General features: G+C 39.0%; 1 protein-coding gene, 1 long non-coding RNA gene, 1 other non-coding gene and 3 pseudogenes across 3 annotated transcripts; 4 read left to right on the top strand and 2 right to left on the bottom strand.

The window, feature by feature from the left end:
- Positions 1 to 24,809: 24,809 nt before the first annotated feature.
- Positions 24,810 to 57,073, top strand: LOC109701060 (histone-lysine N-methyltransferase 2B pseudogene; annotated as a pseudogene).
- A 10,560-nt stretch (positions 57,074 to 67,633) lies between these two features.
- On the top strand, positions 67,634 to 100,888 carry Nampt (nicotinamide phosphoribosyltransferase). Its single transcript, XM_020186436.2, has 11 exons — positions 67,634 to 67,848; positions 74,691 to 74,847; positions 76,375 to 76,478; positions 78,030 to 78,158; positions 83,461 to 83,619; positions 84,050 to 84,186; positions 88,900 to 89,125; positions 90,520 to 90,639; positions 94,820 to 94,960; positions 96,213 to 96,347; positions 98,055 to 100,888. The coding sequence occupies exons 1-11, from the start codon at positions 67,792 to 67,794 to the stop codon at positions 98,163 to 98,165; spliced, it is 1,476 nt and encodes a 491-aa protein (XP_020042025.1). The 5' UTR covers positions 67,634 to 67,791; the 3' UTR covers positions 98,166 to 100,888.
- On the bottom strand, positions 79,841 to 118,266 carry LOC141420673 (uncharacterized). The gene is made up of 3 exons (XR_012445197.1): positions 117,923 to 118,266; positions 82,513 to 82,589; positions 79,841 to 81,835 (listed from the first exon to the last, which is right to left on the bottom strand). It is a non-coding gene; the product is annotated as an uncharacterized lncRNA (long non-coding RNA).
- Positions 80,919 to 81,043, top strand: LOC141421103 (small nucleolar RNA SNORA8; annotated as a pseudogene).
- Positions 115,427 to 115,483, top strand: LOC141421061 (U6 spliceosomal RNA; annotated as a pseudogene).
- A 7,614-nt stretch (positions 118,267 to 125,880) lies between the features above and the next one.
- Positions 125,881 to 125,983, bottom strand: LOC141421058 (U6 spliceosomal RNA). Its single transcript, XR_012445752.1, has one exon. It is a non-coding gene; the product is annotated as a U6 spliceosomal RNA (small nuclear RNA).
- Positions 125,984 to 144,179: the final 18,196 nt, after the last annotated feature.

Here is a 144,179-nt window from a genome sequence, read left to right as displayed (position 1 = left end):
TTTTTTGCCCATGGAACTTTCTCCAAAATATATCATATTTTAGGACACAAAGCAAGTCCTGGCAAATATAAGAAAACTGAAATTACTCCTTGTATCCTATGATAACACAATAGAATAAAACTAGAACTCAACAGTAAAAGAAACTACAAAAAATATTCAGACATAACGAGCCTGAACAACACATTGTTGAATTACCAGTGAGTCACTGAAGAAATAAGGGAGAAAACTCAAAAGTTCCTAGAATCTAATGAAAATGAAAATATGATCTACCAGAATCTTCAAGATACAGAAAAGGCAGTGCTAAAAGAAAAGTTCATAGCCATGTGTACCTACATCAAGAAAACAGAGACATCTCAAACAAATAGCCTAATGATGTGCCTCAAAGTCCTAGGAAAAAAAAAAAAACAAGCCACACCCCAAATTAGTGGATGGAAAAAAATAATAAAGGTTAGGACAGAAATTAATGAAATAAAGACCAAAAAACTATATAAAGAATCAATTAAACAAAAAGTTGTTTCCTTCAAAAGATAAATAAGATTGATAACCCTTATCCAATCTGACTAAAAGGAGGAGAGAGGCCCAAATTACTAAAATTAAATATGAAAGAGGGATGTTATAACAAATACCAGTGAAATTCAGGGGATCATTAGAGAATATTTTCAAAACATATATTCAAACAAATGGAAAAATCTAGAAGAAATGTATAAATTTCTAGATGCATATGATCTACCAAAATTGCACCAAGAGGATATAAACCACTTAAATAGATAAATAATAAGAAATGAGATTGAAGCAGTAGTAAAGATTCTCCTAACAAAGAAAAGCCTAGGACCCAATGGATTCACTGCTGAATCCTACCAGACCTTTAAAGAAAAACTAATATCAATATTCCTCAAACTTTTTCAGAAAATATAAGGGGAAAGAATACTACCAAACTCACCCCTTCCAAAACTAAACAAGGACACAAGTAAAAGAGAATTATATACCAGTCTCTTTAACGATCACACACAAAAAATCTCAATAAGATACTTGTAAACCAAACTCAACAACACATTTAAAAGATAATACACTGTGAACAAGTTGTTTTCATTCCAGGGATACAAGGGTGGTTCAACATACATAAATCAATCAATATAATACAGCGCACATAAAATTTTTTTTTATTTCTGTGAAGAATGTTATTGGAATTTTGATGGAGAATGCATTGAATCTGTAGACCATTTTAATAATGTTAATTCTATTGATCCATGAGCACAGGAGCTCTTTCCATTCTCTAATCTCTTCTATAATCTTTCTTTAGTGCATTGTAGTTTTCGTTGTAGAGGTCTTTAACATTGTTGGTTAAGTTTATGCCTAGGTAAATTTTTTGAGGTTATTGTGAATGGGATAGTTTTCCTGACTTCTTTTCCAGTGAGTTCACTATTTTTTAAAGAAAAGCTACTATGTGGAGTTTGTATTGGAATGACATTCCTTTAAACAACTAAACACAGACATACACACTAAGCAGCCCCAGATTTGGTAGTGCTTTAGGATATTTGAATTATATGAAGGGATACTAGTCACATAATTAATTAATAGCCATATGGCCTGAGCACTGGTCTAGTAGAATGGATATAGTTATCAGCTTATGAACAGTAGTACACCACATTGATGTTTGTATCCCTAATGTCACCTCTGGTTATCAGTGCTTTGGAGGGGCTGAATGAGCTCAAATGTCCTCCAGTGTTAGTTCCACTAGAGTCTCGTAAGAAACTGGGGGGAGAGGGGAGGAGACAATGAAGAGTTTCTGGTGGTCTGACTCCTACCTAGACAATGTTACTACCTGAAACTTACCTGCTGACTCTATTTCAAATAAGAGAACAAGAGAAAAGGCAATCTTACTCCTTTTGTGATGGTATAATGAGTGACAAAGTATAGGATAACCGTGAGAATGTCCACCAAATATTCACCCCACCCCACCCCACACACAAATTTCCTAGCATTCTTTCATTTCATGTGAGTAATTCTTTTCATGGGCTGTGAGAAGAAATGAAATGAGTCACTTCTTAACCAAGGAGATTAAAAGTCAGTGTGTTTCTTCTGTACTTCTTTTGCCATTTTACTTGAAATAACAACTTTGAGGCCTCATGTCTCAAATAGCGTAGTTATAAAATAGAGAGGTACTCAATCATCTTCACTTCATGTGAGAGAGAAACCTTCTCTACTAAACCCCTGAGATCTCACTTAGTGTAACTTAACCTGACCAAAAACTGGTCCTTTGTGGATACTGAATAAAAAAGACCTGAGGCATTTCCATAATTTTGTCCTTACTGGAAAGCAATGAAAGCAGAGATCCTAGCAGTTAATGTGGATCTGTGTGGTGCAGGAGGAAGCATTTTCTAAATCTTCCACCCGTGATAACTTGGGGATGTCGAATGTTAGCACAGAATGACAACAGTGCTGGAGAAAGGTGATGGAGCACACAATAAACACAGATTAGGCATTCCCAATCTAAAATCCCAAATCCAAAATGCTGCAGAATTGGAAACTCGTGGCACACCGATTTGATACCACAAGTAGTATCTAAACCTGACCTCATGTGATGAGTTGCAGTCAAAACACAGGTGCACTAAAATTATTTTATAAAATTACCTTCAGGCTACGTGTTTAAGGTATATATGAAACAGAAATAAATTTCATGTTTATACTTGAGTTTAATCCCAAGGTATCTCATTATGTATATGCAAATATTCCAAAATCCAAAGTCTGAAACACTTCTGGTCCCAAACATTTCAAATCAGATATATTCTACCTGCAGCATGTGTTGGTTGCTTTTGGCTAAATATTACAAGAGATAAGCTCAGGAAATAAATGGTAGGCAAGAAAGAAAAGGAACTGTAGGTTTTCAGAAATCGAGAATTTAGTAGAATTGCAAAGGCCAGTTCCTTCCAGATCACAACTGTAAGTGACAGGATTAAAAAGATGTTGAGGGTCAGGTTTGGGGGCCTGTGCCGGTAATGCTACCTACTTAGGAACAGAGATTGGGAGGATCATGGCGTAAGAGCAGTCCTGGTAAAAAAAAAACACAAGACCCTCTCCAAAAAATAATTAAAGCAAAAAAGTTTGGAGTGTGGCTCAAGCAGTAGAATGCTTGCCTAGAGTGTAAGGCCCTGAGTTCAAACTCCAGTACTACCAAAAAAAAAAAAAAAATGTTTGTTCTGTTTTCAGTTAGACTGTGGAAAGATTCAGGAGTCCACTGAGAAGAGATTGTACTTTTAAAAAGCAGAATAAAGGACTGGACTGAATAAATTCTAAGAAGAAAGAAAGAAAAGGAAGGAAGGAAGGAAGGAAGGAAGAAGAAAAAACTTTTTTGTAGGAGAATTTGCTCTCAGACTAATGAGAAAAAGCTGGGCATTTTACAAAACCATAAATTTTCTAGAACGTAAGACAGAAGACAACCAAATAAACTGAATTCCATACAGCAACTTTCTCCTAGGATATTTGGGACACATGAGCTGCTTTACCTTTGGCAGAGCAAGGTAGGATGAGGTGGACATCATAAAGACAAGCAAAATGAAATCAGCTGAAGTTTAATAAATACTTAAAGGGCTAGTACAGGTTAGCATAACAGTTTAAACCAACCCAGGAACCCCAGACACAGGTGGAGTTTGCACTTAGTGACAAGTTCTTTTCTGTGGGCTTCCACCAAAAGAGCAAACTTATGGAAAAGCAGACTGAAAGCAAATTGGTTTAAAAATGACTCACCTGTGTTCACAGGGAGACAAAACAATGCTAAGAATACCAACTCATACCTTCTCACTCACCAGCAAGTGCTATAAAAAAATTATGTCCTTCTAAAAACAATTAAATGAAAAAAATTATGTCTTAGGTCAGAACCATTTCCTAAATTAATCAGTTCATTGATGTTTTAAACTGTCTTTGGCTTCAGTATGTATTTTATCTATAGTAAATGCCTGAAGATTTCTAATCATTCGTGAACAGCAGCATCTCCACTTTAGTGTTGGCTCTGAAGGTTAAAATAAAATTTTAGACTTTTCAGGTTTGGAAATGTCTTATTCAAGGTTTGAGACTTGAGCTGTTTAGTAACTTCAAGCTCTGTCTCAGGTGTGAGGAAAGTATTCAAGCATCACAGATGAGCTACAACATGGGATTATTACATCGCTGATGGAATGATGCAAAGCTTAAAATCCTTCGTTCCTTAAGCCTCTGCTAGGCCTTTTTGAATTCAAGAACTCTGAGAACCAGAAGAACAGGGAGACTTGGATAGCACTGCCCTTCCTCACGCCAAACTTTTTCCTTCCCATGCCTCAAGGGCTTGCTGGTTTTTACTTATTAAACATGCTTTAGTATATAGAATTTTGGAAAAAATAGAAGTTAAAATAGAACCTGTCATTTCCTTACCTGAGTAGAATCACTATTAATAATTTGATGCACATCCTTCTGGGCTTTTCTTTCCTCTGTATTTATGTATTTCCCAAATTGGTTTCATGTGTTACACCCTTTATCGTGTCTTCTCAAAATGTGACGCATATATAAATCTGTACTCTGTCACCATCTTTGGCAATGTTTCAGTTGTGTTGTCTATCGATGAGAATACCTTACACTTTGAATGGGAATCTGCTTCAGTAATCACCTAATCCTTCTAACACAACCTAATCCAGAAAATCAAGTGGAAGCAGTTATTAAATATTTTGATTTAAAATTTTTGCTTTAAGCCTCTTCAATATCCAAATAGGAAATGCTTTATACCAAAGAGTAGGGATTACTAGACTAGGAATTATAACTTTGAAATAAAAGCTATTTGAGAAAACCTACACTTAGAAATCTGTATTTTGAGAACTGTTTTAAAACTAGGTCACTACAAGCTATAGACTATTCTGAGCACAATGACCTCAAAGACTCTACTACAAAATAGTTTAGAAAAGTAGAAACAGCTCTATTGGCAAAAGAATGGATGCTTCAGGATCCAGAAAATCAATTGACTATTTTGTTTAAGTTTTTATGTTTTTCAAACCTGAAACCCCAGGGAAAGTCAAGCCATTAGGATGGAAGTAGGGTTTCTCTCAGTGTTTTTCTGTGAATATTATATGGCATCCTCTAGATTCTTAGCTTCTTCAACATAAAATGGTCAGTTCTACTTATCCCACGGTGATAATATCCCAAGCATATAGTCAGTCCCACAGCTATAAGCATATTGGGAGTGTTACGTGTTTCTCACCTTTTAATGTCTCTTAGGCAGCCGTTGGTAGCCTGACAAAAGCCTGTGAGCAAATGCCCTTGATATTGAAAAGCACTTCTGCTTTGCTTATTTATAGAAATGTCCAAAAAAACAGACTCAACATTTGCATCATAAGAGAGAAAATTCTTTTCCAAAAGAATACCACAGTGTTCTTAACAAGAGTGATAGCTCTTCCCCCAATAAATCATATATATAACAAAATTCCCTTCTATATAATGAGATTTTGAAAATGTGTTTGAAAGTCAAGTATCTGAAAGTCAAACAGTAGGCATGTAGAGGATTCTGCTTCCAGAGAGCTCAAAAGATTATAAAATTCATAAATGTGATTAAAGACATAATTTTTGCTTGGATATACAATGTGTGCATGATTATTTAATTTATCAAAAGCAATAAACATTAAAGATAAATAATAAAAACAGATGTTTGGAAATAGTTTTTTATCTCAACTGCCAGTTATCTCAGTTTGGAGAAGCTTATTTAAAGCTGGGGAAGGACCAGCTCATAGCAATTCTATTTAATGGTGTTAGATCAGTTAAAATTGTTCTCAAGAGAAAGTTGGATGCCAGCCATCTTCTCCCAGGAAAGGGGTCTGTGAGAAACTGGGTCTTTACAGACTTGTGCACATCGTCCTGCATTTGGATCACCACTAATTCTTAATTTATACTTATGCAGGCATCTCATTTCATCTACTAACATAGCTGGCCATTGATGATATCTCAGAATGTCATCTATAGTCTTTGCTGGGTCCTTTCCTTTGCAACTAAACTCACAGTCAAGCATTAGATGTGCATGGAGCATGTGACTAAAAATTCCCTGCCTTCAGTGTGCCTATCTGAACTATCACTGGCATTGGCACTTTCATTTTGCTATCTTCCATTCATTTTTTATTAGATGACAAGAGAAAAATGTTATAGATACTCAAATAATTGGAGAACAGCACATAAATAATGATTGCCAAAAATAAAATGTTGAGAGGCAGACAGAATCACCATAAAGTGTCTTAACAATTAATCATCAGCTGGAGTGCAACTGTCCTTATCAGTAGAGTTCAGGAGATCCACTATGTAATGGTGGGGGGACCATGCAAAAGGACTGCCTACATCTCTTTGAGGAATAGCCACAGCTGGTATCAAGATTAACCTAAATAAATAAATAGATAAAACAGTACAGACATTGTAGCATTAGTTCATGGGTAAATACTTAAATTAAGAAAATTAATTTTTCACAAAACTTTCCAAGTATGCTTTCTTTCTCTAAAAGTATGCATTTGGATTCTGCCCAGATTGCAAGAATAATTGGAGTGGAGTGAAAGTTGGAGAGGAGTAAAGTATCAGCCAACATGCTGTATGATGTAGTCCCAAAATTTCTAGATATAGACAGGACAGCAAAGTTGCACCCCAGAATAGAGGGTCAGGAAGAGCCCTCTGATGTTCCAGAATTGGGTGTAGTAGGGGTGAAGTGGTGCCTGAGTTCATTCCTCCCTCCTTGTCCAGAGCTTCTTCTACTGACAAAAGCATGCACTTGTGTTCTGTGTGTGCTATGTGATCCGTGGCCTCAGTACTGGATCTGCACTCTAGCCCATGGAAAAGAACAGGGTTAGGTATTACTCTGGGAAAGGAAAACATCTCAGAAATACAAGTTTCTCTTTAAAAATGAAATTGGCTACAATTAAAGAAGAAATCAGAAGTGAATTTCTTGGATTTAGAAGCACTTTGTTTAGTGAGGTACTTTACTCTAAACACCTCCTCGGTGCTGATAAGAACATAGGAAGATACAGAATATTTGTAACCTGGGAATTAAACAAAGGTCTGACTTGCTGGTGAATACATTTTCTTTAAAGGTTCAAAGAAAAAATAAATTCTGTTTTACTGGTTCTGAATTGTGGTGCCAGACAGTACCACCTGGGCAAAGACAAAGTAGGAACAGAGGAAGAGGAAGGGAAGGCAGGGCACACTTGGAATACAAGTCTCCCACTATAACTGTCATCCAGGTGAGAATCCTGAGCCCCAACTGACAGTCATGTCCCAATTTTTATTTCTTCTTTCTAATTGCTCTCTAACCTTCTAAAAACCTTCCTGTTTGGGGTTGACCAGATGCCCTGAGTTGACCCATACTTTGTACTGATATATTACCTGGGGTCCCATTATCTCTTTGTGTGTCCTAAAAAGTCAGACAAGTGAGCTAACCACTCTTACTAACCAAAGACAGTATTTCCTGAGATTGGTCATCTGTGCTTCTACTGATATGCTGATTTGGGCTGGTTTTATACATGTTGACTAGAAGTTCAGAGCACTGGTCTACTGACTAATGCTGAAGCCATGGGTTGAGCTGCCCTAGTGATTCTATGGGTCAGATCTGGCCCAATTCTGTTCAGACCACAGTGTTGCTTCTTGTCTATGGCACCTGAGGTTCAGAGATCCAGCAGGAATCCTTTATGCTGTTCCTTCTCTGTCACTAGCACCCAAGATCACCCCATAGCAGGAAGACTTTACCAACTATGTGTAGCAGCCCATCTCTGGAGGTGGCCCTCCTCGAGGGCTTTTGTTGACATTGCTCAGCAGTGTCAACAAGCTTTTCTAGTTGAAGTGCTCTCTTGCCTCCAGTTGATAATATGACCTTGTGATGTCTCAAGTCTACCTCCCAGGAGACTGATTCCCTACATTGCATTAATACAACTACTCTGATTCCTTTATCCCTGGGTCATTGATCTGTCTTCACTGACCACCATGTGGAAGACAGGATGCAGCCAATATTGAAAGAGCTCACATTTTAGGAATAGTGTGGTAATGTGTAGAGAGTTTAAAAGAACTTGCACAATATATGTTTCTCTATATTTAAATCCCAAAATTCCAGAGAATAAATTCAATATGACCAAAAAGCAAGCTATTATGCATTCTTCTGCACCTGTTGGTTAAGTCTTGCATTTTTTTGCTCATCATCAATGAAGCACAGTGAGTTATTCAGAGCTGTACCATGGGTTGCTATATTATGAGTTGTGATGTAACCAACATTAAATAGATGGCATTAGTGAACTGCAGAGTGAGTACATCATAGTTTCAACACAAACAGGTTCCTGACAAACAGGTCATGTCATTGTGAGTAATAACAGTATTATTGCCTTGTTCTCATAGTGGGAGATGTGAAATTAGCCAGAAAGGGCACATTTGACAAAAAAAAGATGAACACAGTTCCTGCAATTGAACAGAAACAGACAGCTTATGGACACAATGAAGAATCATCATATGCTCTGATTGAAAAATTTAAAAACTACTTAGACAGCACTTTATTTTAAATCTTCATACTTCCATTATTTTAAACCACTATACAGTCCCATGAATTTTGTGAGAATCTTTAAATTAAACATTTTATACAGATAGAGACCAGTGTAACATATTTGCTGGAGATGAATGCATTGGAGGAGTAGCACTGGTTCCAGAAAGTCCCATAGGACTTGGCTTGCTCATTCTCCACCATCATTTCACAGCATCGTCATCACAACCTTCTCTGGAAACCACCAGGAACAATCCTGTCAGGCCATACATCCCTAATTCCTTCAGTCACAAAAACAGCCAGGAGTGTCAAGTGACCATCATCCTATCTCTCACCATCATATGACTCTATATGTTCTCTAGTCAGTATAACACCCAACCCTGATTCCAAACCTGTGTCAAGTCTGCAGTGGTTTGAACAGTGCTCCCTGGAGGGATGGTGTTGAAGGCTTGGTTCCTGGGAACCAAGAAGGCACTATTAGGAGGTGGTAGAAAGTTTAAGGAATAGTGCTTAGTGTGAGGCCATTAGATCATTAGATCATTGGGGTATGCCCTTTAAGGGAATTGTGGGATCCCGGTCCCTTCTTTTTCCTTTCTTTCACTTTCTGGCCATGAGGTGAGCAATTTTGTACATGATGAACTAAGTCCCTCCAGAGGCCTAGAACCAGTGGGTCCACCTAATCTTAGATTCCTCTGAGACTGTAAGCAACCTTTCTCTTTATAAGTGAATATCTGCAGTATTTTTTACAGAGCAGGAAGCTGACTAACACAAGGTCTATCATTAGGAAAACTTTCTTAATTTTCTTGTCCCAATCCAGAAGTCCCAATCTTGTCTATGCTTGACCTCTTCCAATCCTCCACAAATCATGGGCATCAAAAATCCACTTGCGTCTCACTACCATTCTAGGTCAAGCTACCATTTTCAGAGAGGATTTCCTGACCATCCTACAAATAGCACCTCTATTTCTCCCCATTCTCTTTATCTTCTTTATTTTTCTACCTAGTACCAATCCCACCTGAAATATTATTCATTTGTTTGCTTTTTTGTTGGTATAAGATAAGAGTAAAAGCTCCTTGACAGAAGGTACTGCATGTGTTTTGGTCATTGTTGTGTATACCCAGCTACACAATAGAGGTTCAAGTGAACACTTTTCCTGACAATCAATATAAAAATTGCTTATAAAATTTTATTACAGAGTCTATCTTTATCTAAACTATAAAGATTTGGAAAAATATTATTTAGATTATTTTAGAAAGGAAAAGAACAAGTCTTGTGAAGGAGATAGTAAGAATTCATAAATTGTACCTATTGTTAGTCACTTCAAAAATAAAGGAATTGTCAATTAAATCATAGAAATTTGTCATTAACTTTTATTATGTTATATATTATCTTACATATAATTATACACTATTTATATTCACATATATATATATATATGAATATAAATGAATGAATGAACTGGGCAGCTCTTTCCTGCCCACAGCTCATTCCTATCTTGTATACAACACACACACCTTACTGAAATTTCGGGAACTTAATTTAGCTCTTCCTAATTGCACTCTCCCTCAATAGTTGTTTACAATAAGCCTAAGCTAAATCAAATGGCTTTTCACAAGTTTCAGATCAAACACAATCAAAATTTCATTCCTTGGTAAGACTCATCTGTACCCTTATCCACCAGCTATGTGACCCTCAAGTAGTCACTTGTCTCCCCAAAAGGGCCATTCTCTCTCATTTCCGACCCTTGGATTTCTGCCACTTCCTCCACCTGGAGTTATCTTCCCATTCTCCACCTCAGCTTGACTGGCTTTCTCTTCCTTATCACTGCCTTCTCTTTAAGGTGGCCCTGATGCCCCACACCTGAGACATATCTTCCTTAATGCATCCTGAAGGACCATGTACTGGTCTCATCATATCATCCATCACAATGCATTGCTCCTGCTTGTCTCCTTCCACCATGGGCCTGCACTGTGAGGGTCAAGTTCAGATCTGACTTATGCATGGTCACGGCTCTAGTCTTGCCCTGTGCCTAACAGGTGATAGACAACAATGAAAATTTATTAAATGAGACACAAAGTAGTTTTCCTCATCAGTGAAGACATAGGGTTGAATGCAATCAAAGCTACCTCAATTGCTTTAAAATAATGTGATCGTTCCATAGGGTTATGAGGATTAAATATATGAGAATAACATGGCGTCTCGTGTGTTGAGGGCCACATGATATAGTTTGTTCTTTTGTAGACATCAAGGTTTTTTAAAGTCATGTGATTCACTTACTGTTTAGCCTCAGGTGTAGAAGTTGGTGGTTCCAGAATGAACAGATTAGGGGCATGAAGTTTGCCTTTTGTATTTCATGAGTGTTTTCTGTTTGGGGTTTTTGTTTATCTCCTAAGTTTAACTCCTAAGTTAATGTACGCTCTGTTACTTCTCCTGGGCTCCGGCTCTTGCAGGTCTGAGTGACTGTTCCCTCTACTGACCCTCTGGATTGGTTCTATGTAGAGTGGCTGTGATTGTGTGGACAAACATGCCCTTGAAAGACTCAAAGGACCGGGCCATCCTATCTACCTTTTCCACATTTGTTTCTCCTTTTAACCTGATCCCAAGCACTTTGATGTGTATAGCTTTATCTAACCAAAGATAATCTTAAAAACTATTATTAGACAATTTACTTGATTCTGACTTTTACATCAGAGATGAACCTAATATGAAATATTGCCTTTTACTTTCAGTAATTCTTATTATTGCTCTTCCTTTTCTTTCTTTTTTTTTTAAATAAGCTTTCTAAAACTAGATACTGAAGTAGAACTGCTACATGGATGATCTAATCATCATTTGAAGGAAATTGCTTAGAGTTTAAATCTCTATGTGAGACTAGAAAGAATTTTAGCTCAGTTTCTTGATGGCTCATCTCCCTTTGATGTCCAGCTTATGACCCAAGAGTTATTTTCTCTCTATTAGCTTCTCGGACTTTTGGAGAGCACATGACCCTGAAACAACTGGGAGTTCTTAGTTACTTCATTTAATATGGCCTTACTAAATTAGAAGAAACATCCATCCACTGCATACATTGACTCACCTTTTAAAGATCAGGGCTCTTACAAGGTAAAGATCTATAGCCTTTGACCTAGAAAGATCCCCAACTCTGAGCACAGTAATAGCTACTTGAACACAGGCCTCTCAATGGGAATAGAGATTGTCCAGTTGGGGGTGACACTGGAGTCCATGAGGCACCACTAGTAGACACTTCTCTGGCTAAACTTTTTGATGAGGCACAAATGATTTTAAGAAGTAGCCTACTTTTTAGGTGTCCAAAGAAAAGAGATCTATTTCCTTTTCTCCCCATAAGCTTTTGGGTATTGACTAGAACCACTGGGATGTCTTGTCTCCAAGAATTATGTGAATATCCTGGAAAAGCACAAACCCACGGATTGCCTAATACAGCAATAGCCAGTACTTACACATCATACTCAGGAATCTTATCACGTGCCTACTAGAGCATATTAATTTTTCAATGTGAGGAGTTCCTTGTGATATAGCCATACATGCATATAATACTTTGATCATATGCTCTCCCTGTTAGCCTTTCTTTTCACCCTTTCCCACCTCCACTTTTTAATCTTACTTGCAATTTTTAAATGGGTTTTATTATGACCTTTTTATACATGCCTACTATCTACTTTGATCATATTCTCCTCTCCCCTCTCTTTTTCCACCTCCCACCAGTTCTCCCTCTCAATAGTCCCCCATTTATGACCATGTCCATTTTTTTCTTTAGCTCTAGTTTCCACATATGAGAAAACATGAGGTATTTGTCTTTCTGAATTAGTTTATTTTGCTTAACACATTATTCTCCAATTCCATCCATTTTCCTGCAAATGACATAATTTCATTCTTCCTTATGGTTGAATATTACTCCATAGTGTCACATTTTCTCTATCTCTATTCTTGGCCATTGTGAACAGGTGTGCTAATATGCATTCTTCCAGTATATACCCAAGAGTTGTGTAGCAGGCTCATGTGGTAGATCTATTTCTAGTTTTTCGAGGAACCATACTGATTTCCATAGTGGCTAGACTAATTTACATTCCCACCAACAGTGTATAAGTGTTCCTTTTCCCCTACATCTTCACCAGCATTTGTTGTCTGTTTTTTTGATGATAGCTATTCTAACTGAGGTGAGATGGAATCTCAATGTTGTTTTGCTTTGCGTTTCCTTTATGGTCAGGATCTAAATGTTTCTTCATGTATTTATTGGCTAAGATCCAGGAACTATTTTTTTAATAGTTCTTGTTATAGTAACTCCTAGAAATGGCTTTATAAGGTAAGTATCTTACAGATGAGTAAATCAAGGTTTAAGAATGCTAAGTGCCTACCTCAGGGCACCTGGATGCTAAGAGGCTTGGCCAAAAGTTGAAGCTAGATAATCAACATCCATCTTCCTCTCTTAATTAGGACACCCTACTCTGGCCTCTCCAACTCTCACCCTACCAGGCCAACTTACATTTGCCTGAAAACCCTACTGCAGGATGCCACTAATCCATGAATGATATATAATGGGAAGGTGAGATCACATTTTTCATCAGAGTGAAAAATATTTCCAGGGCCTGTTCACCAGGGCCCAAACATTTGCCAAAACAGTCCTCTGACCCTCAAATGCCTCTGAATACTTTTAGATTATCCATGTAATACTCAGAGAACAAATATTTGTCTTCAGTAGATTCTCCAGGCTTCCCTGAAAAGATGCGTACATCCCGTAAAATAAGAAAAACAAAGTGACAAAACAGGCTTGGGTTCAATGCTATATTAGAGTACACAGTTAGCTTCCTGACTGGGGAAAACATTTAACTATTCCAAGATCTCCAGAGGACATTTGCAGGGCTCCAAATTGGCATAATGGGGTGAGGTGACTTCCTCCTCCTGCTCCTTCAAACCACAGACCAGTTGAAGGGAACAACAAGCAGAAAAGAACAAGGTGAATACCTTTCAGATCACCTGAGAAAAAAAAAGCAAGGAAGAAAAGTCCAGAGCTTTAGTCAGAACTAGGGAAGTAGAGTGATGGGGTCCTGGACAACCTGGGGAACATCAAGACCAGTTTTGGAGGTTGGGGGAGAATTTAAGGGGAGAGCCAAGAACATTAAGGATAATTTTAAGCTGCTTCAGGTTTTTACCTGGGCCTGGTAGTAAGGATGGTAGTAAGGTGCTTATAGGCAGAAAGAACATTAAATTGCTATGTAGGGATTATGTACCTATTTTTTAAAGGATGCTCTTGACTTGTAAAATTCTGCCCAGATTCCAGAAATTTTCAAAATAGTCTCCAAATTCCAATATTTCAGCCTCTTAATGTATCTCCCTAACTGTCTTTCACATCCGGAAATAGCACAAAACTCTTTGAAAGCAACATGACTTGATAATCAGCTGTGAAAATATCCCACAACTAATCATAGATACATCAACCCAATTATCATATATATATATATACATATATATATATATATAGTGTATATATTGTGTGTGTATTGTGTGTGTAGAGACTACATGTCCTCCAGGTCTAATACTGTCACTTAAGATACAGGGAGAACAGGGCCAGAAACTTACAGAGTAGTAGCTGTCTATAGCCTATAATTGAGAATCCAATACACAATACTAGAAAAGGCATCTGCAGCCATGAGGTCACCATTCCCAGTGCTGCGTCTGTACACACATCATCCTCATGAAGCTCTATGAGTCCCATTTTCCCTGAAGTCATCAAACCTGGATTCAGGTAACCAGACCAAAAGCATGGTTCCACACTCTGCAGTTTTGACCATCAGACACTGTAATCAGAGTTTCTCAAAGTAGAGTCCCTGAAAAGATCTGAGAAGGAAGCAAAGCCTAGGCAGGAAGAATGTCAAACTGCTGTGGGGTGGTGGATTAGGGAGGAAACACATAGAGCGATAGCAGAACCATTTTACATAAACAAGTTGCTTGCTATGAAGGAGTGAAATCTAGAGAAACATTAGTAACTACTACAAAGTTAAGACAAGATGCTCCACTCTAATGCTGTCTCTGCTATGCTCTGCTACTTCTAGCAACGATAATAAAGTCTTTTGTTTCCTCTCCCCATACACCCATTCTTATCATTACTGCTGCTCCATTGTGTCCTCCAAGTGTTTATCTTAGAATTCCCTTCTTCCCATCAAAGATAGCACACTGAAAGCCTTTGTCCTTTGTCATTCTAGGAAAAGGAGAAAGCACTTATTTACTGATTCAGTGTCCCCCACTAGCATAAATATAATACTCCTGGCCACCTTCCTAGAAGATCTCATCTCCTCTCTGTTTGGGGTTGAGGTTATCTCATGATAGCTGCCTCATTAATCTACAATTTTAATTGTACCTCCAGCATTCACTCCATCCCTGTCTTTATCTTCTACTCCTTGTTAGAACCTATTCAATTTTCTGCCAATACCTCTTCATGTTGTCATGTGAGCTAGTGCTGGGATTACCCAAGTCTGTAATTTCCCTAACAGCATAGCTAAACCCAAGTTTTAACAAGTAAAAAGAACTTAATAAAGATTTGAAGATAACAACATAAACTATAACTGTGAGAGTTAAGACTGGTCCTATAAATGAGGAATTATGAAGTTCACAGGCTAAACTTCTCTAAGTGCAACCACTACTGGGCACCACCCAGCTTGGTTCAAAGTTGACTACTCCAGCCCTAGAGTCTGCATTTCTTCCACCAAAAAAGGCTTTTCCTGTCCACACAATTCGTGCCTGAAAGCCCTGTCTCAATATTCCCTGAGGTCCTTCCTGCTTTCTCTCCCCATTGGGCATGTCTTAGCATTACTAACAGTTGAATGTCTTCACCATTTTGGGAGTTAGGTCTTACCTTAAATGATGAACTAAAAGCCCACAAAGTAAACATCAGTCTATTTCCAAAGTCTGAGTTAGTAAGTCTAGAATATTATAAAGAGTGGGAGTCCAAGCAAAACCATCCAGATGGGCCTTTAACTGCCCAATCTGGCCTCCCTGGTATAACTGAGGATAAGTCTTCAATGCCTCCATGCCACCCCAAGAACATCCAGCCTCCTTACCAATAAGAATATTCACATATTTTCTAAAAACAGAAAACAAAACAATTTTATACTTTGCAGACTGAACCTTCCTTAAAGATGAAACACTTTCCTATAGAAAACTATTGCAGAACTGCCACACCACCCATGATGAAAACAGCTTTTTTTATTGTACATCATACCAGAACTGGTTGAAAAGGCAGAGTTTGAATTTCTGCCTTGAGAATGTTTGCTTTTCTTTTAATAACCAAATATCCATTGCAGTATCTTCCCAAAACAAAAGAATATTTACCCCTGAGGAGAATATTTGTCCCTTGGTGTATAATACATCAAACAAGGAAAGCTTTCAAAGTACAGGTCTCTTTGTTTTTCCTCCCAAGATTTCAAAGATCCCAAGTCAAATTCTTTGTTAAGGATCAAGATCAAAGAGTAATGTCTTTCCTTTCCCCCAGGAGTCCCTGCAAGAGGATGTTTTCTGAGCACATGGTCTGTAATGAGCAGTCTGCATCATGTTTTGTCAGCAGGATTACAGAGATTAGTTGTGGGGGAAGTATGGAAAGATCTCAGGTGTTCCTCACATGGGAACCCTGGTAGCATCAGGCCTTTGGTATGAAGGTAGAGGCCACGATTCCAGTCTCGCCTCCCGAAGGGCTCTGGGAAACTGTCACCCCTCCAATCCCCACTTTCATTTCAGTCAGTCCTAGTAGCTGCTACTCCAAAGCAGGTGAAGCCCACATTAGCAACTGTGTCTATGCCATCACTTTTGTCTCCATGGATGCAGATGAGGTGGGATCCACATCTTGTGGCCTCTTCTCTTTGCAGAACTTTACACATGCCAAAGTCCCAAGATGCCAAAACCAGAAGGGATTTAGGGTTTCTCTGATTCAACTTTGTCATTCATTCAAACAAGCAGAGATCCAGAAATAAACCTGTATTGCTGCAGAGCTGGTTTATCCCAGATATAGGACCAACCAACAAGCCTTCTATGTCCTCATCAAGTATTCTTCCCAAGTAGTAAAGGAATACTACAGGATCTATCACTCAGAAAACAGATCCTAAATTATTCTTACATTCAGGCCCTGTCCTAGGTGTTCAGAACAATGGTTCTGGCTGAAGGAGGTCACAATCTAGCCTTTAAAATAGAAGGTGATGATTCAATAATAAAGGTGTACTGCATACTTTAGGGTAGCCAAGGAGAGGCAACTCCCAAGCTTAAATCTACACTTCTCTTCTGAATTAGCTATAACCAAATAGCTTTCTGGATGGAGTAACTTACTTTAGGGACATTTAAACGTTGCCTGCTAGTTCAGATAAGATGGAAGAAAGTGTTCCAGGGGTCAGGGAAGAGTCTCCCTGTTCTGACTCCCTGCATTGCTGAATTAGCATACTTTCCAGCAGCCCCAGAGAGAAAGAAGACTAAATGTGCTCATGCCTAGTAACCCACACCCAGGGCTCTATGCCCAGCCTGAGGATAAGCCTGAATATCTCCCCTTATGCAAAGGACCTGTTTGTACAGTTCTGGTATGGCAATGTCTTATATTAGCAGCCAGTCACTGCTTAATTAGGTGACATTGCATTTTCAAAGCCCAGCCTTGGCGCTAGGACTCAGGCAGGTGATGACAGCCTGAGTGCCTATGCAAAGGAAAGGCCCTAGGGACTCTCCAAATGGATTCCTAGGAGGTGCACCCTCCAGCTGAGAGAAATGGAAACATAGGAGCCAGAACAAGGGAGACCCAGAAAATGGGACCTCACCCTGCCCAGGCACCCAATCAGCCAATCTCAAAACCATCTGGCCTCCCAAGAAGCTCCTGATTCCTTAAACCAGCTGCTCAAAGAGAGCCCCTTGGTGCCTACATGTGCTACCCACCAACATGGGTTCTGAGAATGAGTGCCAACAGGGGAAAAAAGATACAAGGAACATATCAAAATGACAGTAAGAACATAGTGGTTAGGAACACAGGCTCTGGAACTAGATTGCCTGGGTTAAAACCCTGACTCTGTTTAGTGGCCCTCTAGCTTTATGCACCTGATTAATATCTGGGTTATAGACTCCTCATCTGCAAACTGGAACTGATGGAGGCAGCTAACTTATGGTATTGTTGTGAGTATTAAATGACAAATGCATATGAACCACAAGGTCCACAATGAGCATTTAAGAATGTTAGCTATTACTACAGCATACGACAGTCCTTGGTTCCCAAATTCCTTACAATCTAATAACAGAGGCAAAAAGAAACCACACATGAAGCAGCAAAAACATGGGACAATATGTAATTTTGTTCCAAACTGGGTGGTTCTTGCTGTAAGATCATTAGCATAGAGAATTAGCATAGAATTCATCTTAGATTGTTTCTGGATGAACCCCACCTATAAAAAGGGAGATAGTGGGGCAGTATTGTGTTGTGGTAGGGTGCTCAAGAAATGGACAAGATACAGATGGCACAGAGTTTGAATTCTAACCAGTTATCAACTGTAGGATTTGGAGAAAATGCTACAGTGGTCAACTTTATGGTTCAACTTGACTGAACCATGGGCACAGATTGCCCACTCCAGACCACTGCACAGATATTTGGCCCCATGTTATTCTGGGTGTCTTGAGAGGGTGTTTCTAGATAAGATTAACATTTAAATTGATAAACTGGGCAAAGCTGATTGCTCTCCTAATATGGGTGGGCCTCATATGATCAGTTAAAGGCCTGACTTGAATGAAAAATTTGGGTAAGGGAGAATTTGTGCTTTCTGCCTGACTGTGTTCTAGCTGGGACATTAGCTTTTTACTGGCCTTCAGACTCAAATTGAAACATCCGTTTTCCCCGAGACTCAAACTTATCCACCTTCAAACCCAAACTATACCACCAGCTCTTCCGGTTCTCAGGCCCTTATATTCAGATTAGAACTAAACCATTGGCTCCTGGGACTTTGAAGATCTTGGCATATGAACCAGTTCCTCACAATAAATCTCTTTAAACATACCTACACACACACACACTTAGATCTGATCCTCTGAAGAACCCTGAAAAGCACAGGTACTAACATTCATAAGCCTCAAATTTCTCACCTGTAAAATGGGGATCGACAGCATTTACTCATAGAGTTACTACAAAAACTCAGTGAATTCTTGCCTTTCTGCATTGGACTGGTGCTTGACACATGAAGGTATTCAAAAATGCTCGTGACTAAGGAGTGTCAATGCCCCGAGCCAAAGACCACTGAGAGCAGTCCAGGTGAATGAGTTAGAGTCTTCATTTATTGTACATGAAGAAGGGCCATCTCTGGCACTAGAGAAGACATTTAGGCTTCTGGTCTGTGTTAAGTCCTGTGGAGAGTGTCTAAGCAAGTAAAGCTAATCTCTGGATTGGATTGTTGGATAGTTGTCAGAAGCTAGGATAATTCTGTGGTCATCTATCTTCAGTGAGTTGACTTGTGGCTCTCAAAAAGATATGTACAAGTCCTAAACCCCAGTACCTGTGAATGTGACCTTATTAGGTCACATCTTTACAGATGAAAGCAAATGAAGGATCTTGACATGAATCCATCCTGGATTAGTCAGATGGACCTAAAATCCATTGGCAAATATCCTTAGAAGAGAAGACATGGAAACAAAGATGAGAAACAGAAGATGAAGAAGATAAAGGCAAATATTAGAGTGATATATCTTAAGCTGAGGGACACCAACAGCCATCAAAAGCTGGGAGAGGAGCATGGGGCAGATTCTCCCTCAGAGCCCCCAGCAGGAATCAACACTTGACACTTTAATTTTAGATTCTGACTTCCAGTACTGTGAGAAAATAAGTATCTGTTGTTTTAAGCCCCCCTCATTTGAGATAGTATATGAAGGCAGCCCTAAGATACTAACACAGCAGCTCCATAATTCTTATCTAGAGGGAGGCCACACTGGAGGCAAGCTAAAGCTGTGATTGGTGAAGAAGCACGAGTTACTCCCACTAGCCAGGAGAGGGGGGATACTTGGTATTTTGTGGCTTGGACAATGTTCATATTTTATCTGTGTTCAGATGTGATTATGAAAGTCAAGCTTCTCTCTTAGTCCATCACAATCATGGAGTGGCCTTGTCTGATGTTGATGGATGAAACTGTTCATGTTCAACAGAAGAACAACAAGGCCCAGCTGGGAGTGCCAAGCCAGTTTCTGCTTGTCAAGGGCTGCTTTTTTTCTTGCTGAGGAGCGTCTAAGAAAAATCACCCAAAAGACTCTACCATACTCAAAGTGCCTTCTGAGAGGCTGTGATAAGTGGTTAATCTATTTTTCCTGCTTACTAAGAATTTGCTATTGTCTATCTGATTTAAAAATGTATGTTTTCATCCCAAGAAATACATTAGGGTTTAGTTCAGAGCACACGGGCAACAAATTTATCTTGTGACAAATGAATTAAAATATGCTTAGTTCTAAGTGTGGAAGGTTTTTATCACTCTGGAAGTTGTCAAAGGAGCTGATGGCAGTGTATGTCTCAGTCACAAGCCAGGTTGTTGGTGCACGTCCAAGAGGCCTGTGACATGTGACAAGTCTCTGGGGGCAGCCAGCTGGAGTCAGAGACTACTCTCTGTCATGTAGGCTGTTTTGCAAAGATTTCTTTACTCTCTCCTAGAGGAACTATGGTAAAGGTACATTCATATTGGGTCACACAACTAGGTCCGGTGGTACTGTAAATTCTCCCTTTCTCACCTTATTGCATGCTTGTTGGACTCATGCATACACCCCGCCAGGGCCGTGGAAACCTCATTTGGGTTTTCAGATCTCTCACTCACTCTGCATTTTCCTCACAGTTTAATGAAGACTTGAAGAAATAATGTATAGCAGGTTTTTATGCGCTTGACTACTTTAATTTTCAAAACTGATATCAGTTCAGGTGATCCTGGGGGCTCTCCTTTGCTGTTGTAAACTTACATGCACTTCCTCAATGGTAGCTCACAGCCCAACATGGGATCCTGTAGCCTTCCTCCCCAATCCCAAAGATGCCTTGTTGTTACATCTTATTCTTAATTGCAGGATGCTATCAGCCACAAGTAAGGAAAAAAGCAACCAAGAATAACATAAACCAGGAGAAAAATGCATGCTTTCACATGAAAAGAAGTCCAGAGTTAGGGCAATTCTAAGACAGGCTAATTCAGCAACACAATAATACAATTAAAAACATGAGCTTTTTTTCTCTTTACTCTATTTCACATGTTGACTTTTCTTCTTGGGATGGCGCCCCTCATGGTGGCAAAGAGGTGGCTACAAGGTCTCACACCCTCACATAGTAACCATATGACAGAAGACAGGAGGAAGAATACCGTTTCCTTGGCACTTGATTAAGCGATACAAGAATGTTCCCCAAAGTTCTAGAGCTAACTTCCCATGTTGTATGTTGGAAGAATTGTGTCATATGTCCATTGGTGAACCAAATACTGATGAAAGGGGTGGAATTAGGATTATCAGCATTGTCAAGATTCATTTTCTTTAGCTAAGGAGAAGGCTGAACTCCCTATAAAGGAGATAGCCACCAGATACTTTTTTCAAATCAGGATCTATGTGGAATGGGAATATGGCTCAAGTGGTAGAGGACTTGACTAGCAAGTATGAGGCACTGAATTCAATCCCTAGTACCAAAAGGAAAAAAATCAGGATCTGTTAAGAAGTCAGCTAGGACTGATTCCCACTAGACAACAGACAGAACATACCATGCCCAGACATTTCCAAACTCAGGTCCAATAGTGCCAGTGGGCATGTCACAGAGCAGTGTAGTAGACTTCTTCGTAGGGGCTTCCAAGTTAACTCAGAAACACTCAAATTTCACCTGTAAATTGCTACCAAAAATAAAACAATACTTCTTTTAGTAGAGTATGTTTCCAAAGTAGAACACAACATAGAAGTCTGTGAACTGTCCCTCTTTGAGGATCTAGCATACAATACTGTGACACTTCAACTTTGTGCTATAAAATGCATCATAATTCATGTATTTGTTATAAGTATGATTACCGTCTGATTTTCCCAAGCTCGAGATAAATACAGTTTGGAGGAGGATGAAGGAAGGCACAATGTGTTTTTTCCACAGCCAAGAAGTGGAGAGATTCCTACACCATTAGATGTAGAAGCTGAGAGCTGAGCTCTAGCTGGGCCTCTCCGGATGGAAAGAGCTTTATTTGTTTCGATAATGATCTGGATCCTTCACCTCCATCCTAGACCTCCTTTCAAATCTCTGGCATCTCACTGTGAGATTCTTTGCAATCTTGAATATTTCCTCTTGTTTGAAGATTGGTTTTTCCAAAGAGTGCTGAGCACACTCAGGAGACTGAGGTATCTGCTCTGGTGTTATAATGTAGGCTTTTTCTCTTTTTTATGTAAAGCTATCTCCACAGCTGCAACCAGATACTCAGAAGGATAATGTATACCTAGGTCCTTGTACTTTGCTTCAGGTATGTATTTCCTCATAACAAACCATCACAAAATTCAGTAGCTTAAAACAACCAGTTTATTTTGCTTGCATTGTGTGGGTCAGGAATTCAGGAAGGGCTCAGATAAGTGCTTGGTCAGAGGTTCACACAGAATCAGCTGAGCAGCTAGGGCTGGGACCTCCGCCCTCAATGTGGCATCCTCACTCACCTGCCCGGCACTGTGGCCTCTCTCTTCACACAGTCCCTGCTATCGTTTGAATGTGGTGAGTCCTCCAAAGGACACACCTTCTTGCATTCATATGTGGCAGCTTGGTCCTTGGTGTGGTAATGTACATTCATATTGGGTCACACAACTAGGTCTTGTGGTACTGTAAATTCCCCCTTTCTCACCTGCATGCTTGCTGGGCTCATGCATACACCCTGCCAGGGCCAATGTGCGCCCATTGCAACATCTCCTCGCTATGGTTCCAGGCTTTCAGAGGAATTGATGCTGGTATTATGGAAGGTTACTTGTTCCAAAGACAGTGAATTGTTATAACAGATTGAGCCTAACCCCTGAATCTCTGGTTTCCTGTCTCACCATGTAATCTCTACCATATGTACTCCATTGCAAGGCCAACTGCCATGAAGCCCTCACCAGAGCCAAGCAGAAGCTAGCACCATGCTCTTGGACCTCTAAAACTGTGAGCTGAATCAACCAATTTTTTTTATAAAGTACTCTGCCTTGGACACTTTGTTATAACAGAAAATAGATAATACAAAACGTCATTCTCTAGGACCTCTCTGTATGGGGCATGGATTTCTTACAGAGGATCTCTTGACCTGAGGCAAGAACACATAAGTAGCTAGGAAGCAAGAAACAGAGGCAGTGTTGCCTGGAACCAGATGAGCAACAGTATGGTGTGAGATGACATAAGAGCAGCAGGCCTAACTTTTAGTAGGGCAAGAGCAGGTGTGGGAAAGGACACTTTCATATTGGGGTACAATACCCTTTCTTAAGATGGTGGCAATACATCTTAAAAGCAGAATTGGAAATGTTTTTGTGGTCTATGGCCATATCACCCTGAATGTGCCCAATCTCGTCTGAAAATGTTTTTGTGGATTCACAAGCGTTCAACCTTGTTGGCCACAACCCACTATAAGAAACATACTCTATCCCACTGTATGTACACATACATTGGTCACCCCTCAGCCATAGTCAACCTCAGTCTCCAGATATCACTGTAAAAATCTATCAATAAACAACTTCTAAGTTTTAAATGACATGCTCCTCTGAATAGCAAGGTGAAATGTCACACTGTCCTGCTCCATCTTGCCCAAGTTCTGAGTCATCTCTTTTCTATCATGTCCACCCAGAGGATACTGTCCACTGTAGAGCAGTTGAAAGAGAAAGAGACCACATTCACATAGCCTTTATTGCAGATATTGTCATAATCGCTCTTCTATTAAGTTGTTGTTAATCTCTTACTGTGCCTAATTTGTAATTTAAATTTTACCATAGTTATATATGTATAGGAAAAATAGTATATGAAGGATTTGGTGCTATCTGTGGTTTCAGGCATCAGCTGGAGCCTTGGAATATAGCACCTATTGATAAGGGGAACTATTGTATATATGTGGTGATTGATTTTATGTGTCAATTTGGCTAGCTGTAGTACCCGATAATCAATCAAACATCCGACTTGATATTACTGTAAAAATATTTTTAGATAAGGTTAACACTTAAATTATTTGACTGTGAGTAAAGCAGCTGACCCTCCATAATGTGGGTAGATCTTATTCAATCCAATGAAGGCCTTAAGAGTAAACAGTCTGAAGTTCCATATGTGATAGCAGAGCACCTTCTCCACCTTCTTAGTTTTCACTGAACTGCCTTCCTGAATATAAGATTGCTTCTCTTCACAATAATTGACACACTGATACTCATTGCTAATTTCTGTTCTTTTTGGATGCTTCTGTCCAGAGCGCACAAGCAGCTCTGGTTTTGTTTACTTGTATTGTCAGAAATTAGAAGCAAACTCTGGAAGGAGAGTCCTTTTGCAGGGAAAGGTTGTGTCCAAAAGTCAGGCAAGAGGCCAATGATTGAATGATGCCACTAAACCTCCCCTTCACTCCTCTGCAAAGCCCTAACAGTGGCTGAGAGTAAACTTTTGGAGCAAGTTCACCCAGTATATTATTCTCTGCTTGCAGATGCTGTCCACAGGCACTCCTGGAACCATAGTGAGGAGATGTTGCAATGTGCACACATTGGCCAATAAGACAGCAGGTCACAGGCAGTGCTGTGCAGACTATTCTGCCCAGAAACCTGATCCACAAGCCTTTTTTCACTCTTGAGGCTCATTGGCCCCTCAACAAAATGAGGGAAGTGAACAGCTTTCGTTTTAAAAAAAAAAAAGGTTTTTAGTTTGGGCTTTCTGGATTTAATTTTATTTGTCTTTTGTAAACAGCAGAAATGCTGGGGGAGACTTTGTTTCTCCACAGTCTCTAGAATTAGAGTTATTTCTATGCATGCCTTTCTTACCTTCCAAGCCAGACTCTAAATTCTAAAAGGCACCATATCCCAATACTCCCTCAGAACTTCACATTGCCTTACACATAGCAGAGACTTACTAGCTATCTGTGGGATGAATGAAGGTAGAAATGACCAATAATGTCAACTGAGCCCACAAAGGCAGGGCAATCACAGCCAAGGACAGGATAGTAAGAAAGACAGTAGTTCCCAGATTTTGAGGGAGATAACTTTATGAAATAGTCTTTCCCCAAGTAATTCTATTGTTAAATCAATTGAGGCAACCATGCAATATGTACCCCATAAAGTAGAATCGAGTGCATATCAATATCACAGGAGTGCTAAAATGACGGTAAGGAAACCTGGAATTTCTCAAATCTGCCTGAACATGGGACCCTTCTGTTGTTGAACACTAAAATGTTAACATTTTAGAACTCAGGTTTTGCAGAACAGTGTAGAAAAAAAATGCTGTTTTTAAAATGTGTGATCCAATCCAGCATGTAGGAGCTTGGGAATCCTCACTTTGGCAGCAATAACAAAGCCAAACAAATAGAAAATCAACAACTCTTGTATCCATCAGAGAAGTGTCATCATAAGGCATTCCAGATCAGAGGGAGACAGAAAATCACAGGTGACTGGAGCACAAACCTCTGTGGGAACAACTGCAGTACTACACTGTAATGAACGAGTTGCTGGAGGCTCAGAGTGGAACAAGCCTAATAGGTAAGAACTCCAGAGGGAACCAGTCTTTAGGAGGTCACCCTTGCTTCCAGGAGGTTACCTTTAGGAGCACTCCTGGATTCTCACAGTGCAGATAGTAGCCAACGCCCTTCATGCTTCAAAAGGAAAGTAGCCACTTTGAAGTATGCTAGAGCATTCCTTTCTTCTTAATAAGTCCTGTTATTTTCCAGATCTTAACCAACTGAGCTTTGGCTAGAGCTTAACTAGGGGAAGGGAACTCTCCAACTCCAGCCCTCTGTAACCTTCCCATAAATCACTTAATGGGTAAAAGATTGAGAAGAATTTGTGAAGGTCACAGCCCTGGTACACAGACTCATTAACAGACTAAAATCTAATCATGGGGCCAAAGAATGCTTCCCTTGCCTACACAACTTACCACCACATCATTAGGGCTCCTGCACAATGACAGGAAAATAAATCAGAAACGTGGGAAAAGATTGAAAGTAGGGAGTGCCATGATGAAGAAGGAAACAGGCCTGCTGACAGAATTGCCGTCTCCTCTACCTGGCAAGCTTTTCGTAGGTGTTCCACTCCCTGTGTTTGCTGCCCTCATCCTTTGTTCTACCCCAGACCTTTACATCCCCTAAGTTTCTCCTCCTGTGTGAAGTGTCCTAAGGGCTCTAGTACACAATGCTCCCAAGAGCTTAGTTGTTTGTTATGATGGTTTACTATCACCCCACGGTGTTTCCGTGCATGGCCTGCTCTGATTGACTACACTGAAGCAAGATGGTGAAAACCCAACACATTTAAGACATGAAACTTTGGCCCTTTGAGGAAGTGTGATTTCATCTCAAAAACACCTACCATTTGACAAAGGGGTCAAATTTCTAATGGTTTGGGCTGATCTGAAGGGAGCTGCCTACACCAGAAGACACTTGCCCTAGGACATCTCCTTTCTTTAGAGAAACAGCACAGTACAATGAGTAGAGGTAAGGAGTTGGTGCTTTGAGGTAATAGGCCTGCCCCACCACCCGCCCCTGCACCTCCCTTCCTAACCAAAGTAAGTACTCTGAAGCCCAGTTTCCTCATCTCAGCAACACAGCAATAACATCCACATTGCAGGATTTTTATGGAAATTATAGATAATATGTCCAAAAATCAAGGCCAATACCTAACATGAATAACACCATTCCCAATGTTAAGATCAAAATCTTTCTATTCAACAAGACTTCCACCTGTAAAGTGGGGTTATTTGTCATGTGTATGTGTGTGTGTGTGTGTTTGTGTGTATGGTACTGGGGCTTGAAGTCAGGGCCTACACCTTAAGCCACTCCACCACTCCTTTTTTGTGATGGGTTTTTTTCAAGATAAAGTCTCACAAACTATTTGCCTGGGTAGGCTTTGAACCATGATCCTCCGGATCTCTGCCTCCTGAGTAGCTAAGATTACAGGTGTAAGCCACCAGCGCCTAGCCTGTTTTTCTTCTTATTATGTCTTAAATTTAGCCTCCATTTTTCAATGTGCTATCAAAGACCATTATCCTGATAAATTAATTTCCCTAACATAAAAGCACCCAGAAAAATTTTTGATCATACACCAGCAGCAGGGATCATCCAGTCACAAAGCCAGTTTCATCTGAGCAAGAGGACTCATACAAGTAGACAGATCTTAGATGCTGTAGAAGTGATTTGCCCTTTCTATCCAGATTCTGAGTTACATGAGTGTCCTATGATTATTCCAGCAGGTCAGAATAAAAAATGAATGCAATGTGCCAAAAGCTTTGGTAAATGCTTGGTTTGATTCTGCATTCGTCTGGCCTAGAAGGATATTTCTTCTCCAGCTGGAAAGCTGACCTTTATCTTTCTTGGCTCTGGATTCTTCTTCCATTTAGGGTAGAAGTATATAAACTTTATCTGCTGTGGTAGGCAAACTGTTCATTGTAGGTGAAAGTACTACCTACAGCTTCTCTTAGTTGTGGGCAACAGGAAAGGCTCTTGGGGAAACTCTTGAAGTTCCCCTTCAGGAAACTCTAGAAGATTTGTGAATTCTATAGGTCTCACTGAGTCCAATGGGTCTGAACTCAGGACTTCCCAAAGCAAACTCTGATGGAATTGTAAACATTTGCTTCTTACTTGCATCCAACCCCACATCTTCTGGGGTCTAAGTCAGGTGGAGTCGACCTCCAGCTATATTGGCCTTCCACATCATACATACCCTAAGCTTGGATCATACCCAACTGTCCAAATATCTTCCTGCCTTTTCCTGGGGGTGGGGGACTGGCAAGGCAACAAACCCTGGGTGAAGTGTCAAAGTCCTTTTATGTAAGAAACCTGTTTAGCTCGTTTGTGCTAGCATGGCAGTTTCATAATGCTGTGTCATTCCCCTGACAGAAGTGACTTGTGATTTGGCAATTTCTGAGAGTAAAAGGAGAATACACAGTGTACATGGCCTCATTCAAATTTGTGAAAATCATTTTCTTCGTATCTGATCAATATGCCCTGGAATGGAGCTACAGAAAAGGTTAGTTCGAGAAGAATTAACCTAGAAGGTAACACACATGCACAGGAAATCAATGCGAGTCAACTCCCTGTATAGCTATCCTTATCTCAACTAGCAAAAGCCCTTGTTCCTTCCTATTATTGCTTATACTCTCTCTTCAATAAAATTAGAGATAAGGGCAAAATAGTTTCTCCCTGATAGTGAGGGGGTGGGGGGGAGAGGGAGGGGGCGGGGGGGTTAAGGGAGGGAGGTGGAGAGAAGGGGGGAGAAATGACCCAAACATTGTATGCATATATGAATAAAAGAAAAAAAAAGTGGATTATCACAGAAAGAATATACTCAACCAATAATGCAATAGAAATCCACTCAAAGCTTTCGGGAAAAATTCAAATGGAGAAATGCTCTTTTTTGTTCTGTTTTGTTTTGTTTAAGTTAATGACCTACAAAACACTTCCCTGAGTAACACCAGCAAACACTTACAAAGATATCAGGTGAGAAAAAAAGAAATGATTGAACGAATTTGGATGAAGTAGGAACCCACCTGAGTGGTCAGCATTTGTGTTTGGTACCAGAGACTCAGATTCTGAGCTAAATACTTTGAGTGATCTTGGAAAATATCTAAAATTATTTTTGCCAATTTTTCTTTGTCTTAGAAAAAACTAGGTAACATTTCATGGATGGGCACCAAGAAATCTAAAATTTATTAAATTCAAAAACCTTTAAAAAAAATATGCCCTGGAATGTCATGTTGAACTAAGGGCTGCACAGTCTTGCAGTTATGAGTAGCTGTAACTGCCACTGGTTTCTATTTCCCCATTATGGAGAATATGACCAAAAGGCCCTAACTGCTGAAGACCACTCTGTTTTCTTAAATCAGACTTTTCACAAGGGTGGAGAGGACCTCAAACTCATTGACCTCATTAGGGTGATAATGGCTAAAAGTAGTAGCATTAAATACCTAATAATGTCAATCATTAGTCTAAGTTGTACATTCATTCAGCCTGACAACCATCCTTTGAGAACGATACTGTTACTACCCCCACTTTACAGATGAGGAAACTGAAACATGGAGTGGTTAAGTCCCATGTTCGAAGTCAAGCTCAGTCTCTCCACTATTCCCTCAGTCCGTATCCAGAATTTCTTCTACTATACTGCCTGTCCTAGAGTTAGCAGCCTCAGGATTCAGCCCAATCCTCCCCACTGACTAGAAGAAAACGAAAGAGAGGTGATCGTGCCCTGCCTTCTGTGTGATCGTTTTATGAGGATCAATAGCAGGGCCAATCACCTAGTCACCCTAGCCAGAAACCCCAGTGTAGGCCTAGATTCCAATCTCTCTCTCCCTCTCTCTCATTTCCTTTCTCTCCCTTCTTCATCTTCCCCTCTCTTCTCCTCACAGCTAATAAATCATCAAGCTCCACCTTTCTGGCTTCAAAAGATACTTCCAATCAGTCCCCATCTCTTTTTACATCATTAGAATCCATCGTCAAAACTGCTTTCTAAGATGCACATGGATCTTAGCTATAGAGGACACTTGTCAGTTCAGGGCTAAATCTGAATTCCCTTTTACGGTGAGGAAACTCCCATTGTGTGAGCCCTAGTGCAGGCCCACTCACTTGTTCTTCGGGCTCCCTGGAAGCTAAGACTTGAGTGCCAGACCTGGGTTTTGCCAGTCAGAGGCTCCTGCTTCAGATTTTGAGTTTGCAGTACTGTGAAGAAGCAGGGGGTGTTTAGAATGTGTACTGTGGTGACAGGAGTAGTCAGGATCCAGGAGTGGTGACTTCTACCTGTTTTAGCATTAGAGATTGTGCTTGTCTAAGCTGTCTAGCCTCTGTTCCTATGCATTTGCTAAATCTTGGTTTCTAGTCTTCTCATGAACTCTAGGAGCTTCAAAATGGCCAAGACTGGTTACCTGTCTTATTTGTCAGAGATGCCCATCAACCTATAGTCCACAGGGTAGAAGCTGCTAGGTGAAGTTCTATATATGGCATCAGGCATAAACTATCCATTGAAGGCATGGATTTGGGAAAACTCAATTTCCGACACCATAAAATGGTTTAAGTGACATGAGGATGATGGAATTATTTCTTGAAGGACTAAACAGCTTAAAAAATGAAATGACAATTTTAAGTGAGTAAACTATGGACTCATGACTGAACTAACAATAGGGACTCTCTATGACTATACAAAAAAAAGGAAGTTCTTATCTCTTTGAACTTCAGTACACAGAGAGCTGAAAGCTAAATGTAAAACATGATCCTATGGATTGCCAAATTACCTTGCCAGTTGAATTCATAGTCTTGCCCTGTTCTTTGTATGAAATTTAGGGCATTAAATCTCATTTCTGTATTGCACCATTTAGCAGAGAGCCTGGCCCTTATCCAATAAACCTTTGAGAAATGAATGAATCAAATTAAAAGAACTTACATTAGCATTCTTCTTTCTTCTAAAAATTAGCAAAGCAGCAATTAAGCAATGCCTACTATAATCACACACTGTGTATTTTGCATTTGGTAGCATTAACAGTTAGTGACTCTTCAAGACAGAAAAATAATAGAGGATATTCCTTTTACTGTATTGTGAAAGCAGAGATTCACTCTGCTACAATCGTCGTCTCCTCTTTGGAAATTTTAAACATGTATAATGTATATACACCAGAATGATGTGGCAAGGCCATGACTTTTAAGAAATTAACAATGGGAAGCCAGGCACAGTGGCTCACACCTGTAATCCCAGCTATTCAGGAGATAGAGATCAGGAGACTCACAGTTCAAAGTCAACCCCAGCAAAAAGTTAGCAAGACCATAACTGAACCAATAGCTGGGCAAGGTGGTGAGCACCTGTCACCCCAGATCTGCAGAAAGCATAAATAGGAGAGTCATGGTCCAGGCTGGCCTGGGCAAAAGGCAAGATGTATCCCAAAATAACTAAAGCAAAAAGGGCTGCTGGAATGACTCAAGTGGTAGAACACCTGCCTAGCTAATGCAAGGCTCTGAGTTCAAACCCCACTACCACCAAATAAATAAGAAAGAAAGAAATTAACAACGGGGGCTGAAACATATCAAAAGGCAATAGGTCTTGCAGTGACACACAGAGGGATTGCCCAATAATCCCTAGAGAGAACAGTGGTCTGGTTTTGAGTGCTCTTAAGGTTGTAAGCAGGTAGCAGAGACAAGGTCAAATAAAGGGCAAACCCTCTTTTATTTGTGGAAAACTAACCCAACTTTCTGCATTACTCTTTCAGTTCCTGGCCCCTGATGGGTAATATAGACTTTATGTGGTACCTTCTCAGAATTCAGTGATTAGACAGGTAAGACATGAGTATCTGTTCTTACCCTGTGAATGCTGGAAAAAAGTCTGTCTTCTTGCTCTTCCCAGATTGCTGTAGTGTACTCCAAACTGTTAAAATCCCTGTTCTAATCTGGTCCTTTTACCTGAAAGTCTCAGCATCTCACTTAAAACTCACAGGTGCTAGGTCTGGATTTGAGTTCAAAATTCAACATTTCCTTGCTGTGTGACCATGGACAATGACTTTTCCTCTAGTTCCTCGTTTATTAAATAGGCATAATTATGCTTCCTGCAGGAGATGTAGTAAGAGTTAAACAATACCATGTACAAAACGTATACAACACAAAACCTGGCCATTGTCAGATCTCTCTATTACTATTTTCACAACTAGTTGGTCGGGTGACCAGTTTTGACCCAGTGGTTTGACTAACTTCTGCCTTTGTTCTTTTACCACCTGAGTTCCTGTATGTGCAAAACTGCCTGGTAATTCCATAGCCTTTCAACAACATATGCCATTGGGCTTCTGGATAGCATAAATCTCCTCCACTTCAGCACTTGGCTCAGGTTCTGACTGCAACTGATGTTCCTGAAAGATAGGAAAGCATCCAGGTCCACTCTTTATCACAGGTTGATTCTCACCTGAATTGACTGAGCTCTGTGTCTGTTTAGTGCTTATTCCACAGGTTTTTCCCAGCTAGCTTTTCAACACTCAGTGAATCATGTAAACAATTATGTTTCCTTCTTTATTGCAGCTGCTAGAAAGAACAGGCCAGCTCTGGAAAGTGGCCACAAGTTGGACTGTCTACCTTCAACTCTAAGAGCACATCCTTACCTTGTTTTTAAATATACCAACAATTCTACTTCTCAGACTTATCCTGCAGAAATGTACACAAAATTATAAAAATATTTATGTAGCTCTGGGCATGGCTCGGGGAGTAGAGCACCTACCTAATAAGTGTGAAGCCCTGAATTCAAACCCTACTACTGCCACATAAAAATATGTACATAGAAGAATGTTTCATTGGAACATAGTTAATGATAGAGGAAAAAGAAATTATTATTATCCAAATGCCCATCAATATAGATAGTTTAAATAAATTATTGACTATACAATAGATTACTCACAAGCCATTAAAATAATTCATCCAATATTCACATTCTGCCATGAAAAGCCTGCAATACATTCCAAGTCAGTAACAGCTTATTTTCTCAAAGAAAACAGACTTAAAACAGGATAAAGGAGCCTCCCACCTATTACTTACAAATGTATATCACTTTCACAATAATTTCAGAAGAGAATCCTAAGGCACCACAACCTTTCACCTCTGAGTTCACGTGGTTTCATTATGTTTAAACATTTACAATAAATATGTATGGCTTTTGGAATAATTTTCAAGAATGAGTTTAATATCTCTTAATTATATTTCAACAAAATTTCCTGCCCCATTCCCAGCACAACCTCTAGATCAGAGATCAGTTTTGAAAATCATTCTTGCATCAGAAGGATTTATATTGTGAGATACATGTGGAACAATGGAAAGACAAAGTGTTGGATAAAGAGCTGAAGGTCAATAAATTCCCATCCTGTTAACTTATAGGACAGTTCTCATTCATTCATTCTAAAAAATTTATTGAGTCCCTGCTGTAGGCAGTGGTTTTGAACTAGAAATATAGTATTCCTCCCACCCTTTTATCTGTGGTTTTGCTTTCCATGGTTTCAGCTACCCACAGTCAACTGTGGTCCAAAAATATTATAGAGGAAATTTCAGAAATAAACAAGTCACAAATGTTGAATTCCATATGGAGTAGCATGATGAAATCTCATGCCATTCTGTTCCATTCACCTGGAATTGAGCCATCCCTGTTCAGTATATCCACTCTATGTACACTACCCACCAGTGAATCTCTTCATAGACATCTGAATTATCAGACTGGCTCTCAACAATGCCAATACCATAGTGCTTGCATTCAAGTAATGCTTATGTAGTAACCTAATGCTATGTCACAATGCCCATGTCGTCTTTCTCACTTCATCTCATCACACAAGCATTATATCATCTGAATCACGAGAAGTTATTTTGAGTCATACAACTTTTATTATAATCATGTTCTCTCTCTGTCTCTCTCTCTATATACGCACGTGCATATATGTATATAAGATCATATATGTGCTTCTGTATACACTTATCTTTTAGGTCTATTGTCCACATATTAGGGAAAACATGCAACCTTTGTCCTTCTGAACCTGGCTTGCTTCACTTAACATGATGATTTCCAGTTCCATCAATTGACCTGCAAATGACATAATTTCATTCTTCTTTATGTCTGGATAATACTCCATTGTGTTTATATACCACTTTTTCTTAATCTGCATCAATTGGGGGGCATCTGGACTGTTTCCATAGGTTAGCTGTTGTGAATAATGCTGCAATAAACATGGGTGTGCAAATGGCTCTATTGTATCCTGGAGTATATTCCTTTCAGTATATGCCCGGGAGTGGTAATTGCTGGATCATATGATAGTTCTATTTTTAGTTTTTTTGAGAAGCCTCCATACTGCTTTCCATACCGGTTGTATAAATTGCATCCTACCAACAGTGGATAAGGGTTCCTTTTTCCCTGCATCCTTGCCAGCATGCATTGCTGTTTGTGTTGTTGATGATAGCCACTCTAACTGGAATGAGGTGGAGTCTCGCACGTCACTCTCATCTCACTCTCATGCCACTATGATTTGCATTTCCAAGGATGCTGAGCGTTTCTTGATATATTCACTGGCTATTTGTACTTCTTTTGAATTGTTCAGTTCATTTGACCATTCATTTACTGATTTGTTGATTCTTTGTGGAGTTAGTTTTTTTAGCCCCCTATGTATTCTGATTATTAGTCCCTTGTCTAATGTATACCGCCAAAGATTTTCTCTTATTCTCTAGGCTGTGTCTTCAGTTCAATGACTGTTTCCTTTGCTGTGCAGAAGCTTTCTTAATGTGATGTAGTCCCATTTGTCTAGTTAAACTTGAAAGTGGTCTACTTGACCATTCTTACACAGTATTTCTTCCAAATCTTCAATCCTGAGTGGATTTGTGCTTTAGCATGGGATTTTTTAAAGAGATTGTTTATTTTCAAGGGTTTTATAAGATTTATCATTCTAGAAATGTTAAAGCAGATGAATTTATATCTAAAATGTCTTATTAAAAAGTAGAAACTAATGCCATAACATTTTATGCTACTGATAAATTTCAGACCAAATTCCTAAGAATGACAACTTATTATTAATTTTAAAATATATATATATGATTATTATCATTTGGTACTTATAAGATGTAAAAATACAATCACAACTAGTTTATGAAGAATATTTATTCATATAGAATGAATATACTCCTAAATTTAGTTAATTGTAGCTGTCAGATTAGAAGTACTCCTAACTATATCCATTCATAAACACTCATTTTATCACCTTAAATAGCATCAGTATATTTTTTAAATAAATCAAAAAAGTGAGAAAGTAGGAACTTACATTTCATATAGCAGTGCTGTTGTAGTAAGGCACCACTTAGTATATAAAAAAGTGAAACAAAGTATTTACAAATCGTGTTTTGCCACTGGTATCAACCATTTTGTAGGATGGTTATTAAAAAGTTAATAATAATATTAACTAATCACATTATACTTGTTCTCATCATTCTGTGCTTTCAGTTTTTCCATATAATAAAAAAGTGTAGCATATGATCTGTTAAATAAACATGTTCTCCCAATATTGCAAGAAAATAATATAGAAATAAACAAAAATAAGAAACCAAAACTTCACTCACATATTTTCAACAGTCTTTCCCAGTAAAAGAGTACAGAGGAGGGGTAGAAGGCAGGGGTGGGGGTGGGGCACCTACTCATATAGAATATATTGAGGCTCATAGGTTAAAAGCTCCTCGGCCATGTCAATAACTTTTTAATGCCAGAGGTGATGAAAATATTTTGTGATGTAACCAGTGGAGGAACATGGAAGTCACCCCAATTATAAAATATTCTAAAATAAGATCACTAATCATTGAAATGAATTTAAATATTTCTACCAAGTATTTATCTTTATGTATTCCTTCATTCAATAAATACTTAGCATGTTCTGTGTTCAAGACTAGGTTCAGATTGGTGGGGGAAATAAAGACAAAGTCCCTGATCATGAAGAATGTATCCTCAAGTAAAAGCAGTAAGTTGATTTATACAAACACTACCTTCTCTTCTCAAATGGCTGTGGCTCGTTTTTAAGTATTTTCTCTTATTTTGTTTTTTTAAATGATTTAAAAATTTTACTGGAGCCCTTGCCACATTAGGAAATTGTTTGACATTATAGGAATTGGACCATGAGCCAAACCCTAGCAGAGGCCTGTACTTGTACAGCTCTTAAACCTAAGAATGGTTTTTACATTTTCAGAGTTGTAAGCAAATAAAAACAATATGTGACAGAACATATGTGATCTGCAAAACCTAAAATATTTACTATCTGACTCTTTACAGAAAAAAGTTGTTATCCTCTCATATGGATGATTCCCTACGGAATAAGAAAACTTGGTTACTCACTGCATGAAAACCCCTTGGTAAGGATCTTTCATCATAGAGATGGACTTTTTTGTATCCTGTGTTCCAACAGTGTAGTAAATGACTCAGAAAATTAGAATTCTTCATCACTTACCTTTTCAGGGTTATTCTCAGGCCTAGACTCTTCTTCTTGCATCTCAGATCTTATCTTCATAAACTATCACATTGGATTGTCAGACATGTTTACAATACACTAACACTAAGTAAGTATAAAACATGAGGGCACAATAATATAAGATCACCAAAGACTCATTATCACTGTACACTTTTAGCCTTTAAAGTCTACATTTTGCAACATTCATAATAATAGCAAACATGGAGGAGAAAGTAGGAAATGAATCAGTCTTTAGGAAAAAAGTTAAATTTCCTTCTGATTTTTTATTACACTAGTAGAGCTTGTATAACATAAAGCCTGCAGTATATGGGGGAATTTGGAGAGCATAATTAGAGAGGGAACTCCTCTTGTGACCAGTCTAACATCCTTCTCTTCCAGCAATACAGCACTCATCAGTCATCAGTGATCTCCTCTCCCCTGCATAAAAAAACAAGACTGGAGTCGCCAAATGAGTTCAATTATTGTACCCTGTCATGTGCGGGGCAAAACACCTCCAATAACAAGGGTCCATTGAGTCAATGGCTGTTCTCACAGTATGCAAAGTTTGAAAATAGACGTTTATTTTTTTAAATCTAGTGACCCCGAGGTCCCATAGAACCTGAATTGAAAAATCTTATACCAAGGGCTTTCTCTTACAAAATATCTTATCTTCCACTCTCATAATCTAAAAGTCCATTAAGTCTTCCCTCTCCCAAAAACCAAATAGCTATCTTTCTCCCAAGATAAATATAATAAACACTATTAGAATTAAAATAGAAACTTGTCCTTACTGTCAGCTGTCAGTATTTTAGAAGATATCAGATGACCCAGCATGATGACTCTATACAATTCCATAAAGAAGATACCACTGAAGTACTCAGAGTACTTCAGGAAAGGATCATGAATGAAGGAACAACAGATCTCAGACAAGGGAAGCACATCCATGGTCACATCTGATGGGAGAGCATTAGAGGGAGGTAGAGCATTAGAGAGTAGGTTAGTACAATAGTGAGTGATCCAATTTGGTTGAAGCATAGGTGACAAATATGGGGGAAGAGAAAAGGAATATTACTTTGATAAGGTCCAAATGAAAGCTGGAAGCATAAAATGCTAGGACAAGATGTTTGGGTTTTGTTTGGTTACATAATGAAAACCATAGAAGTTTTTGAGCAGTTAGATAACCAAACCTCATGTACAGTATAACAGATGATTAATGCAAAGACCTTCCCTTAGTATAATTCTCTGTAAGCCACCTAAAAAGAATATGAGTTGTTTCTAGTAGGATTTGTTTTGAACCATGTACAGTCAGCCCTGCATATCTGTGGGTTCCATATCCATGTATTTAGCCAACTACAAATTAAAAATATTTGGGAGCCGGGCACTGGTGGCTCACACCTGTAATTCTAGCTACTCAAGAGGCAGAGATCAAGCAGAGATTGCAAGACCCTATCTCAAAAAATACCTAACCAAAAAGGGCTGACAGAGTGGCTCAAGTGGTAGAGCACCTGCCTAGCGAGTGTGAAGCTGAGTTCAAACCCCAGTACTGCCAAAAAAAAACAGGGAAAAATTATGTCTGTACTGAACATGTTTCCTTGTCATTATTCCCTAAACAATATAGTATGGCAACTATTTGCTAGCATTTACATTGCATTGTGCATAGTAAGGAATCTAGAGAGGATTTAAAGTATACAGAAAGATGTAGATACTATGCCATTTCAAATAAGCAACTTGAGCATCCACAGCTTTTGGTATCCATTGAGGATCCTGGAACTAATCCCCCATAGATACCAAGGGATGACCTTGTACTCTTCCTTCCATTTCCTCCAGTGACCAATAACACATACTAGAAAGACAGCTGGTAGAGTAATAAGCATTGCCTATGTCAGTAGGAAGAGTCTTTCATCTGTCTCAGAAAAGACAAAAATGATCACAGAAATAGGGAGAGTATGAAATCCCCACATGGCAGAGTGATCAGACTTAACCAAAGTCTCATTAATACCTCAAACCTCTAAGCAAAGAGCTTATATAATTTTTGTGTGATACTTCAGTCTTTTTAGTCAAAATTTAAAAACTTTATGAAATAATCTAAGCACTGTGAAGGCCAAAATCATTCTCCTGTGATATTGCATAAGGTAAATTTTGATCAAAAGTCTTTGCTTCTTCAGAGTTTGGCCTCTCTGGAGCCTGGCTCTAGCTTTTTTCTGCCAATCCATCAAATTTTACAATTCCAACCCAGGCTCAAATACAACCATGGGTTGCCACCTTGGGGGAAGGAAATTTCATTTTGCAAACTTTGTGACTGAGTAGATAAAGTATTATAGTGGACAGTAGGCAACCCAGGGAGAGAACAGAGGTGGCTATAAGAAGGCAGATGTGCTTTATAACTAAGAACCCTCCAGAAAGAGAGGAAGGTTAGAAATAGACATGACAAGAATTGTATAAATATGAAGATTAGAGATGAGGAGATATGGGCATGGCCACCAACTTCTGAAATGTTAAGATGAAGTAGGCAGCTCTGAAAGCTTAGGAACTGAAAATTGAGCCAGGTATGGTAGCTCAATTAATCCAGGTGCTCAGTAGGCTGCAGTAGGAGGATTGTGAGTTTGAGGACAGCCTGGGCTACATAGTGGGATCCTGTCTCAAAACAAAACAAAATGAAACAAGATGCTAAAATTGATTAACTTAAAAACTTTTTCTTTGGTTTTACAGACAAAACTAGCTGCTATGTGGAGAGGAAGCTCAAACAGCATTTTGGCGAGGACCATAAGGGCAAGAACGGAGGTCTTATATGAACAGCTAACACTAACTTACTAGCCATGTGACTAGGCCACATCTGAAGCAATACTTAAAGTTTTCACAGAAACTTTAAGAAAAATAAATGTTTATGTTGCTTTTAGTCACTGCATTTTAATTTCTTATATAGCAATGGATAAAGACACTGCATTACCAGGGCACAGCTAGTGATGAGTGAAAACTCACCACCATCATCAATGCAGTAGAGTTAATAAATAAGAGACAATGAAGGCAGTTCAAGACTTGAAGGGTCTGAGGGTAAGTTTAAGGATGTTTGGGTTCTATGAGTCACTGTACAGGAGAGAACTGAATGCTAGAGCTGAATCTTTTTCTCTGAACACAGGGGAGTACAATATATGATATCTTTGTTTCTTTCTAGGAAGCAAAGCTAATGTCAGAAAAATAAGAAGGGAAGCAGGAATTCAAAATAATAAATCTGCCCAGGCATAATAGATGCTCTTGATGACCACTCAGATGCCCTCTACTAGACCAATGCACCAATTCCCCACCTGTTTTGCCCTTCTTCAGAGAATTGCTGGGAGGTAACTTTTTCAGAGAAGTGGCTGGGAGGTCACTTTTTCCCCTAGGGCAAACTGCAGCCATTAATTGACTAATACAGGGATAGAAAAAAACTCCTGTTTCCTCAATAGTTGACAATTCCTTGGTACCGTTTTTTGCTCCAGAGCTCCCCATTGGATCAGACTGAGGCTAGATTTCCACTGAGACCAGATCTTGCTCGCTTCTTCCTCTGAGCTATCTATGTCCCTCATTCCCTTACAGAATTCACTTAAAATTACTCCCTCAGCAAGAATCCCTGATGCGGGCCCTGCTATTTGCATACCCAACCTAAGACAGCATGTTTGAAGAAAACAATATATACTTAGAACAATCATACTACACTTTTCAGAAACTATGAGTGCCTTGGGTATGATGCAGAGGTAAGAACCCCAACAAGAACTGACTTGTGCCGTGGATATTAAATATGTAGACCATCTTAATACTAAGAGGTAAATGTAACAAAAATCAAGAGATCTGGAGGCAAGTCATAAATCCATGACAATTATAATGGGAAAAAGGAGATATACAGGTGACTATCTCCTAATTTTCAAAGCTATTTTCAGAAGAACTACCAAAGTCCATTTTCAGACAAAATATGGATCTGTTTGTAATCACTAGCCTAACCCCATGAGTAATTTTATAGTTTTAATTTGTATACAAGTGCTATCCATAGTTGTTTAAAAGCATTGGACCAAATGGTTTAATTAATTAAATACTATGACCTACATTTGATGCTTCCATCTTAGAAGAAAATATGAACAAAATTATGTTTATGACATAGGGTCACCAAAGACTTCTCAGAAAGATTTAATGTAAAGATTAAAATGAATCTAAGAAACTCAGACATCTGGGGAATATCCATTCCTGGAATAAAAATACAACAAATTTGTGAAATAACTTATGAATCCTCTGCCTGAGCCACTTTCCAAAGAAAAAAGAATCAATATAAGAAGGGATTTTTACTTTTCTAGAAAGGAGTTTTGGAGATATACCTGTATTAATTTTAACTCTGATAGTTTTGTTTTGACTGACAAGCCATCATCTATTCATAATCTTTCTGCTGATGATTTTTTTCAACTAGGTGGGAATTCCTGCCATTATCATTCTCAAGATACAACAAATGGAGTGGATTGCCTCAAATCCCAGGATTGGTCCACTGAATTCCTCCTCCCATCATCCCCTGCTGACAACTGTGCTGTCAACCAGGGAAACTGGACCCAGACATAAAGGAAATGGTTCTTTCAGCTGATAATCTACATGCACAGCCATCACTGCCATTCCTACCATGTACCCATCATCCTGTACTTATTAAGCAGGTATAACTTCAGCTATACAGCAACACTGGAGAGAGGCAGATTTAATCACACTCACTTTCCCCAAGTCCAGCACCTTGCTAGGAACAACCTGATCCTAACCATTTATTATTAGTTGTTTTATATTTTGCTTTTGGAAAGATCACTTGAGTCTATAACAGCCACCAACTCTCTGTGTCCTGGGCTTCTCATCTCTCTTTGCCTCAGTTTCCTTGTCTACAAAGGAAAGAGATTTATTTTGATCAGTGTGTCTCCCTCAAGAAATACTGTTTCAGAGAGATAACTCTTATTTAAAATCACTTGATTATATAAAGCAGGGATCACTACAAACTATAACCCTCACTTAGAGGATGCCCAATATATTGAGCATAATAAAGGTTTTCTCTAATAAATAAATGTGTTTGACACTGTGTATACCAAAATAATTAGTGCCACAGAAATTTTGGGGGCAAAATAGTTACTAAAATTTTTTGCAATCTGCCTTTGGTGGCCCCTGAACTGAAGGAGCCTCTACACTTCATGGGTCAATAATTGTAGTTGACCAGATCAAATACCAGCCTTGGGAGGCTAGTTTTTAGATGAGATTAACATTTAAACCAGTAGGGTTTGAGTAAAGCTGATTACCTTCCATTATCTGATTGGGTCTCATTCAATCAATTGAAAGTGTGAAGAGCAAAATCTGAGGTTTCCTAAAGAAGAAAGGACTTGACCTCAACCTCAAAACTAAAATGTAAGCACCTTGCCTGAGTTTCTACCCTGTGGATTTTGGACTTGGAGTTTCAACATCAACTCTTACCTGAATTTCTAATCTATTAACCTATCCTATGGATTTGGGATTGCTATGAATTGCTACTCTCTCTCTCTCTCTCTGTGTGTGTGTGTGTGTGTGTGTGTGTGTGTGTGTGTGTGTATGTGTTGGGGAAGTTGTTGGGGAAGTGTGGGTGTCCATCTCTCTGTCACTCTCTCTTTCTCTCTCTCTCTCTCTCGTGTGTGTGTGTGTGTGTGTGTGTGTTTAGGATATGTACACATATAGATTTGTTTATATATCTTAGTGGGTCTCTGAAGAAACCTAATATACTGGTATTTCATTGAGATTAGACAAAATAACCATACAAAGTACACAATTCTCCATTCTCTGCTTTTTGTCATCTCATGAAATCCAAACCCTCTTAAAAATGACTCATAAAAGAAATAAAGAAGCAAGATAATCAGTCCCCATTCCTCCTCTTGACCACTTAGGGCCTTGATGTGCCACCAATAGAAGTAGAAGTGTGGTGTCCTGCTCATCTGAGGCAATAGCTTGCTGAACTAACTTTTGGTGGTCCTTTCAAGTTCTGAAAGCTATGGTTTTCTGACTTAATGGCTAGTGAATTATTAAATTTAGATAGTTTCTTGACAGCAAATCTCTTAATAATTCCGCCATGGCCAGGTTTGTTTAAAAGAGAGCATGTCATTGTAACCCAAGATCCTAGCACAGTTTCTGGTTCAAAATGGCCCTGCATGAATGCCTTTCATCTACAAAAGCTACTTGATGTGATCTTGGTTTTGTATATTGTGTAGCTAACTTTGGAATCCCAAGAACACTATTCTTATGGCATAGATACCCCATCAAAATAGTGCCTTGAAAGAAGCAATAACCACAAATAAAATGGAAACTTTTACAATGTCTATTGTCAGCAAATTTTTATCTTCTCAAATACTCACTTTTCTCATCTATAAATTACTGATAATAAAAGTATCTATTCTTTTGGGTTGCTATACATATTAAATGGAATAATGAATATAAAATTTTTACCATAATGCTTAGCATGATAGAAGTGCTCAATAGTTCCTAGCAATTATGAACAAAACAGATAACACTTTTTAAAGTATCATTATAGATACTTTAAAGTAAAGCAATGTAATAACTTTAAAGTAAAGCAATGTAATAACAAGTATCTATGTATAAATCTCAGTCCAGAAACTCAAGAAAGCATAAAATATAGCTTTATTTTTATATCATTCCTCATAATTTCTTCCTGGCTTACATTCTTCTAGGATAGTGGAAATTTGTTCCCAGTCAATTTGGAATCTCTATTTCCAAAAGATTGTCTTAAGTTCCAGGAGGTGCCGGAGCTAAGGCATTGATTGGGTAGAGTGGTGAAGATGATGGTATATTGTCCTCCAGTTCTTGGTCTCCATGAGTGTCCACCAACATGGATAGTTATGGTCCTTAAGCATGGTCAGGTCAGAACTGAGAATTCCTGTTCTCATGGCCCCTCCATATATAGCCTTCCTCTGTCCTTCTTCCATGGCATAGGAGAACACGGACATCTTTCTACAGCTTTCTTGTCCCTCTGGAACACATAGATCTCATCAAGACTGTCTACAGCAGCCCATCCACTCAGACACACCAATTTCACATTTTTTCTGGGCGTTTTGTTGCCATTCAGTGCTCTTATTGGCAAATAGTTTCTTCTTCTCCTGGATCCCCAGTTGGGGGGAGTGTGAAAAGGAGCATGGCAGGGATTCCTGCTTAACTTTGATATATTTCCTTCAAACATTCTTAACAGAATCTCTCTTCTGACTTTAGGAGTCAGAAGACTCAGGAACTTTCCTTTGAATGCTATTAAGGGTTAACTTAAATAAGAGAAGCAGACATACCTTGAAAAAACAAACACAAACTGAAAAATGCTAACATGTCTCCTGTCATAGCAAAGTATTACTGATAGTCTACTATAATTCAACATTTATGAAAGAAAAATGTCAGAGAAATATTTTAGTTAGAAACATGATCTAAGTAAGGTAAGTTTTTTAAAGACTATAAGCTTCTAACTGGCAGAAGGGAGAAACACTGAGGAATCATGCTGGATCCCCAAACCATACCTGATAGGTCTCACAGCTGGTTGTTGTTGTCTTGCCCCATGCATCATTAGACTCTGGTTTGCAAGAAACAAAAAACCAACCTGAAGTACCTGAGGTGTCTCATGGAAGGCAAGGGTGGTAGCAGCTACAGCTGGGGACTAGAATACTGTCAACATCTCTCAGTCCCATCTCTGACCCTTTCTTTTCTTCTTCTCTCATGTCATTTGCCTCCATTTCTTCCGCCACTCTGGTAACAGCAAACATAGCCCAAAGCTCCTGAATTTACATTACTGGCAGGTTTAACCATCTGGAAAGAGACGTACTTGAGTCTCAGTCCAACATCTAAATTCCTTGAAAAGGAATTCTGATGACTCAGATTGGATCTAGCATCTACCCCTGGACTAATAAATTATGGCCTAAGTCTAAACTACATTAGAACTAACAGGATGGCTTCCAAATTAACCACATGGATAAGCAGAAAGAAAGGAGAGTTCCTAAAAGGAAGAAAGAATACACAGAAAAGGATATAGGTGAATTTTGGACATGCAAAATAATGGAATCCAGTCAACAACCTGCCCTCAAACCAACTCAGTGATTTTCCTCCATCCCTGGTGAGGACAAGGGATGAGAATAAATGTAGAATAGAAAAATCTCTTCACAAAAACTTTTAAGAGCCCTGAATAACTTTTGGTAGTGGATTTTTAAAAAAAAAATTCAACACTTTTCAGATTACAGAGAAGAGAGAAACAGTAAGGACACAAATCCCACTAATTGGAATGAAAGGTGAGATTAAATATTTCATCTCTTGGTATCAAGACAGATAAACCTTCTGTCAGAGTAACTTTGAAGCTTGCTAACTGTGTTGTCTGGAGATGGTGACAGAGAGTAAGTCTGTTGATGGGAGCTCAAAACAGAAAACCATAAAAGGAAGATAAGACTAAGTCGCTAGCAACATTCCACCCTCCCCAAAAGACAACCTTAGTCATAGACCCATTCTTAGTAAATTGGACATGATTTGAGATTTAATTGTTCATGATTACACAAAAGATTAAGAAAGGATAGACAAGAAATTGATAATGCAAAAACTGGATGTCCAGAGTCCAGTGATGAGAGAAAGACTTTACATTGTATACCCATTTATACTTATTTTTAAATATTTGATTTATACAGTACTCAATAAAAAATAAAAGTAGTTAAAGCAATTTAAAATGATAAAATCAGGAATAGAGAGCTGGAAACAAAAATGAATTGGAACAAGTTACTGGCCAGGTTTTAAGGATATAAATTTTATAATAGAAAGGGGCTTATTTCAAAAATGTGGCATCTGGATATGAGAAAGTTGAAATATAAAATAGTCCAAATTTATGTTCACAGAAACACTTTCAATGGGCATATTAACAGTAGAGTCTGCATTTCTCTTTTTAATGAAGAACACATAAAAGGGGAAAATCACCCTTATGCTGACTCATGACATCCTCCAAGCTTCCCTACCTGCCCAGGTATGTGGTGGCTAGAAGGGTTCCTCTACCTCCATCCACATATAGAGAACCACTTTTGCACATCTGTGCTTATAGAAAGGCCACCATCTCTCTCCAGACACAAGCACACACAGTACAGAAGCTAATATTTATCACCAGTTTTTTGTGGCTAGACACTATACTATATACGAGAACACACAGGTAAAGAAAATGCAAGTCTTTCCCTAAGAAGGTCATGCTCTGTCAAAGTACATGGTAAGTACATACATGATGGTGTGATGATGCCAAAACCTATTTACTCATACTATTTGCTTGTTTCAAATACTTATTCAAAAGCAAATGCCTTGGAAATAACCAAAATTTAATCATGTCCTTACAAAGAAATCTATTCCTCATTACCACTAATTTCAAAATGAGAGCAACTTTCATAAGCATAGTTCATTCTTTGGGGATTTTTTTTACGATGTAAAAAACCTAAGACTTGCTTCCATTTCAGAAGGACAAAACTGACTGTTCCTCTTTAATTTTCCCTGATTTTTCTTCTATAGTTGATATATTGTAAGAACTTTTGTAAATGTCACAATGTACCCTCACCCAGCACAACAATAAAAAGAAAAATAGCTCAAAGAAAAGTATCAATCCTAATTATATTTGTTTTTTGTATTTGGCTCTTTCAGATGATCTTTCCTCTCATGTGAGCTTATTACAGCCTTTCTCTTTCCATAGAGTAATTAAATAAAAGAATATTCAATTCATTAATTTATTAAATTTCTCAGGGGGAGGAGAATAATGTCTGCCTTCAAATTTACAAAATATTCTTACTGAGAATGAAAGTTATCACACAAGACACAGAAGACTGTGACTAATAGTTGCAGCTATAAAGAAGTAGTTTCTCTCATAGCATAAGAACAAATTTTCTAATGATTTGATCTGCTTAGGATTGACATGAGCTGCCTTGAAAAGTGTCAAGTTCTTCTTAGCACCCATAGAAGGGACTGGATAGCCACTTCTCAGGAATATGAGAAAGGAGGGTCAAGACTCAGAGGATGGCCAGAGTAGGACTAGCTATGTGATTGGTGGGCCTGGTGCAAAATAAAAATGAGGGACCCATTGTCCAAAAATGGACAAGAGGATGACAGAAGAGCATTAAACTAAGTGTGAGACACCTCAGAGAACAGGGCCTCATGTGACAGCACAGGTAACATGCTCATGAACCTGGCCCTGGGTCAAAGCATTGACTGTGAACTCAAAGGAGGGTATAGATCCTTTCCAAAACTAAAAGGATATGAAATTTATGCCATCATCAACTTTCCTGGATACTGAATTTAGAATAAGACAGAGTAATATGCCCAAGAGTTTTAAATCTGGACTTGGAGACCATATGGGTCCCCAATTTTGAGCCTCTCATATGAAAATATTTTGTACCTATGAACTTTGATCTGATTGTGAAAGAACTTTGACAACCTCCCCCAGAAAGTCAAGAACCTCTAATCCAACTCTCATTTTGCCCATGATGGAAATTGAGGTTTTAGAGGAGGCACAAACTATGACAAAGTTCAAAAGCTAGTTCCTTTGTATTGTTTTAAACTTTAAATATAAAAAATTTTCAATTCAATTGCCATTGCATCACCAAAGAATTTTAAGCCTTGGCCTTATTCATTTTATCATTCTATTTTAATGTTCCTCTGTAATCTGATTTATATTTTATATGAGTATATGACATTGGTTATCACATTGTATCTTTAATTTTATGGTGTTAACTTCCAAAATATTTATATTGACTTCTCAAAAATATTAAGGATACATTTTAGGAACTTAGTGTCAACAGTGTGGTGTAGTGATGAGATTAATCAAGTAAAACTCTGGTCAGAAATTTTGAACCAAGAGTAGAGGCTGGAGCCATTTCCATCCTCTCTTACTGTTCAAGCAGGACAAAAATAAAATGAGTTAAATAAAACTATAATCAGAAATATCAACATATGTAGAAACAGCAACAGATTCATGACATAAATGTTAGTTTTTACATGTTGCTTATCTAACTTTGGGATTTTTTGCCCTTAAAACTCAACATAAGACTCAGGTAATTATTTCCCCCACTCACTTTCCTTTTTTGATTTCTCCTCACTAACATTTTCCTGGCGTGGCCAAAGAATTATTTCTGGTTCACACTGTTTTCCTTAGGATCCCTTAGCCCATTCAGGTCTTCAGTGTAGTCTTTTGACAAACTTCTCACTTAATCTATTATGAATACTCCATAACATGTGACCAGTTGTATATAAAAGAATACTCAATTCATTAATTAATTAAATTTCTCAGGGGGAGGAGAATAATGTCTGTCTTCAAATTTGCAAAATATTCTTACCGAGAAAGTTATCATACAAGACACAGAAGACTGTGACTAATAGTTGCAGCTATAAAGAGGTAGTTTCCCTCACTGCGTAAGAAAAGATATCTTAGAATTAAGCAGAAAAATTTAGCACTTAAAAAAAGATATCATTATATTATTTTGCATATTTATTCAGTGATATCATTCTGTTAAACAAGGGGGGGAAGCAAAGAAAAAGCAATATAGGATAAAAGAAAAGATTGAACTAACTCAGTAATTCAATTGCTTGTAATTCTTATAATCATTTTTTACAAGTTAATGCTTTAATTTGGATCATACAGAAAATGAGAAGCAGAAATGAGCTACTCAATCTTTTCAACCAAATGGGCGGAAGTAATTACAGAACCAGGAAAATGGAACAAAAAGGTTGAGGGAAAATGAACACATAGCAAAAACAACTGGTGACATGAAAAACATGAAGAAAAGTGGAAAAAGAGAAAGGAGAAAATGACAAGCTTGTTCTAGGAAGTTGGAGTCAGAATGAGAATTTAGGTAAGAGAATGCTGACTCTAAGGCAAAATTACTGACTCAAGATTAGGGAAAGACCGTTGGGAAATGGTTCCAATTCTATTTTTGAGAAAGCAAACAGAGATTGGAGAAAAGGCAGGAAAGAACTGAGTCACAAGTTTAAGGAACTGTATGAGAAGAGAAAGACATTTTGGAGAAAAAGGAACCAAAGATAAAGAATAGCATCATCCAACATGAGGAAACAGATTGATTTGGAAGGCTTAGCTGTGGGGATTATTGAAAGTTAAAACATTTTTTCATCAGCCCCTAATTCTCAAGTCTGAATGCCTTCTCAGAAAGTCCACCATAAGCAGCTTTTTCCCCATTACAGTGAGGCAGTAATGGGAGGGAGACTGAGCCCTGCCCACAAGAGCTCCAGGCTGGGGCTGAGTGGAGACAGATTTAGCTGCTCTGGTCACCAAATTAGAAGAGAGGAGCTTTGTAGCTCATTCTTCATTTCTAAATGCACTGATACTGGCTTTGGAGATGGATTTCTGTTTGTTCACTTAAGCCCAAGGAAATATGCTTGCATTTGGGAGCCATTCTGTAGCTAAAGAACAAACACCAGAACGATCTTCGCACAGATGAGCGCACTATGAGAAGCCGTGGCAATGGGGGCTGAGACCGGCCAGGGAAGAGGAGGTACTTAGCTCTCATTGCATGCTCTCGGGGACTGCAGCCATCACTGAGTGGAATTGAAAGTGTTACCTCGTTCTCTTTCTCTTCACCTTAGGGTACTGACAGATACTCTCAGAAGGTGTAATTGAAGAGAAATTAATAAGGACTGTTGCAAAAGTGTGAGCAGGATGAAGGGAAACCACCAGAATAATGCATGCAATTCAACCCATGTTTGACAACCTGTGGGCTGAAAGTGACAACAGAAAAAGAAGTTATCAGGATTTCCAGGAAGAGCTGTGGCTGAAGGGATGAGCTACCCTCCAGGAGATGTAATCTTTTGTAGAGAAGAAGCAAAATCATGGCCTGATGTGTCGTTCTTCTCTGTAGTGCCAACATCATAGCCCCTGTGCCACTCAAAGAACATTCTGAAGCCAAGATCAAATGCAGTCTTCTGTCTTCCTCCCCACTGATTATTGAACATTATGACACATTTTAGATTACATTTTTGGATTCTGATTTCCTTGTTTAGCTTTGTGTTTTTCCTAATATTTCTGGTTGCTCTAATTTTTCTTATGAGAAGAAATACTTCTTTTCTTTTCCATGTTATAATGGATTCCAGCTTCTTACTCATGCTAGCTATTACATGGAATTCATTCAATTTTTCGCCTTGAAGAACACTGACTTTTGTTTTTTAATTTGGATTTATTGCCTTCTGAGTCTGCTTAATAAATGTCATTCTAAGATTTACTTTGTAAAAAATGATTGTAAAGAATTATAAGCAACTGAATTAGTGAGTTAGTTCAATCTTTTCTTTTAACCTATATTGTCTTTTTCATTGTTTTCCCCCTCGTTTAACAGAATGATATTACTGAGTAAATATGCAAAATGATACAATGATATCTTTTTTTAAGTGCGAAATTTTTCAACTTAATTCTAGGATAACTTTTCTAATCCATGTAGAACAAGCCCTTGTGTTTCGAGATGACTGATAAAAGATGAGATGCCAGTATCTTTGGTTGCAAATTGGCTCATCTGTAAACGTAATATATTCTGGAAACCATGCCTTTAATCACCTTGAAGTAAGAGAAAGCCTTGAATGTCATGAATACTATTCCAACTGCTGCTTGTGCTTGTTGTTTTTCACCATTTGAGCCTATGCGGAAAGCTGCTTACAGGCTACCAGAGAAGTACTGGTAAGAGCCAGATGAGCCAGTATCATTGATGAAAAGTGGAACTACCTGTACCTCATCTTCCCCACTTAACTGCATTCTGAACCAGACTTCAGCCCAAACACGGAATCCCACAAAGAGAGCTAGGGGAGATGTAAAACAACAAAGAGTCCTTGACCAGAAGGACTTCATCCCCTAAAAAGCACATGGCACAAATGTATTTCAAAAAGAAAAAGGCTGTGTGCATAATGCTGATACAATGATGTCAAGAGGAACAAATGACCTAAATGGTCCTGCTCCATTTTATTTTCATTGACTTAGCCAAAAACAATAAACAAAAAGCAGGCCTCAACACACACCCACCTGAACATGGTTTAAGAAGATACAACTTTTCTGAGCAGAGAAGACATTGAGAATGTGAGAAGGAAGAATGAACTCTCTTGGAGAGAGTTCACCAGGTCTCATCAAAGCATTGGAAGAGCTAGTTTAAAAATGTTTACAAGTTCTTACTCTAGGCATAGCATTGTACTAGGAGCTTTGTGACAAATGAAAAATAAAGGGGACTGCCGGATCACAGTCAGCCAGTTCTCCCCTTTCAAAATGCTTATACTTAGCCAGCAAAGGGCTGCTGGACAAAATCGTGCAGCAAGGACATTAATACCACTACAAATTTATGTTTTTTTACTTTTCCTGGACCTTTAATACAGCTCCAAATTCACTATGCTCCTTTGGTCATCTTCCTCCCCTGTGCTCCACATCTATTTCCAACCTTCTTTCTCCTGGCGTCTGTTCTCTTCCCACTCTCAGCAGATGACATTCAGGTAGACTGAAGACAGTGGGTCTGGAACTTTTTCCACTTCCTGAACCCCAGCTCCAAACGTGACTTTGCCTGCAACAGCTCGCTGGTCTCCCTGGCACCTACAACGCAGGGGACCCTCTCCCCTCTAAGGCTCATGCGATCCGGCGCCCTCCTCTCTGTTTAGGAACTTCAGGTTTTTATTATTTGTTTTCTATCCATACTCTTTAACTAGAGTCTTACATATTCAGTTTTCTCCCATTAAAAATAAAGACCAAAAGCAAGAAAAGAAGAACACTTAAAGTGTACTTCCTTTCTAGTGACTCCCTTTACCACCAGCTCATCTAGAATAAACAAGTCCGCCATGGTGTTTCACTGCTCAAAGGCAGCCAAGCCGAGACAAGGGGAAGGAAGACTGCTTCTCCTAGCTGCTCTCCCTGTTTCTTGGGAAGGATTGGGGAACATTTAAAACTACGCCACCCTGTCTTCTTCCTCCAGAGCATTGTTTAGCAGCAGGTTTTTTTAATGTTTTTTTTTTTTCTTCACGGTACTGGGGATTGAACTCAGAGCCTTGCTCTTACTTGGCAAGTGTTCTGCCACTTGAGCCAAACCCCCAGTCTTTTTTCTGTTAGTTTGTTTTTCAGAAGCTTTTGCCTGGGTCTGCCTTGGATCTTGATCCTCCTATCTCTGCCTCCCAAGTAGCTGGGATTATAGGAATTTACCACTGCACTTGGCCAGACTTTTTAATGCCTTTTAAGTTTCTTCTTTGGTTTTTATCTGCTGATTATATACTTCTCTTTAAAAGTTTTATCATGTATATCTTCCAACAAGATGATTCATTTCATAGAGATATTGGCATCTCTAAAAGTTCAAATAAATCTCCCTCATCTCAAGAATTATCTCCCTTCCTAATGTGGTTCATTGGTTGTTTCTCTTTATCATAATCAGACTTCTCTTTCTCTGTTCTTTTCAAAGAAACACCTTTTACTACTGCTGAGTAAGTCATATATCCTATTTAATACATTTTACTTATAATACTTCATTTGTTACTTTTTTCTCTTTCCAGTTTCTTGAATTAATTTGTTTTTAATCTTTCTTATTTTTAAACATATTAAGTTGATGCACTATACCCTGAGTTCTATTTTAGCTATATTACTTAAGTTTTAAATAATTGTTTCTCATTTTTAGTTTATTTTAAAAGTTTAGAATTTTATTTTTTATTTCTGAATATCTTGAGTGTTGTTCAGAATCATTGTAATTTTATTCTCTTGCTAATTTTTAATTTTATTTAAGTGAAATCAGAGAATCAAGACTGTATGATTTCTGCTTTTAAGAATTTCTCAGAATTTGAGGTATTTCTCTTTGACTTGATTTATGTTCAGTTTTTATAACTATTTCATGGATGTTGGAAAGCAATGTGTATGCTTTTTTTTAGGGGGATTTATATCAGATCAATTTTGTAAATTATATTATTCAAATTCTTTACATTCTTTCTTAAATCCTATTTACTTGACCTCTCAGCCACAGTAAGTATATGTTAAGTCTCCCATTTATGTTTATACAATTGTCAATTTCTTTTTGCATTAATAACATTTTCAATGTTATACTTTAAAAGTTATGCTAGGTTAAAGGTTTTGATTATCCTTTTCTCATCAATATAAAATATTTCATCAATATAAAATATTTCCCTTTTTCCATTTAATTTTTCATCTTAAATTCTATTGCATGTGGAATTAATGTCACCGTATTTGCTTTTTTTGTTAGCATTTATCTTAGATATCTTGTTTTTCAAACTTTATTTCAATTGTTCTGGGCCATTTTGTTTTAGATGTCTGTTATAAAAAATATATGACTAGACACAAACACACACATGCACACACACAATAAAAAAAAGACTAGATTTTTTAAAAAATAGAAGTTTTTTTTTCTGTCCATTAGTAGAGAAACTTAATCCATCATATTATTGGTTCACATTCTGACATGTCCGTCTCATATTTCTTAGCTACTGTTCTTTCTTGTTGACTTTTTTCTTCTCTATGAAGATCAAGAGAAAATCCAAAAATTTCCCAGAGCAAAAATATACACTACTTACAAAAGAATAAGAAGTAAAATGCTGCTGGAGGCATGGCTCAAGTGGTAGAGTGCTTACCTAGCAAGCGTGAGTCCCTGAGTTCAAATCTCAGTACACACACACACACACACACACACACACACACACACACACACAGTATAAAGTAAGAAGCAGAATGTCAATGGATTTTGCCTTGACCATGCAGGACACTAGAAGACAATGGAGCAGATCTCTAGTTTTGGGGAGAAATTATTTTTAAAGTAAAATTTAGTGCTCAACCAAACTGCTGTGCAATCTGGAGTGGGGCAAAGGTCTCATCAGATCCTGCTCTTAGTACTGACTTTCACATTCCTGCCCACTCGTGCTCCTTGTGTTTGTGGATGAGTTTGGAGCACATGTCAGCAAACTATCCTCTATGGGCCAACTCTAAATAAAGTTAGCTGGGAACACTGCCACATTTGTGCATTTGCATATTCATGGCTGCTCCTCCATCCAAGGCAGAGTGGTAAGACTAGGGGAGGAAAGAGAGGCCCCTGGGGTGCAGTACGCAGAGTCTCCTTTTTCCGGCTGACCTTAAGGCTGACTTACACTTGATGACCTGAACATGAGGAATGCCTTAAATTTTGCTTACTTGCCAATTCTCTAACCTTACTCTGCCTAAATATTTACTATGGGGCCTTTAAATAGAAATTGTTCCCCAGCACCTGGCTAGGATGTATGTCTGAAATTATTTGTATTTCTAGGATATTTCTCTTGTGCATATTTTCGTACATTCTGTTCTTTCAGTCTGCTCAGAAAAGCCTTTTCTTTTGTGATTCTTTTTTTAGGGGGAGAGGGCAACACTGGGGATTGAATGCAGGGCCTCACATTTACTGAGCAAGCACTTTACCACTTGAGCCACACCTTTAGCTCAAAGTTCATGAAACTTTTTTTCATTGTACTTTAAATGCATCTTTCTAGGTATTTTTAGAAAGGAGAGGAAGTGGAACTGTTTTTTAAAGAGATCTAATGACAATTTAGTCTAATATAAACAACTATTCTTCTTCTGTTCAATTTTTCTCCTTCATTTTTCTTATAGAACCTATAATTGGGAAATTTTACCTTTTCAGAATAAATCTGACAGCACCACAGAGGACATGGCATAGAGTTCCCAACTACCTAGTGTCTACTTCCTAAAAGGTTCATAAATATGTCACTAGAAATTTTATTCATATTGATTTTTCCTTCTGAGACCTTTATATTTATTGCCTGTGGCACAGAATTAATATCTTTCTTTATCTTTTGTTGGCTGCCTTGGCCAGTAAAGCTCTTACTGACTTGTTATTTACCATCTACTGTGTGCCAAGCTTTGTGCGAGGGGCTGGGGCTACAGTGATAATGAGGAAATAGACCCTGCTCCTGCTGTCCAGGAGAGAACAGTCTAGAAAGGAAATGGAGATGAATCAAGTATTGAATTACAAGCCAGTACAGGAGGCCCAAGTCTGTAATCCTACCCACTTGCGAGGTTGAGATCAGGAGGATCATGGTTAGAGACCAGCCCAGGCCAAAAATGTATATATACATACATATGTATATGCGTGTGTGTTAATGTTGAATTACAAGCTATGGTGAGTGGTATAAAAGCTACAAGGGGCTGCATTAATATCTAAAAGTGACTTAGACCTGGATTGATAGTTCTAAGACTGCTTCCCTAAGAAAGTGTTGACTTGAAAAACATAGGAGGTTAGGAATTAACTAAGTAAATGTGGGGAGAAGAAAGAAGCATATGGAGAAGAGAAATCACTTAAGCACATGCACTGAAGCAGAAAAGAACATGGCTATTCCAGGAATTGAAAGGAAACCAAAATGCCTGTGTGATCAGCATTATTTAGTGAGAGTGGAGCTAGAGCTTCATTCTGACCAATAAAATGGCAAAGATGACATGATGAACATGAGTACTCATACATGCTTATGTTACATAAGATGACAACCCATTCTGTTAGAAGACTCTGTCTATTGCTGGCTTTGAGAAAACAAGCAAGATATTGGGACAGCCTGCATGACAGGGAGTAAGAGCTGTTGTGAGCCAGACATGGTGGTACACACCTGCAATCACAGCTACTTTGGAGGTGGAAGCAAGAAGATCACAAGTTTGACACCAGACTGGGCAAAAGTAGTATGAGACTCTATCTCAAAAGCAAAATAAAAACAAAAGGCTGAGCATATCTCAAGTGGTAGAGTACTTGCCTACCATGCACAAAGCCCTGGGTCCAATCCCCAGTACCTCAAAAAGCAAACAAAGAAAACAAAGTGGTGCTTGGTTTGGATGCAGTTTGTCCCCCAAAGGTACATGTGTTGGAGGTTTGGTCCTCAGTGTGATAGTGTTAACGTAGTGGGACCTTTACAAGGTTGGGCCTAATGGATCTCATTACTGGTCCCTCGTCTAGCTCTGGTTTCCTCCCTAATTAGTTTGAATAATTTCATTGTGAAGAAAGTTGTGAATTCTTAGTAAATTTCCTGATTCTAGAACATAGCTTTAAAGTCATTCTTACAACTTGAATATTGTTGGCACATGGGGGAATACACACTAGCATATCCAGAATGTGGGAAAAAGAATAAGAAAAAGATCATCTTCTGAAAGTGAAAACAGAAAATAATATACTCATAGCACAAAAAGCTGAAGGGATGGCTTCAAATTTGTTGGTAGACTTGGAAAATGACCAACACTTGTGTCGAGGAGACATGCTGAAATGGTAGGTAAAAGGAAAGATTCCCCTTCTCTAATTGCTTGGTATCTTGCATAGCACATAGAAATGGTACCTGTGGAATTGGTCTGGGTTTATCTGCTACTGTCCAGGAGGAGGATGCCTTGAGTCAAGAAGAACAACAGGACTAACCTTGACAGAAATATCTCTGGAACAAAGAAAGCTAGTTTTCCCATATCTGAATTGCTTAATGGAGATATCTTTTGGGAACATCTAACACTCTCTATGTTTTATTCTGTACCTGCCAAGCAAATTAGAGGTATGCAAACAGGTTTTCAGAAGAAACCTGCTGTACAGATAACAGGATCACACTGTCAAGTCTGATTTATTTCCCTTTCCCTCAAAAGTACTAATCAGTTGGTTGCAGTTTGGTTGGTGTTTCTCAGTTCTCTATAGCTTGATCAGGTTTGAGCAAGCTGATGAAGTTATTTTTGGACCTGCCAAGCTAAGAATTAGCTCAAAGAACATGAAGATGCCCTTACATTTCTTTCTTTTTACAGAAGAATATAGTATCTTTTCTTTCCTTCTGTCCTAATTAGTAATAGGTATTTATTCTCAGAATAGAAAAAATGTCCATAATAAAACCCAACTTTTAATATTTACTCAATGTGGCTGCTTTCTAAAAATATTTTTTATTTTTGTGTATATACCCAATAATAGACAAAAGAAGAAATTTATATACAACAAAAATTTCCTAGATCTTCATTCATTTGAAAAAAAATCATTGGTCTGTTCCTAAAAACTTGACTGTGTAGACTTGGTCAAGAGGCATCCTATGATTGTAGAAGGACAGAGTTGAGGTGAAAAGTGCAAGCAGGAAACAAGGCAGAATGGAGCCAGAGAAATTGAGAGCTACAATGGCTGCTGAAAACAAATGGCCAGGAAATTTCAGACACGGAAGAATGTGTAAGGACACAGATATTCACTAATTATGTGAGCATCTAGGACTCTTTATCCACTTAGATATCAGGTATAGAAAGATGAAATCCAGAAAGTAATAAACAATTCCTTCACAGGAGGGAAGCAGGTAATGTTATAATTATCTAATAGAACCTCAAGCTTACACTGCACAAATTGAACTCCTTATTTGATCCCCTAAATCTCTCGTTCCCTCCAGGAACAGCTCCCTTTGCTGCCACTTCTAGAAGGTGGCTCTTCCAGGGCCGCTGTTGGTTCTTCAGACCTGCTGCTTGAGTTCTAGTGGCACCACTATTCAGATGAGGTCTCTAGCTCTGAGGAATAGCCTCTGTCCCCAGAAGACAAAGAGAAGCAGGTTCCAAACCGGGCTGGACCACACCTGCACTTTGAGATCAGCAGTTGAGGATGGCTTCAATTTGGAGGCAGAGAGCCTGGACGGGGCGTGGAGAACTCTGCAAGAGGCCCAAGGGCATGCGCGGCTCAGGCGCTCTCCTTTAGTGGAATGAGTGGGGCAAGGGTCCTGGGCATCAACCATGATGCTGTCCTCTTCCTGGCAGAACAGCTGCTGGGGGACCAACGCTGCCAGAACTGTAAGTTCTACTACCACCAGCAGGGAGAGGGCCAGAAGGAGCTGCCCCTGATTCCCCACGGTGCTGCCGGCCAAGGTCTATCTCTGGAAATGCACCTTTGACCTCTTCAACTTCCTGGTCTCGCAGCACCAGGTGACCTGTGATGAGGAAGAGGATGAGGTGCAGCCCAGATCAACCAGACGTGCCACCAGCCTGGAGCTGCCCATGCCATGCGCTTTCGCCAACTCAAGAAGACATGCAAAGAAGCTGTGGGCGTCTACAGATCAGCCATCCACGGGCAAGGCCTGTTCTGTAAGTGCAATATCGATGTGGGCGAGATGGTCATTGAGTACTCTGGCATCGTCATTCGCTCTGTGCTGATTGACAAGCAGGAGAAGGTCCTCAACAAGAAAGGGCATTGGGTGCTACATGTTCCACATGGACTCTGATGTGGTGGGTGCCAGATGCATGGCAGGCCAGCCGCATCACCAACCATTCAACCGAGCCCAGCTGCTTCTCTCGTATCATCCACATGGAGGGCCATTATCATCTTTGCCCTGCACTGCATCCTGCATGGCGAGGAGCTCACTTATGACTACAAGTTCCCCATCGAGGATGCCAGCAACAAGCTGCCCTACAATTGCGGTGGGCCCTGCTGTCACTTCAACTGAGGCGGGGATTATGCCCGCTGTCTTGGTGCCCCTAGTCTGTAGCTCCCTGGTCCCTTCTAGAGTGCCTGGCTCCTCCTCTCCTGTTCAGGCTGGAGAAGGTATGTGGGCGCAAGGGCCCTGCCTCCAACCCTCCAGCCCACTCAGCAATCCTTCCCTTCCTTCCCTGGGGACCCAGGATGTAGATACTGTACAAAGGTTTCTAAATCCCTTCTTTTCTATGCACTTTTTTGTGTTGTTTTTGGGGTCCCAGGTGGGAATTCTCCACAATAAAGTCTGTCAAGGTTTGGTGGAAAAAAAAAATCTCTCCTTCCCTAGTTGTGAATTACTCATTTAATGAAACCACCCAATAGACAGAGCCTAAGAGTCATCCCATTCCTCCCTCCAGACAACATTTATGAGTCTCCCCGCACCTGACCACACACATTTTATCTCTCAGTAACCTGTTCATTTTGTTTCCAAATTTCTCAGATCCATCCACTTCTTTCTCTCCTACCATCTTAATCCAAGCCACCATCATCTCCCTTGTGGACTACCATGACCACTGACCTAGTTCCCATGCTTGCTTTCTTACTCCCTGTATTATGACCTACACACAGCAGCCATGTTAATGCAAAATTGAGGAGTAGCTTTAGATAAGCCAATTTAGATCATAGCATAGTCACAAGTTGAAGATGGCAAATCAAGAAGACAGAGAGACCATGGATTCCTAAACCATTATATCATCCCAGTACTGCTTGTTCTCAGAGAAAGAAATTTAAATTGTGTTTAACCCACTGTTTGGGGGAGGAGGGGTGTGGATTGTGGCAGTAGGAGCCAATAAATCTAACCACACCCTAATACACACTTTACAGGAATTATGCACTCTAATGAGGAGCATGGCCTTAAGGCAGAGAAGCCTGTTCCATCTTTCTCTGCCTCCTCTGGAGGCTTTTGCAGATGTGCCACTTCATATCGAAGGGGTAAGTGACCTGTGCATCCCCTGCTGCCAGGCATAGCAAAGTAAGCAGTGGCTCAAGGTGGGATTTCAACAGAGCAAGGCCGATGTATTCAATTTCCGAGGGAATGTGAATTGTCCATTAGGAGGGAAATTGATTCTTAGGTAATATGTATACATTTTCTCTATGAGATTATCTGCACCTTGAAGGCATAGATTCTATCACATCTCTACAGGCTCAACATAGTCTTGAGCATAGTAGATATGTTAGTCAACCTTCCATTGCCATAATGAAATACCTAAGATAACAAGGGGAAAGGTTTATTTTGACTGACCATTTTGGAAGTTTCAGCCCATGGTCAGTTAGCTCCTGGCTTTTGGCCTATGGAAATGCATGGAAAAGGAAACCCTTACCTCATGGCCAGAAGTGAACTAGAGGAAGAAGCTGGAGTCTTAATATCCCCTTCAAGGGCATTCCCCTAGTGTTCCAAAGACCTCCTACTAGGTCCCACCTCTTAAAGGTTTCACCAAACAAGGCCACAAATTGGAGACCAAGCCTTTAGACCACAGACCTTTGAGAGATACTTATCCAAACCATAGCAGTAGGTTAAGTATCAATGTAATCAAATGAAGACCTTTCTGAGATGCATCTCTCCCTTTGGGTCCAGCCTTGAACTTGACCTTCTTCTTCTTCAGTGATAATTATGAGTATTTTCCAGTCAATTACTATTTGTACATTTAATGTTAAATCTCTAGGCAAAATACATTACATTGCTTTGTTTATATACAAGAGAGAACAGTGCTGCATGAAATTAAGTGCTTAATAAATGCCTGCAGATGGTAGTGATAACAATTTATTGAACAGAAAGCTCACATTAATTTTTAAAAGTCTAAACTTAATGCATTGAAGGTATCTAGATTTTACCTAAGAACTGTTATTGACAACATGAGCACCAAAACTGTGTTCGAATAAGTATAACAATATAATAGGCACAGTGATACAAGGTTATAAAGACATGAAATTAGTTCAGTTAAGTGCATGTGAGAATAAGTCACTGTTTTGTGACTTCTCCTCAGAGATACTAACAACTTGGCTCATTTGCTAGCCCACATAAGCACAAACTCTTACGCTAGCCTGCATAAGAAGTAAACATGGTCTTCTGTTGCAGTATAGTGGCAAAAATTGGATGGCAGTAGAAGGACAGGAAAAAGGGAAGGAGTAGGATATTCATCTTTATCTCCTGGTCAGGTTGAGGACTACCTGGAAGGCCACTAGTAGCTCTGTTTGCCTTAGATCGCCTTGGGCTGTTGGAAGAAATTATTAAGGGGCCTTTGAGAGTGATGGAATCATCTGAAATGGTGAAATTATTACTCTCTAACAAAGGAGATGGAGGAGGCCAAATCCAGAGCATATTCCTTCACATGGGTAGAAAATTCCCTCTGAGAAATTTGGGCTCCTCTTAGGTACTGGTATGTGATCATTGTTGTTGTTATTCCTAACCCCCTTCCTTTGTGCTGGAGAAGCTGTCTGCCAATTATAAAGACCAATGTGCCAGCATTCTCACTGTTCCAGCCTCCTTTGCAGCTAAGGTATAGGCATGCATCCAACTCTGGGTAGTAGGGCCCAAAGGCAGTATTCTGGAAACTTCTTAGAAAGGTTTTCACATCAAATAAGAAGAGAGAGATGTACAAAACAAAACCCCTCTTTTCTTTCTTCTTCTTCTTCTGTGTGTTTTGTGTGAGATTATGACACTAAGAGCAATGGCAAGCATCTTGTGGCCACATAGAGATGAATCTTTGCAATACATTGAGGATAACTGATGAGTATAAGGGAAAGAGCTAAGAATCTTGATGTGTTTGAGTTATTGAATCCACCCTATAAAAGTCTATCTCAAGATCTCAAGGCTTTCTGTTGTGGATGAAATCAAACCCCTATTCCTTAAACCACCTTAGATTAGGCTATTGTGTTACTTGTAACAAAAAGCATCCTTGAAAAAGTGAAGAAATACCTTTTTATTAACCACAACAAAAAAAGGATGGTGCCATTCAAATATTCTCTTAGTAAGACTTAGAATGTTGTCCAGAATTCTTCAGGTACATTAGAGTCATAATCACTGGTGGGCCAAGAGACGTAATCAAAACTGTAATTTACAAAGCACACAGCCATAGCTATAGGACATATGACTGCAGTCTAGAAGAGGACACTGGGCATCAGAGCAAAGACCAGTGAAAATGACCTCCAAATCCATGAGTTACCAAAGCATTGAAATTAGTCTTTTAGGGATACTGGCAAGGGAGGATTTGGGATAATCTGAGAGAAGAAGAGAGGACTCTAAATTCTAAATTATTTTGTTTGTTCACTATTTTTTAAATTATCTCACAAAGTTGGTTGACCTGGAGAAATACAGGAAAATTAAGAATGATGATTAATTATGTGAGTGTCTCAAGTATCATAAGTATAGGTCAACAGAACAAAACATTTTAAAAGTGTTGGCAAGGACCATGGGCTTTAATTATATTCATTTTCTTTTTCAGTGCTGGAGAGCAAACCCAGGGCCTTGCACATGCTAGGTAGGTACTCTACCACCAAGCTACACCACCAGCCCAATTATATTGGATTATTTAAATTAAATATGCATGTACAGACATGTTTCTCAGTTTTCAGGGAAGTGCTCATGTTCATTCTTGCTCATTTTGGTTGAATATGAAGAACAGATCGGTTTCCTTTATATGCAGCTTATAGCATGAAATATCTAAGAGGAAGATTTTCATGTGTCCAATCAAGAAATCTGAATTTGCGAGCAGGACACCAGGATTCCTCTTTGCATGAAAAAGCCTCAGCATCCTATTAAAAATGGAGCAAAGTTCTTTGAGATTCAGAGCTGGCTCCTGGGACAGAATGATTAAAACCCCTGGGCAAATTACACAGGCCTCTGGTTAAAAGGTGTTAGAAGTAAATAGAACACTCATCATCAGCAAAGGGCTACCTGGCCTAGGCCCAGGTAGCTACTCCACCTTGTGTGTGTGAGCAGATAAGTCTTTGGGTAGATGGTAACAAGTGGTTTCTTCCTTTGGGACCTACAGCCAATCTCCATGGCAGAAGGAATTGTGAAATAATAGGTTCAGCCTTCCTTTGGAGAAAACATTTTCTTGCCCTGGTTTCATAGAGGGAAACAAGAAGGATAATGTCTAAAAGAGTCAAAGACAACAAACTTTTTTTTTCCTTTTTACTGACACTAGTAGCCAGTATCTGTGAAATATTAACCATTGGATCTGCCAGATTGTATGGCCAAAGCATGGATTCCATATACACTAAAGTGGATAAGATGAGGAAAGAAAGCAGAGATGGGAAGTGGAAACTTCTTTTACTGGAAAAGGAGCGAGAAGTTGTGATAATTGGAACAGAAAGTGGGGTCTAAGAAGAATTTGTTCAGTTTTGCTTTTTTAGATGGCAAAGACTCAAAATATGCTTATATATTAAGGAGGGTCAATAGGAAGGAAATGTTTGAAGATCCAGAGATGATAAGGAATAACTGATGGAAGGGATCTAAAGAGGCCGGGTAAAAGAGTGGGAAGATTAGCCTGGGGCAGTGGCCTAAATACTCAAAAAGCAAAAAAAGATAAGTACCTGAGAACAAGAAGGCTAGGAGACAAGGGAACCTGAAATGTCCCGGTAGACTCAATACAAGATGGTGAAGGCTTGGTCCCTAGTTGGTGACTTTACTTGGGAATTGGTAAAAACTTTAGAAGACTGGGCCTAGCTAGAAGAAGTAGGACACTAGGGGCATGATCTTGGACTATTCCTTGTCCCTCCCCTTCCTCCTCTTTCTCTACTTCCTTGCTGCGATGAAGTGAGGAGCATCCCTTAACCATGCCCTTCCACCATGATGTACTGCATAACTACAGACCCAGAAACATGGAACCAGGTGACCATGGACTGAAGCTTCTGAAACCCTCAACCAAAATGAATTTGTCCTCCTTTTGTTTATCTTGGGTATTTGTCACAGTAATGAAAGTCTGAGTAACACAGTTGGTAAGAAAGGAAAATCAATTCATATGAGCAACTGCTGGACCAGAGGGAAAAGTCTTGAGAGCTCAGGTTAGGTATATTGGGAGGGGACTGAGTGAAACAAAAAGGCAGGATGTACTATCAAAGAACGTCTGCTGCAGTTTAAGATTTCACAAGTGGGGTCTAAAAGAGTGGAGGGAATGAAAACTCGGTAAGAGTTAATTGACATTAATTGAGCCTTAATTGCTCCTCAGAAGTTGTTCCTATATACACATGCAATTCTACATTGAGTTCACAATCAAATGTTGAGTTTACTGAGGTAATGAATTACCTCTGTTGTTCTGTCTCAACCCACTCCAGATCCCAGTCATTCCATAGCTACTTTGTAAAAGAACTGAGGATAATAGAACATTTCTTTTTGAAGTCCCCAGTGCTTTATTTAAAAAATCATTTTATTAGCATGTAATAGTTGTACAGGAGGGTAGATTATGATATTTACATACATGCTTACAATATATCTTAGTAAGATCTCTCCCTTCAACAAGTTTCATTCTTCTATTTTCATATATGCATATGGATACAAAGTACATATACCATATTCACCCTTGTACCACTCCCACTCGTATCCACCCCCAGAAAAGACCTATTTTTCCTTCCTGCCCTTAATTTTTTTTAAGTGTATATTAATAGTCCAAGGGGGTTTTGCCTTGGTACTTCAGTCCTGTATATATTGTGCTTTAATCAAATTAAATCCCCCCCCAGTGTTTCTTTATACAGTACTGCATAGGTATTTATACTTGCCTCTTGAGTCATATTAGGATTGGTACCTTTTTCTGCTTTCTATACAATAGCAGGAATTTTCAGGTTCTATTTTTTGCATTGGAGGTTTATAATATTCAGCAATTTCAAGAACATTCTTTCTCTGAACAGGACAAAATGATGCTCATTGCTCAATCATGCAAACTAAGATGGAAACAATTAACCATGGGAATGGAAACAAGATAACAGGACAGAAGAGAGGGAGATATTTCAAATGGTTTCAAGACCAGGAGGTAACACCAAGAGGTAACTGTTACAATTCACCAATTTTAAATATATAATTCAATGAATGTTCACAAATGTATAGACACTACCCCGTATATCATTTCCATCACCCCAAAAGTTCCTTCATGCCCCTTTCCAATCAGTCTGCTTCTAACCTCAGTTCCTGACAATCACTCATCTTTCTTTCACTATAATTTTGCTTTTTCTAGAATTTTGAACAAATGAAATAATCCAACATGTAATCTTTCATGTTGAGCTTCTTTAGGAAAACCAGTAATATGTGAAAAAATATAAAAACTATTGGCTAGAGAAAGGCAGGGAAAATATGCTTTACAATTACTTTGGCTTCATCCTAAGTAAAAATGGCCAAGAAAAAAATCAGGTTCTATATGCACGTTACATTTTCCTAACACTTATTAAAAGACATAATTATTAAAATTTAAAATGTTTATCTAGGTACCAATGATACTCATTTCATGACCTCATATACCATCAGTATATTTAGGAAAATGATGAATTAAAAGAGCTTGACACTCTCTAATAGTTCTAACAGTCTTTTGTTTCTTTGGCAGTACTGGAGTTTGAACTCAGGTCCTTAACAATTATCTAGGCAGGCACTGTACTACTTGAGCCAGTCTGCCAGCCCTTTGTTTGTGTTGGGTATTTTTAAGACAGGGTCTCAAGAACTGTTTCCCTGGGCTGGCTTTGAACCACAATCTTCCTGATCTCTACCTCCTGAGAAGTTAGGATTAAAGGCCTGAGTCATCAGCACCCAGCAGTTCTAACAGTCTTATTTTCTCAATCGTTGATTTAGGCTATTGAGTTTTAGACAAGTGTCTCATCAAAATTTATAAGTAATGATGACACCTGAATCCCCATATGCAGTATAACAGGTTCACATTGTTCACATTTACACTTTATTTTTAAAGATGAATTAAATTTTGTTTTGGTTTTCTACCCTTATTTCCCATTTTATTTGGCTAGAATTAGAAAATTTTGTTTAAGATTTAGTGGAAAGCAAAAACACAACTAAAGAGATGGGAAAATTGAGACTTGTGATGCAGCATAGATTGGGAAGATATCCTGCAGGATGTGAGATTTGCAAGTGAATTTAACATTAAATTGATGATCAACTCAGTATTACTGAGCACAAAGAAGATTAGAAGAGTATAGAACAGAGAGATGTTGAAGACACCATAGAAAGGATACAAAAACATTTTGCAGTGGACTATCTATGGACAATGTACACAACGTGCACAAATTCTTTCTGCGTCTGACTTGTGGTTTAGTCTACCCTGTCTGTACTTTTAGACTGAGACTCAGTAGTTTCTGTCTGTATATCTCTGGGTGGTTGTAAAGGGCTCAGCAGACTGAAAAATAATTGGATCCATGAAGGCCTATGTCTGTCTGTAGATGAGTTTTCCTAGGAAATTAAAACTCTGGGAGGTCCTGAGAGGGCCTTGGAAATTTAAATAAAGAAAAGATCTAAGTTTAATTTTTAAAAGTTTCTCTTTTACATTGTGTCTTTGTGATAAGTACTGCTCATTGGTAATCTGTAGGAGATTACGAAGGGAAGTGGATAGGATTGTCAAGGGTTGTAGGTGGGTGCGTTTCATATCTCCTCCTCCAGTTTTTTTATTGAGGTAAAACCACGTAAGACTGGAATAACTTTGGATACCAAATGTATCAGAGACTGTCTAAAACGATGTGTAGAAAACAAGAATGGACAGTAATGCCCATTTTGCCTGCTCAAATGTATGAGTTGGAGGTCTTTGATATCACTCTGAAATAAGGGGTTGGATGCCCAATTTGCTGTGCTTGATTGGCTATTTGATAGAATGGTAGAATAATCCAGGGCTTTGAACAAAGTGAGAAAGGCCCATTTGAATCCATGTATTAGTTATTATTTATGATCTCATGGTAAACCCTTGAGAAGCAGTTTCTCAGACATCTCACATGCTCCTAAAGATCCTAGATTTAAATTCTTTTGAGAGAGGTTATTTTAAAAATTAAATCTTGGCTTTGTACTTGGTGATAAATTCAGAGTTCTAAAACCCAATGAGCTCAAAATTGGTCTGGCATAAACATGTACTTACATAAGAAGGTGCTTACTTCTGTTTTTCACAATGTGATTTTCTGTTGATAACATGACTTCTACATAAATTAGCTTTCCATCGCTGTGACAAAAAACCTGAAATAATCAACTTTGAAAGAGGGAAGGTTTACTTTGGTTCATGGTTTCAGAGCTTTTTATCCATGGTCATTTGGCCCTGCTGCTTTGGGCCTATAGCAGCATAGCACTTCATGACACAGGTGTTTAGAAGCCAGGAAGGAAGGGAAAGGGGGAGGGGAGGGAGAGAGGGAGCAGGGAGCCAACATCCCCTTTGAGGGCATATCCCTGTGACCTAACTTCCTTCAACTGAGCCCCATGTCTTAAAGTTCCACTGCCTCCCAATACTGCTGGAGGCTGGCAGCCAAGCCTTTGGGGTCATTTAAGACCCAAAGCACAACTTCATTGCCATCTTTTCCTCTGAAGATTGTGGTGGAGTCTGAGGTCACTCTTTATGTAGGCCTTATTCCTGCATTTAATATGCAATGTCAGAACATGTGAAATGTTATACTTTTTACTTACATTGATATTAAGCCTCAAATTAAATCTAAAGATTGCAAGATCAAATTTTGTTTTTGTTTTTTTTAAATACTAACATAAACAAACCCCATTTTGTAATCAGAATTCTATACTTTTTTTTTCTGCATAAACCAGCATAGAACAATGGTCAATTGTAGACACATGAATTCCAGGAAGCTAAACAAGTAAGAATTTGTCATACAAGTGAAGTAGGTTATGTAAATTTTTTAAAAATGAAGAAAAAACCACCAAATTAAGAGGGGCAAAAAGGATTTTTCCCCTCATTTGAATTGTGCTTCTTGAACTAATATAACAAAAATCTCTCAAAAGCAAATTTTTACAAAATGATTGAAATGTTTTAAATTTTTTTTCCCCAATAAACACAAGTAGTGTTAACAAAATAGCAAGAGAAAAAAAAAAAAAAAAAGAGCCCTCGTTTTAAACTTCTCTGCTGAAAATCATTCTAAAGGTCTTAGCAGCATTTACTACCTTGCTGAGGTGCTGAAGGCATCTCCCATTCCATGACCTTTGCCCTGGACGTCTGCTAGAAAAGGGTGAGAAAATAAGTTCTGGACGCTTTTATTTGAAGGCCCAGCTGGGCTCCTAGTTTTCTTGAAATCAGTCTCTCACAATTCACAAATTCCACTAATCCTAGCTACTTAGGTGGCAGAGATCTTGGTTCGAAGCCAGCCTGGGGCAAATAGAAAGGGAGACCTCCCCCCCTCCATCTGAGGGGGCGGGGGCTGGGGGAGGGGAACCATCACAGAAAACTGGCTGGCAGGGTGGCTCAAGTGGTAAAAGCACCTGCCTAGCACCAGTGAGGTAAGACTTCTATTAACTTGAAAGACAGTCATGTACCTTTCATTATATTTTACCTCTGGCTACTTGTGTCTATAAAACCTAAGTCTTAGAATTAAAAAATCGCAAAGACGATCTTAATTTTACTCAAAAATGCAACTATGTATGAGAAATGAGCAAGTGGATGGTCTCATGATATTTGGGTGAAGTCATCAGACCTCATTTCACTTCTGTATTTGGGGGTGGCCAACCCATTTCTCAGGATTTAACCATTACAATGATCAACTCGTGGTATTTGGGTGAAGTCATCAGACGTCATTTCACTTCTGTATTTGAGGGTAGCCAACTCATTTCTCAAAATTTAATCATTACAACGATCAAAAGTCGTTTCTCACCCTGTCAAAGACTTGGTCCATTGCCCTTGACTGTCGAGCAGTATTAGGTCTGGTCCCCTCATTATCTTTCAGCACTGAATTTAATCTCTACCTTTCCACGCAGGAAAGTCAGAACATCCTTCTAAGGATCAAAGAGCTCAAGCATAGATGGCGTGGAAGCGGAGTCCAAGCTCTAGATTAAAGGGGCCTCCCCAGACCTCATTCCCCACGCAGCTCCTGGGATTTTAGGCAGAGGCCAGCAGGATCCGGAGGGATGGGGGCAAAGGGCCGCATCCCAACTCCAAACGGGAGACAAAGGTATCGCGGCGCGCGCGGGGAAGGGCGACAGCAGTGGGAGGCTCCTGGGCCCCAGCCGGTGGCGTGACTCCAGGAGCACTCGCGGCACCAGCCGGGACTGGGTAGGACAGCAGTAAGGTCCCAGCCAGCCAGTCAGCCTGGGGACTGGCGAACCAGCTCCCTGGGGCCCGCCCCTCCACATGGGCCGAGCCCTGAAACCCCGGTGGACGCCAAGGTCACGCGCCCGCGGCCGCTCGCAGCCCTGGCCTCCCCAGTAGGCGTAGCTGAGGAAGAGCGCGTGCCTCACGTCCGCCCGGCGGCCCCGCCCCCTGCGCTGCGCACGCGCAGCCGCGCCCCGCCCCTGCTCCCCGCCGGGGGAGGGCGGGGCGGGGAGCGGTGTCGGGAGGCCGCTGAACGCCCCGACTTCGAGCGCCTTAGCCGCCGCTGTTGCCGCTGCTACTGCTGCTACCGCCACCGCGTCACGGCTCCCGGCCCGCCCTCCCCGGCCCCTCCCCACGCTCGGTTTCCCCCCCGTCTCCCGCCTCCTCCGTGCGAGCGGTGACTTAAGCAACGGAGCGCGGTGAAGCCCATTTTTCTCCTTCCTCGCAGCCGCGCCGGGGAGCTCGCGGCGCGCGGCCCCTCCACTGTGGCCCGAGATGAATGCTGCGGCAGAAGCCGAGTTCAACATCCTCCTGGCCACCGACTCCTACAAGGTAGAGCTCGGGCCGGGACCGGGAACGGGGAGCGGGCTCGGGGCGCGTCCCGGAGAAGCTCGAGGCTGCGGTGGCCGAGTCTGGGAGCGCGGCGCGGGGCGGCCCTCGGGCGGGCGCGAGGCAGCGGCGGCGCCGGGATGGGGCAGGTGGAGCGGGCGCCGCAGTGGGGAGGAGGTGGGTGGAGGACGATGGGCGGCTGGAGGCGGGGCCTGTGTGTGCCGTGGGGGCGCGGGGCCGGGGGCCGCGCGGGCAGAGCCGGCTTCGGGGAGCGCGGGAGCGGGAGCACACGCCTCCCGGAGCCGGCCGCTGGGCCCCCGGCTTGCCCAAGGATCGGGCCAGTTAGGTAGCGGCCCCGAGCTCGGCGGAAGAGGGAAGAGCTGGCTTTTCCCCGCCCCGCCGAGCAGGGTCCGGCGTGCTCGCCCCTCGCGGGGCAGGTACGACCCTTACAGAGTGGCGCCCGGAAAGTGCGTTCCCCACCCATCTCGGTGCCCCGTGAGGAGGACACACGTCTGTCCCCGGTAGGAGGGTCGCATTCAGCCATTCACCCCACTAGGCTGCATTTCCAACTCCTTTGCACCTAGTGATCACTCGTGCTCCGGGAGCACTGGTTGCAGAGGCCAGTGTGCTCTCATGCCAGTAGGGTCACGACAGGATTTCTGGGAAAAGGAAAGTGAAACGCGAGGAAGTGAAGGACTTCGACTTTTAACCCTGAAGAACTTGTAGAGAGGGAAATGGCACATTGCTTTAATGTGCCTATTGGACGCTTGCATGTGCAGCTGTCCCATTAATTTTACTTGAAACGCGCTAACGTCAGAAAAGGGAGGAGTAATTCAGGGAGAAACCTAGCAAAATGTTTCCAAATTATATGACGTTTTTGTGTATTTCTGCTAAGTTTTGTTAGTCAAGACGCTTGAAAGGTGAAATGTCAGACCAGAAACCTCACTTGCACAAAATAAACTTCAGCTTTAAATTTTAGTATTTATTTTTCTGAATACAGTGATAAAGCATGGTGTTTTTTGGTTTTTGGTTGGATTCTTTATCATTCAACCCTCCAATATTCTGAGAAAGTGTTTTAGAGCATCTCATTTTATTTCAATTCTACTTTGTTCATTTCTTTGCAGTCACCTTAGGATTCTGTTTATTATTCTTAGATGAGTTTTCACTTAAATAGAGCCAGGATTCATCAACAGGTGGTCTTTGGAATGGAATTTTAAAGAAGGAAATCTGCACTGTTATAAGATCATTATAATTTCAAGTGCGGTCCTTCACTTGACCCTAAAACCTCTTCTGTGCTCTCTTAGCTCAGTGTTTTGGGTATCCCTAATGATGATTTTAGAATGTGCTCATTCGTAGCTCTGTGGAACTTCTTTTAATTAAATAACTAATTTTCAGATTTTTTTAACGAATTAGCTTATGAAATGATTGAATTGTAAATAGGAAATGTAAACAGAGGTTAAGTCTAACTTAAAAACAAAAGGAAATGCAGTTTCTCTAGCCATTATATGTAAAGAATGTAAAATTGCTTTGTCAGTTTTCTGGATACCTTTAATTAAAATAGTGAATTGCCTTAAAGTTTTCTAATTTAGCAAATCATACTTAATCTGTACTATTAGAATTTGCACCTATTTAGTAAACTTTATTCCTGTCCATTTTTAAGTCAGGCTGATGTATTTTATCCTTTTTCTTATATGAGATCTCTTCAGAAGGTGTTTTCCCCAAAAAGCCCCTCAAGGGGATTCACTTGGGGGTTCAGGGGGAGGTAGCCCAAACAATGTATACACATGTGAGTAAATGTAAAAAGGATGAAATAAAAAAAAAATTTTTTTTTAAAGAGGATTCAGTCAAGTTGAAATGTTTTATACCAGTGGGTGGTGGCAGTATGCCAAAATAGATTTTGTATTCCGCAATCACATTTGGTCCTTGAGTTTCATTTTCCTTTTGTTTTAAGTAGTCCCTACAGTTTCTAATTTTGCCTTTTTCCTTTTTTTTTTTTTTAAGGATTTTTAAATTTTTAACTTTGCAGCATAAGCAAATGCCTTTTCAGACAAGTAAATCTTAAAATATTGTACAATTATTGACTCTACAAAGCATTCTGAAAGCAGACTTTTTCATCATCTTAGTAATTTTGCCTTATCTTAGTTAAAGAGACAAAAGTGCTAATCTTGAGGTTAAAAGTAATACTACTTTTATTTGGAAATTTCTTTAAAATGTTACATATTCATACCAGTTCTTACAGACTCTTGGCCAATTAGAAAACTAATAGATGTGTTCAACAGCAAAAACTGTTGATTTCTTCTTTCTAAAACTGAAGGAAGAATAATCGATTGCCTGAGCACTACAGAATGGTTTTTGTAAGTAGATAGGGTAAGTGGCAAGCACATGGCAGCATGTGGGAGTTTGTTTATGTGTATCCTCTCAAGAGAATCCAGAACAATGTCAGCCAAAGGTAGAACATATGAAATGTATATATTTGTTTCTGTGATCTCACATTTTATGTTGGTTCCATATTGGAACTAAGAACACAGGCAAATGTGGTTCTTCAGTTTTCATTATGGGTCCTTTTTGAAAATCAAAAGCACCTAATCTTGTCTTTAATCCTAAGTGTTAATCATTTATATTTTCAGGATAGTTTAAGGCAAAATTATTTAGTGGGTTATATTTACATTGTGCTAAGCCAGCTAGGGAAGATGCATTTGAGCCAATCTCAGCAGTGGAAGTGTTTAAATAGCATTTAGAACTTTTTTGTAAAGGAGACAGTATTAGTTTTTGGATTGATCAGTTTCCAAATAACTAGATCATTTAAAGATGCTTCTCTGGGTTTTTTTTTCTCTTCTGTGTACATATTGTTTGTAACAAAATACAGCAGAGATTCGTTTCTAAATCTCTGGATATTTTATCTGTAGTAGCAGATTGTGCTGTAGCTGGAAAAGCAGCGTACAGCTTAAATCACATACACATTCATTTTGAGATGTGCTGTTAGTGTACCTCGCTTTTCAAAAAGCCTTTTATAAACTGGTTATCTAGAACTCAGCACACTTTCACTCATTCATTTAATATATAGTGAACACCTATTGGGTACTGTAAGGAAAGAGCTATTATTTATAGTGGTAAAGCATTTAAGAAGACTTTGCTTTCTCTAGTGACTGAATGACCCATCTTAGAAGCTTGAGCTTTTTTGAGGAAAAGATTTGGGGAAATGAGAATTGTCATGCAGGCAACTTAGATCTGCCTGGAACTTTAGCTTCTGAATATCTTCCTCAGAAGCTGTTCTGTATTTCATAGTTACCTCTCTCTCACTTTTCCTAATGGACACTGAAGTGTGGGCAAATTGGCTCCTGTGGCAGCCTGAGCTCACTTCTGAGGAGTGGAGTACTACTACAGTATTCTTCCCCATCATTATTTCCCATGTCCAGTTAATCAGCTTAATTCTCCTTTTCCTCCAGAAGTACTGGGCCAGGTCTCTCACCTAACCTAGTCTTGGGCCTCTTAACTCCTGCTTGTGCTCTGAGTTCCCTATAATCCGTACTCCACTCACTGCCTAGCTGAACCTTTTGAAATGTGAGAACAGAGTCTATATCTCAGTGTTAGAGCATGTACTTGCCATATGCAAGACCCTGTATTCATTCCCTAGCATCAATCAATCAATCAGTAAATAGTGAATCAAATCATATTCCACCCTAGCTTAAGGCATAGTGCCTCCCATTGCACTTGATGTGAAATCAAAGCTCTTGGAGTAGCCTGAAAGCCTTGTGATCCTATCCCCGCCTACCTCTGACCTTACCATCTCTAAACATCAACCACATTGACTTTCTTTCTGTTGTTCTTTATGCCAAAGCTTTTCCTGTCTTATCATTTAGCTCTTGCTCACATATCATCTCAGAGACATCTTCCTGGGTACTCTAAAGTAGTTTCCCAAGCCCTGCCTGGCTCATCGTTTTTGTAATTTTTTATAGCATCCAGTTTGAAATAATTTTGTTCATATTTTATGTTTTCTCTTCCCCTGATTATTAGCCCAGGGGAAAATTGGAATTATAGTCAGTCTGTTTTACTTCCCCATACTCAGCATATGAAACGTAGTAATGCCTAATACATAGAAGGTACAGGATATGTATTTGAGAATGAGATATTAATAACAATTTATAGATTTAAATTTGTTATAGCATTCCATTTTCAGAGTGACCAGTTAGCAAAAAATAAAATGGAGGGCAGTAAACTAGCAAGACTAAAGCTGTCATCTATTGACCATATTAGAATAATATTTACCAAAAAGTGCTGTTTCAAAACAATTTTCCCCTTAAAACAATGTATATATACCCATTTAAACAGATTTAAATATGTTTTGTGTTCACCTGTAAACTTGCTGAGTTAGTAGGTGGTTAATAGTGAATTACGTTTTATGGTTAATTACCTGAGAGTTTGCCTAGACTGTTTAAATTTTTTATCTATATTCTCTAAAACAGTTCTCTTAAGTTTTTAGAATATACCTCATTTCTAATTAAACAGCCTAGACAATTAAATGATATTTGTTTTCAGAGGAGGCATTCTGAATATTTAGGCACAGATGGGTTTTAAAGTGCTACAAGAAATGTAGCCTAAGTAAGGCTTTAAAATTATAAATAAAAAAATTCTTACCTAGAAGGAGAACTATTTGTGTGGTGGGAAATTTTAGTATACTTTTAGACTTTGATAAAGTTAAAGTTTCCATTCGGCTTTTGACTACTTAGTCTTCTCAAAAGAGGAAAATAATCTGTCTTGTAATAGTTTAAAATCTGATAGAAGATTTTAAGTATCTGAACTGTAAAAGTAGCTATAATTAAGATCAAGGTGGATGCTATGAAATACAACTATGAATCTGAGTTTTATAAAATTACATTGTGTGATCCAGGCCTTTTCTTTCAAATGTTACTTTATCATGACTGACTTTTTTTCTACCTCATTTAGTCCCACTAAAGAAATTGGAGATATTTATTAAATTATAAGTTGGACACACTTATTTTTACAGACATCTTGTGTATATTTTAGGTGAACATTGCCTTTTTTTTAATATCAGTTTAAGTAGCAGAAGTAATGATCTTCACAATATTTATTACTAAAGTATTCATAAAATTCATAAATATATTTACCTTGTTTTTGAATTTTAGGAGATTAATGGATTTAATTGTTGTAGGTTCTGTATTAGCTGTCTTTCTTACCTACGTCTTAAATCTTCTTAAAGTGGTATCAGTTCCTGGGTTCTAACCTTAAAAAGCCCTGGCATATATATAGGTTTGCTGAGGCCTTCCTATAACTTTTAGTATATAGGTATCTATGTACCTGAGCAAAATAGCTCCAAGTCTCCTGCGGGACCAAGCTTTCTGATCACATGTTATTATGAAGATTTACCCCCAGCATTGCCTGTGTGCAGCAGCAGGGAAGCTGCAGGTATGTTTCACTGGAGAGGAAACAGAAGACTGTCATTCATTAGTATCAGTGGAAATCATGCATTTTAGAGTTCTTGGGCTAAACTACAAAGATTCTTTAGGATTGAACCAGGTTTGACCAAGACTGAGATTGCAATTGTGAACCAAAGAAAACATTGACTTTCCTAAATTTGAGATTGTAGCTAAACAAGAAAAATGGCTGACAGTGGTCACTATGAAACTTGGTTCACAGAGATTTATTCCACTGTTGCCATGATTCACCTTAGTCCTTAAACTTTAAGCCTTTATTATTCCTTTTCTTTCCACTGGGCAAATATACATTATTCTTCCAGTTATTTTTATTAGTAAAATGTTACAGTATGGTAGAAATGCTAAGATAAAATTCACATTCTAATAAACATTTTTAACTTTTTCTTTAAATGAAAACATTTTTTAACAATGGACTTTACCAAGTACATAGAAAAGAAATTTGTGCTAAGACCTGTTTTTATTTTTAAACTGAAAGATTTGATGTTGCATTGTATAGGAATTTGTTTTCCAAATAGGATTTATAATTTTTTTTTAAAAGGATTACATGACAGGAATTTTATATATTTTTTTTGTATTTATTTTTGCTGCTGCTACTGGTTTCATTCGAGGTTTTTATAGTATCACTATGAAGGCCAGAAAGGATCATGCTCTGCTTCTCATTCATTACACAGAGATGAAGAAGTGGACAAGAAGTCACTGACAGTTATCAGACATACCACATTTAGTAGTAATATACAAGTACAGGTTGAACATTTCTAATTAAAACCCTAAAAAGCTCCAAAATCCAAAACTTTTCTTAGCATGGACGTGATATCACAAGGGGAAAATTCCACACCTGACCTCATGTGACAGGTCACAGGTGAGTTAGAAATGTGTAACATTGCCTTCAGGTTATGAGTTTAGGATATATATGAAACAACTGAATTTTGTGTTTAGACTTGGGTCCTATCCCCAAGATACCACCTAAGTATATGTAAATATTCTAGAATTCTAAATCTGAAGTACCTCTGGCCCCAGACCTTTCAGATACGGAGTGCAAATACATAACCAGTCGTAATCGCTGACTTTGTGCATTCCTTTATATTGATGGTACCCCTCTACCACCCCCACACGCACACGCACAGCTGCTTCTCCTCTAAATAAAATGCTGGTCCCCAAATGAGATCCTATTCCAACAAGAGGCTTTGTTTATAAAAAATAGTTTCTTCTGGTTTTGATTTTGAGGTAGTGAACTATTAAAAGTATCTTAATAAGTAATATACTTACTTTTTATTCTAAATGTTTACCAAAGAAAGTTGATCAATAGCTAGTAAGGCATATAGTTTCTCTAGTTTTGAAATAATTTCAAGCCTTCTTCTGTTGTGATTTTATAAAGTATTTTTCTTCATACAGGTTACTCACTATAAACAGTACCCACCCAACACAAGCAAAGTTTATTCCTACTTTGAATGCCGTGAAAAGAAGACAGAAAACTCCAAAGTAAGGAAAGTGAAATACGAGGAAACAGTGTTTTATGGGTTGCAGTACATTCTTAATAAGTACTTAAAAGGTATTACTTTTCCTACTACATTTAAAACACTACTTTTATGTAACTTCATGATTTTTTACTTCATATTCTATTCGAAGTAACTTTTTGAATAGTCTAATTTTGATAATTACTCTAACCATGTTAGGGTTCTTTGGGAAAGTTTTATCTGTTTAAGATCTAATTTAAGATTTAGTGCATTAAATCTTAGAATTTGGCATGTGTGTTTGGTGTCTTAAGTTTAAGAAAGGTTTTCTGAAACCGGTAAGTTTTAGAATAAATTGAGGAAAATCAGTAATATTGAGCAGCTAATCTGGTTTGTGATTAGACTTTGGTCATTAATTCAAAGTAAAGGATTTGCAGTTGACCTGGAAACTCACTTTGAATTATGGTAGCCATTATAAATAGAATATCTTTGTTCTGGTCAGTTTTATCTTAAACTCATTTTTCAAAACTACTTATAATTGTGGGCGTAGTTTCAAATGCATTTTTAAACATAATTTCTGTGCTTTTTTTTTTTTTTTTTTTTTTTTGTGGTACTGGGGCTTGAACTCATAGCTTCACAGTTGCCAGGTAAAGACGTTATTCCACTTGAGCCACTCTACCAGCCCCCATTTCTGTGCTTTTTAATTGGCCATTTCTAGTCTATTTTGTAGTGATGTTTTAGTGGGGAAACTGTTTCTAGAGATCTTAATGCATCTTAGAAATTTTTAAATAAAAATAATTTCATTGTTGAATACAGATTAAGTCTAGTTTTGTGCAAATGATAATTTTTCCATAATCTTGGCTATTTTAAGAGCAGGTAGTTCATATGCATTATACTGTTGAAAACCTAGCTAAATATCAGAAGTACTTGTGCTAAGACTGTCCAAGATATTTTAAGTTAATTTGCTAGTTACCTTGTATAGTTTCCAAAGATGGATGGTATAATTTCATTCATTTCTACAGCTTGAAAGCTGTAAATTATTATATATCATTATAACTAAAATGTATTAATTGCCAACTCCAGGCCAGTAATGTTGTAAATGGTTCTGTGTTTTAACTCATTTTTTTTCAATAACCATCCATTAAGTAGGTACTTTACTATTATTCTCATTTTACAGGTAAGAAACGTTAACTAAAAATGTATGGGGGAGGGGTATAGTAATTGTGAAAATTACTGGCTTACTAGCCCTGAAGATACCACATCCTTTATGAATACAATGAGAAGGTTCACTTGGAAAATGTAAGAAACTTTAATCATCTTAAATTTAAAGAGTATCTGAATTAATAGAGTTAATTTGTTGTTTTTTAAAGATACCGTGCAAGTAATCTTTTCTATTGTTCACTTGATTTTAAAATAAAGTAACATTTTTATGACTAGAGTGAGTGGCCTGAAGTATAGATTCTTTTTCTGATTTAGCTGTTGACTCTGGGTGAGTCATTTAACTCTCTCCTTGTTACTTTTTAAATCCTAGAGTGGGTGAAAGAGATAAAGATTTCAGTTATATGTCAATTAGCAACTCACAGAATGCCTTTAGAAATGTAAACAGGACATGTATATCCTTTTAGGTAAAGTAGTGACCAAAGAGAAAATCCAGGAAGCCAAAGAGGTGTACAAAGAACATTTCCAAGATGATGTCTTTAATGAAAAGGGATGGAACTACATTCTTGAGGTAAAAAGTGGTGTCATGTTTTGATCAGTTTTAGTTTTGTATTCAAAGCTTCTTGCCATGGGATTTGAATAGAAAATTAGGCTATTACTATCATTCTTTTCTGTTCACAATCTGAATATATACTATTGTAGACATCCTTGTGAAAAGATAATGGGTAACAGTTGATTTTTCCCCTTACTGTAAATCATTACCATGTCTAAGTAATATTTCATGTAAACAAATTAGAATTCAAATAACATTTTTTGGAAAGGTAATTTAATCCATTCTTAAAAATACACCTAAGAACATGTAATTATTAGTGAAAGTACTTTAATAATTAAAAAGGGGCATGTGTATTTGGCAGTTTCAAAAGTTCTGCTTCCTTAACTGAAAGGAAAAGAAAGCTATGAAATAATTTTTCTCACTAAATAGTTAGAATAGTTTGGTATAGATCATGAAGTTGAATTTTGTTCTTCATTATATCATAATAATTATATCTAGTTTATTTATTCAAAGGCATGGGAATTAAATCAGGAAGTCTTAAGATTCTCTAGAGAGAATCTTGTCTGGCTCCGTTTTATACTCTGAGACCTAGAGCTGTTAAGTGACTGACTTGCCCAAGGGCTCACAGATTCTTCTGAATGCAAGCCAGGACTTGTAAGGTAGTGTCCTTTCTGCTGTATCATGATATCCTCCCGTGCTTCTCATTGTGCACATTTTTCTTTCATTTAATTACCTATTGCAAGGCACATAAGTAAACTTACTAAGATTTCTGAAACTTACCTTCCTAGCCAAAAGTTATATATATAAGGGTGGTGTTGTAGGTTGGTGGTAGAGCACTTGCCTAGCATGAGCAAGACCATGGGTTCAATCTCCAGCACCACAGGAAAACAAAAACCCCTAAAAGTTAGCCACAGCTTTTAGTTTTAAAGTGTGTGTTAGGAGGGAGATTACAGTTAATACATTCTAACATACCTTGAAACAAAATAACCCTCAGCCTAATTTTGGAGGGAATTATTGCATTAGTAAGAAGTCAGACTTGAGTGTTGATTGCCAAGGATCTATGATTGGCCCATTCTTCATGCTTTCAGGTCTATTGCCAGAATAAAGATGGAACTTACTTGAGGTTCTTCTGCAGGGATTTCCCTCTCTCCCTGTTTTCTTTTGTTCTTTAATAGCAGTCTTTTATTTTACCCTTCTATCTTCAGCCTTTTATTAAAATGACCATATAGAATAAGGTTGTGTTCTTGGAATATTTTTAGAATATATTGGAATAAACTCATCCTTGGTTTTGGGTTTTTTTCTGAAAAAGCAGGGGAAATACCGTTTTTGATCAGTTTGGAATTATCTACCTCTTCTAGTGACAGATGTTCTTAGCAGAGACACTTGACAGCATTAAATTTAAAAATTAATATCAGTGCCTAAATTTTTAATAATTGTAACTAATTTTATTTTAGAAACAAGAATATTCTGACTGGATTATTAGCTTCTATAAAATATAAAGAGCCTTAATAAAACAGGCAGTTTAGTATTATTTATTGAATAAATGAATTCATTGTTGTCTTTTGCCAGAAATATGATGGTCATCTTCCAATAGAAGTAAAGGCTGTTCCTGAGGGGTCTGTCATTCCCCGAGGAAACGTTCTCTTCACAGTGGAAAACACAGATCCAGAGTGCTACTGGCTTACAAACTGGATTGAGGTGAATGGGTTTTTGTTTTCTTAATTCTTACTTAATAGTAATTGAAGGTAAATATTATTGAACTGAAATCTGCCACTAATAAAGCCATATAATCTCATACAGTTTTCTCACTTTCTTCATCTGTAAAATGACAAACAGACTAAATAACCTCTAAAGTCATGCCAGTGAAAGATTATGTTCTGAGATTTTATCTAAGTTATTAAGAATTACTACTTTTAAAACACAGTTGACTTCCATCTTAATTTGTTGTAATTCTAAATGTGTAACTTAGAGCAAAACTAAAAAAATACCACAAGAACATTTGAGTAACTTGGGTAACTTAAAAGACATCTTATATATTCTATTTCAGTTAGACAAGAGGAACTTCACTCCAGTTTTTAATTAGTTTAATCTTAGGCTGTCTTTTCAACTTCTCATCTAAATACAAATAAGATACACTATTCATATTGTTTAATTTCTAAATCTAAACGGAGGGTACATTTTGGGTTGGCTTATTTTACAAGGCTTTTTCCAGTCTTCCTTGCACATATATCTAAGCTGTGAGATATTGTCAAGTCTCAGGTTTAATGATAATAATCTACTTAGTGTCTTGGCAGTTTAATACAGATTTTACCTGTAGGAGGATATACCCTAGTAAGTAACTATAGAAATACCACCTTACTTAGTTGTTACAGCTGACTTTTAAAATTTGTTCATTGATAAAAATAATTTGTTATACTGTAAAATAATTCATTTGAGGTTCATTTTAAATACTGAAAAAAGTGGAAAAGTAAGGTCCAAGAATATGTTCGAAATACATTCTGTTAAGTTGACAGGAAATTTAAACCTTATTAGACTTTTGATAGGCTACCAACTAAATAAGCCAATAACAGGCTCAGGGGGAAAAAAAAAAAAAGCAAGTTAACTAAATAAAGGTTTTTTAATAGCCTATACTATAACTTTGAATTAACTGTGAACCCCAAAGAGAAGGGGTCTTACTAATTTTGTACTGGCAAGTATTTGATTTTGAAGGGATAATAGTATAAAAACAGGGAAGACGAGATTTAGGGTTCTGGATTAACCCAGGGCCTTGAACATGCTATGCCCATGCTCTTGCCACTGAGCTAAACCCCTGACCCCAGAGTAGAAGCATTCTTAACTACATCATCTAGACTAGACTTTTATATAAACTTAAAAGCCTAAAGAGGAAGAACATTTGTTTTCTGGCTAAGGATTTCATCAATATATGTCTAACTGAATGTCCGTATAGCAGATATTTATGCAAGTAGTAACTAGTTACTATTCTACCTTGGTTATGTGGAGTTTTCTTAATCCTCTTAAAACACGAGTCTTAAAAAGAAATTTTTGTTTTTAAACCACAAAGTAAAACATTTTGGTTTTGTTTTGGGGTTTTTCTGGTGGCACTAGAGTTTGAACTCAGTGCTTTGTGCTTGCTAGGAAGGTGCTCTGCCCCTTGAGCCATGCCCCCAGCCCACAAAGCAAAACATTTTATATCAGATGACTTAGAGTGGTAGTTTGTAGGCAAGTAAATAAATGCCATTTTTAATAAAAAACTATTAAGGATAAATTCAGTATTTTTGTTTAAAAAATGTACATAGATCCTTGTTTATAAAACTGAAATAATTTATGTTGAGCTACCTTTTTCTATTAATAATATGTTATTTTAAATCATTTCAGTGCTAGGTAGGTATTTTTATCTAAGGCACAAGAATTTATTGTCTAATACTATTACTCTGATTGGCAAATCTCTAGTATAGACTTTTTCTTGTGAGGGTTGAGGAAATGCATCTTACTTTTATCAGTCACCTTATGTTTGACATCTGTTAGCAGATCCAACAAACTTGAAGATGTTCCTGGTTTAAAATGTTTTAAATAACAGCACCAAGTAGTATTACTTTCAGTTGCCTTCTTCAGTGTATGCTCAAAGTTATTGTACTCTCCTGAGTTAGTATTGGTGCCAGAAGAAACCTTGGTCCCCTCAGCAAATTTCAAAACAAGTTTAAGAGAGCATAGGAGTTCTGCAAATTGTCTTAGGCATATGGAGAAGGTAGAGGAACATGTACATTGGGTTAAACTTACCCTCTCTTTTACCAAAAAAACAAAATAACACCTTTCTGGTATGAAAAAGACAGATGATTTAAAAATGATTACACTGATGACATTTTACAGATGTGGAAACTGAGGCCCGAGAGGTGAACAGATAGGTAAACAGCATAGGTATGGACTTTCTTCTCTGCCACATCATCTCACATTCTGTAAAGTCCTTATCTTGCACAGTGAAATGGTAATAAACACTTACCTTAATGTGTGGGCAACTTGCTGTTTTGGAAAAATTTCCAACAAGGCCTACTTCATTAGACCTTGGATTAACCCAAACTAACCTGACTTTTCTCCCTTGCTTACACCTACAGTGATCTTTTTTAAAGGGGAGTGATTTTATTAAGAGTATAATTTAAGCTGATTTTGTTGGACTGTGGAAAGGAAATGGTGATGTGAAGGATCACTGTGTCTGATAGTTATTTCTCTCCTTCCTTCCCTGGCATTTTTCGAGGGGTAAGGTCAAATCTTCTACCTTTATAACTCAGCGAGTTTTTTCACGTTATGTTTTATATCTTTCTCATACTCCTAGATAAAATTGATATCTTAGTTGAATTAAATGTTGAGTTTGGTTGATTTAGATTTAACAAATTAATACTAAGTACTATGCATCCCCCCAAAAAAAATGCTTGCCACAAATACCAGAGTAAGATATGTCTGATTAACAGCCTTTGAGGTTTATTACTGCTGGCATGCTCAAAGGATAGTGTGATAGATACTCAGAATCTGACATCGTTGGTTTTCTTTCCTTTATGCATGTTAAACCTGGTATTTCTATTGATACGGTATTTTTTTAAAAAGAGGGAGGGAGAGGTGACAGAACTAGCCATTAATATCATGAAGAATTAATACTGAGTTGGTACCCCCCCCCAAAAAAAATAGGTTAATTCAGTCTAAGGAATTTAATGAGGAGGAGGCAGAACTGAGGGAATGACATAGTGTTTCTAAAATGGCACATAGTCCAGTGAAGACTTCAGTATAAAGATGAACTTACAGAAGCCAAACATGGAAAGATTTTAGAAGACCTCAATTCTGTTTGATATGGTTTTTTCTCCCTATTGATAGTAGGTTTGTAAGGAATGATGCAACCTGAATAAAACTTGCTTTAGAATAACTAGGAAGAACACAATATGAAGAACGTAGTTACAGAGGCTAAAGATTAGAGGCAGGAGAATTGTGAATGTTGGTAGTGGTATCAAAAGAGGAGAATGGTAAGAGATTGGAGGTGATTGGCTATAGAATATAAGTTAAGAGTTGTATCAGCTTTCTGTTGTATATCAAAGTATTCCGAAATTTAGTGACTTAACACATTGTTGTTTCCCCTGATTCTGTGGTTCACTGGATGTTCTCTTGCTGGCCTTGCGTGGATTCACACACCCATATTCAGCTGAGGGCTCAGCTAGGACTGGGCAGTCTTCAGTGGCCTCACATCCAGTTGTATGTCCTCAGCTCAGGTAGCTGGGATGACTGGGCCTTCCTCCATAGCTGAGGCTTCTTTACAGTTTGAGAATAAGAATAGGAGCTTCAAAAACTTTGAAACTGGACCTTAGATGTCATACAGCATGAATTCCACTAAATTCCTGTGGTCAAAAGCAAATTGTAAGTATAACTCAGAATCAAGGGATGAGAAAGCAGACTCTAGCTCTTTAGGAAAAGAGCTGCAAGACTCATACTTACTTAATCACAGGAGTATAATGCTACAATATTTTTCTTTAGATGACCAAATTGGCAAGTCTAAGGTTCAATAATCTGTTTGTTTTTACTTATTACTAATCATTTAACTGACATAAGATTTTTTTCTAAAATTTAAATCAGAAATAAAGTATCTTTTTTATTCAGCTCAGATCAGACATCATTACCATTTTAGTTCTTTATAAAATACATTTAAAACTGTGAGTACTAACATGCTATAAGGCTTAGAAAATTAAAATAGCAAATTCTAATCCTAGAATGGAGAAGTGTGATTACTATGATTAAGCATCAAACTTTCCTTCGAGTTTCCTGGAAGTCAAGAACAAAAGGAAAGCTTAAAAAACAGTTCTTACTAGAAGGAACTTAGCATAACACTTCCTCATTTGAGAACTTACAGTCACTCTATTCATAAGAAAAAACTGACCTTGAAATTACACAGCATATGCAAAAGTATTTCATGAGATTTTCTTATAATAAACTTTGATAAAAGCTAAGGATATAAAGCATAAGTCAGTGAATGGAATTCTCTAGTGCTAAGCTAAAGGGTCTCAAATACATGACTTACCTAGTAGTAAGATCCAAGGAAAACTTAGATCCAGGTCTATTAAACCAGTGCCAATCCATGACCTGTTTGATGCAGGTCTGTATTAAATACAGAAATGAAGAATAAGCATTTAAAAATTTATGGAAACTGGGCACCTTGGCTCACACCCATAATCCCAGCTACTCAGGAGGTAGAGATCTGTAGTATCCCTGTTCTCTGTAGCCCAGGCAAATAGTTAGCAAGACTCTCATCTCAACAAACAAACCAGGCAGTGATGGTGTGTTCCTGTCATCCCAGCTACATGAAAGGCCACAGGTAGGAGGATCATGGACCAAGGCTGCCCTGGGCAAAAAATGAGACCTATCTGAAAAATAATCTAAAGCAAAAAGGGGTAGGCACATGGCTTAAGTGTAGAGCACCTACCTAGTAAGCTCAGGGCCTTGAGCTCGAACCTGAGGATTGCCAAAAACAAAAAAATCTTAAGGCAATTTGTTATGGTAAATGTGAGTATATCTTATCAAACTGTCAGTCTATAACAGATTGAATTGTTTGAAAAATTTGTCCTTCATCACAGTCTTTCAAAATATTATTAGCTTTACCTACTTTGCAAGTGTAAACCCCTGAGTTCAAGCCCCAGTCCCACCAACGTACGTGTGTGTGTGTGTGTGTGTGTGTGTGTGTGTGTGTGTGTGTGTGTGTGGTGTATTCTTTGGTACTTTGGATAGAAACTTTGTAATTTTTGAGGTTCTCTACTATTAAGGCCATGGTAGGCTTATCTTCTCTACTACTGATTTGAGAGCTCAGCTATGTAGTATATCTGAAATGCACATGGAGGCTTCCTACTGTTTGGTTTAAATGTCTAATTGATACTTTAATAGTCCACAACATCCCTCCTAAGAAAGCTAGGATTTTCCTCAAAAAGAACCCAGTATTTTGTGTTAATATTTGTGTTTAATTTTGTTGTTACAGACTATTCTTGTTCAGTCCTGGTATCCAATCACAGTGGCCACAAATTCTAGAGAACAGAAGAAAATATTAGCAAAATATTTGTTAGAAACTTCTGGTGACTTAGATGGTCTGGAATACAAATTACATGATTTTGGCTACAGAGGAGTCTCCTCCCAAGAGGTAAGAAACTGAAATGAACTTCATTTAATAAAATGTAGATTGTCAGTTAGAGTACCACTGTAAGTTTACAGTGGTAGAGTAAGTGTAAGTTTACTTACAGTGGTTAAGTTTACAGTTTCAAGACATTTGTTGGGATTGACCTTGATTCTAAGTAGTCCACCTTTTGAAATTCTGAAGATTCAGTCAACAGATACATATTAAGTATCTACTGTGTGTCAACCTCTGTTCCAAGGTCGATGAGCACACATTTCAGTCCTTTATTATTAGTTGGAAGGATGAACAGACAGACATAATAAATACATACCAATACAAATAATGAATGCTGCAAAGAAGCACAAGCACAGGATAAAGGAAGAGAGTGATGGGAAATAGAGGTTGCAAATTTGTTTTGTTTTCTTTCTTGAATTTTCGTTTATGGTTAATTTTCCAGACTGCTGGCATAGGGGCGTCTGCTCATTTGGTTAATTTCAAAGGAACAGACACAGTAGCGGGAATTGCCTTAATTAAAAAATATTATGGAACAAAAGATCGTGTTCCAGGCTATTCTGTTCCAGCAGCAGAGCACAGGTAAAATTCTATTTGTTTTCATCCTCTTATTAATTTTTTTTTCCAAGACCTAATGTTTTTTTAGTTTGGTATTTGTAACTCAGTGGTGTTTTGCTTTAACTGCAGAGCCAGGTGCTACAGTAAACCTTTGTGAACTCAGGCAATATAAATTCAGTATTTATACTTTGTGTAAAGATTAGTACTAGGGCTGGGCATTGTGGCTCATGCCTGTAATCCCAGATACTCAGGTGGTGGAAATCTGGAGGATTGCATTTCTAGATCAGCCCAGAAAAAAAGTTAGCTGACCCCTTCTCAATGAAAAGCTGGGTGTGGTGGGTACACCTGTCATCCCAGCTACATGGGAGGCATAAGTAGGAGGATTGCAGTGCATACCACCTCTGGGGAAAAAAATGCAAAACCATACCTGAAAAAAACGAAAGCAAAAAGGCTGGGATGGGAGATGTAACTCAAGTGGCAGAGTACCTTCCTGGCCTCCATGAGATCTAACACTTACATTGCCAAAACTTTAAGGAATTTTTTTCACTTGCTGTGCTGCCATATACTGATAGGTTTGTTGTTTTGTTTTGTTTTTTGATTAAATGAAGTCTGGAAGCACTACAAGAACTAGTCTCTTTCCCTGTTTGTTTTTTTTTACATGACCTGCCCTATTTTTGTCCTGGAAATTGTCATCTGGGCCCAATACCTGCAAATGTAGATAAGCAAGTAAGCTCTTTTGATGAAAGAAGAGTGTTCAAATTCTTTCTCTATTTTATTAAGAGCAAAAAAGGAAGTAATCCCCAACTAGAAGGAAATTGTAATCAAGACTACAGCTGTTATTGTCCTAAAGCTGCCTTTATTGAGAGTCTTTTTAATGCATATCAAACCTTACTTTTGGTTCATATAACAAAGTTATTTATTAAATTATTCAGGAATGTTTATTAAGTTCTCATATTTGGAAGTTGCAGGGTACTAAAACTTAACAGAGAGTTTAGAATAAAGCTGAGCATTGTTATTATCTGATTATATTAACTGACCAGCTTTCATGTGCAGGGCAGTCTGCTGGGTGCTGTAAAGTATAGAAAAACTGACGCCATCCTCAGGATAAAGATAGTCTACTATTAACATTCTGCTCTATTGGTTATGTGCTTTTAAAGAGGCATCATGAAGATGCACTAGTGGTACAAAGCAAGAAAGAAAGATCATACTCTACTAACAGGATCAAGAAAGTTTTTATAAGGCTGAGGGCATGGCTCAAGGTCCTGAGTTCAAACTCCATTGCCACCAAAAAACAAAAAAAAAAAGAAAGAAAGCTTTTATAGAAATAGAATGTGAAATCTTGACTTCTTAAAGAAATGATAAAATCTAAAGTATCTATTGGATGATAATTCATTCTGTAAGTAATATATTTTGCATGTTTACCATGCGTTAAGCATTGTGACAAAAGAGAAGACTGTTCAGGGAATAAGGGCTAAAGCAAATTCTGTAGAGCAGATAAAGTAGATTGAGAGGACAGGTTAGGGTTAATAAGATCCTTCAAGTTTATTTTGATGCTGTGTGTAACTATGTGAATATCATGCTAGCTTATTCTTAATTGGCATTTTTGGATGACATCAGGACCTCAAGTTTTTGAGTAAATAAATGTTACCAGATACAGATTTTAGATTATTTTGATAACAGAATATGGACTATAAAGAAAGAACAGAAGCTAGGCTTTTATAGGAATCTTAAAAGTCTTCAGGAAATGAGATCCAAAACCAAGTAACTCAGTGGATGAAAAGTAGATAAACATGAGCAATAGCTTAGGAGATAAAATTGCTAAAACTTGATGATTTGAGTTAGGGTTTAAGAGAAAGAAGATGCAGCTAACATTTATGAGCACTGTTAAATTGGCAGGGCCTTTCGTAAGTTTCATGGACAGGAAGAACTAAGGGTGTCATTAACAGATAAAAGTTTTAGGTTTAGAGTAATTCGGGGCATATGTACATATACATCTTTTTTAAAATATTGTAATCACATAGTATATTCTTCACTGATAGTGTTTCAGAGCAATGACATTAGGGTACCATGAATCTGAGAATAAGGATAATACCTTCTTTTGGACTTTCAGGGCAAAATGAAAAGGACACTTGTAGGTGGGCACCGAGTGAACATCCAGTATATTTTTATGGTCTTAAAATATTTACTCTATTTGACTTCCTCATATTTAAGAGTGCTTCAGTTTCTTCATCCAGTCAAACAAAGGAAGAGCTAACTTTTGCAACAGAATGCCATTGAGGATAAATGCTAACATCTAAAATAACTTCCAAATAAGAGAACTCAGGAGTCTGGACATAGAAATAATTCAGTTACATAACTTTTTTCCTCAAAATTTGGAAAGCTACCTAATTTGATGCTTGAAGTAAAGTGGGCAATAGAATGGGTAAAATTCACTCAAATACAACAAACATTTATGATCTCCATATGAACACTATACTGGAAAAGTAGGTGTTTCAGTGGGATTGTGCAGTGTGGGCCATAGGACTTGTCCCTGGGATGATGAAATGAAGACATTACCTCCTACCTAACAAAGTAGATCTGGAACTCAGAGGAAAGACATGTTCTATCATACAGATACTGAGAACTCTTATCACTGGAGTATTTTGAACACTTTGAGTGTTTCACACAGGGAGGTGTTACAGAGAGAGACAAGTGCCAGGTCAGATGGAAGAAGGAGAGCACAGCATCTGGGGGAGACTGAAGAAGCATCATAGAAATGGGGAAATTCCAAACAATTGAAATGTGGAAGATGTCATTCAAGTCAAGAGAAAAGAAAGCTTGAGGAAAGTTCACATACCATGGAGAAAGCAAGTAAGATGAGGACTGAAAATTGACAATTGTTTGCTAGACATGATACACACAAGTTGCAAAGTTAGGTGACTATTGATACAACTTTAGTAAATGGTAGCTGCATTTATAGTGACATCTTAACTGTAGGTATTCACTCTTGTAAAGCTGTCCACTGTTGCTGATCACTGAGTTACTAAATCTCTCCCTTAAAAAGAGGACACTAGCAATTCTGCATGTGAGGACAGGGCCTTTCTTCACCCTTAACTTTTCCTTTTAGCCTGGATATGCTTATGTGAAGTAGAGAAATGACATCACATCTACTGACAGCCTCTGTTTTCTAAGAGGAGCATTCTCTATGAAACGAGATTTATATAAATCAACCCTTTCTCAATTTCAGACAAGTAGTCTCAGCGTAGCTCCGTGTTTATAGTCCTGAAGTATATCTAAGCTACTTCCGACAACCCAAAACCATTGACAATGTGAGAAAAGGTATTTACTCCAATCCTTTAGAAAAAAAAGTAAATTGTGTAAGATATCAATTTCAGACTTAAATTAGTATAGTTCTGTTAGTCAACTTTCTGTCACTATGAAGAAATACCTGAGAAAATCAAGGTAGATTTTATGTGAGAAAGGTTGAACTAAGATTTATTTTGGCTCATGGATTCAGCTCACAGTTACCTAGCCCCTTCATTGTAAGTCAGGATTTCATCCTGGTGGGGAAGGCATGGTGGAGCAAAGCTACTCACCTCATAGCTGCTGGGAAACAAAGAGAGTAGGGGAGGAAGGGCTAGGATCCCAGTATCCCATTCAAGGGCATGTCCCCATTGACCTTCCTCTAACTAGGTCCCACCACCTCCCAGTAGCACCACCAGCTGGGAACCAAGCCTTCAAACACATGAGCATTTGAGGGACAGTCCAGATCAAAATTGTAACAAGCTCTTTAAACAGTTTTGAGGTAAGCTTATACTTACACCAACTTTATAATAAATGGGCTATCTACTGAGGAGAGCAGGGTAGAGGTCAAGACTGAAAAAGTAGGGAGAAAGATTGTTTGGTATAAGGAAATAGTAATTTTCCAACTCGTGATTAAATTCTATTTAATAATATTTTGATTGCTTACATTATAATTAACCAAATACTTAAAATTGCACATTAAATATTAATTCACTAAGAAAAATCATTATTGAGGACATTGCAAAAATCATGATAGTCATTCTTGCCTAATAAAAATCTTCATACTTTATTTCCCATCTAAATTATGTTTTGCTCAAACTAAATATTAAAATTCTTATTCCTTAGACATATATTAATTAGTGATAGGTAACCTGTAAGTGAAATAAGTGACTGTTACTGGCTATTTGAAGATTTAACAGGCAGAGTTAGTCGACTATAAATAAATGGTATAGTATAAATAACTGCCTCTAAGATTTTGAAAAGTAAAAAAGACAAAATATATATTGCTGCTGTTGTTGGTATGTGACTTCAGAAATTCATAGTTCTTGGATTGCCTAACAAAATAATGGGGTTATGTGTTCATTGTTTTTAACATCATGACATGAAGTATGGAGGGCATTCAGGAGATCCTCGCTGATTTTAAATGAGTAGATTCAGGGATACCAGATTTATTTTTTAAAAAGTTTAAATTGGTTGAATGTGATTTAAAAGCTAAATAACTTAATGACTGTTGAAACAGAATATGGTTACTTGTAGTGTTAAAAACAAATTGATCAAGGGATCATTTAGTCAAATACTGTTTTTTGCCATATGATGTGTATTCCTTAAACTAAATCGTTCGCCTTCTCTGTAACATTGATGTCATATAGTAAATGTAAAATAATGGGTTAATGGTGCTTCAGGAATAGATAATGTGTCTGCCTAAGTAAATACATATTTTATTTTGTTTTCTAGTACCATAACAGCTTGGGGGAAAGACCATGAAAAAGATGCTTTTGAACATATAGTAACACAGTTTTCATCAGTGCCCGTATCTGTGGTCAGCGATAGCTATGACATTTATAATGCGTGTGAAAAAATATGGGGTGAAGATCTAAGACATTTAATAGTATCAAGAAGTACAGAGGCACCACTAATAATCAGACCTGATTCTGGAAATCCTCTTGACACTGTATTAAAGGTAAATTTTAATATCTAACTTGATTATTAAAATGCCTATAGACCAACCGCATCAACACTACTTTTAATTTCATTTATATTCGCACCATTTCAGACCTTTCTGGACCAATCTCCTTATTTTTAGAGTTACAATCCAAAGAGAGAGAATAATAGATTTGCCCAAGGTCACACAATAATAGAGAAAGGATACTAAGAGTTATGTTATGGGTTATTTATATACTGTCAGTAGGTACTACTGGATAGATTATTTCTTACATGCCTTCAAAATTAATACCATTACCATAAGGCCCTGTGATTTGGTCATCAAGTTTATTTGTGGTTTATTTCTTTTGTTACAAGTCACCGTTGCACTTTTGAAGTTGTTAGTAGGAGATATATGTGCAGGGTGATAAGGAATACAAATAATTTAAAAATACTTTTGAGGTAGTGGTTCTTAAAATACCATTGATTCTTAATGTAGCAATGTTGTATTTTTTTTAGGATCAAGATTCAGTTTGCCTTCTTAATAAAGCACTAGTAATAGCAGGTATTAATTGATGCCTACCACTAGAAAAATACTGTGTTAGGTGCTTTACATTGAAAGTGTCATTTAGTCTTGTCAAATTACCCTACGATAAATATTACTGTCTGTTTTAAAGAAGAAACAGAGAGTTGCTCAAGGTCACACAAATGTAAAATAAAAAGCCCAGGTATCCAGTGTAGGTCTTTTGGCTGCAGCCTTCCTACTTTACCACTGTATTTTTCAGCTAATGAGCAATTACCCTGAGGAGGTAATGATGATCAATCCCCCTGAGGAGGGGGAGACATAGGTACAGGGAGGTCTTTTAATTCTGTTAAATGATGTGCCAGTATTAAACTTCTTGACTTAGCCTTAAATATTTAGTTTTACCCAACTAAACAGGTTTCACATTTTTATTACAGTTAGTTATAGGAATAAACTGAGTCATGTACATGGAGTTTTCTCATTGTTAGGATCTTTAAGCAACTTATTTAGGAAAAGGATGTTATTGTTTGGGAAAGGGAATATGCATTGTAGAACTTTTGTATCTCACCAAGTTTTCCTGAAAAATACTTACATACTCCTTTAAAATACGTATGTGTTAATCTAGTGGATGTTTTTCTTGAATCTGTATAATCTAAAGATGTGAAGGAAAAAACTAGTTTTGAGCTACCTTATGCTATAAATAAATTTGATAGGAAAGAACATGCCTATTTCTAACATCAAAAAGGATCATGTTAGAAGCTTTATATACAGTAGTATAAAATGTTTTAAGTAATTGAATTTTTATATTCTCAAGATTATCTAACAAGGTAAATCATTTTTTAACTTTGGAAAACTTTTATATTTTTTTCCAGTTTCAGTTATTTGTCTTGTATGTGTGTTCTTTCTTACAGGTATTAGATATTTTAGGTAAGAAGTTTCCTGTTACGGAGAACTCAAAGGGCTATAAGTTGCTGCCACCTTATCTTAGAGTTATTCAAGGGGATGGAGTAGATATTAATACCTTACAAGAGGTATGTATTTTATATTAAAAGTTCTAATAAGAAAATCCTTGTAATTCCTTTTTATTTCATAAACATGGATAGTGTAAATACAATTATGAGTCTTACACTTGAAGTGTTTATGGTGGTATGTCTTTGCTGTGCTTTGTTTAAAATTTGAAATAATAGCTTAAAATATAGAAACACCAGCCACAGCATACTTCTCCAGTCCTCATTGGCCACCCTGAATGATAATCATAAAGAGGTTATCACTAAGAAACAAAATGTCGTGACTCACGCCTGTAATCCTAGGTAATCAGGAGGCAGAGATGAGGAGGATCGTGGTTCAGAATCAACCCAGGCACATAGTTTGCGAGACCCCGTCTCAGAAATATACAACACAAAAAAGAGCTGGTGCCTGCCTAGCATATGTGAAACCCTAAGTTCAAACCCCAGTGCTCGCCCTCACGCCCAAAAAGAATGAGCAACACTTGGGTCACAGAATATTCCTTACAACATAAAACAGAATGCCTTGATTGCTCATACAGGTCAGAGTTTTCATAGAATGGAGCATCATATACTCTTAGCAAAATAAAATTTGAATGGTGTTAATGGGTGCTTTTTCAGAAACTATAATAGTTTTGTTACTTCTAAATTAAGTTTTGACTGTCATCACTATTATTATTACACTTAACTAAATAGCATGCTCTATTTTGTTAAAACTTTTGCCTCCTTTGTTTCCAAAATAAGATTAAGAACCATAATTTCATTTCAGCTAATAGCTTACATACTCCATAAAAATTAAGAATACTATTAACAATATCACATGGACTGTCTACTATCATAAACCTCTGTCATTTTGATATATGCCAGTCTCAAGTGGTATATAGCTGTGTAACACAAATAATTAGAGGATTTTCGATTTGGAACATCTAGGGTTGTAGCTCAGTGGTAGAGCACTTGCCTAGCATATACAAAGCCCTGGGTTTGATCCCTAGGCCTGCAAAAAAAAACCAAAGTTTGTGGTTAAAGTCCATACCCAGATTATAAGTAGTTTTCCAAAGGTTGATTTGAAAAGGAGAACCATGGTGTATACAGACAGTATACACTGGTCATGGGTGTCTTTGGAGTTCCAAAGTGAGATCTGAAATAGATCTCTCTTGCAATAATAGAAATAAGGTTTCTTCCACCTATTCTCCCAAACTGTGTTGCTTACATGGGACCTCCCTCAGCTTCTCTAAGACATTGGATATTGGGACCTTAAGAGAATTCACGGGTAAAGGAAAGAAGAAAAGTCTAGGGTGAAAAGATGAAGAGCCTTGAGTATAGAAATCCCAGTATACACATTTAATTGCTATTGTCCACTCAACTGACAATTACTTGCCTTGGTACCATCTGACTACTATACTTGCATTTGAAGCAATGTAACAGGTACCCTGATAAGTGTTTCTCTCAGTGAAATAATACAGGCCGAGTTCTATACCCGTTCCAGAAACCCTATTAGCCAGGAGCTCTTGCCATTGCTTGTGTCAGTCCTTTGTTCCAGTGGTCACCTGTCTAGGTTGGGTTGTTCAATCAGATATTTGAACTTATTTCTAAAAACTAAAGCTCTTTCTCTCCTTTATTTTTCCCCCTTGTTTGTTTTTCAAGTGAACTTTTAGAATGTATATATGTTGTTAAAGCTGGGAATCATTAAAACTTTGGCTTATTTTTTAACTACACAAACAAGAGGTTGAATACTGAAACAAATTCTCTTTGGCACTGATAAACCTTAAACAGAACAGTCAGAATTAAACAGTTTTATGTTGATGCATATGTATTCATGGGATAAGAGAATATCATAAAGAAACTGAACCTGTTGCTTTAAACTAAGGAACAGTACTTGATTTATTCATATTGAAAGTGGGTCAAGCAAATGTTTGTAGAAGTAGGAAAAGGAATTTATCTAGCAAAAAAAGCTATCAGTTTCTCTCTGAAGACTTTGCCATTTACAGGTCTCCCTGTGACATACCATGAGGTTTATAGTGTAACCCCATTCTAAGTTTTTGTGTTAACACTGTGAACCAAAATAAATCTGCTTTTGTATTAGACAGAATACAAAGTGTCCATCTTCTCTTCCTGTTTAAGTCTTTGGGATTCAATCTCCTAGGGTGTCATTGAAATCTCTCCATTGGAGTGTTTCATTAATGACATTACAATAGTATTGAATTCCCAGAATTGGCGAGAGGAAATACATTTGTCCAACATATTTTAAACATTTTTCTTTCTAGGCTTATTTATATCTTACTATTTTATGCATAGGTCAACACTTTTTTCCTCTTTCTTCCTTTTCAGCTATTCTACTATTCTTCTCCTAGAATCTTTTTCTCCACATTTCTTGAATAATTCCCTTATATGTTATAGCTTTGGTCCATATACTTAATAGAAGACATTGGTTTTATGTAAACCTTCAAAGGAAAAAATTATTTTTTGACCAGTATTCATAAGATACTGCAAAAGCACTTGCAGATTGGAACATATGAATTAAATGGTCATAAGAAAAAATACTTAAATTTTAATATCATAATATGAATCCTCAGTTAAGGTAGATACCTTGGTATGAAATGTGAAAATGTATTACTCAATAAAAAATATCTAAGAGTAATATTTTATCAATTTATATCTAATCAGATTTCCTTCTGATTTTTATAAATGGTTTTAAGAAATTTTGCTTAGTTATAATTTCCCAATAGAAAAATTCACTTTAGCTCCATCTTATCTCAACTTCTATAACTTCTGATGAAGAAACTTGACCTGAAATACAGTGATAATGATATTAGGTGGTCTTTGTCATTTCCACATGTGCTTCTGAAATCAGTGACAGGTCTGACACTGTTTTTACTATATTTCACTCAAACCATTTTATCTTCTGTTTATCTTTCTTTTCCTCCCTTTTCGTTTTCTCTGCATTTCTCTCATCACTTTGTTTATAGTTATCTCTGAAAAATCTGAATTTAGGAGCCTAGGTTGGATATCTTTGGATTTGGATACAATAACAAAGACACGAGGCTGAATTTGCGTACAAGCTAAAGAAGCCACTTTAAAATAAATTACATGTGTTTCCATCTTGATTCTTCTATTTAAAAAACCCATTCTTCTAGTACAAAAAGGTAGAATTAGGTGGTTGGAATATTAAAATGAAGTTGCATTTCTCAGTGTAGGTTTGTTAGAAGATAAAGGTGCTTGGGGCTTTGTTTCTAAAGAGAAATGGCCAGTTGAGACTATTGGCATTTGCGGGAATGTGGTAAATTTATACTAATGATTCACATATTAAACTTACCGTTTTCTGTTCACTTTTGAGAATTCTTAAAATAAAACAGAACTAGTTCATCTACTTACTTCTTGGCTGTTTTCATGAAATGCAAGGAATGGTTACTAAATATCAGTTGCTGCCTTCTTAAAAGTGATTGGATTTGTTAAATAGTAGGAAGATGTAAATAAGCCCTATTCAGGAGAAATACAAATGGCAATCTTCACTGCAGCTTTTAAATCTTATGTCCCTTGAAAGAACTACTTTTAACCACCAGAACTGACTTGTAGATAATCATTCTCCCCAAAATGATCCAGTCGTAAATCGTAATGCCTAGAACATCCACTGCAACACCAGCCAGAGTAAAAGAACTCTACCAGTATCACAGGTGTTTATGTGGAGGGAAGAGTATTATTTTATACTCTTTGCCACCAACAATCATTGACTTACATGTCCATTACCTATAGCATGCAGCGTGACTCTGTTACAACACGATGTCTTATGACAGTCATCCCTAGAGAAATGTTTTGGTCTCATTGCTTTTGCTGATGTCATCTAGGCAGTAACTCAAGGAGGTGGATAAGACAGATTGATTCAGAATCCTAAGATAATTACAGCCATTTTTCTCACTCCATCTCATTTCCTTCACTCTCCCAACCCATCCACAATGATGACAACAATACAAATTCAAGAACTGAATAAAATCTCCTCCTTCTACACGTACACATCTTAGGCTGCCATTTCGGGGTGAATGGCCTTTAAAAAGAAAATGTGGAATTTAACTGTTTAGGCCTTATTCTTGCCTAATTATTGACTGTTACAAAATAGCTATAGGATGCTTCATTCATTAATATTCCCCTTTGAAAATGATTACTGTCCTCTTCCAAATTACTTAGGTTTTTGTCTGTCTCTTTTTAAATCTAGATTGTAGAAGGCATGAAACAAAAAAAGTGGAGTATTGAAAATGTTTCCTTCGGTTCTGGTGGAGCTTTGCTACAGAAGTTAACAAGAGATCTCTTGAATTGTTCCTTCAAGTGTAGCTATGTCATAACTAATGGTCTTGGGGTATGTCTTTCAGTTTTTATTCCTATGTTAGCACATTAACTATCTAGGCAGATAACAGTTACAGGCAGAGAACAGTATGATCTTGGACTGTTAGTTTATCAGGCACCACTGACTTCAACTTAATATCAAGAAAGAAGGAAACTTGGAAAAAGGAGAAGCAATAAAATGAAAGATTATTTAAGAGAGAGAATTCAGGTCAGTCATTACCCATTGCTTTGATATATATCTTTGGCTCAAAAAGTTGACCATATCTGAGTAGGAATGTCAGCTAACCTGGCCATCATCTATTAAAGAGTAGCAAGTATGTAATCACTATCAATACCCTTTTAGGAACGTAGGAATGAGGTTCTGATCATGGTACCAGAATCATGTTCATTAGCCAGAGAACAGTTAAACAATACCCCTCGTCTTCCATAGCCTGTTGCCTAGGGAGTCTGGAACAGTGGGTGGGAGAAGCTAAAGACCCTGAAGAAGACCTGAACTGAGTCTCTGTGTGCTCCTTTCTTTGGGAAGTTTGAAGATTGTCTTATTTATTGCTCTTATTCCACTGTGATTGCTAGTAACATCAACATCTATTAAGCCCTTTGCTTCTAACAATAATAAGGTCACAGTAACAAGTAACAAAAGAGAAAGATAATGAAATAGGAGAGCTTTACCTTAGTAATATCCTAGTCCCCTCTTCAAAGATCTTACTATGTAAATGTAAGCATATATATATATATATATATCTTTAGTAAGTCAGGTTTTTGTTTTTCAGTAGCCTAGCATACTGTGAATTATACTTAGTATCAGTTTAAAAGACAATTTGTAATATAATATGGGTCACATTAAAATTCTCAGACATCAACATGGGTATTCTTTGTGGCGGTAAGAAAGGATATCCAAAGCTTGGGCTCTTCCGAGTAGATGATTGCCCTTCAAAAAGGCAAATGTGGATTTGTTCAGTTACCTCTAAACCTATAGAGTACCTTAGAACTTACATACAAATTTACGTGTGTTTGTATTTTTTTTAAGTGATGCTAAGGAGCTGGGGATGTAACTTGCTTAGCATGTGCAAGTACCAGGGTCCTATTCCCAGCACATGGAGGGAGGAGGAGGCCAACCCTATTTAATAAAGCGGTGCTAGGGATCAAACCCAACGCCTTACACATGCTAGGCAAGTGCTCTACCACTGAGCTGTATACTTTTTTTAATTGAGTGGTGGACTTTTCTGAATAGTCTTTTTTTCTGTCTTTCTTAACTTGGTTTTCAGATTAATGTCTTCAAAGATCCAGTTGCTGATCCCAACAAAAGGTCCAAAAAAGGCCGATTATCTTTACATAGGACACCAGAAGGAAATTTTGTTACACTTGAAGAAGGAAAAGGAGACTTTGAGGAATATGGTCACGTATGTATCTTTACTGATTGGGGATTCTGTTTAGTTTGTTCACTGCAGTGGATTGGCCCTCCCAATTAATAGGTTTTCGTGTTGTATGTTTTAAATTGTTTTCAGAACAGTTTTGTAACAAATAATTAAAAGTGCTTTTCACATACTGGCTGTATGGTATGATGACCTTCAACAAGCTTGTGTATTTAGTCTTACTATCAATTAGCAGTGAATCCTTTCTGAAGGATACTCATAAGGATGTTGTTCTTAGGCTTCTCACAGCTATTTATATTGTACTAAAACATTGGTAATTTTGATAGGTAGCAAACAGAGGAGCTATTCACACCCTAAAATGTTTTTGAAGATAATTGCTTTTTAAATCTTAATAATATCCAGCTCAGATAGTTTGCTTTACTTTCATTTCATTCTCATAGCACTCTCTGAACGTAAGGCAAATTATGTTACCTCAGTAGTAGAATATGTGAAAACAAGGTGAGTTGATTCTGATTACATAACTACTAAATGGTAGAACTTTAAGTTTTTTGATTGAAGTCAATCAAACTGAGAAAAAGTTTGTAGTATGTATGCTGAAGTAGTCCACATGATCTAATTGGTTTTAGCACACAAAAATTACATGTACCTAAATGTTAGAAAAAAACTCTGGTGTCTAATCTACTGGAAAATAAAACTACTTGTGTGTACTCACATTCTCCAAAAAGTTTACACAAAACAAATACACTGAGTTATGATACTTTATACACTATACCAAACTTACTGCTTACAACATGGCCAGAACCAATGAGGTAACTATATCTCTAATGAAAAATACATGAATTTGTAAATAAAACTTGTAGAATTAGATCCCTTTATATAACCTGCCAGGTAGTTCGTTTGAGTAGGTTTCACTTTACCTGTTAGAACTACCAAGATTTTGCTGAATTAGGTTATCTTGGATGAACTAGTCACTTGAGACTAAGTCAAAGTGAAAATACAAGTATACAAAAGATATACCTAGACCATCTGAGGTACTAATCTATTTGTAATCATTTAGGCATTTGATTTTTAGTTTAAAATTTATGAAAGAACATGGTACGCCTAGAGTAGTATAATTTGAAGCAGCACAAAAATGTTGGATAATGTCATATGTACCTTCAGAGTAAATGGAAAATTAAGATTACTTCTATGGATTTTTCAAAAAGAAACTAGAGGTAGATAATTCCTGAGTGGCTGTGCCAAACCTAAAGGTAATTTTTTTCTCATTCTCTTGTTTTTATTACCCATGTCTGGATCAAGTGGACTTTGTAGTCTTTAACTCAGTCATATTAATGAAACAAGGAATAAATACCTGGTGTTTTTTGGGTGTTTTGGGGGGGTCATTTTTACACCAAAATTTAATGACTGGCAAATTTATTAAATTTTTAGACAAATAAATTCAATCAGTATTGATTCTGTTGGCCAGGTTCAAGGGAAAGTTTAGCATCAGCAGGCTTTCCTTGAAGTTGTCAGTAATGTAGCAGGGATGGTGATAGTCCTGCTAACAACTGAGCTTTTTGTTTTTCCTTTTAAGAAAACTGGCTTAAGAATGTCTTACTGTAATAACCTCCCAACTCTAAGTTGAACATTGTCAACATCTTTGTTTAGCTGATTACTTAGATAGATTTATCAAATTATAATTCTGATATTTTGCTCAATGGTCTGTTTAATCATCACTAAATTTACATTCTACAGGATCTTCTCCATACTGTTTTCAAGAATGGGAAGGTGACAAAAAGCTATTCATTTGATGAAGTAAGAAAAAATGCACAGCTGAATATCGAACTGGAAGCAGCACCTCATTAGGCTTTGTTTTAGGCCTAGGTGTGCATGCGTGTTTGTATACATGCATGCATACATACATGTGTACACCTGTGTGTATGTGATAACATAGTGTTTATTGTACAGATATGTGGGGTTTCTTTGTGTTTTATGATACATTACAGCCAAATTATTTGTTGGTTTATGGACATACTGCTTGGTTTTTGTTTTTGTTTTTCCAGTGTTTTAGATGATACCATATTAGGAAATACACATAACCATGTAAAAGATTAATGCTAAAGCAAGCTTTTTAGGGCCCTTTGCCAATAGATAGTAACTCAATCTGGTATTGATCTTTTCACAGATAACAGAACTGAGAAACTTTTATATATAACTAAATATCACATAAAACGGATTTGCATAAAATTACCATGATTGCTTTATGTTTATATTTAACTTGTATTTTTGTACAAACAAGATTGTGTAAGATATATTTAAAGTTTCAGTGATTTAACAGTCTCTTTCCAACTTTTCATGATTTTTATGAGCACAGACTTTCAAGAAAATACTTGAAAATAAATTACATTGCCTTTTGTCCATTAATCAGCAAATAAAACATGGCCTTAACAAAATTGTTTGTGTTATTGTACAATTTGGAAATTATGTCAGGACATACCCTATAGAGTTACTAACCTCACTGCCCCTTGTAGAAGATCTCTGAATCATTCTGCATTAAAGAAAATAATGGTTCTTACTGGAATAACTAGGCACTGTACAGTTATATACCTTGGTCATTGTAATGTACCAGTGAAATGCCAAATTTGAAAGGCCTGTACTGCAATTTTATATGTGGCTGTAATATGCACCTCAAGATTTTAAGGAGATAATGTTTTTAGAGAGAATTTCTGCTTCCACTATAGAATATATACCTAAATGTAAAATATTGACAAAAGTGGAAGTAGTGTATTTTAAAGTAATTATGCTTCTGAATTTATTTTTCATATTCTATAGTTGGTATGACTTAAATGAATTATTGGAGTGGGTAGTGAGTGTACTTATTTTTAATGTTTTGATTATATTTTTCATTAAGTTTTTAAAAAATTAAATTGGATATTAAACTGTATGGACATCATTTTTTAATTTTAAATTGAATCCCTCAATAATTAATAATCAAGTTCTTACATGAGGATGTTACCCCAGTGAGAAACATGATAACCTAAGATTTAATTGAAGAATCTTAACTAAATATGTTAGAGTGGCTAGTTCAAAGTGCTCAACATCAAAATGTATAAAATGATTAACTGCTAGATTCTCAGTCAGTCATCACATCTCACTAGAGACCAGTTTCTTCCAAATGACTCATGTAGGTCTGTTATTATAAGGCAAGAGTTAGCCGACTATGCCCTACAGACCAAATTTGGTGGACTGTTCTTCACTTGTAAGTACATATTATCTATGGCTGCTTTCTCACATGGGGGTAGAAGTTTGAGTGGTTGCAATGCAGACCAAATGATCCACAAAGCTTCAAACATTACACAAAATTACAGAAAAAATTGCTAGCCTATATTCTAAAAGGAGTGCAAGCCTTTGCATTTTAAGAAAATGCTGATTTTCAGAGAAGGGAAAAGGCCATCTTACTTTTGTCCTTTCTCATTTAAGAATTTGATTCCAATAGACTGATTTTTTTTTTAAGAAAAGCTTTAACAACGACATTTTAGACATTGAAAAGCCATAAATCATTTGTCTAAAACATTGAGAAAGTGTTTTGTCACTAGAATCTACTAAGGTGAGCTATCCTTGTTCAATATCTTTTATAAGTAGCATTAGAAAGAATATAGGTTTTTGCAGAGATTCTAAATACTTAGGAAGAACAATAAGCATTATTCACTTTTAGTAAGAGTCTTCATACTATAATTCATGCTAAAAATAGTTTTAAGTTATTTTTTAAATATACTTAAGATTAGTAGTATTAGACAAAACTTTACAAAATGTATTAAGGGGCTTATAGAAAATTGAAAGAAATTATTATCAGTAACAACTTTGATAACCATAATTTTGGCCATGCTTAAACATTGGAATTTTATCAGTCAGTATTCTTTGTGTTCCTTGAGTTTCAGCAGCCAACATTCAGTGAATGCTAAAAACTATTCATTTGTACACTAACATAGATCAGGAGGTGGAATGATTAATTCTGTTAGCTCTTGAGCCACTTGAATCTGATTTTCTGTCATTAGAGTAGTTAGTATTTGGCCATCTCTCTTCTCAGCACCAAATGGTTAACATGAAGGTCAAATAGAATTGTGCTATGTGTCACCCTTAAATCAGCCTGACTCTCCCTGACAAAAGCATATGCCATATATGAGTTTAAAACATTAGATTTGTAGTTGACATTAATCCCCCTCAATTCATAATTTCAAATAGGGGGTAGGTGTTCTGTGTTAAGACTTAATTTATTTGAACCCTCTACTTAAAATGGTTTTTATGATTATCCTTTATTGCTTTTCTTGATATAAATTGTTATGAAAATTTTTTTATAATGAATCCATCTTGGAAGATGAGAGAAAAATAGCAAAATATTTATTGTTCTGTTTAGCATAATTCAGAACTCAAACAAGTATTTTTGTAGTTTTACATTCCTTTTTAACCCACTCAATGGAGAACATAAAATTTCTCCCAAGTTGTATGTTAAATCAGTTCTAATATGTATTCAAGATTAAAAACAAACATGTAATAAATATGGAAATAAAGTTTAGTTCTATTAGTTGAAATTTGTGTGCTTCAAATAATGCCATTTCCAGACCTACTTTTTCTAGAGTTTCCTTCAAAGAGCTAGAGGATAACAGAGGAGAAAGTGTCAAAAATGACTCCACTTTCTGTCAAAATGGATTGGCAGTGCCTCTTACTAAGAACCTTGGGAGGATACCAGATTCGTGGAGCAAGAGCACAATTCTCTGTTACGGTTTGAGATGTCCTGGAGACATTTTAATGTTCATAGCAAGCAGGTAATTGGAGATACAGGTTTGAGGACAGAAAGGTCTCAGGGGATGTCTGAAATGTGTATGTATATGTGATATATATGTGTTTGTTGTAGGCATACTAGAGAAGACTTGACTGAAGACCACAGGCCAAATTCAGCCCATGATCTGTTTTTGTAAATAATTTTATTGGAATATAGCTTTACCAATTCACTTGGTTGTGCTCATTGGCTGCTTTCATGCTACAGTGGCAGAGTTGAGTGGTTACAAAATAAAGTATGGCCTGTAAAGCCTGAAATAAGGATTGTCTGGTCCTCTACAGAAAAAAAAACATGCTAATCTGCAATAATGAAAGGAGGACCTAGAACCAAACCATGAGTAAGTAGGTTAAATGGCAGAGCATCAACAGGCAAAGGAGACTAACAGTAGGAGCTAAAGAGGTGAGAGGAAAGCCAGCCAGGATGAGTAAAGTCAAAAATCACAGGAAGTTTTTCAGCTCAGGTGTTAAATGCTACTGAGAGATTAAATATTGTTCAAAGCATCCACTGGATTAAGCATCTGCAGTAACTAGTGCCTTAGAGATGTTCCCTTCAGGTAGAGGATACAGATGTCAGATGGGATGTGAAGAGAAAAGAGAACAGTCACTTTCCTGTGTCTCTCTAGTAGCTGCTTTATCTCTGAAAATGGGTTCAGGAAAGGGGGAGAAGTTGAAAATGAGCAAAAAAGGTTGGGTGATGGGTTAGAGAAAACTAGGATCCAAAACAAAACACTGGTGAGGGGCTGCCCCACAAGGGAGGAGGTCCTCCTATGGTAAAAAAGAAGAAAATGATGAGTGCAGATGCTGCTTTGGTTTTCTTGTGAACCTAGAGACCAGATCCCACTCAAAATTGGTTTGTATTTTTTTTCATCCTGGCAAAAGAAGTATCATTCTTTGAAAACAATTCAATTAAAGACCATTTTCCTGAGCATTTGTTTTCAGTTCTGTAATTTGCTACAGAACTGTCATTTTTTTGGGCATAAACTAAGGAATGTTTTGCATTTTTTTATTAAAATGAATTATCCATTGTACTATTTGTGAACCTTTCAGATGAATTGGAAGCAATAACTTGGGACACAGTTCCGAAGAAATCATTCAGCATGTGGCACAAACCAAGTAGAAAAAGGTGCATAAAAGTGAAAAGACCTAACATCGTCCTCAAAAAAGTGAAAAGAACTAACACTGTCCTATCAAAGTGAAAAGACCTAACATTGTTCTCAAAAAAGTGAAAAGACCTAACATTGTCCTCATAAAAGATTTAGAGACTGACAGAATAGCTCAGGAAATGAGCCAAAACTGACAGATGGGATTACATCAAATTAAAACATTTGACAGGGGATTAATATATAAAGAACTCAAAAAATTAAAACACTGTAAGAATAATCCAATCAATACATGAGCAACTGAATTGAACAGGTAGTTCTCAAAAGAAGTGCAAAGAGTCAACAAATTATGGAAAAAGGTTCAACATCCTCAGCCATCAGAGAAATGCAAATCAAAACTACATTGAGATTCCATCTCATCCTAGTCAGAATGGCCATCATCAACAAAACGACACTGGAGAAGATGCAGGGACATGGAGAGAGGAACTCTTAATACACTATTTCTCAGAATGTAAATTAGTGCACCCACTATGGAAATCACTATGGAGATTCCTCAAAAACTAAAAATAGGTAGCCCCAAAAAATAAAACCAACAAAAATAGAAAGCCTGAGTAGTGGCTCACAGCTGTAATCCTAGTGACTCGGAGGCGGAGATGAGGAGGATCACAGTTCCAGGTCAGCTCTAACAAAAAAGTAAGCAAGACCCCCATCTCAACAAAAAATGTTAGGTGTGGTAGCATTCACCTGTCATTCCAGGTAGGCAATAAGTGTAAAGTAGGAGGATTGCAGTCCAGGCTTGCTGGGGCAAAAGTGTGAGACCGTACCTCAAAAATAAAAGGGGCTAGGAGCATGGCTTAACTGGTACAGTGCCTTCCTAGCAAGTGAAGGGTCCTAGAGAAAATGTGGCATGTTCACACAATGGAGTATTATTTTAGTCATAAACAGAAATGAAACTCACTTGCAGGAAAATATGCAGAATTAAAAGTCTGGCAAAGTAAGCCAGACTTAGAAAGACAAATGTTACATGTCTTCTCTCATATGCAGAATCGAGATTTAAAAATTTTTAGAGACATGGAAGTAGCAGGGAAACAATTTGGGAAGAGAAAGGGGACCAGGGGATGGGAAGATAAGAGGGTTATAGAGGGGTATGAATATGACCAAAGTACACTATATATGCACATGAATAAAATGTCATAATGAAACCCATTCTTGAGTATAATTAACATATGCTAATATTTTAATTTATTTTAAAAAAGAGATAAGGGCTCAGGATTTACCTGAACTAATGAGAAACAACCATGTAAAAGTCAAAGCTCAATGAATTGCAACCAAGAAATCCACACCCAGACACAGTGAAACTGCAAATTGAGAATCACAAAGGCAGTAATCTTAAAAGCCGCCATTGAAAACTGAAGGAAGGAGATTATTGATCTCACCAGCAACAATGGATGCCATAAACATTCCAAGGCCCCAAGAAGAAGTAACTCAACACCAGACCCTATTCCCACCAAAACTGTGTTTCTAGAACCAGGATAAAGTAAAGGCTTTTGGGACACCAAAAACTGAAATTTCGCTATTAGCAATGCCATCACTAAGTGAAATTCGGAGGGATGAGAAATGGAGAGCAGTGCTGAGGGCGCTGAGGACTCCAGAAGAGCTTGGGCCTTCCTCCTCGTCCTGAGGAGGAGTCCAAGCCGAATGCGTGCGTGTGGCGAGTTTTATTACAGAAAAGGTGGAAGGGGGTTACAGGGTGTGGTCTCTGCCAGGTGGAAAAAAAGGGGGGGGGGATTTTTATTTTAGGTTGTTTTTATATCATCCTTAACTTGGAGGGAGGAAGACCCATGTCATTCCCCATCTCCAGTGGCCTTCGGGTCAGGGGGAAGAGCTGGGCGGACTCACGCACACACCTATGCTAATTCTCAGGTACCCCAAGTCCATGCGGGAGGAAATTTTCACTCTAGTTTAACAAAGGATTTAAAATTGAAATGGAGCTGTGGGGTGGCGGGGAGGTAAGTGAGGTGCTCTAAATGAGGCTGTAGGTTACTTTTCCCTAATGTCTAGTCTGCCTCGGTAGTAATGATGTTAAGGACCTAAGTGATATTTACACAGGTAGAACATAAATCAAGAGCAAGGTGAGTGGAACTTAAAAGGTTCTATGGTGCTTAAATTTAAAGAGGCTAAAGTTACTGGTTATTTTAGACTATGATAAATATGTATGTTACTAATAGGCATGGAAATGAAGTATTATTACTTTCAAAGTAACAAAGGTCAGATGCTTAAATTTTTCAAAAGAAACAAAAGAGAAAAACAAACAGGCAAGAAAAAACAGCAGAAAAAAGGATTGCTCATGAATTCTATACACACAATATGAATTATATTTATACCTATACACACTTAAAACCTGCAAAAGATTAAATTTTAAAATTTGATTTGCTACTTAGAAGAGTTACATCTAAAATAGAAGAGCAGCAAGGTTAAAAATATTTTTAAAGGAACAATTCAATGAAAATCATTGCTGCAACTTTCCTTCTCATGACATTAATGACTTGTGTGCTCAAGGTTACTGACATCATTGGTCTCCAGAACAGTGTGCCAACAAGTGTGGTGCCCAAAGGAACAGAGCATTCCAGCATTCCAGCTGTGGCTTTATTTACTAAGTTTGGGGACAATAATTGCCTCAGGCCAAGAGCACTCTCAGTCTCCTCTCAGATGCTACTGCTCAGGAAGCCACATTTAGAAATGTCAGAGGACAGTTCATGCAGGAAAAGATGCATTCTGAGAAATAGTGCCTGCTTCCTGCTATTTTTCTAGATCCTTCTGCTTTCAGTTTTTATGGGGTTTTTCCCAAATCCATTTTCTGGATCTTTTTTCAGGGTTTCTGTTCATTATCTTTTGTGTATGGTAGGTGTAGGATGGAGGGGAATCATAAGAATTACCTGTGGGCTTTTCTGAACCACATGTAGTTTACTTCTGAAAAGCTGATATGTACCATCAAGGTATGACAGTGGAAAGGGCCTGTGTGTTTAGATAAACCACCAGAGAATTTTTAAACACCTAGCATCTCTAGTTAAGAATCGCTGCTCTGTATAAACCACTACCCAAATACTGATGCATGATTTCACCCCTAAGTTAAACAATATAAACCATGTTACTTCCATTCTAAACCTGCATCGGTTGTGTTTTCTCTACTGCTTACAGAGCAAGGCAAGCACAAGACAGTCAAGAATATTCCTGTAAGGTTTATAAAACTTATCACCCTTGCCTGCCTAAGGAAGGAAAGGTTACTGTATTTTTCCTACAGGGAGCAAAGAAGGGAATAACTTAACTGAGAAAAAGACATAGTTAATATCATTTCCAGACTGAAAATTTATTAACTGGTCCAAACACATCGTTTCACTATGATAACTCTAAGGAGTCATCTATGAACAATTTCCATGCACAAAAAATTCTAGGTATATCCTTTTCTGAGTTATTTATATCCTTTACAATGTGCAAAAGTATTGCTCTTATTATCAAGAAATGACAGCAACCATTACTGATAATCACAAGTGCTGGTCACATAAGTCAGACCATGGGATATCAGGACTCCTCTAGGAATAAGGAATTTTCCCTCTTACTGGAGGTGGGCAAGGAGAGCTTTCTACCATGAAGGGCTGATGGTCCACTGCAAGAGCTGGGGGTCACAGAATTAAAGGCAGCTGAATTTAGCATGTTATGTGTATTCATTATGTATGTGTGTGTGTGTGTAAGAGAGAGAGAGAGAGAGAAAGATCATTCCTGTCCTCAACTAGCGTTGAACAGAGAACAAAACAATTAACATACATGCCATGAGTAATTAAACAGAATATTTCAAGTCCATTCCCAGGGAAACTTTAAATCTTCATAGGCAAGAATTCTAACTCATTGGACAAACTATTTCTTCGGCAAGTCCTTATCCATTTCTACCACTAGATACTGTTCTATGAGAGCAGGAGAAATACCTGGCCAATTTGAACGTATATTCTAGGGCCTAAGCTGGGGCTTGGCCCACAGAGACACTCAGCTATCACAAAGTGAGCAAAGGAAGGTTCATAGTGCAAAATTCTCACTTCTATCTCAGACACCACCTCCCTACCCCACTGTCAAGCCATGATTCATTTTCCACCTACTCCTACTCAACACTCCAGGGACTCATTTCATTGAGCCAAATGCTTGTGCCTTTAAGGCAAAAATTGATCAGTGGCAACTGGTCAACCATTTAAGGGGCCCCCATTTATCTGCATCTTGTGGGAATTCCAGAACAGCATTTCCATCTGTTGTACCAGAAAAGGTAAAGTTGAATCATTTCCCCAAAAGACCTCCATTACCACAACAAGCACTATGCCACTGATTAGGAAGCCTGAACTTTTAGTGTCATCAAAACCTTCCCAAACAAGATCTCAGATCCTCCAGACCACAATTTTTGTTTCTTTTTATCCTTTTGACCACACCCTCGGTAAGAATCACATGACACTAGGCAGAGCACACACACACACGCACACACACACAAACTGAAACCCTTACTTTGTGCAATGTACTCTGATACTGCTGCATCTGTCCTGTGTTTCTAATCTACTTTATTTTATTCCATTCTATTTTTGTAATGCTGATTTTAGCTCACAAAATTTATCTCTTGAATCACCAATGGTCGTAGCTTGCAGTTCAAAAACTCTGACCTAAAATGACCTAGTACCACATCACCCACCTTGGCCTCATATTCACAAGATCATAGCACTCCAGGAAGCCCCCGATCCAAACTTAAGGGCTCTGGTTATATTTGATGAGTTTCATGATTATACTGAATCCATTGACTTGCTCACAGTGCCTCTTCCTATGTAAAGAAAGCCTAGAAGAGAAAGAAATGAATATTTGTGCTTGCTGATTCCATGGCAGGGCATTTTACAGGCTAGCTTCCCATAATCCCTTCAGCAACTCTAAAGTAGGCACCATTCCCACTTCACAGGTAAAAAGCAAACTGATGAGCACAAAAATAAAAGTGTATTTGTGTACTAAGCCTAAGGCCATACACCTACTAGGAGCAAAGGAACATTTACAGCCAGGGCTGTCTGACTTGTGTGCTCTCTCATCCTCCTGATTGCATTACACCAACGTTGTGAAAAACCCTGCTTCCTCTTCCCTGTGTCTGTCCACACACAGCATCTCACTCCACATCTGGTTCACTCATCCCTTCCTTCAGGAAGTTTCCCTCCAAGAAACATGTTTGTCTACCTCTAAGACGAGAAGTTCACACTTTGTTTTTGCACTAGGGCTTGCCATGCTTGGCCACAGTGTGCTCGGCATATGCACATACCACGTGGGCATGAGTGTGTGGGTAGATGTGTCTATTGCTCTTCTGCTACAAAAATCACAGCCAGTTTCAGTAAACAGGTGCTTGCAGATCTTGGAGCTGTTTGTTAGGCCCCATGACTCCCTTCTGTGGAGCCTCAGCTGATCCAGCCCCTTGAGGCTGACTAATGGAACAGTTTCAACTATTTTTAGTTCTTTGGCCACTGACCTGACTATTCTTGGAGGAGGCAGTAGTAGTTGGGAGAGCTGCATCAACTTCACCAAACCACTTCTCAGGAAGCTGATGGCCTACAGGTTTGGGACAAGGGCTGAGAATAAGACATCCTGTAGACTTTCCAAGTGGGCAAAGAGCAGAATGCAGTCCAGACTGCCACCTCCACCATCTGACATTGTGGAAAGTCAGCAAAGAACCTAGAGAGGGAGGAGAGGGCCCTCCAGCCAGTCTGCAGCAAGCAATAAGAATAAAACCATCCTGCAGGTCATGAGAAGAAGCTGGTCCTACTCCTGGGCTTCTCTCAAGGTTTTCTAGGGTGCATGTGCCATGTGAAACTGGGAGGGGCTTGCTTAGGCCGTGCACTTGGGAAGTCACCACATTCACACCCTGGTAAAGCAGACTGCCTAACAGACACAGGCAGATTCTTTCAGTTGGACTGTGTCCTGAGACCAGAAGACTCTAAGCCACATAACTGCTCAGTTTATCAGTCAAGTATATATCCTGATCTAATCTCACTTTTTGAAGAGTTTTCCACATGGATTAGCTTGATGATATGTAGAAAAATTGCAGGTAAATAAATGGAATGTAAGTGTGAATATGAAAAGGAGAGAGAGAGAAAGAAAGAAGAGCTCGTGCTTGAGAGTGTCTAGGGTCCTTCTCTGTCTTTCAAAGTACTATGAGGAAAAATAGCTAACTACTTTTCAAAAGTTTTTGATATTAAAATCACTGTTTTATCTATAAACACCTTTCTTCATGAAGGATGGTAGCCTCTATTCCAAGCAAGTTTTAACATTACCCAATTCCTAAGACAAAATAACAGAAGTTGGAAGAGGTTAATCTTCACCCTATTCTAAAGGAAATCCGAATTTCATATTTATATTTCTTTACACCAAAGGCAACAATTTAATATCTAACCAATGTGCAAATTTCCCTGGCTTTCTTATAATTTTTATAGTAAAACTGACAGCAAAGCTTATTAGGAGAGGAGTAAACTTTCAATAGAATGAGAGCAGATTGTCTCCAGAATGACAATGATAATGACAATTATTTTTTACCCTGGAACAAATTAATATTGAGATAGAAGGGGCTTGGAGTGTTAAGTCCTTCCCTAGGACTAGTCCATGAGGTTAAAGTCATTGTTAAGTTCACAAGTCTAGGGTAGGTCTACAGATTTGTAGTGAATATATTATTGGGTTCACCCTCACCCCTAAAGTATGGTTTATAGACCTAGATCTTTGTTTTGTTAAGTAAAGATCTATTGTTCAGTGAATTGATGTTGACCTACTTCAAGGCAGGTGACTCAAAAACATCTGTGACATCCCATGACCTTAGTGGACTATATGGATCTTAACAGAAGTTGTGTAGTGTTTTTTTTTCTCAGAGACCTTGAAGAATACTCTATTTTAGGTTTTCTTTACATATCCCATCACTCATGGCTAAATGCTACCTAATATTCCCCACTCAAGGACTAGAGACCTTGAAATCAGTTAAGGACTAGAATGTCGAAGTCATTCTGGTTACTTCCTGCTGATATGGGTGGTTGGCCTAAGATAGGAGTCTCTTGTCCTTGCTGTTTGTCATTAGAGACAGCTGCGATCCCTTGGAGATGTAACCAGTAGTAATTGTGTTCAAGGAGGAGGAACCATGCTCACAGTTTCATGGAGTTCACCCTTGAGCACTATTATTTGTAGTTTTACAGAAGAAACAAACTTGATTAATACATCAATATAAGGTTTGATAACGAGTATCTGGATTTCTCCTGGAGTTATAGAAATATCAGATGATGGAAAGGCAGGGGTGCAAGTTTTTGTCCAGTTGGAAGGTAAACAGGTATGGGTATCAAGTAGCCATGCTTATGAAGTACTTCTTTTTAACCTCTTGGCTTTAATTGCTTTTGGATGGCAAGACACAGATGACTCCATTTGGAATCTGACAATTTCCCCTCTTGTCTGAATAGTTTTCTGTTAAACTTTTATTTTGGAAGTCTATTGGAACCAGCTTTTGAATAAGATAATAAATTATAATGGGTCAATGTGTCTCTTCAGTGTATTTTAATCTATGGGGCTCCCTGTGCCCATCTCCTTTTTTCCTTTCATTACTTTTATTCTGTTGAACTATCTCCTTTGTCTTAGAGACTCTCTTCCAGTCTAGTTTGAGGATTGTCTCACTGTGGTTGTTTCACATTCTTCATGGTCCTGTATATTGTCTTTAAATGATGGTCAAATCTAGAGGTGTGATCAAATTCAGGTCTAATATTTTTGATACTACTACTTCATTGGAAGATCTTCATACTTCCATAAGGAAGTTTGTGATATCTGGCTATCTACTCTTATGATGGTAGGAGATTTCCATAAAATAATCATCCTCTCATGAACTTTCTAATTTCTCTGAGGTACCTGTCATATAGGAAAAGTAGGATAAAAGTCCTAGCCTTTCCAATTACCAGTTCTCAAAACAATTAGCTGTTTTCCTAATCCTCCACAGGTAACCAATGAGGTGTGTTTTGTTTACTATCACAGTCACCATGAACTCATGGATGTTTAGCAGACCCTGTTGGTGCTCAACCACACATCCCCTGGGTTCACCTCAGAGTTCTCCTGTGTTTGCTTTGGACAGTAATGACACATGCTGATGGTTTCTCACATCACCCTGCTTTTGCTTCTTTGAGCACTTTCTCCAGTGCTATGTAAACAATGCTCAGCCCACTCTTGGGGAGTACAAAATTGATAGATTTAAATCTCAAAAACCAGCCTTTAACCTGTAAAGGATGGCTTCTCCTTTCCTTATAAAGCAATTCTTAAAGACACTCTACACATTTTAGGAGGGTCTTCAACTCACATTTCAGTTGTATTTTCCCTTCTCTTTGTCACTCTCCTCATCCTCTGACTTGTGTTTGCTGGGACTCCCTTACACACACACACACACACACACACACACACACACACACACACACTCATATAAACTATTCAATCATTTGTCTCATGGTCTGGTTTTGGGAAGCACCCAAATTAATACAGACTTAAGTATGTTTGATGACTTTTGATCTGTTGTAACTATTACCCTTCTAGACACTCAAATCATCTTATCTTAGGTCAGTTGGAGTCTATTCAAATGGGTTCTTAATCTTTTTCCACATGATATTGCTTGGTTTTGATAATTTCCTTTCTTTCTGCTATGACAAGACAGTTCACTCCCATCTTGTATATATCGTTCTCTAAACTAGTGATCAACCATTTCTCCAAAAAGGCTTTATGTTTATTTCTTTTGGTAGGAAATAGTGTTTAGAGAACACAATATTGACTCTAGGGGTGCTTAGTGCTATTGGACTAAGTAGGACAAGTAGGCAGATTAAGAAACTTTCCTGTTACTTTTCATGTCTTGCAATTTCTTATTGAAAGATAGACATTTTAAACAATATATAGGGGCAAATCTGGAAGTCAGATCTCCCCCCACAAGGGCTTTCTGCTTCTCTCCTTATTGTTATGATTGCTGTCATGTGCTTCTATAGTGATTTTATTGAGCTAATTCTGACAAATGTGTATTCTTTGTATCTACTATTTGTATTCTTAGGGTCGGCTATGATTAGACAGAGATTTCGTAATGCCTGAACTGATCAATCTCTTAACCTTTGCTAAGAACTGTGGGTGTTGGGGCCCACCTTCAGTGGGCTACTCTGCTTTTGTCTTCATTACTGCCTGTGCAAGTCCTTAAAATCACCCTGAGAAGACAGATTAAGGCCTTCTCCATTCCTTCTTGAGCATACAGAAAGTCCCGCACCAGCACAAGGCCTTTGAGAGTCTACAGAATATGCTAGAGCTTTTTCAAAGACCTGTATGTAAAGTTCATTCCCCAGTTTTTCCTCTGAAGTTTTAGTTGGCTTCTTGTTAGCCCATACTGGTAATGCTGCATTGTTAAACAACTGTTGATCTTTTTCAACAAATGTCCTGCAGGCATGCTGTTCACAGAGTGAGCTGTGAGTCATGTCAAATACAGACATGCTCTGAGAATGGAGCTTTCCAGGGAGTTCCCAGACAGGTCAAATAGTGACAGAGCTCTAGGAATGGATCTTTGGAGCACTCCAAACACATCCTTCCTCCTCCAGTGTCTGCCAGTCTGCTAATTTTCACAGCCATTGCAGTTGTGAGGCTGTGGTGAGCTGCTATGCAGAAGGGGTTGGGAGACTGGTGGGCAAGTTAAGCCACCCCACAGCTTGCTGTTCTTACAACTCATTTTTCTCGTACAAATACCCCTCAAATTGTTATGACCTTCTAGTCCAAGAATTTTGAAAACATACATTATGATAGTTTTTGCCACTGTTCTCTACCATTCCAGAAGTTGGGATCCTGGACAATTTAATTGTTAAGATATATTCTGAATTCATACTAATATTTAAAACATCAAATTTTGACTTAACTTTGACTTATCAACCTCACTGATTTTTCTTAATCTCCTTTCTCCTTTGTCAAACACCCTGTTGTCACATCCCACCAGCACTATTATTTTGGAGAAGACAAGATGGTTGTATTGAGGTACCCAGCACTCACCTGCTCCTCCACAAAGAACCAAAGCAACCCATGTTTAGCTGCATGATGAAGAGAGAGACTGGAAGAACACTGAATCTCAACAGTAGAGAAATTGAAGCCTTATAAAATCAAGAGACCTGGAACAGCAGCATAGCAAGAAAAATAAAATACCCCAGTACCTACCACCAAAGGAGCTCTCAGCAAACTGTCAGCGCAAATACTGGCAACTCTAACTATTGGAAAGGTTCATGGCCTTTGCACGTTCATAGCCTTAATAGATAAGAGACCTACATCTGCACAGAGTTCTGGCTTTGGAAAAGAATTTACTTCATCTCTCAGCAAGCCCCCTCCTCCCAAACACACACACACAGTGTGCTGTAGCCAGGAGCCATCTTGAGAAGAGACCTACTATCTTAATTTGGACTGCTCTAGGGGTCAGAAGCCCCTCCATATTCCTACCTCTAGGACTCACAGACATCCCACTGTACTGGCTCAGCAGTGGCTGCCTCAGGAGTCAGACGTGGCTGGGTGGAGGGACGGTCATAAACACGCAGAGTGCTGCATGGTAAGGAATGGGAATTGCAATGCAGAAAGGAGAAGAGGATGCCATCCACAAGAACTAAGGGGTCTGGGAGACTGCCTCTGGCACAGAGACACAGCCAGGCCAGTCATGTCTGATTTTTCATGGGTGTCAAGACTAAGGGTGACTGCCTGTGTGGTTCCTGCCACCCCTCTCCCAGCATTGTGCTTGGACAATGGTCACTAACAAGGCAGAGAAGGGGCTCTGAGTTCCCACTGCCCTTCAGCCAACAGAGGCATGCTGGGGCAGATAGAGCAGTACCACCATAACCGCTGCTGTCGTCCTGCCTCTGAGGCCCACAGCCTAAAAAGGTTCAGACGGAACTTTACCCAGTGATGGTCGTGTTCACTCTGAGAGCAAGAACTTATTGTATTAAAGTAATATACTGCCAGGTGCTGATGTGGCTCATGCCTGTAATCCTAGCTACACAGGAGGCAAAGATCAGGAGGACTGTGGTTCCACACCAGCCCAGGCAAATAGTTCTCGAGATCCTAGCTCAAAATACCTAACACTGGTGGAGTGGCTCAAGTGACTCAGAGTACCGAGTTCAAACCCCAGTACCACAAAAAAGTAATTTATTATAATCATTAATTTAGTATGCTATAATATAGTATTATTTTTCTTTGTCTCTCCAAATACATAAAACAAACTTAGAATAACCATACCAGTGTAATTGCCAAGACTATGATTATTGGAAATAGGTATGATATTTTGTTGTTCTTTTTGTCTTACAGGGTATCATACTGAGAGTGTAGACTCAAACCAATATGGTTTACAGTTAATTTGAAAAGTTTTTCGGGGCCAGGCACAGTGGCTCAAGCCTGTAATTGAAGCTACTCAGGAGGTAGAAATCAGAAGAATCAAAGTTGTAGGCCAGTCTGGGCAAAAACTTAGCAAAGACCCATCTCAATCAATAAGCCAGGTTTGTCTCTATGTTGATAGACGGGGGTTTATTTGTTTCATTTTACTTTTGCTTTTCAGGAGTTGATATTTTAAACTTAGTTTTGCTTTAGAATTAAGTAAAATATTTATATGGCTTTAAGGTCAAATCTATATGACAAGGTATATCAAAAAACTCTAACGGCTCTCCCTACCCTCCACCCTATTTCTTTCTCTAAGCACAACCAGTTTTGAAAATGTTTTTGTTGCTCCCTGTATTGTTATGTTGCATCATTAACATAAGCAAATGTTTATATCTTTTAGGATTTAGAAAGGATTGCACTTGTTTTAATCATTCCCTTTATACTGATCTGTTTACTTAATTCCTTTAAAATGATTTTATACTATTATGTATTGATTTCTACCACAAGTAATATGGAAATTAGCCAGTAACCTGTTCTCTCCCTGTTTCTTCTCCCTTAGCATCTAAGCTACCATTTTATCCCCAGTGAACATGGGGGTTTGGCGGTACTGGAGGTTGAACTCTGACTTGAGAGGCGGGCACTGTACCACTTAAGCCACATGGCAGCCTTTTGCTCAGGGTCTTGCTTTGTGCCAGGCCAACCTGAACCATGATCCTTCTACTCGTCCTTCCCTGAGTAGCTGGATGGAGGCATGCACCCACCATGCCCAGCCAGTGTTCGAGATGGCAGTCTTGCAAACGTTTTTGTCCAAAGATGGCCTCAAATCATGATCCAACCACTTTTTGCCTCCCAAGTCGCTAGGATTACAGACTTGAGCCCACTGCTCTCAGCCTGGAGTTAATCCTTAATAGGCAATCAGTGAGCTTAACCTGTTTTTCATGCACTCACGGTATTCATCCCCTAGTTCTTAAAGGTTGCACTCTATTATGCTGTCAGAAAAAGTAGCCATACACACTATAAACACACACGTACCTTTATAGTCTCCATTAGATTTAGTTCTATGGACAAACAGATGTTAATGTTTGCCACTCATCTTTCTGTTGTCATCTCTCCAACTGTCCTGTTACCTGAAAAATGTTCCTGGGTAGTTTCATCAGAAAGGTCTTTGAAATAATATTTCCTAAATTCTCATATCTTCAAAATAATTTTCCTGAAGCCCTTATAACTGAATATCAGGTTTTTAGATGTTCAGCCTTTAGTTCACATTTTATTTTCTCTCCTGGCATAAACCATTGCCATAAAAAAAATGGTAATCTGATGTTCTCTAAGAAGCATCTTGGTCCCTTTGAATATCCAACGGAATATCCAAAGGCTATTCAGTAATGTTTACAAGACTATATCTCAGTGAAAATATATGATGCTCTGAATCATATTTTCCCTGACACATAATGCATGCTTTAAGTTGTTTATGGCACTGGGGATGGAGCCCAGGCTCCGGCATGTGCTAGGCAAGCGCTCTGTCACTGAGCTCCACCCCGTCCTAAATTCACTTTTGAGGTTTATTTTTCTTGCATTTTCACTTTTAGCATTTACTATTTTCCTTTGCTTGGTTTCTTTTTCAGGAACTCCTATTATACATATGTTTGAACTTCTCTGCATATCTTCCAAAGCTATCATTTTCTCTCACACCCTCTTAATTTTTTATTTTTTCCTCCTTTTAATCTCCTTTTTTAAAATGAATATATGGTAGCATGGCCCCTGCACAAGAATGACATGCAAATTCATGAAGCACTCCATATTTTTTAAAAAATTAAAAATAAAAATGAATATATGGAGCTGGAGAGTGTAGCTCGGTGGCAGAGCATATGCTTAGCATGCTCAAAGCCCTGTGTCCCATCCCAGTGCACATGCACACATGCATGGGTATTTGCTCTTGTATTTCATATAGTTTAATCTTAATTTCTGAAATTATTTTTTTTAACTTCTAATTCTTTCCTCAGATAAGTTTGTTTCCTGTGTTTTCAAACACTCCTATTTTTCTAACACCTCATTTCTGAGTTCATTCCTCCTTTACACTTTGTTATAACTTTTGTCATCTTTTTATTTTAACCTGCTCTAAAAATATTAGATCACAGTTTTCATCTCTCCTGTGAACATGTTTTTCTTATGTGCACTTACTGTCTGAAAGAATGTTACTCTGCTCTTTATTATTCTGACAGGAACATTGAACAAGTGTTAACCATGGTCTTTTCTTGTGTTGCTTATGTTGAAGTATAATGAACTTCCCTTTTATTTTTGCAAAGAATAGATGGCCAAGGGCTGGCAGAGTGATTCAAGTGGTAGAGCACATGCCCAGCAAGTATGAGGCCCTGAGTTCAAACCCCAGTAAAGTTAAAAAAAAAAAAAAAGAAGAAGAATGGATGGCCAAGAACAGCTTTTTTAAGTTTTGCATCTCTAGAGCTCCTTTGGTTTCGATACTACATGATAAGAAATGTAGCCTTGGTGCTTTCTAAAACATGCTCCCATGCACCCTCCCATTTTCTTCATTCCCTTGTCCCTTTTGTCCTTTTTCTGCTCAATTTTGATTTGACTCCCAGCACTTGTTCCTCAGTTCAGTAATAAGAATGCTTAGCAAGAGAAGAATGTGCAGCAAAGATGTAGCCCAGAACACCAAGAATGTCTGCTAGCTGGCCCATCACAGAAGTTTGCCAAGGCTCTTCTGGAAAGGCAACTTCACTCTTTCTCTGGAGAGCCTCGGCCCACTCTGTGAGGTCTGGGTGGTGCCAACAATCTCTGTGCACAAGCACCAGCAGTGAGCTGGGATCCAAGCCAGGGATGGCAATTAGAGCCTTTCTTATAGCTGATAGGCAGGGACTAGGGGCAAGGTCTTTCTACAGGGTTGCTTAGCTGTGAGTTTATGAGCCCCACCTGCTGGTAGCCATTTCTCTTAATCATGAGGATGAAGTCGATTTGCAATGGGAGGAAAGGGGGGCTCCAGCTATCAAGAAAGCTGGGATGGTTAATGAAATCTCTGAATTTAGCTGAAGCAGTTGTGTTCTTGGACTTTGCACTACATGGGCCAATAAATCTATTTTCTGCTTGAGCTGGCTGTACATGGATTCTGACACTGCAATCCCCAAAAACCCAGAGTAACACAGTTGTAAACATGAGAACACACGGACAGTGCCATTGAAATGATTTTTCTCAAATCATTCCCTATGAAGGCTATTTTTTTTTTAACTAAGAGGATTAAAGATTAAGGAAAAGAAATAAAAACTGAGCAAGGAATGTGACAGAAATTACTTTGCCTGTGAGCAAGAGAATACTTTGGCTAAAATTTTGTCAATTAGTCTGTTTTAGAAAAGTATGCACTAAATAAGTTCAGCATGTGACTTGTAAGTAAACCGAAGAGAAGTAACAGGGTTAGGGAGGACAAATGGCATCTCATTTTGATAGACCAGGGCTGGTAGAGCTTGATTGAAAAAAAAAAAAAGGTGTAAATTACTGTTGTGGAGGAGTGGACCCATCAAAACAAGGACCTGCTGGGGTAACTGATAAATTCAAAAGCTTAAGAACCACTACTCTAGTATGGGAATCTTCACTTTTTAAAAATTGTATGTATTTTGGCTGTGTAATCCAAGTACTCTAGAGGCTGGGGCAGAAGGACTACGAGTTAGAGGGCAGGCTAGGCCACAAAGTGAGACCCCATCTCTAAACAAAATTATGTTTATTTTATATTTTGCTTATTTGGGGGCTTATTTTCCAAAAATAAATCTTAAAGTCATATTCTCTGATCTCTAAACATACATCCACTCCATCATCAGCTGGTTTTACCAAATGCTATGAAATACTTTTTCAGCATATTACACTTAGTGATAGCAAGAACCTGGGGAATCATTTACCCCAAGGTCAGATCCAAAACAAAAAGTAGCAATGACTGTATACCAGAAAGGCAGGAAACAAACATCTGAGATTCATTAAGATGTTTTATAATAACATCAGAGAAATAGTATCTTTATCTTGAATAAGAGAGTGAACCGAAATCTGGCCCAGATAAATAATTTAGACTTGATGGGACTCTCTTGATGCTAAAATAGCTCATGTATAAACACCACAGATGCCAGACCCTCAGGCCCTGAGAGCAGCCTCTTTTCTCTCTTCACTGGAGTGGCTGAAAGGGCACCAAACACTCTCCTAGACCAGAATAGAACAGAAAAAGATCAAGGAAGGCCAGAATCTCACCTTATCACCCTGGAGATGGAACAGATGCACGGTGGATTTGTGAGAGCCTGTGTGGCTGTTAGTACCACTGAGGAGCCTCATCCACTTCCGGGGGAGGGCCCAGTTCTATCAGTGATTTCACCTGCAAGTTGTTCTACTTGATGCTGCAAGAGAGGCCCGAGAGAGGTGGCTGCAGTAACAAACCCTAGCCTTTTATTTTCCTGAGATTCTTTGTAGAAGAACACTTTTCTGCTCATTTTTTTCTTAAAGTCTCTGAAATCAACATGGAGCTAGCTCTTGATTTGGATGAGGGAAAGGATCAAAAGCAGAGCTATTGCCCTGTCTTTTGCTTAATAATTATTCAAAAAATAGTACATGCACTTCTTCCTGATTTGATCTTCTAGGAACTGAAGTTGGCAATTTCCCAGGCAGTTCTAGAAGCTGACTAAAAATCAGGACTTGGATCCTAGTTTTCTCACACATCCTTATCCCAGCCACTTCCTAGATGCTCATGGTGACTTTTAGCTGAATTGTTTTGTTTTGTTTTTATGCACTTCCTTTCTTAACCCAGTCTAGAAAGAGAACTTCCTGCCAGGGCCCTTAAGAATATTAGCAACAGTAGTCACAGGCGACAAACCATTTCTGCAAACACCATCACCTGTGCTCCTTTAACAATCCTGTGAGGAATGGAGGGTGAGTACCATGGGCCTCATTCTGAGGAGTGACAGACTGAGAGCCAATTAAGTTAAGCTGGTAATGGAAAGGGCAGACATTTGAAATCCTAGTCCTGGACCCTGACATTCAAAAAGGTAATAGCACCCTCCCAAGTTACCTCTCAGGTAGTTACAGACTTGGAGGTTGACTGGCCAACTAGTGGAACCAGAAAAATCTGTCTCAAATGTTAATCGGAGTCTGGGCCTGAGAAGTTGGTGTTGCTTCCATGTTTTTTCCATGGAAGAAAGAATGGCTTTAGTGTGTCATGCTCCAGGGAGACAATGGTGACAAAAGAGGGAAATAGTTGTCAACCTACCATACATGCAGTTAATGCTTACAGTTGTCAATCAGAACTCTTAGAAGTGGAGAGGACTCATGCAGAGTTGTCACTCGGGGGCTTACAAAACATTTTAGGTCTCTTCCAACACTAGAATTTCTAAGAATGACCTGAAAAGAAGACCTGAAAGTGAAACTGTGATTCACTGAGGATGTTGCTTGCATCTTTCTGCTGCAAGGTAAACCAGAGTGTAAAAACCAAAGTTCTTTATTTTCTCAGATCCAGGTAGAGAGGGTGGAGAGGAAAGAGGTAAGATTTCATACGAATTGGACATAGAGACACAAAGGAGTGGAGGGAACAAACAAGAAGAAAGGAGGAGGGATCAGGGACTGTGTCATGTGTCCTTTGAGAGAATCACTTGAAGGAACACCAAGTCTCTAGCCTGATAATGCTGATAAACTCAACTCTGAGAATCACATAGAAGTAAGAGAAAGATATTGCCTAACTGAAAAAAATTAAAAACCTATTTTAGTCCATTTCTTCCCCTCCTCCATGCAGAAATATTTAGCAAGCATTACACCTGGTATAATGGGTTTAATTGTGTTTTCCAGAAAATATTTGTGCAGGTTCTAATTCCAGCTACCTCAGAATGTGACCTCATTTAGAAATAGAGTCCTTACAGAGGTGATCAAGTTAAAATGAAGCCAGTATGGGTCCTAATCCAATATGGCTGGTGTCCTTGTCCTTATTTTTGAAAAATGTGAACACAAAAACAGACAAAGAGGGAGAATTCCACGTGGAATGAAGACAGCAATCAGAGTGATACATCTATCTACTAAGGAACACCTCCAACTGCCAGCCAGCCACTCAAAGGTAGGGGACAGGCGTGGAACAGACTCAAGATCAAGGCCCTGGGGAGAGGCCTTGATCTTGGCTTCTAGCCTCCAGAACTGTGAGGCACTACGTTTCTTAAAGAAAAACAAAACAAACAAACAAACAAACAAAAAAAACCGCCAGTCTGTGGTACTTTGTAATGGCAGCCTTGAAAACTGATACACCTGGCTATTTTGGGCTTTCACTTTTCCCACTACATAATTTCTGGTAAAGGTCTGGTGTGCTCTGAAACTGTGAAGCAAGTTAGAGCAGGAAGAAAATGTTGAAATCACGGGGTACTACCTTTGTTTAACAGATAAGAAAATCAAAGTTCAGGAAGAATAAGTGGTTTGGCCCCAGTTTTCAGGGTGACAAAGCCAGAATTCAAATCCAAGTGTCCTGACTTCTAATCCATAGACCTTTTTTCCAGGGCATGTCTTAACCAAAACTGCAAAGGCAGCCCTTCAGTAGCCTGACTCGCAGAGCTGGCATCTTAAGTGTGAAACTGGGGACTGAAGTTACTGTGGACCCTTGTATGGTTCCAGGAGACCTCAAGCAAAACCCACCCAAGCTCAGAATGCAGAGTCCAGCGCTGTACTGTGGATGCTTGAGTTTTTTTCCCCATAATACTGCCCAAATTCCACTAAAGACATGCTGCCTCTCAACAAATCTAAACTTTTCACTTTATCACTGAAATTGTGCACATTAACTTTTACCTTGCTTTTTTGGGTACCATTTGCATTTTGAGAGGCAGATTTTCACAGAATTAAATGCAGATCACACAATGATTTAAACACAATGCTAACGTGGGGCTGACTGAAAGTTTCTCTGCATCCACTGAGCTGTGTAATGTGTGCACAGGAATTTAACTTTTTTGTTTTTGAAAATTCTTTTCATTTAAAAAATTTGCTATTATTTTTTTACCTTACTATACTTAGGTCCTGCCTGCATGACAACTGGCATGACTAGATGCTCCTGCTGACTGCCAACCCAGGCCCACCATGCCATTGGTCTTTCCTCACCGTTCTCCTCTATGACCTTTCCCAGACTGTCAAACCATGGGTCTAGGAAGGCTGGAGAGGAAAAGATTCCACATTAGCTGGAATGCCAAGAAGAACCTGTGATTGAAACATAAATTTGCAAAAAGGTCTTAGGAAACTTAGCTCTGAATAAACTGTCTGATCCTCAGAAATGTTCAAAAGGATGGGGCATTGTTTTCTTCTCTGCTTCTATATGAAAAGATAGCACTGGGCCATTTTCCTTCAGCCGTTCAGATTGGCCCAAGTGGCTTACCCTCCCGAGTCCGAGGCATTCAGTAGTCCCCCTCCAAAGTCTTTAAAATGTGCAAAAAGGAAATAACTTCTTCACAAAGGGGCCTCAAGCAGTTCCTTGATTTCTGTCCCACTTAGAAAATATGTCATGTGCCAGATACAGACACATTTAGAGGAGCAGCAATGGGGCAAAATTCTGGTAAGTGAGGCTTGATTTTGTTTACCAAGTTCAAAGTGAAGATAATAGTGGCTCCTTCCTACTCACCCTCTTACTTTCTCTCTGGGGACTGGGCCTTTCTTGACCTTGTCTCTTAGCATGAGGAGTGAGGCAGAGTAACAAAGTGGCCCACAGCCCCAAGTTGGAGCTATCAAGGAAGGGTTTTGGGTCACCTGTCCAAGTGTCCCTGAGTACATCTTTTCTTCAGCTGCTCAGGCTCAGCCCTGTGACAGGAAACCAGGCACAACATGTGTGCTTTGGGACAGAGAAGATGAAACTGTTCCACTGTCTTTTTTCCTGTGGGAGTGCTGGCTTATCTTCCTTTTTCTACTTTCCCCTACAATAACCAAATAATATTTCCCAACAATAACCAAACAGAACCTTCCTGAACTAATCGCTTCCTCACCTTACTTTTTTTTTTTAAACTACCATTTTAAGTTTGGTGCCAAATACATAGCAGTAAAAGCCATTGTGTGGCCTGTTTTCCTTCAAAGTATAGAATCAAGTTATCTCTGCCTGTAGCCTGGCCTAACTGCCCAGTCACTTTGTATATGTCTGGCTTCAAAGAGGACTGCTGTGAATCCAAAAGTTAATAACTGTTATTAGCCAGTTTTTCATCACTATAATGACATACCTGAGACAGGCTATTTATGAAGAAAGGCTTGTTCAGCTCATGGTTTTGGAATTTCAAAGTCCAAACAGCATGGGTCCAGCTTGGTAGGGGCCACTCCTGAGTAAATGGCAGATGGCAATGATGGGAGTGCATTGGGGTAGCAAAAGAGCAATTACACCCACAGATCATCAGTAGAGAAAGCGCACTGAATGGGGTCAAACTTATTTTTTTCCAACAATCCTTGTGGAGAACTACCTTCCAAGAGTACACTCCAATGACCCAATGACTCCCATCTCCTAAAGATTCCACTACTTCCCAATAGCCCCAACCTGGAGACCAAACCTTTAACATATGGGTCTTTGGGAGACACTCAACATCCAAACCGCAGCAATAATTATCCCTGTCTTTTACTCAAAAGATTATACAGAGAGAGAGAAAGAGAGCTGTATCCTTCCATTCTCCAACCTTCATACTCCGATAACATTCTGCCAGAAGTTTCCCGTCCTTTCTCCATCCACAAAGTTACTGACATAACAGCCATGTTTGGACAAGATGACCTTGTCCCTCTATACCACCACACCCCCTAAGCCCATTGGACCAGATAATGTCCCCTCCTGAAGAGTTTGGAGTTTGGACCCAGAAGTCCAGCACCATTCAGGCTGTGCTGATACATGGAGGAGCTCTGACCCAGGAGCTGCTGACAGTGTTTGTTTTCTACCAAGTGAGTTATAAAGCAGAAGTTGCTCTTCAGCCAAACGGGTGCATGAAGTGGGTTTGCACTGCAGGAGAAAGACAGACAGAGTTTGGGAGTCTTCAAATTGCCATGGTGATTTTATCACTAGTTCCAGGAAATTCCTAAGGTCCAGCTACCTCTTAACCCTGCGTTCCTTGTGGCACCGTTGGCCTCAGCAAACTCATGGAGACTTCTGTTGCTTACAACCAAAAAAATCCCTACTGATCAGAAATCATCTCAGAAACCATTGACGGGGGAATGGCCAAGACCAGAGCAGTGTGGGGTCCCTTAAAGAGCACTCCCAGGAAGCTTTGAAAATCCACCTAACTATATCCTTTGAGCCATATTTTATCACCTTATCCATGAGACATGAGTTTGGGAGATGACTAACATCCAGACACCTTCCTTATCCCTATTATTCTTTGAGCTGGTGCATTAACCACAACTAAAGGCTTGCATTTACTCTTGCTGCCATGTTTTATGGACAGTACTAGTTCACAATTTCTCCTTTATCTGGAATCTTTGAAGTCCAATGTTTTTGTAACTCAGATATATTCTAATCTTAAAAAATATAGTGCCTATATTGTAAATTGCATAACTCTTCTAACAGGGGCTGACTGCCCTCTAATCAAACACAATATTTCTGCAACAAAATGCAGTAACATCAAAAAGTAGGACAAATAATATAGTTCCAGGTCAAGTTTTCCTGCCAATTACCTTCAGAAGAGTTCAGGCCAGGTTTACTCCTCAAGTATACCTCAACTTACTTTTTTAGGTTGACAGATTTCCCAATCTGGCCAGTTATTATCTGGGGTACTCAGGGAGAACCTGAGCAAAGTTCTTATCCCCTTTGGCCATCTGTCACTAGTCTGTGAAACAGAGACTAGTAATGGTCCAGGAGTGTGGTATCAAAAGCTCTAAAATGAGGAGTTTTAGTAACCCACTTGGGGATTATTTAATAACCTGGGTTATTTATGATCTTCATGGCATCAAAGAGTCCACAGAAACTTGCTATGTTAGGTCAGAATAACCTCATGTTTCTCCTGAGCTAAAGAATTTTGTGACATCATTTTTGTGACATTTAAAACCTTTTCCCAAATGGACTGGCTATAAAAGCTATAGCCTGAACTGCCATCCCACCCTGTCACTCATTGTTATACTGCCTGTTCAAACTCGACCCTAATCAAGGATGGCAGGTGGGGTCTGGAAAACCACACGCAGAGAAATTAAGAGGACTGAAGCTGTTTAACAGAATAGAGAAATCCAAAGAGGAAATGTGATCAATTTATTCAGATATCTGTTCCCTTCCCAAATTCCTTCCAATATGCCATTTTTAACAGGGGGACATTGGGTTATCAAGAACATTGAGAGCAATCTTGCAAGAAGAGATTCTGAGGTTGTGAGAAACAGGACTGGGAGGTATGTATAGGACAAGCAGAGCAAGTGCGAGTGTCAGCAACATTAGGTCTTTATCTTTTAGTTCATTCATTCATCAAACACTCATTGAGTGCCTACCTTATACAGTGCTGGGAAATGCCAGAGAACAAATTGCCCTGGACCTCCAAATCCTTCTGTGAGCCTGCTCCTGGCTGCCCTTCTGGACTTCTCTATGTCCTCTCTATCTCCCACTGAATCTAGGCACACTAACCCTCTCGTACCACAAATCCTACAGGATCTTTCCACCATCTGGGCTTTGATCATGCAATCCCCTTTGTCTGCCACTTACACCTTCCTGCTCTTCAAATGGGTATCTTCTCAGTCATTCAGATCTCAAGGTACACATCATTTCCTCAGTGAGAGCTGCCCCACCCACCCAATCAAAGAAGCCACCTTGTCACTTGTCACCTTAATTTTCATCTTCACACTTCTTGGTATCTAATGGTTTTCCTTGGTTTGTGTTTCTTCACTTCCTCCCTGTATTGAATGTAACTTCGTGTTGTCAAGAGCCCATCTGTTTGGAGGCTGTTGTAATTTGCAATGTTTTGTGGTACCCAGCACATAGCAAGTTGTCTACAAGTATTTATTGAATGAATTGATACACAAGAAATTGAGCTTCCATGTGGTATGATTTTGGGAAGCATGTGACTGTAAACTACAGAAAATACAACGTGGGTTGTGTCTGAGATGGCTGGTTTTTTGGCAACACCCAACCTCCTCATCTTTCACAAAAAAACTCCTGGGTTTTAGCTAAGAATATTCCTGCCCAACTGGACCTTATTTCTCTCATCTTCCTTTATGGCATGGATTTGGCCAATGGGATGTGGGTGGAAATGAGGTATGCCATTTCTGAGTTATGCCCTTAAAAGAAATGTGCATGCTTTCCCAGCCCTTGTACCCTTCCTGCTACCTAGACAACCTCAGGATCTAAAGCAACTCTTCTGGACTCAAAGATGCAAATTTTGTGTTGAGGATAGCAGAGCCACCGTGAAACTTTGGACAGTGAACTTCTGAAGCACCGCCTAGAGAAAAATAACTTCTGTCTTCTTTGAGCCATATATTGGGTGTGGGGAGGGTTCTTAAATATTGCAGCTAGGTCAATGTCCTATGACGACTAGCGAAAGTTTTTAAGTCTTTTCCAACAATGTAGTGTTCTTGCTGTACCTACCCTGCCTCTGCCAGAAACTACCCAAAAACTACTTCCATTTTTTTTTATCTTATCCTTACTGTTTTTCAACTGAGTTTCTGTGTCCCACAACATATTATATCTGTAAGCTTTGACTTGCAGAAGAAGAAGGAAACACAAGAGGCAAATGCCCACAGGAAAGCGTGAGTATGCTAAATCCTTTGCCTGTAGCATCTTGTTTAATTCTCCCAATAGACCTGTGAGTCTGATGTTGCTGTTTTCATTTTATACATAAAGAATCAAGCTCAGAGAGGTTAGGTTTCTTAATCATGGACACAGAGCTAGTAAGTGGCAGAGCTGGACTTTGAACCCAGGGGTCAGCTGAACTTGCTCTTTCCTGTATTCTGAGTTTACAGCATGGTATGCACAGAGATCGAGGGGCTGTACCTGGGTTGTCAAATTTGTTTTCCTTTTGGCTGTAATTGATTTCATGAGTGTAATTGTGAGACTTTCACTTCACAATTTTGTCACTAATATCTTTATCTAGCCCACCATTCCTCAGGACCATGTTTATTTGTTTATAATAAACCTGTGGTAAAATATATCTAACATAAAATGGACCATAACTCCTTTTAAGTGTACAGCACAGGGCATTCAGTACATTCACATTTACAATCATCATCACTGTCCATCGCCAAAACTTTTTCAACAATTCTGAAAATCTGTAGAATAACTCTCGTATGTTCATGCCATACTTGCATAGGGACTATGCTAGTCCCTGCAGAGTTCCAATTTTAATGCATATACCTCAAAGCAAGCACAGGGAGAGGGAGGGGGAGAGGAAGAGAGAGAGCATGCATAAACTGGAATCTAGACCCACACTCAGGTTTCTAGCTAGGGTGACTAGGTGGCTAGCTCTGCTATTGATCCTCATAAAAAATACCACACAGAAGGTATACCACACAGAGAGACAAAGGAGGTCTCTCCTCCTCCTTTGTCCTCTAGTCAGTGGGAGTGTGCTTAAGTCATTGGTTTTCTAATTCTTGGCTTCCCTCCCCCCTTTCTTCCTTTCTTTCCTTCTGTGACATGCTATCTGCAGCTTGGTAATAAAATGGAGTGTCCTGGTCATAGTGGGCCTGTTCAGGGTCCTGAAAGAGGGGAAGGAGAAATAGGCATGATCCTGTATCAAATGGCCTGTCTTGAATCGTATTTCTGCCCTCACCAATACCTAGGAGCAAAGCAGAGAAATGCTAATTGAAATCTGAATAGTTTTGAAGTTTCTTAGCCCTCTCAATGGTGAGTTGGAGATTCTGATTTGCTCCAATTTGGAACCACTGAGGCGAGCCTGTGAGTGCCTCTGAGGCAGCACTAGAACTAAAAGGAGGGGTGGCAGTCACCAGGACCTGCCCCTCTCAGGGTTCATAGGTAAGACCATGGGACACCAGTCAGGGAGGTAAACTTGAGTCCCAGGTAGGAGGTGGAAAACCAACAATGGTTCCTAGTTCTGATGAGTCTGGCTGCCCAACACCCTCTGTTCCTCCTTGAAGCTATTTAAAAGCCTTTCTCTTCCTAACTAGTGCTGCAAGCCCCAGCAGCAAGCATAGCAGGGCCATTTGACTGTTAAACATAGTGCTGGGAGGCTGCTAGAAACTTTTAAAAAATGGGTGACTGTCAGTTCCCACAGTAGTACTGCAAGGCTTATTCCCCAGCTGCTGGGAATTGCCCTCACTTGCAGACAGCCACCTACCTAAGGTGATAGGGCAGCCTGCATCCAATGACAATGTGAAGGGTCTCGGCACTGAGCTCTCCATGGCTCTGTAGAGGGCAGCCAGGACACAATGCAGTCCAGTGTCTTCCTCTGTCCCCATTGGGCTCCCCTCCTTCCCCAACAGGTGCTAACCCAGGTGCCCCCATAAGCCTCCTGCATGCTAATCTCTCTCAGAAACTGCTCCCCAGGAACCAACCTGCCATAGCTACAAAATGACTACGATTCAGAAATTCTAGTAGAAAAAATGTTACCATGAGCTCACAGATTAAGATTAGAATTTAGCAAGGTTAAATACATGGCCCAAGGTTTTTTAAAATGTGCTGGGAGTTATTGGGAGTTGAAACTTGAAACTGGTCACTATGACTGCAGGGGTCACACTCTTAGCAAATTTAAAAAAACAAAAGTAACTAATCCAAACGCCCTTAATAGATGTATGGTTGTTAGAGTCACCTTAACCACTAGAAACACAAAATGTCAACACTCACTTTGGTTTCTAAATTAAACTCATTTTGACAAGGGATGGGGAAGTTGAAGCAAATGTTTTCCTTAGAAGAAGAAGGAAAAAGTCATGATGAGGAAGAAAGGAACACATGAAAGTCTTTGCGAGATTTGGTTTGGAAAGAGGTTCAAGTTCCACAGCGTGCCTTCAGAGGTGGCTGGGCAGGCCTCCCCAGTGCCCTCCCTCCACCCGCCATGCTGGCCTGGCTAAGGAGGGGGCTAACTATGAGCAGTGCTTTCACAGGCAAGGGAGGAGGATTATGAGGATCCTTGAATATTGGAAACATGGCCTCCATTGTCCTGGAAAATAGCCATTTGTTTGTTTTATCTCCTTGGAATTTGGAGAGGATGTCATGAATTCTGTGTTCTCACCAAGCCTATGACTGACTCTGCCCTGAAAACTTAACCCCTGGTGGAAAGGAGAGAGGCCTCCTGTCTGGGGCAGGGTCTTGGCCACCATGTTCTAGGCACAGTGCTGACTCTCTAAAGCCATTGTTGCCAGATTTTATGTCCAGAGTGTGGGTAAAGTTTCCACATGAAGTCACAGGCCAGAGCTGTAACTCTGGACCCAGAGTTTTCAGAATTGTATATTAAAATGTGAATGTGCTGTCAATTACATTTTACAGTAGGATGGCCTAGAACTAAAACCAGCACCAAGTGCAAGGACCAAAGTGGACAATGTGTTACAAGCCAATGATATGACTGATCCAATCTGTGCACCCGAAGAAGAAGAAGAAGAAGAAGAAGAAAACAAGTAACCAATATAATATTATCCTGATAGAGACTAAGACAGCTACAGCTACAGAGGTTCTTTTTTTCTCTCTTTCTAATTATCAACTATTATAAATAGCTACTAAACCTAACCCTGTTCTTTCTGCAGACTCATGGGAGCAAACAAACTCCTGATTTGGCCAAACCTCTGTCTTGCAGTGAAAATCATTGAGACATACTTATGCTTGAGCTCCAGTAATGTATTTCCAGAGAGATGCTCCTATGACACAGTCCTCATAAAAAGTTCCTACTAAATTTTTCCTTTCTTTGCAAGAAAAGCTTGCTTATTGCCTGATTATCCAAGAAGTCTTGACATTGCTTGCTCCTTTGACATATCCAAAGAACCCCACGCATCCTGATCCATCCCATACTATCCAACACTGATCAAAATAGCACCTAGGACACTGTGTTGAAGCTTTACATAGATGGGAAGTGCCCAGATTCTGGGAGAACAAACATTTGGGTTCAGAGCCTAGCTCTGCCTCTGCATAGCTATGTGAACTTAGTTAAGATAATTTACCTCTCTGTGCCTCTATTATACCATCTGTAAAATAAGAGCAATAGTCATCCCTCCTTCTTAGGTTTGTTATAAAGAGAAAACGAGAAACTGCATGTAAACCATACAGCTCTGTGTCTGCGCTGAGGAAGCAGCAATAAACGTTGTTTATTGTTGTTCTGTGTCGTGTAAAAACACTTTATTGCACTTTCCTAGACAATCAAAAGAGTGGAGAAGCCCTTAGCTCTGGCATCTGATTTGTGTTCAAACACAGTTCTGCTCTTTACTAGCTGTGTGACATTTGATACTTTTCTTCTTAACACTTATGAGCCCTTTCTTCAATTATAAAAATGGAAGTGGCCAGGTGCCAGTGACTCATGCCTGTAATCCTAGCTACTCAGGAGACAGAGATCAGGAGGATTGAAGTTTGGAGCCAGCTCAGGTAAGTAGTTCTCAAGACCCTATCCTGAAAATACCTTTCATTAAAAAAAAAAAGGCTGGTGGAGTGGCTCAAGGTGAAGGCCCTGAGTTCAAACCCCAGCACAGCAAAATAAAAAGGAAGTGGTCATAATGGCCCACCTCTTAGTGTTGTCAGGAAGATTAAATGAGATAGTACATATACTTTTTGGGGAGGGGGTCCAGAATAAGCCAGGAAACCTGCTGAACAAATTCTAAGACATGTAACACTTAGTGAGTACACTTTTTAATGCTTTGCACATAGTAAGAGTTCAATAAATATCAGCTGCTTTTTTAATTTGTACTGCTAACTTCGAATTATGCTTGAATCAAGTAGTTAGAAATTAGAACATAATTGATTTCCCTACTAAGATCTGCAAGATTGCTGCAGCGTTATAGTCAGTATGTTTTTCAAAGCAAACGCTGGTCTAAGAGTCACTATAGAAAGACCCTGAACACAACTCTGTCAAGCACTAGCCAAGAAACTTCAAGAAAGATCAGAAGCTCGGGTTTCTTAACTGGGAAATGATATAAAAATATCTTTCCTCAGAGTATAGTAAGATTGTTATGGGGCAATGAATGCAAATTATAAAGCAATACAAAAAATAAGACTTTGCAATTCTCCCGGAGAAAATAAGGACTCGATAGAATAAATACAAATAAGCTGGACTACATACTATGGAGTAGTTTCTCAATTGACTGGAATGGACTTTTGGACTCTCCTAGAGCCTGTAATCTAGCAATGGAAAGGCTGAGGCAAGAGGATCACAAGTTCAAGATCAGGCTGAGTTATACAGCAAAAGTTCTGTCCCCCAAAAAGAAAAGACTCTCTTGAATTAAGGCTAGACAGAAGAACAGAATTCCATCCACAACCATCAGTTAATTAGCGTACGAACTTTGAGAAAATGATGCCAACAGAAGAGGACACAGACTAGCTTTCAGCATATGGAGAAGCAGACTAAACTTCACTTCTAAGTGCCAGGCCAAGTCTTTTGAAAGAGAGAGTGCTTGGGCACTTAGTGAGTAATAGTGCTGCTTGCTAACCTCAGTACGGTGGCCCAATAAACTCTCTAATGCAGACAAATGGTTAAATGTTTAAGAGTCTCTCTCTCCCTCTCTCCTTCTCTCCCTCTCTCTCTCCTCTCCCCCCACTGCTTCTCTTTCTCTGAAAATAAATCTGTAAACATATCAAAGAATGTAGTATGCAAATGTTCAAACTTCTACTAAAAATGAGTTAGAATTAATGCAAAAAATGCATAATTATTTCCATTCCTCAAAATTATTGATGGTGGATGTGTTTTCTTATTTTCTTTTCTCATTGTTCTTTAAAGACTATACATTTTTCTATTTGAATTCATGAGTTGGATTCAGGATGTGAGAAAATCCATCTGTTTTGCCTAAATACAAAGGCTTTGGACTCACCCAGTTTTGGGTCAGGTTCTCATCTGCCACTTAACAGCTCTGTGTTCTTGGGCAAATTTCTTAAGCTGTCTGGGGCTCAACTTTCCCTTGTATAAAATCCCCATTACAGGGTTGGTTCTTGGAATAACTTAAACAAATAATACCAGTAAAAACGCTTGGCATAGTTCCTAGTACCGTAGTACACACCGAACAAGCGTTTCTTGTTAGCTTTTTGAAATGATTTGCATGCTTCTATGGATGGCGTAAACTAGTAGGACCTTTGCGGTGGCTTTGCAAATTCTCTATGAGGAATCACTATAAAAACACATGCCAGCTCATTCAGTCACTCAGTTAATGAACATTTACTAAGACTCTTTCATGTGCCACACACAAATTGTTCCAGACTCTAGGATCCAGTAGTCAACAAAACAAACAAAAATCCCTGCCTGTGGAAGCTTACCTTCTATTGGGAAGAAATAGGAAGTAAATGCAATAAATAGATAAGTGAACAAATTACATAGCAGATTAGAATATGCTAAGCATCTGATATGAAAAAAAAAAATCACGACAGGGAAAGGGGATACAGAGTGCAAAGCCTTGCTATTCTAAATAGGACAGCCATGGCAGGCTTCCCTAGCGAAGGTGCCATTTAAGCAAAGGAGGTGAGGAAGAGAGACACTCAGTCACCTGAGGGAAGAGTGGGTGAGGCAGAAAGAACAGCCAGTGAAGAGGTCCTGCGGCCAGGTCATGCTGAATGTTTTCGGGATAGCAGGGAGGCCAGTGTGGCTGGGACAGAGGGGATGAGAGAGACTTGTGGATGATGAGGTCAAGGGGCGGCTGGGTCCAGATCAAGCCCCTCTAAGGATTTTTGTGTCTACTTGAAGAGTGATCGGGAGCCGTTGGATGGTTCTGAAGGGAAGGGTGCTTTGCCTGCTGAGGGTAGCCTAGGAGTGGGAGCAGAGGAAGGGAGAGGACTGCAGACCCAGAAGCAGGGAAACTGCTAGGAGGCCGTTGCAGAAAGGCACATGAGTGGCTGGCACCTGGAACAGCTGCAAAAGTGGAGAGATGTGTTAAGATGGTCCTGAGGTGGGCATGGTCGGGCATACCTGCAATCCCAGTGCTTGTTTGGGGGAGGTAGGTTAGGTAGCAGAGACAGGAGGATCGTGAGCTCAAGGCCAGCTTGAACTACATAGGGAGACTCTGTTAAAACAAACAAACAAACAAACAAAAGATTTGGGCTGTGTTCTGGAGCTGTGATAACTGGTCTAGTTATCTTAACTTAACTGTGATAAGTCTAGTCTGAGCAATTGAAAGGATGAAAGTGGCCACATGAGTGACCGAGCATTTGGCTGTGGACAGGTTGAGTCCACAGTCCAGGGATATGAAGGACACAGCTGGAAGTTGGAGGTAGCTGGCATCTGAAGTCCAGAGAAGACAAGGGAGCACCTTGGTTATGTATGAGAAGCTAACCACCCTTTGACCTTTGTGTCCTTTGCTCTGCTCTAATTAGCCTTGAATCTGTGTCTCAAATCTTAGTGTTCAAAAGAGATGTTTGTAAGAGTGCTGGTCTGGGCCCCATCCCTACAAGTTCTGTGTCTGTTTATCTGTGGTGAGGGAGACAGATGGGTAGGAAAGCAGAAAAAATATGTTAACTTCTTGAGATCCTAATTTAGGTGGCTCACAGATCAGCCTCTGACAAATCTCAGGGTCTTTACCACTCTTCCCCACTCAAATAGTCCAGCCACCTAGACAACATTGGCTTAATATCTCAAACCATTCAGAAAAATATGCCCTCCTTCAAAAAACTCAGGTGGGAGGCAAAAGTGGCACTGAACTAAGGCGCTTCACTTAAAGCACACTTATTTCACTTGCTCGCTGCAGAGTCTGAATGCTGGTTTTGTTCTGTGTCCAGCAAGTGAGCCACAGCACAACTAAAACCATGCCCAATGTGGTCTCTAGACTCTCCTGTCTGTCCCCCTTTCCTTCCGTGCTATTTGCCCAAATTCCACATGCCCTCAAACGGACCCAGATCTTTCTATTTGTTGTAGAATATAAGATTTAGTATGAGACTAATTTGCTCATATGAAAGTAGCAGTGACCCAACATTACTTCTCCAGGAGTGGACCTGGAAAAGAGGCCAACAATTGAGCAAAGGGGGAATTTCAGACAATGTGGCAGACAGAAGGAGAAAGGAGATCTCTCAGTATCTCAGGGTGAGTGAATTCTGATTCCCCCAAAACAAGCCTTGTAGTAATACCTGTGCAAGCTGTGTGTAACACTGCTTGTGACAACCATGAGAATGTGCCTCTCCTATCTGTGACTGCGAGGAGGCCGAGGTGGGGGGGTGCTCTGATCTCACCCATGTGTTTGCACTAGGACATACTTTCACCCGATGGGACGCAAAGTGGGTCCATGCTCTGAAACCAAGGACTCTACCGGTGTCCTTGTGTGACACCTTGTGTGGTGTGGCCTGAAGCCTCCCCACAACCCCAGCTGGGCTGAGCCTTTCTTAAGCCTGTACCACAACTTACAATCCTGTCATCTCTACCTCCCTTACTCCTCTCTCCTCTCCACAGTCAGACTGCATCCCTGTGTGACTGCTCTCCCTGCTACGCCAGCTCCGCTCCGCCCTCCATCTTCCTCATGCATATTCCCCAATCCGTTTCTCAAGCACCGAACCCTGTCTTGACCATCTGCTTCAAGGCGGTGCCAAACTAACAGTCACTATCACCAGCTTCTGCAAACCCAGTGAAGCACATGCCTCCGGTGTCCCCGTCACATCCCTCAGCCCTGCTCTGACTCCTGCTGCAGCTGTGTGAGCTCAGCCAGCACCCTGTGCTGACAGCCTCCTTTCTCTCTCAGGAGCCAGGCTTCTGCTTTCTGTCTCATGGCCTCATCCAGCACCAGGGGCCTCAGCCTGAGTGCAAGCACCTAGCTGAAGTACAGGAAAGCCAGGCCCCTGGGTCACCCTCTGTCAATGGAAGTTGGGAGCCAGCGGATAAATGTCCTGGCCTCCTGTCCTTCCAGGGAAAAAGGCTGGCAGGCATCTGTACCCTTCTTAGAAGGTCCCAGAGGAGTCGAGAACACGGTGGCCAGAGCACTAACCTCCACAACACAGCCCTATGGTGGCTTTTCTTCCCTGACTCACTGGCCCCACTCCCTCCCTCGTGCTTCCAAATGAACCCCTGTTCCCAAGTCCTTGGTTCAGGTTGTTCTTTCAGGAAAGCCCAAAGCAAAACACCTAATTCATGACCCATGGTACGTACTGTTTCTGGAAAACAATGCCGAGTACCTACACAGAGCGTAGAATATTTACACAATCTGTATTTTAGTGTCCTTTACCTATTATCAGTGACATAATAGGACACAGGGCTCCCTTGGAGGGTGTAACAGATGACCCCACTGACAGCCACCTTGTAGTAATCATGCCCCGCCACACTGAATAAGAGTGGGATACAAGGCTGGGCCTTGTGGTTCATGTCTATAATACCAGCACTCTCAAGGCTGATGCAGAAGAATCGTGAGCTTGAGGCCAACCTGGGCTACCTAGTGAGACCCTATCTCAAAATAATGAAAAAAGAGTAGAATAAAGGGAAGTGACAGTGTGCAACACTTCAAGTTAGTGATAAACAGCATTGCAGTGACACCTTGGTCTCTTAGACCTCTCATTCCGGAAGGAGTTGGCCGTGTGGTGTGAGGTACGCCTACGGCCCCATGAAGGGGAACTGAGGCTGCACACCAGCACACCAGGTGCCAGCTGGCCAGCCATGAGGCTGAGTGGCCTTGGACATGGATCCTTAGCCCCAGCCAACATCTGACTGCAATCTTATGAGAAATCTCCAGCCAAGCTGAGCTGCTTCTGACTTCCACATCCTCGGAACTGAGAAAGATAATAAATGATGGTTCTCGTTTTAAGCTACTCAGTGTTGGGGTGATTTGTAACACAGCAATAAATAAATAATAAAAAGCGGTGCTCTAATTGTTCTAATGGTTTTACATATAGAAACTCTAACACTCAGGCCAAACTGAGGCAGGCTAGAATTAGGGAAAGTTCAGGACTCTTAGAACATATATGACTTAATATTGTATTTCAGATTGAATATTCTTCTCTGAACCTTCTTTTCAACTGTGATTGTGTGTAGGGGACAACTCAAACCACCCCACCTAGCCTAGGGACCACCCGTGCCCTTCCCCACGCATCCATTATTGGTGATTAGGAATCGCCAGGTTCTTCCCTTCCCATAGGTTAGCATAAGAGTTAGAAGCACAGGGAAAAGAGAAAGACAGACTCTCTCTCTCTCTCTCTCTCTCTCTGCTTCCAGCTTCCACCTGGTCTCACCAAGCCCCTTTTGTAATTCCCATCTTTAACGTTCAGTAAACTCCAGTACACCCATGTGTCCTGCCATGGATTCTTGCAGGTGGGACACAAAGAGTTTGGAAATCTTCTGATCAGAGAGTGCACCATTGCTGTTAACAGAGTCACTCCCACAGTAAGCAGAGCAAAGATAGAAGCAAGGTGCCCTCAGGCCAACGTTTGTGATCTCAACTGCCACACCACCCCTCGCTGCCTCGAATGTGAGGGCTGCCTTGAGAAGTAATTGTGTTTCTTAATTTATTCTGAATAATTCTGTTTTGGCACATGACTTAAGTAGAAATTGACTCCAGTTCAGGACATGATTTCTGACTTGCAGTAAATATCACATTCTTCCAGAAAACACATTTCTAATTTTATAAATGAGCATTGGGAACAGGATTCTACGATCAAAAATTCACTTCCTTGCCAAACCATTCAGAAGCACACAGTCTTTTCAAATCAAGACCCGCCTCTTTCAGCACATTTGTCTTCGGGTCTGCATAAGAGTCCAGGAAGGAAGGAGAAAAACAGATAATAGTGAAATCTGCCTCAGTTCCTCTACTCCTAAACTGCATAATTTAGTATTTGATGAGGCTGTCTTATAATAACACCTTGCTAGTTCAACGATCAGCTATTTGAATGAAAAACTAACACTCATATCTCTTCTATCTTCTGTAGCACCTGGCACATATGTTTATTTAAGTCATCCCAAACCTTCAAAAATAAAAATCATTTTATTTCTTCTATGAACTGCTTCAGATTCCATAAGCTTCCCTGGTTCCCAACATCCATCATTTCTGTGCCGAGGACTAGTTAGTCCTCTCTGTCAGGTTGGAAATAAAGCAGCAAAGAGAGAGTGTTACCAGGGTTCCAAATGTGTCCATGGAGCAACCCAAAGGCCAGCAAGGGTACTGAACCCAACACATTAGATGGGACATTGGTGCACTGGAGCTTAAAGGGCCACCAGAAGAAGAAGGTAAAACCTTACCAGGAAAGCAGAAAGACCCGGGGGTGTTGTGTGGGAAGGCTGTCTTTGGAGCACACATGCAAGCGTTGGAAGAACTGGCCTTGGAGGGCGGACCAGGCTCATTATAACTGAGGCTTTTCCAATGAGTAGGATGGGGCTATAGAGAAAAGAGTTGGGTGGATAAATAAATGTGGAAAATGCAGAAAGGCAGTCCCCCTCTGAGAGTCACAAGACACATTAGCATAAAACAATTCTGAGAAAATCCTCTACCAAAGAAATCTTTGTTAAAGTTTACTTACCAAATAAGCTTTCATTTCCACCATAATACCTATTAATATCTCCCCTGACACAGAACAAACCACATAAGCCACACCTCCAGCTCAAGGAAAAGCTATCCTAAGAAACAGAACTAGGAAAAGTAACACATTGCATACTGTGAGTAGATACAAATTTTATTTGTCAATTTCCCAGGGGAAAGGAAAACAGCAGTAGGGGAGATCTTCAGAAATCATCACGAGCTAGAATCTGGCACATTATATAGCATTTCCTACCACTCAGGCTGGTCAAAGGCAGAACGGGCTGCTGTCAGGTCACATCAATGAAGTTGTTCAAAACCGGCCAAATGCTGCAAACAGAACAAAGGAGGCAGACTCTCTGATAATACACAGGAAAGGGGAGCAATTCCTTGTCGGGCGTCCATATTCTATCGGTCTTCTAGCTGGAAGCAGGGGTCTTCATTTCCTTAGAAATAATTAGTTCTACTACTCTTGGTTCCACTTAGCATTATGTAATCATGTTATGATTTTTTTATAAACAAGTTTGTCCCACCAGACAATGACAATGACTGCCAGCCTGAAGAACACATCAACCTGCATCTCAGCTATGAAATGGAGATAAGGATGGCACCTCTCAGCATTACTACAAAGATCAATTAGTTACTTCATGTAAATCACTTGGAACAGTCTCTGGCATTACTCAAGCAAGTTTTTTATTACAGATGTTGGGGCAGGAAGAACTTTGAAAATTCCCACACTAGACATTGAATTCACTCAGAACACAGTCTATTTCTAATCCTTTTATATTCCTTCATCACCTACTACTATCTTTGATACACAAAAGGCATTTAGCAAATGCTTGTAAGATTGATGGATTTGGGGGAGAGAAGGCTGGGCAGTTGGAGAGAGGGAGGACTGGGTAATGGGAGGGAAGGAGAGAGAGGAATGCATGGATGGATGGACAGATGATGGGATGGATGGAGGGAGGGAGGGAAGGAGGGAAGAAAAAGGAGAAGGAGAGAGGGAAAGGAAGAAAGGGAGAAGTGGATGGATGGATAAACGGATGGTAGAAATGGGAGGGAGGAAGAGATGGATGGAGGGAGGGAGGGAGGAAGAGATGGATGGATGGAGGGAGGGAGGAAGAGATGGATGGATGGAGGGAGGGAGGAAGAGATGGATGGATGGATGGAGGGAGGGAGGAAGAGATGGATGGATGGAGGGAGGGAGGAAGAGATGGATGGATGGAGGGAGGGAGGAAGAGATGGATGGATGGAGGGAGGAAGAGATGGATGGATGGAGGGAGGGAGGAAGAGATGGATGGATGGATGGATGGAGGGAGGGAGGAAGAGATGGATGGATGGAGGGAGGGAGGAAGAGATGGATGGATGGAGGGAGGGAGGAAGAGATGGATGGATGGATGGATGGAGGGAGGGAGGAAGAGATGGATGGATGGAGGGAGGGAGGAAGAGATGGATGGATGGATGGATGGAGGGAGGAAGAGATGGATGGATGGATGGAGGGAGGGAGGAAGAGATGGATGGATGGAGGGAGGGAGGAAGAGATGGATGGATGGAGGGAGGGAGGAAGAGATGGATGGATGGAGGGAGGGAGGAAGAGATGGATGGAGGGAGGGAGGGAGGAAGAGATGGATGGAGGGAGGGAGGGAGGGAGGAAGAGATGGATGGATGGATGGATGGAGGGAGGAAGAGATGGATGGATGGATGGAGGGAGGGAGGAAGAGATGGATGGATGGATGGAGGGAAGAAGAGATGGATAGATGGAGGGAAGAAGAGATGGATGGATGGATGGAGGGAGGAAGAGATGGATGGATGGAGGGAGGGAGGAAGAGATGGATGGAGGGAGGGAGGGAGGAAGAGATGGATGGAGGGAGGGAGGGAGGGAGGGAGGAAGAGATGGATGGATGGATGGATGGAGGGAGGAAGAGATGGATGGAGGGAGGGAGGGAGGAAGAGATGGATGGATGGAGGGAGGAAGAGATGGATGGGGGGAGGGAGGAAGAGATGGATGGATGGAGGGAGGGAGGAAGAGATGGATGGATGGAAGGAGGGAGGGATGGATGGTTGAGTAGTGCAGTGGTCTTGTCCCCATTCGGGGGCTCTCAAGGGTGTGGACATGGGCTTGACCTGTCAACACTCTCTCTGAGCCCATAGCACAGTTGTTGGCCTTTCATAAGGAGCACTATGGCTTTAGAGCAAGGTTTCTCACTTTTTCTAATGACAGACCCATATCCATGCAGAAGGATGGGCAGAACCTCCTGACCCCCCCACCCACCCACATACACACACATAGCCTGAGGGCATAGCTCAGGATAACACAAGGCTCAGTATTTCTTCTAAACATTTTATCTTAAAGATCAACAAATTTTTCATTCTATACCATATTTATAGCTGTTCACTTTTACACTGTGTTTTAAAATCTTTGCCAACAGGTAAGACTGATGTTCTGAAATATGCTGTTTATCCCTTGGCCTCCAACCTCTGCCAGTCTTATGCACCTTCAATGTCTCCAGTTCCAATAGGCTGGGAAGCCTCCCTGAGGCCGTCACCCAGATCTATGCTGTTTTATTTGCTCTGTGTGCACTTACCCCGGGAATTGGATGCTTCAGACCCACTTTTGCTCCTGTCAATAACAAATCCCTACTAACATTCTGGAAGGCAAGAAATTTATCACCTTTATTATGTATTTGCCTTAAGGCATATGGAGAGACGACACAAGCATAAAGTCTAAGGATCTGCTGTGTGACACAGAAACACGATCACTTACACAACTTCTAAAGCAATGGCTCTCAGTTGGAAAGCCACTGCCTTGAGGACCGATTAGCACGGAGGGCCTTAGAGCCCTTTAAAGTCTATATGACACAGGAAATAAAGGTTCAGATCTATTGGCTCTTCAAAAAGATTTTTGTTTTTCATGTACTCTTACAAAGATGTGCTATAATTTCTAAATACACGGCAGGATTCCCTTCTGTTTTCATTTTTATCTACAACATTTCCCTAATTGGTTCTATTGTTCAGCGTGCTGCACCCCGTATCACCTAATCCTCAGTCAGTCCAGACTTCCTTTTGCTCTGGGCTTCTACTGGAAAGGATTTCACTTGCAAGAACTGAATAAAAACTCCAGCGCCAAAGGAAACCTTAGACTTGACAAGAGAATATAGAAAAATGTGTTTTAGCTGGGCGCCAGTGGCTCACACCTGTAATCCTAGCTACTCAGGAGGCAGAGATCAGGAGGATCGCAGGTGAGGGCCCTGAGTTCAAACCCCAGTGCCTCAAAAAAAAAAAAAAGAAAATGTGTTTTAAAGAAAAGATCTATCATTTCTACTTTCTGACCCTCTCTTACCTAAGCTAAAAATGAGACTGTCCCTTCTTCACCCCTGCAGGAAGAACTGGGCTCTCCCGCCTCCCCTCAAGCACAGTTGCCCAGCTTGAGCCAGAGCCACAGGCCCCCCACCAGCCAGAGAGCAGTAGAGAAGACCCTCCAGTGAGGTTGAAGGTAAGGGGCAATCTTCCCAGGATTCCTTTCATTGAAGATCTTGACCGAAGGCAGAATCTGGGAATTTCTACTTCCAAACAAGATAGAGAATAGGAACTGTTTTTACTCTTATTCCTACAGCAATTTTTTAAAACATAAACATATATATGAAATTATGGTTTTTAAGACACTGAAAGTCAGGCAACAAAGAAAAATGATGCCTTAAAGATTAAAAAAAATGGACCTAGGGGAACTTGATGGATTCTCTGAGGTAAAGAGATGCAGCTGAAATGTCAAGAAGAGGAAAGCAGCTTGAGTTCACAAGGACAACCTGGAAGATGGTGTGTGCGTGTGTGTAGTGTAAGAGTGAAGAGAGAGAGAGACACAGAGAGAGATGCAAAGGATTTTCCTTGAGCCTCAGTGGGTACTGATCAGAGCAGCGCAGAGAAGGATCTGTAAGGAAGGGTTCAAGGAAACAGTGCCTAGAACACACACCAGCTTGGGAGCAGTGACTGCTCCTGCCCACCCACTAGAAAACACTGGAATTCTTGGGGTATGTGGTAGATACACAAGTGTCTTGCATCCATAGTGAGGAACAATGGATTCTAATGACAGTTCTGACCCCAGCCAATAAATCTTAAAAACAAGTCCTTGAAAGCATCAAAGTGTTCTTAGAAATTAATTGCCCCCTAGAATAAAATTCAAGAATACTTATAAAAATATCCAGTACCCAACAAGGTAAACTGTGTTACTATCTGGCATCCAATCAAAACTCACTAGGCTTGCAAAGAACAGAAAACTACAATCCAGTGTAAGAAGAAACCATGACCAACTAAAACCAACCCAGAAAGGACCAAGGTTGCTAAACTTAGCAGAGAAAGATGTTAAAACATCTCTACTCTATATGTACAGAAAGCTAGGGGAAGTACTGAATAAGTTAAGTAGAAATGTGGGAGATACTTTTAAAAGACCCAAATTGAACTTCCTAAGATGAGACTTACAATATTTGGAGTTAGAAATACACTGAATGGATTAAAAGCAGATTAGATGTTACAAAAAATGAGTGAATATGAAGATATAGCAGTAAACATTACCCAAAATAAAACACAGGGAAAAGACACACTAAACAATAAATTAACCGGGCATGGTGGCCCACACCTGCAATCCCAGGCTTGGGAGGCTCAGGAGTACAAAGTCAGCCTGAGCTACATAGCAAAACCCCATCTCAAAAATTAATTCAGTAAGCACCATTGAACTTCAAGAAAACATCAACTGGCCTAATACATGTGTACTTAGGGTCTCCAAAAGAGAGAACAAATGACAAGAACAGAAAAAAAAGTATACATATATGAATGTATCATAGACAAAATTTTTCAAAATTTGGTAAAAGTTATAAACAGATTCAAGAAGGTTCAATAAACCCTGACCACGATAAGTATGAAAAGTCACACCAAGACACAGCCAAATTCCTGACATAAGTATTAAAGAGAAAAATCTTAAAGTAAGCTAGAGGAAAAGAAGACAGTTCATATTCAGAGAAGCAAAAATAAGCATTGTGGCCAGTTTTTGTTGGAAACAATGCAAGTAGGCAACAATGAAGCAATATCTTTGAAAGACTGAAAGAAAACACATTGTCTATACCCTCTGAAAATATCAGTCAAAAATGAAAATGAAGCTGGGCGCAGGTGGCTCATGCCTGTAATCCTAGCTACTCAGGAGGCAGAGGTCAGGAGGATTTGTCAGCCCAGGCAAATAGTTCCGAGAGACCCTATCTCAAAAAAACCCCTCACAAAAACGGACTGGTGGAGTGGCTCACGGTTTAGACCCTGAGTTCAAGCCCCAGTACCAAGAAGAAAAAAATGAAAATGAAGACAAGCATGGTAGCACACACCATAATCCAAGTACTCGGGAGGCAGAGGCAGGAGAATCCCAAATTAAAGGCCAGCCTGAGTTACATAGTGAGACCCTGTCTCAAAAGACCAAGGCCGGGGCTGTAGCTGAGTGGCAGAGCACTTGTGTAGCATGTGTCACGCCTTGAGTTCATTCCTGGCACACCCCTTACCAAAGAGAAGCAAATATACCTTGAGACATGTGAAAGCTGAAACAATTTGTCATCAGCAGACCCACAGGACAGAAAGTGATAAAAGAACTCCTTCATGGAGGTAGGAATGAGGAAGGAGAGGAGGGGAGGAAAATGAAGCCAAATGGAAGTGTGGGCCTCACAAAGCCTGAAGACCACAAGAAATGGAATGCATCGTAGACATAAATGTAAAACCTAAAACTATGAAAACTCCAGAAGCAACCAGCTAGCCTGGAAGGCTGAGAGCGGGAGGATCACAGTTTGAGACCACAGGGACAAATAGTTCACGAAGACCCTATCTCCAGAATAACCAGAGCAAAATGGACTGGAAGAGTGACTCAAGAGATGACGTACCTACTTTGCAAGTGCAAAGCCCTGAGTTCCAACCCCAGTCCCACCAAAAAAAAAAAAAAAAAAATCTAGAAGCAAGGAGACCTTTGTGAGCTATGTCAAGTGGAGATCCTGACTCCAATACCCAATGTGCAATCCATTAATATTCCATAAATGGGAATATTAATGCTTTTGACTTCATTAAAAACAAAACCTCTGCCTTTTGAAAGCTACACTTAAGAATGGAAAGACACCACAGAATGAGAGAAAATATTTACAAATCTGATAAAGGACTTATATCTAAAATATGTGATGAACTCTCAAAATTCACTAATAGGAATATTTTTTGAAAAATGGGCAGATTTGAACAGACACTTCACCAAAGAAGATATTGATATAGAAAAATCAATATTTTTTGAACTAGAGGTGTAGCTTAAGTGATAAGTGCCTGCTTTGCAAGCTCAAATCCCTGAGTTCAAACCCTAGTCCCACCAAAAATAAAAACAATCAAAGTAAAAGAAACATAACAGACAATGTTAATATTTCACAAAAAGAAAAATAAATATTTTTAAAAGACACTCATCATAGCAGCAGGAAAATGCAAACCCAAGCCACAATGAGATATCATTACACACCTATTAGAGTAGTTAAAAATTCGAAAGACTAAACACACTGAGGCTGGTGAAGTGTAAAGGAACTGGAATTCACATATGCTGAGAATAGGATGGAAAACAGAAAAACTATCTTAGATGAAATTATGAAAGTTTCTTAAAATGGTAAACATACTCCTACCATTTGATCCAGCCATACCACTCCTAGGTACACAGCCAAGAGAAATGAAAGCACACATTCTCCCCACCCCTCAAAGCCCTGCACAGGAGTGCTTATGCAACTTTACTTGTCATACCCCCAAGGAAAGAGCAACTCAAATATTCACCAAGTAACAGGTGACTGGATAAACTAACTAGGGTATATCCATACAATGGACTACTACTCAGTGATAAAAAGGAATGAGCTATTGTTACACGTGACACCATTGATGAATCTCAAAAGAATAATAATGCTGACTAAACAAAAACACAAACAAACTCCAGGATTCCATATATATGTATATATATATTCATATAAATATGTAGTTTTTTATATGTTAAATATGTAGTTAAATATGTAGTTACAAGTTAAATATGTAGTTTTATATATATGTAAAATTCTTCAAGTGAAAATGATGGTAACAGAAAATTGATCTGTAGTTGCCTGAGATTGCAGTAGTGTGTGGGAATGGGAGTAAGAAATTACAAAAGAGCATTAGGGAATTTTTAAATGTGATGGGGGTGTCATTATCTTGATTTTAGTAATAGTTTCAGGTCATTTACATATGTCAAAACTTAGGAACTTTTGTACTTTAAAATATATTAATTGTTTGTCAATTATCCTCCAATGGAGTTGTTAAAATTAACAATCAGAAAAAGCAAGTAAGCCAGGCGCTGGTGGCTCACCCCTGTAATCTTAACTACTTAGGAAACAGAGATCAGGAGGGTTGCAGTTCAAAACCAGCCCAGGCAAATATTTCATGAGACCCTATCTTGGAAAAAAAAAAAAAAATCACAAAAAAGGGTTGGTGGAGTGGCTCAAGGTGTAGACCCTAAATTCAGATCCCAGTACCACACACACACACACACACACACACACACACACACACACACACACAAAGAGAGAGAAAGAAAAAGAAAAAGCAAGTAACTTGATCAAACTGGTACTGAACGTTCAGAACACACACACACTCCCATCAAGACCCAAGTCTCAGACGTTTCTCCTTGCTCCTTTCTCCCTGCTCTGTCTCTTGAGGATTGGCTGCCCACTTGAAGCCTATCTTTTATAGATTAACTGCACACTTCAGTGAGCTAGGAATACACAACCTTTCCCTTCCTAGGCACTCCCTAATCCCAAATTCCGGGAACAGGTCACTCCTGGAAGGGTGCTGACCACAACAAAAAGCAGACTCAAGTCACGTTAATCAACACAAAAACCTTGATCACCTGTGTCTTTTTAGATCAACCCAATCACAACTTTTGTCAACCTGTGTGAACGAGAGATGTCCACAGCCCACACTCCAGAAGAGGTCACTCTTC

The sequence above is a fragment of the Castor canadensis genome, chromosome 2, assembly GCF_047511655.1.
Source record: "Castor canadensis chromosome 2, mCasCan1.hap1v2, whole genome shotgun sequence".
Lineage (NCBI taxonomy): Eukaryota > Metazoa > Chordata > Mammalia > Rodentia > Castoridae > Castor > Castor canadensis.
Note: the sequence above shows the minus strand (reverse complement) of the source record. Positions and strands in the feature narration are given on the sequence as shown.

Excerpts from the sequence above, each read along its gene's own strand:
- Nampt (XM_020186436.2), top strand. The coding sequence starts at position 67,792 with ATGAATGCTGCGGCAGAAGCCGAGTTCAACATCCTCCTGGCCACCGAC. Across the intron at positions 78,159-83,460 it reads GGCTTACAAACTGGATTGAG|ACTATTCTTGTTCAGTCCTG; the intron begins GTGAATGGGTTT and ends TTGTTGTTACAG. Across the intron at positions 90,640-94,819 it reads ATATTAATACCTTACAAGAG|ATTGTAGAAGGCATGAAACA; the intron begins GTATGTATTTTA and ends TTTTAAATCTAG.